The 111,845-nt window shown below is 56.5% G+C and overlaps 2 protein-coding genes across 7 annotated transcripts; both read right to left on the minus strand.

The window, feature by feature from the left end:
* Window positions 1-41,285: 41,285 nt before the first annotated feature.
* On the minus strand, window positions 41,286-44,058 carry ELFN2 (extracellular leucine rich repeat and fibronectin type III domain containing 2). Its single transcript, XM_064368331.1, has one exon. It carries the CDS (start codon window positions 44,056-44,058, stop codon window positions 41,596-41,598), a length of 2,463 nt encoding a protein of 820 aa, XP_064224401.1. The 3' UTR covers window positions 41,286-41,595.
* A 33-nt stretch (window positions 44,059-44,091) lies between these two features.
* LOC105711950 (uncharacterized) lies at window positions 44,092-97,185 on the minus strand. 6 transcript variants are annotated; one of them, XR_010339354.1, is made up of 5 exons: window positions 97,040-97,185; window positions 88,058-88,207; window positions 79,965-80,011; window positions 52,674-57,642; window positions 44,092-44,503 (listed from the first exon to the last, which is right to left on the minus strand). XR_010339354.1 is itself a non-coding variant. In XM_064368013.1 (4 exons), exons 1-4 carry the CDS (start codon window positions 90,169-90,171, stop codon window positions 44,361-44,363), a joined length of 645 nt encoding a protein of 214 aa, XP_064224083.1. In that variant the 5' UTR covers window positions 90,172-90,194; the 3' UTR covers window positions 44,092-44,360. The 6 variants fall into 6 exon arrangements, 3 of the variants coding, with proteins under 3 accessions (XP_064224083.1, XP_064224085.1, XP_064224084.1); XR_010339353.1 differs by lacking the exon at window positions 97,040-97,185 and adding an exon at window positions 89,867-90,194; XM_064368013.1 differs by lacking the exons at window positions 52,674-57,642; window positions 97,040-97,185 and adding an exon at window positions 89,867-90,194.
* Between the last annotated feature and the right edge of the window lie 14,660 nt (window positions 97,186-111,845).

The following is a 111,845-nucleotide window of genomic DNA, read 5'->3' on the forward strand; positions in this document are numbered from 1 at the left end:
CCCATGTCCTGCCCAGAACTGGCCCCCCACCTACCCCTAAGTGTCCCCCATTAGTTGGCAAATGCGTCAAGAGTCTCCTTCCTTCCCTTCTCTGCTGCAGCCACTCTGAGAATATCTTCACAGAGAAGAAAGAGGCAAGGAGATTCCTAAAAAAGCCAAATATCCTGGTGAGAAGCTGCTATTAACCTCCTGGGAAGCTCCAGAGAAGAAATAGCAGGGAGCGGGGAGGCTGCCTGGCTCCTGGGCAGTGATGGAGAGCCGGGAGGCAGACTCAGGAGGGGCGTCAGGTGGTGGGTGGGTGGAGAGGCGGCGGCCAATGATTCCCATCACACATTCAACGTCTGGCGGCTCCCGCTGAATGAGCACCTGCTGAAAGCTCAGAGGCCTCTGCAGGCACCACAAACCTGAAGGCCAGAGCCGCACGTGCCAACCCCATGGCATAGATGAGACAAGCGAGGCCCAGGCGAGGCAATGGGCACATGGAGGTAGCCAGGGTCACGCAGCAGAGGAAGGCCGAGGCTGCAGCTCTGAAACCACATCTGTCTGAAGCTGAAGTCTAGGAGAGAAATAGACGGAGGGAGGGAGAAGGGGAGGGATAAAGAGAATGGCGAGAAAGAGAGAGAGAGAGTTAAGTGAGCAGGCCCCTGAGAGGCGCCCACCGACCTCACCAGCAGCCAGGGGGCAGCGGTCACCATGGAAATTGGGTGCTTAGTGGAGACATGGCAGCCAGGGAGGGGAGGTGCAGCCTTGAGTGTGCCCAGCGGGCTCTCACGGCAGGGGTGTAGGGCAGGAGCTGGAGGAGTTCAGTCCCTCCCTAATCCTGCTGCCCCACCGCTGTGGCTAGCTGTCCCCTCCCCTTGCCCATCTCAGGACCTCCCGTGCAGCTGTGGAGGACGGAGCCAGGTAGGCAGTGCCCGCCTTTCCTCCCCAGCTCTGGGCCAAGCCCAGTGTGCCCACCAGCCTGGGTAGGAGGGAAGGTCTAAAGCCCTGGGTCTTGGTCCCTGCTCTGCCACTGCTGTGCTGTGTGGCCCTGGGCAAACCACTTTCCCCCACTGGGCCATATTTCCAAGGTGGTTGGAGGTTTCCCGGATGGTTCTATTTCTGGGGTTTTCACACTGTCTGAGAACAGCCCAGCACAGAGAAATCTCTTGGGTGCTATTTGGAGAGAGCTGATTCTGGAGTCCAAAGCCTCACAGCCTGACTCGCGTCCCTTCGTTAAGCACCTGCCATGTGCCAATCACGGGTTCACAAGCCAGAAATACTGGTGTCGTTGGTAAACGCCAACCCTTGACGATTCTAAAGCTTGGTTTCTGTAAGGTCTGACCGCACCTCAGACGGCATGGCGACCCCGTAACCTGCACGTACACCTCTGGAGGGCCTTCCGGAATTGGAAAACCTGAAGTAGCTGGAAGGAAGGACGATCATCCTTCCTGCGGCGCCTAACTAACCTGAGACCCTCTTCCATTGTTTCGTATTCTGGCCTCAATTGACAAGGCCTCTGGACTTTGTAAATGACTTTGGCCAAACTCGTGACTCCACCCCCCATGACCCCCTCCCAGCTTGCAAAACATCTCCCTAAACCATAACTTTTGTAACTTTCCACTGCCTTCCCCACAACCTGTAAAACCAAGTCCTGTCCCACCGCCCTTTGCTGACTCCATTTTCGGCCTCAGCCCGCCAGCACCGGGATGAATAAACAGCCACGAAGCTCACACAAAGCCTGTTTGAGGGTCTCTTCACTCACCGTGCGCATTTTAACAGTTTCCTCATCTGCAAAATGGGTCAATGAGGACAGAGCCCCTCCTTAGAATGAGGAAAAGGCACAGATGAGACCATTTAAGGGAATTCTCCCCACAGGCAGGTGGCTACCAGGACCCTCCTCCTGCTGGGACCCTGGGGTCAGACAGACCTGTGCACCAAGCCCAGCTTACCCACTCTCCACTTGCACTGCCCTGAAGGAGCCCTGACCCTGACATTAGACAGGCACAGGAGTGGCCAGCCATCTGCATTAGTCACCCCAACCTGTCCCCTCGACCCCCCTCCACTGCATTCTTTACACCCCTTCCCCAAGACAGGATGAGGCTTGGGTCCCTGGAGACCCAGCAAGTCTTCCCCTGAAAGCCCCCATCCAGAAGAGGCACGGAGAAGAGGAGTGAATCGGAGCTTTCTAGGTACCCATCCCCTGCTCAAAAACCTTCCCTGGCTCCCTATTGTCCTGCAAATAATCCAGCTCCTCCCCAGCATTTCAGCCCTTCAGAACGGGCCCATCTGCCCCTTTCTCCCATTACTGCCCTTTCTCCAGTCTCCCTCTAGCAGCGCCTGTTCCCCAGCATCTCCCTGTCCTCCTGCGGAGGAGAGGGAGAGAAGGGCCCTTCCGGGCAGAGGGAGCATCCTGTGCAAAGGCTCTGGGATACAACGGGAGGAGTGCAGCGCAGTGGGCCCCTCCCCGAGGTGCAGCCAGGTCTTCCTCCCATCAGTCCCCTACCCACTCCCGGGTCCTACTGCTGCCCTGGGTTTTTTCCACTCTGCTCTTCCGGAAATCCACTCAAATTTCTCCGGGGGTCTGGGAGCCGCTGGGCTTCACTGTTGATTTTTCACAAGTGATTACTGGCGGCAGAATTTGTCACCTGCACAAAGAAGGGAAAATGAATCTTTCATCAGAACCAGTCTGTGGGCCCCTGAGGAGGCTCAGCTTCTAAAGCTGAGGAGCAAGGTGTATGTGTGTGGGTAGGGGGCACAGGAAAGGGGGGAGGGGGAGGGGGAGGGGGAGGGGGAGGGGGAGGGGGAGGGGGGGTGCAAGGTTACCCAGGGCCAACCCCAGACAGGCAGGTCTGTTTCAAGCCCCTATTCACTTGGGGAAACTGAAGCCCAGAGAGCCTGAGAGCATTGCCTGAGGTCACACAGCAGCTAAGGGACAGCTTAGCTGGGCCCACTCGGCACCCCATTAATGCTGGCAGGGTGGGTCCCCTTGGGCTCAAGTCACAAAAGCAGAAAGGAATATGGCAGATGGTCTGGTCCCAGGCCTCTTCAATTTCATAGAGAGACTGAGGCCCCCAGAGGGACCGGAACTTGCCAAGGACACATAGTGAGGCCACAGCAGAGCGGAGACTGGAAGGCAGAGACTCCTGAACCTCAGCCCAGCTCCTTCCTCTGTCCAAGGAATCCCATGATGAGGGGGGTCCCCTGCTGCAAAGGTCTGCATCCCAGGTCCCCTCCTCCCCACTCCCCAGTCCCTACACCCCTGGGCTCTGAATGAGTGGCTTTGGGACAACCTGCCCTCCCTGAGCCTCAGTTTCCCCACTTGGAGATGGGCACCTCACCCACCTATTTCATGGTCTGCTGTGAGGGTTCCCATCTGCTGGCCGATGCCCACCTCTCCCGCTCCAGGCCGCCCCCAGTCTGAGGTTTCTGTCTCTCTCAGCCCCTGCCCTGGGCTCCACTATCTGTTTCACGCCTCCTCCGCCTCCGCCTTGGCCAGCTTCCCTCATTGCTGCGAGCCCAGCCGTCTTGCTCCCTCCCTAGTGCTCCCGCTGCTCCTGCTCAGTGGTGAGGATGATCAACACCCACCAGGCTGCCAGCCACCAGCAGGAGCGCAGAGAGTGGGCCTGGCTGGCACCCGCCCCTCGACTCCCAGACCCACCCCATACCTCAGCCTCCCCACTCACCTCCAGTTTGCACCCCCCTCCATCCCCCCAGACCTTTCCAGCCCCTCCAGCTCCCAAGCCCTTTCTAACCCTCCCCTGACCCCCTCCAGCTCTCCGCAACCCTCCTGGTCCTCATCTTCCCCAGCTTCCTCCAGGGCTTTTCTTCCTCACGTCCCTCACACCCACCGGGATCCCTCAGGCCAGGCTGCTGTCAAAGAGGGAGTGGGACAGGGCAGTGAGTGGAGGGGCCCGAGGGCTTAGAGCACTGCTCACCCACCAGCCCACGCCCCCCTGCCCACACCCACCTGCCCACACCCACCCCCTGCCCATACCCCTTCACATGCCCACCTGCCCACACCCCCCTGCCCATACCCATCTTCCCACACCCCATTGCTGATGCCCCCACCCATGCCCATCTGCTCACACCCCCTGCCCATGCCCATCTGCCCATGACCCCTGCCCACACCTGCCCACACCTGCCCATGCCCGCCTGCCCACACCCCCTGCCCACACCTGTCTGCCCACACCCACCTGCCCATACCCCCTCTGCTCATGCCCGCCTGCCCACACCCACCTGGCCAGAAGGACCAGGGACTCTGAGAGTCATACTTAGCACCTACCACACAGTGGTGGCAGCCACCACCCCTCCTCCAGCCAGTCACCACACTCACTCACAAATCACACACGCACACACGCACACACACACACCCCTTACCCAGGAGCCCTGACCCCATCCCAAACCCCGACCATTGTCGTCTCTCAGCGCCAGGTGGACAGGGCAGTGGGAGTGGACAGGAGGAGCAGTGAGACCTGTGCTCACGGTGCCCAGAGCACCTCCTGCTGCCCCCACGCAGGTGTCCTTCCTGGTCCTGGCCCCCACCCTCATCCTGGTGCCTCTGATGTGGCAGGAGGAGGGGGACGCTGTGACCCACGGTGGCCACACTGTCACTACCCCCCTTCCACAGGACGCTCCAAGCACGTGGCCCTCAGGGGAAGCCCGAACCCCAGCATGGCTGCAAGCGTCCTTGAAGGCTGACCTCTGCAGACCCCTTCTCCCATCCTGGCACCACCACGCACGTCCCCTCTGCCACAGGTGCCCATCCCTGTCCACGCCTGCCCTCACCCTGCTCCTCAGATGCAAACGAGGCACTGAGGGGCAACTTCCCTTAATGAGCATCGCCATCCCGTGCCACCTCCATGCCCAGAGCACCCATCCCCTCCGCTCTGCCAGGGGGCCCTCCCTGTTCCCTTCCCTGCCGTCAGCATTGCTCTCCCGCCAGGAGCCAGCCCAGGCACCTGTCCCTGTGGGGCCATGCTCCTGACAGTCCCTGCAGAGCAGGCCTCTCTGCTATGGGCCCCCTCCACCTGGCGCTGGCCCCATCACAGAGGCCCACTTGGCCCACGACCTATCAATGCCCCTTCCGGCCCCACTCACCTGTGAGCATTTTGGGTCCTGCCACACTGGCCTCCTCCTTGACATCCCGTCTTTTCTCCTCTTCCTCTGTCATTGTGTCACTTCCTCCCTGCCTCTCCCTCCTCATGATCTTCAGAAGCCACCTCCTCCAAGAAGCCTTCCCAGATGCTCTGCGGGGTGATGCTGGGAAGTGGTGTACAGGCTTTGGATCCAGGATGCCCTGGGTTCTCTCCCTGTCTGTGTGACCTCAGCAAGTTGCTCCACTTCTCTGAGCCTTAGTTCCTTACACATAACATGCATGAGTGACATCCCCTGCCAGGGAGTCAAACACTCTGGCACACAGTAGGTGCTCCACAGCCCTGAGGTTTACCGCCTCCCCGATCTCGGCTCACCGCAACCTCCACCTCCTGGGTTCAAGCAATTCTTCTGCCTCAGCCTTCTGAGTAGCTGGGACTACTGGCACGCACCACCACGCCCGGCTAATTTTCTTATTTTTAATAGAGACGGGGTTTCACCATATTGGCCAGGCTGGTCTCGAACTCCTGACCTTGTGATCCGCCTACCTCCGCCTCCCAAAGTGCTGGGATTACAGGCAAGAGCCACCACGCCTGGCCTGGCAGGGGGCATTTTTTGTGCCATTGTTTATGTCTGCTGTCACCCTCTTTTTCCCATTGGCCCTGACATCTGCTGACCCCAAATCGCCCCCAGACGCGGTGCTGAGCACTTCCCATCCATCCTCGCCTGGAAGCCTCTCCACCATCCTCTCAAAAACACTCACTCACCTCTCTGGGCCACAGACTCTTGGTTTCTTTGTCATTAGGACAGAGATGATGACACCAGCCTGGGGTTGATGTGAGAATTAAGCAAGGTAATTCGGGAAAAGCACTTGGCCCCGTGCCTGGCTCACAACTTGGCGGCCACATCACTCCTGGGCTTATAGTTGAGACTTATTATTCTGCCATGGAGGAGATCTGGCCTGTGCCCAAGCTGGGCACTTCCCCAAGCCTCCCAGACCAGACCCCAGGGAGGGCTGGCATCGGGGGCCCTGGAGGAGGAGGGGGATGGGTGAGGCTGAAGCAGGCGCCCCCAGCTGAGGCTGGAGATGGGCACGCAGACCAGCAGCTGTCCAGAGTGCCCACCTGCCTCCAGCACCCCCTGCCCCGCCCCTCCTTCCCGCCCAACCGAGACCCCGGTGACCCTGGCAGCTCTCTGTCCCCTAGCCACAGACCCCTCCACACACTCCTCCCTCCTTCCTCTTCTTATTTTTCTCTAAAACTGCTTCTCCGAAAGTTCATTTTGAAAGAAATCGATTTCCAAGCTGTTTGGAGATACAATTTGGTTTTTCATTTTGAAGAAATGTTGGTGAAGGAAAAGTTTGGAGACAATCACCATGGAAGGCCATGGAAATAAAGAATTCCTCTGCCCTTGGCTGGAAGCGAGGGGCCCATGTTCATTCTCTTGCTGTGACAGCAGGAAACAGGTGCACATGGGGAGGCACAGCCCCTGTATGACACACGCGTACACAGCACATGCAACACACAACCGCGCACACACACATTGTGAAACACACGCACGCACAGGGACTACACACACCAAGGCATGCACACACACGGTCTTCAGTGCCATGCCTCCGACCCACGCCTCCAGCCTCCAGCCCCCTCAGTGGCACAGGGACAGGGCGTGGCTGGACTCCCTCCCTCCCTCCACCCCAGCTCTCTGTCTCTGCCTCACACTCTAATGCATCTTGCTCTTGGAACAATCCCATCTTCATTTTTATTTTATATAGATATTTTTTGAGACGGAGTCTCGCTCTGTCACCCAGGCTGGAGTGCCGTGGCACAATCTTGGCTCACTACAACCTCCGCCTCCCGGGTTCAAGCGACTCTCCTGCCTCAGCCTCCCGAGTAACTGGGATTAGAGGCACGTGCCACCATGCCTGGCTAATTTTTGTATTTTTAGTCGAGAGGGGTTTCACTGTGTTGGCCAGGTTGGTCTTGAATTCCTGACCTCAGGTGATCCGCCCACCCAGGCCTCTCAAACTGCTGGAATAACAGATGTGAGCCTCTATTTTTTTTTTTTTTAAGATCGAGTTTCACTCTTGTTGCCCAGGCTGGAGTGCAATGGCACCGTCTCAGCTCACTGCAACCTCTGCCTCCTGGGTTCAAGTGATTCTCCTGCCTCAGCCTCCCAAGTAGCTGGAATTACAGATGTGCTCCACTACACCCAGAGAATTTTGTATTTTTAGTAGAGGTGGGGTTTCACCATGTTGGCCAGGCTGGTCTTGAACTCCTAACCTAGGTGATCTGCCCACCCAGGCCTCTCAAAGTGCTGGGATTACAGGCGTGAGCCACCACACCCAGCCTCCCATCTTCATTATTTCCTGGAGGGCTTGACTTCTGACGCTATTCCAAAGGTCCTTTCCAAATCTGAAGCTGTGGATATTCATAATCAGACATCACTGCCTCACTCAAGAAGCTTCATGAGCTCCCGATTACCTGGCTGGACAATGATCACATCCAAAACCATGGGCAGAGCCGCCCGCACCTCTGGCCGTGGAAACGCCTCTGCATTCCATGTCATTTCTGCTCCAGCAGCCCCTGGCAGGATGGGCAGCTGCTGGGACAGTGCCTAGGGCTTGCAAGGGTGGCCTCCAGGTCCTAGATAAACACACTGAGCCAAGGGGTTGAGGGACTCACACAAGATTGTACAGGGGGTGGGCAGCAGAGCACACACATGCACACATACACAGACACACACACATACACACACACACACACACACACACACACACGTCACTGGCTGCAATCTCTCGTTATTAGACCATTCATTTATCTGGAAGATTCTCAAGAGTCCACTGTGAAGATGGGCCATCTGGGAAAGTCATCATAATGTGTGACACACTAAGGCAGGGAACCCCCCAATTCCTTGGATTGGGGGCAGAAGAGGCCCTCAATTCCATCTAGTTCAGCCCCTCTGATATTTGAACCCCTTTACAGTATCCTTGCCTACAGCTACTCAGCCTGCACTTGCACACCTCCAGGGCTAAGGAGCTCACTCCCACCTGCCCATCTCTGATCGCTTGTGAAGGCTGGAGTTCCTCGTTACGCTGAGCTGAACTCTAGCCCTGGGGATTCTCACCTCTTAGATCTTGAGTCTCTACCTTGGGGCTCCAAGCCTCCTCCTCTTCCGTCTGTCCTCAGCCTCAGAGGCCCGGCCGGGATGCCCTCCTCACTCCAAGTCTATTGGCAGAGGACGGTGTGGGCCATATTGAGACTGGAAGTTCACAGATGGGTGTGTACACATATGAGGCATCTGGCCTTCATGCTGGGGAAGTAGGGGAGCACAGGCATCTTCCTGGGGGAGGACCACTCTCTGGGGCTGGGAGTGCCAGGTGAGGGGCACTGTGCAGAGAACAAGAACAGGGCCTCCTTCTCACAGACGTCCTAGCAAGGGGGTTCCAGGCTCAGCGGAGACAGTACAGGCCCATGTGGCTGTGGGTTGAAGAACAAGGAGCCCTGTGTTGGGGGCAGGGAAGGGATAAGGGTTTCCTGAGACGTGAAAGGAAAAACAAGGCTGAGGTGGGCACAGGGCCCCAGATCAGGGAGGGGCAGGCTTCCTGAGTGTCTCTGAGCTGGTCACAGAAATCTACACACACACACACACACACCTCACCCCAGAGCCCTGACCCCATCCCAAACCCCCAGCATGGCCAGCTCTTAGCACCAGGTAGACAGGGCAGTGGGAGTGGACAGGAGGGGCAGCAAGGCCTAGCTCACAGTGCCCAGAATCCCCCCTGCTGCCCATACACAGGCAACCTTCCTGGTCTTGGCCCCGTGCCAGCCTCAGTCTTGGGAGCACATTCCTCCCGGCCCTCATCTTGGTGCCTCTGATGTGGCAGGAGGGGGACGCTGTGACCCACGGTGGCCACACTGTCACTACCCCCCTTCCACAGGAGACTCCATGCACATGGCCCTCAGGGGAAGCCCGATCCCCAGTGTGGCTACAAGTGTCCTCGAAGGCTGACCTCTGCAGACCCCTTCTCCTGCCCTGGCACCACCACGAGCATCCCCTCTGCCACAGGCGCCTGTCCCCGTCCACACCTGCCCTCACCCTGCTCCTCAGGTGCACAGGGGGCAGTGAGGGGCAAGTTACCCCAATGGACATCGCCATCCCGTGCCACCACACCAGGGAGAACACAGCCCCTCCGCTCTGCCAGGGGGCCCTCCGTGTTCCCTTCCCCACCGTCAGCACCACTCTCCCACCAGGGCCCAGGCCAGGCACCTGTCCCTGTGGGCCCACACTCCCAACAGTCCCTGCAGAGCAGGCCTCTCTCCTCTGGCCTCCCTCCACCTGGCACTGCTCCCATCACAGAGGTCCAGGGGAAAGCAAGGTCTGGAAGGTGAGGCCCAGCCCCGGGCCAGACCTGACTTCTGGGCAGGGCTCCCATTCCCACACCCTTCCCTGTGGTCTGGCTCTCTCTCTCCTCAAGGCTGGGCTGTCCCAGGGAGGATACTCAGGGGCTTCCCTTCCCTTCCCTCTGTCCTCAGCTCCCAGAACCCACCAATCTGTGTCCTATCTGAGGAATGTGCCACCCAAGGGGCACCTGGGGAGGGCGAGAGTCGGGGAGGATGTGAAGGTCCATCAGACCCTGCCGGGAGGGCAGCAGAGCATGAGGGGTCAGGAGATCATAGTTGCTTGGTGGAGGTGGTATCATGGAAGGCTTCCTGGAGGAGATGAGGTAAGGAGTGAGCCCTGGGGGCTGGGGAGGTCTGTGTCTACCCATCTTGCACACTTACCCACCGGCTGGTTTCCCATCTGCGGAGTGTTTACTGCATGCTGGGTACTTTATAAGTCAGCAGCGTGGTCCACAGATGTCCACAGGGCATCTCTCCTGCATTCCAGGCACTAGCCTGGGCTGGGCTGGTGACTCTGATGGGCAGCTCCCCATCAGAGAAGGGTCCCTGCTCCCCACAGCAATGAGATATACCCAGAAACAGGCCAAGGAGGCCTGGGTGCAGATCCCAGCCCCGTCACTTAGCTGTCGTGCAGTCCGAGACGGAGCCAGGAGGTGGCACAGGGCTGTGAACTTGGGAGAGCCAGAGGCTGATGGGATGGGGTGGCCCCGTGGCTCTGCCCTGGCCTCCTCCCGCAGGGACAAGTGGCAGAGAGGCACCGGTGCACAAGGCACAGCCCTAGGGACCCACGGTGCCCCCGGCCCAGATTCCCTGCACCTGCCCCAGTTTGGGGCAGCCCGGCCTACTTCTCAAGGATGTTTGGAGGTTCCTGAGAGGCCCCCCGGAGGCCCTGCCCACACCCACCGCCAGTGACTGCTCCCTCCCACAGTCACACACTCTGACCCCCAGCCTGGCACAGGGTAAGCCCCATCACGGGGACCCCCTCTCCCAGGGACATCAGATCTGCCAGCCCCTTCCTCCTTCTTGCCCTGTCCTCCAGAAAAGGCACTGGTGGGGGGCAGGTGGGGCCTGCAGGACACATCTGTTAGCCCGAGCTGTGGTTTACACCCCCAGCCCAGGACATTACAGCGTCTGCTTTCTTTTATTTTTTATTTTTCTTTCTTTCTTTCTGCTTTTCTTTTCTTTTTTTTTGAAATGGAGTCTCCCTCTGTCACCAGGCTGGAGTGCCGTGGCACGATCTCAGCTCACCACAATCTCTGCCTCCAGGTTCAAGCGATTCTCCTGCCTCAGCCTCCCAAGTAGCTGGGACTACAGGTGCATGCCACCATGCCTGGCTGATTTTTGTATTTTTAGTAGAATTGAAGTTTCACTATGTTGACCAGGCTGGTCTCGAACTCCTGACCTCGTGATCTGCCCGCCTAAGTCTCCCAAAGTGCTGGGATTACAGGTGTGAGGCACCTCGCCTAGCCCCAGCTTCTGCTTTCAAGGTAGGATTGTGCCCATGGAAATTAGGGCTCAGCTTTTACATTTTAAAATAACAATTTGAAACTTGGTCAGAGAGAGCAACACAGAGATTCCAGCCAACCCCTGGGCACAGAAGACCCAAAAGCCAGCGTTCCCTGTGTGCTGTGTGCTTTATGTGTTGAGAGAAGTGGGTGTGAGGCTCCCATTCCTGAGAGATGACTCCCATGTCCCGAGATCGGAAAGCAGAGGCAGTGAGGAGCACTGAGTGCCCGCAGCAGCACCTGGTCCCAGCGGGCAGTGGGGACAGGGTGTGAGGCTGCCTGGGCCATGGGACGGAGAGGGCTGCTGGCTGTAAGCACACAGCACCCAGAGGTGCCCTTGTCGGAGAAGGGAGCCCCACAGCTGGCCCACCAGACACCCAGGAGACAGCGGGTCCAAGGAGAACCCGATGCGACCGCGAAACCCCCATGTGGGCCAAATTTGTCTAGAAGGGGCATAAAAGGCAGGAACAGGGTGGGAGCCAAAAAAAGGATTCAGGTTTCCTCCTGGAGGCAAAATAAGTTCCATTTCTGCTATTTCAGTTTGCAGCCTAAGAAGGTCCCTCTGGCACAAAGTGTGTAGCTGAGTGAGGGGACACTGCTGGGGACTCGGTGGCCTCAGTGAGCACCGGCCACCCAGGGGGTGTAGGGAGGGACCCACTCACTCAGGCCCACTACTGACCACGTGTTGCTGAGGAGGCTTTAGAGACAGCCTTAGGCCCTGTCCCCTCTTCCTCCCTACCCCTGCCCCCGACAGGCCCCTAGGCCCACCTGCCAGCCCCTTCCTCCTCCCAGGGCTCTCTCCCGCCCTGGGGGCTGAGAGTGAGTGTGTGACCTCAGAGCCCCCAGTCCTGTCATTAGCGCTGATTACTCCCATCGGCACCCCTGAGCAGGGACAGCAGCTCTGGCAGAACTGTGTCGGGAGTGCCAGGCATCCCTGCTCCACGCTGGCTGTGGGTAGCCCCGAGTGGGGGCCCGGGGAGGTGGGACAGGCAGGGTGGTGCTTCCCCACAACCGAGGCCTCCAGTCAGTCTCCTTTCACCCTGCCTCGAGCAGCCTCAGAGGTGCCCTCCCCTCTCAGGACTCCCCCACCCCTACTCACAGCCCATTCCATCTCCCTCCCCTGCCTGTAAGTCAGGAAACCAGGCTCTGCCCTCTAATTCTGCCCCTGCCTCAGTGGGCCATGGGACCCCGGGCACATGGCTGCTCCTCTACAGGCCTGGTTCCTCCTCTTTTAAATGAGGGGTGCCATTTCTTGATTCCCTTCCAGCTGCATCAGCCAGCCAGCCCTCTTCCTTTGCAGTCCTGTGCCGAGTGCCCACCTGCCTGCCTCCTCCCCTCCCTCCTCCTTCCTCTCCTCCTTCTCCCCTCCCTCCTCCTTCCTCTTTTCCTCCTCCTCCCCTCCTCCTCCTCCTCCTCTCCCTCCTCCTTCATCTCCTCCTCCTCCTCTCCCTCCTCCTTCCTCTCCTCCTCCTCCTCCCCCCCTCCCTCCTCCTGGTCCTTCTCCCCTCTCTTCCTCTCCCCCTGCTCTCTTCTCTCCCTCCTCCTGTCTTCTTCCCGTTCTCTAGTCCCCTGCTCCTCTCCTTTCCTGCCCCCACCCCCAGCAGCCTCCTTTCTCCCCGTCAATTAGACTGGCTCTGGCAGGAGGCTCAGAGAGCAGGCTGGGGCACCCAGCTGGAAAATTGGGTGTCGAGAGCTGCCTGGAATCCTAATGACGCCCTGGCCCTGCCCTCCTCCCGCTCCCTCACCTCGCCTCAAGTGGCAGGTGCCGCGTGCTGGCATTGACTCTGACAGTGGGGGCACCCTCCCGCTGCTGCTCTGGTCCTGCCGGGCCTGCAGGCTCCTCTCTGCCTCTTCCCCATGCTCCAGCATCCCCCCACCCCCTCGACCTCTGACTATCCCCAAGTTCAAGGCTTGGAGGAAAGAGTACCGGGCTGGGACTCGAGACCTGCGTGCTAGCCAGGCCCCCTCTCAAGGCCTCAGTTTACCTACCAGTGAAGTGAGGCTCCACCTCGGAGCCCTCCCTGCTCAGGCTGGGTGGCCCCCAGGCCTTTCAGCTTTCCAAGCCACATGTCGGGCTGCTGCAGGGTCCCTCTGGACCTGCTCTGGTGGCTGCCCCATTTCAAATCTTACTTGTTTTTATTTTCACTGGGAATGGCTCTGGGCCAGGGCACTAGGATTTCAGTTTCTTGTAGATTCTCTCCTTCCTGTTCTTTTGCGGGAGTTGCCTCATTCATCTTTGCACCCACCTGGCCCCTGAGTAGACTGGGTTGCCCCACCCGGGGCTGGCAGCCACCCAGGGCCAGTGGGCACCCAGGTAACCTATGTCCTGGCCGCCAGCGCCACCTGGCCTCATCCCAGGCAGCCCAAGAGGGTGCCCCCCCAGAAGTGAAATGTACACGCTCTTCACTCCTGAACCCCATGCCCTATCTGCTCCTTTCTAAATCCAAGCCCCAGGGCCTGGCCATTCCAGCTACACCAACCCTGTGGGTGCCGTAAGTCCGCAAGGGTCAAGGATGCCAATGGTTCATTCAACTCAATCATTTTCTTTGGAAATCATTATTACTTTTTACTGTTCACCCTGGTACTAAGGTGACCCCAGCAAGCAGCCTTCGTGTCCTCTACCAAGCAAGCACGCCGCCCTAGCCGGTGGGGCCTGCGCAGGATCTGAGAGGTAACTCCGGCAGCCTTTGGGGAACCGTCACTATCAATCAGGCACCTGCTGTGTGTCAGGCACATGCTGGGACTCTGGGGACACAGCAGGGGACTCCATCAGCAAGTCTTCTTGTCTCACATTCTGCAAACAAAATAGAAAAATAGCTCATTTCAGAGTGACCTGTGTTAGGAAAGAACACAGAATGAGGGGATGGAGACTCAGGGTAGGGTTGGCTAGGAGGGCTCAGGGAAGACGCCATGGGGGAGGTGACCCTGAGATGGGCTCGAAATGGTAAGAAGCCAGCGTGGAAAAGTTGGGGTATATATACCATTCTAGATGGAGGTGGCGGTGAGTGCAAAGGCCCTGAGGCCAGAACACATGTGGCTGTTTGAGTGACAGGTGGCCAGGCTGGGGCAGGGAAGCGGTAGGGGATGCGGTTTCACCCAGATCACATCCTGCCTGGATGGGCACTCCTGGAAGGAGTTTGTGATGCATTCTGAGTGCAAGAAGTAGCTACTGGAGGGGAGGAATGCACTCTACTGTTCTTTTTTTTTTTTCTTTAAAGATGGAGTCTTGCCCTGTAGCCCAGGCTGGAGTGCAGTGGTGCAATCTCGGCTCACTGCAACCTCTGCCTCCTCGGTTCAAGCAATTCTCCTGCTTCAGCCTCCTGAGTAGCTGGAACTACATGCGCACGCCACCACACCCGGCTAATTTTTGTATTTTTAGTAGAGACGGGGTTTCACCGTGTTAACCAGGATGGTCTCTATCTCCTGACCTCGTGATCTACCCGCCTTGGCCTCCCAAAGTGCTGGGACTACAGGTGTGAGCCACCGCGCCTGGCTCCAATGTTTATTTTTAATGATCTTGCTACTTCTGGCTGCTGGGCACAGATGGGGGTGGAGGATGGCAAGGGCTGAAGCGGGGAGGCCAGTTAAGAGGATATGGCAGATTCAGGCAAGAGGCAAAGTGGCTGCATAGAAAGGCAGAGAAGTGGCTCTGGCTACACAGAGACCACAAGGTGGGGTCTCTTCAATGTGTTCTGCCCATGAGAGCGGGAAGCCCCTTCCCAGGACCCCCTCCCATGTTTCACCCCCTCCACCCCCCACCCCACCGCTCCATACCTTGGTTCCCATTGATTCCTTCTCTCCACCAAAGTCCTTCCTCTTCTTGCATTCAGCATGGGTCATCAGTCCCCGGCTCCATCTGGTTCTGCCGCTGACCCAGTGGGGGCTTAGGTCCTCAAGGAACGGGAGGGAGGAGCAGAAGCCCTGGTGGGGTCTAGTCCAATCGAGTTACTTTTATAAAAGGCAGCCAGACCATTCACGCTGCAAAGATTCACCTCCGGCTGTTTTTCAGCCTGTAGCTTATTATGCTAAGAGTGCCTGCTCCCTCCTCAGCCTTGAGTCCCTTTACAAAAGCCACCCTTCTATCACCTAAGCCTGGGTGGTGCTAGGGTCCAGGACAGCCTGGAGCCTTGGAAGCTAAGGAAAAGGCAAGAAGTCTCACAGTGGGAAAATATATTTGCAGTAGGACCCTTAATTGCGAATCAATGAGAGAAACAGAGATAACCCAGTAGAAAAATGGACCAAGGGCCCAAATAAGCATTTCGCAAAAGAGGATGATCAAATGGCCCATAAAGATGTGAAAAAGTGCTCAGCTTCGTCATCACAGTGATTAGCAATTCACACATCCACCAAAGGGACTAAAACACAAAAGCTACGATGTAGCGAGACTCGGCCAGGAGTCAGCAACCCAAGGGGAGCTTTCGTCTCCGGTGGACGGATGGGAGCAGACTTTGGAAACTCGGATGGCATCTAGGAAAGTGGAACACACATCTGCCCTGTGACTGAACGATTCCTTCCTGGGTTTACACTCAGCAGGAGCGAGTACATATGCCCAACAAAAGACGTGTGAAAGAATGCTCATACTAGCTTTCTTCATCGTCTTGCCAAATGGGAAACAACCCAAATGTCCATCAACGGTTGAATGCACGAATCCATTGTGGTGTATTTCACAGCAATGAAAGTGATCCAACCACTGCTCCGCGCAGCATGAATGAATCATGACACATCGCTGAGGGAAAGATGCCAGTCTCAAACGGGCACATCCGGCAGGATTCGGTAGGTGTGGAGCTCCAAGTGGCTGGGAAGTCAGGACGGCGGTGCGCCTCGCAGCCCTCAAGGGAGGGGCTGGCCAGGCTGCGAGCCGCCCGATGGAGCGCTGGCCATGGTCTTCATCTTCATCAGGGGGCCATGCGGTGGGTGCGTTCGCTTTGTGAGACATCTGTTGTTTTGATCGGCCTGCTTTCTGTGTGTGTGCATACACGTACATATTCACTTCAATTGCGATTAACTTCAAAACCCTGCAGAAGTATTTCAAGTGAAAGGAATGACCACTCCCTACCCCACACGACTTAGGTATGTGACTTTCCATACCTTCTTCTCTGCAGTTATATGGCTTAGTTGGATTTGTAAAAAGAGAAAAGAAACACACACACACGTTAGACTTCTCGTCGAGTTCAAGGAGGAAACAGAGACCAGAGTGAGGAAATTAAAAGCCAATTTATTCAGCTCCCGGGCGAGGTTCTATGGTCCTGGAAAGGGGCCAAAGAAGTCGCGCTTCTCTTCTTGGGGCACGGGGTTTTATAGGGAATAGAGGTAGCTGATTGATTACGGGGGAAACAAAGACAAGGTAGTTCTATTGGGTATTAAAAGACTGGGGACGGGCGAGGTGAACAAAGTGGGGGCATTTCCATTGGGTATGAAGGGAGTGAGCACGGACGAGGGGCTGGTCGAGGACGTACGGGGGAGCTACTATAGGGCAGGTTCTTGGCGGGCCTTATCAAAATTTCTGGCGGGTGCAGGGCTGAGATTGGAATGCGGAAATGGGCAAGGGGGAGCCTGCGTGGAGAGGGCAAATGCTGAGCAATGCGCTCAGAATGATGACGTGGTTTTTAGGCGCGGAGAGAGAAGGGCGTGTCCATTCGGCTCCCAAGGAGGCACCGGCCTTACAACACACATCTCCATCCCCAGTGACGACCCCAGACATGGCCAAAGTGCCCTGGGGGTAGGGCTGCCAGAGTAAATACAGGACGTACAGATGGGCTCCTACCATGTCTTGCGGGGTTGTTCCTATCTTTCATTTAATACAGGGATCCTTGCCCTTGGCACTACTTCCATTTTAGGCTGGGTAATTCTGTTTTGGGTGAGCTGTCCTGTGCAATGCACATTGTTTAGCAGCATCCCTGGTCTCTTCTCGCCAGATGCTCTTCCCACCTGAGGTTGTCCTAGGCCCTCAGGGAAAGGGAGGCAGGAGCAGAGAGGCCCTCATAGAGTCTAGACTGTCTGGTGGAGGACCCTTGGGCCCCATTTCCTCTCCCTCCTACTCGGGCCCCGGCCACATGGAGGGCCCTGATATGGAGGCCCCTCCTCCCTCGCAGGGAAGGTCCCTTATCTCACTCTGCTTACTGTCCTGGCTCGGCCCACATAACTTCGGACTGACGCAATTCCAGCAACCTTCCCGCCCGGCAACCAACCGAACCAATCACCATCCACCTCATCAGCTCTCCAGTAACTTCCCACCCAACAAGCTCCCCGCCCGGCGGACTTCCCGCCTGACGACCGACCTGACCAATCGCCACCCGCCAGTTTAGCTCTCCCACTCCCCCAGTCCCTCTACCCCTATAAAAACCACAGAACAAAGAAAGCCAGAGGGGCTTCTTTGGAAGGGCTAAGGGCAGAGAGGAGGTTTCTTTGGCTAGAAGCACCTTGGTGGTGGTGCAAGAGGAACAGAGGGTGGGTTGGGAACGAAGATACCAGAAAGCCTGCACGTTTATAATAATCATAATTAGGCAAAAACCAAGAAAAGACATGGCCAGGGCTATGTGCCACATGGCTACAATAAACACAGTACTACGTGCAAGACTGACAAACAAAGGGTGGGTGCCCCGCAGATGGGAGGCCAGGCTGATGCTTTCCTGGTCACGTCCCTGTGGAACCGCGGGTTGAGGCCCACACAAACCCCACAGCTGTTACGCTGCGGGACTACACATAAACTCACTCACTCACTTGCATTGGAATTAGGCAGAAAGAGAGAAGGATAGGAATAAAAGCGTAAAGCAGCCACCATCTTAAGGATGAGGCACAGGATAGGACTAAAACTGTAAGGCGGCCATCATCTTAAGGGCGAGGCACAGGATAGGATTAAAAGTGTAAAGCGGCCACCATCTTAAGGGCGTGGCACAGGATAGGTTTAAAAGTGTAAAGCAGCCACCATCTTAAGGGCGTGGCACAGGATAGGATTAAAAGTGTGAAGCGGCTGCCATCTTAAGGGCGTAGTACAGCCACCATTTTGAAAGGGAGAGAGAGAGAAAGCTAAGAGAGAGACAGAAAAAGAAAAAAGCCGAAAATACAGTTTTTTTTTTTAGAAAACGGGAGCCTTTTATGCCAAATGGGCTAATTTGCAACAACAAATTTGGTATGAGCCGGGGGTAATGGGGCTTCTGAATACCCACACCTTAATCGCTGCTGCGGGGGTGGTCGGAAGAGCGGCTAAGCGTCCCAGGCCATGCTTACCGAGCACCGACAGCGAGAGGGTTCAGGAAAGTGGGGATGTCTCCCTCCAAATCCTGACCCTGACCTTGTGCTCCCCGGTCCGGCGTTGAGTGGAGGAATCAGTTTCCCCCAGGAGGGGTCTTACAACTCCTCCCGGGTATCGGCACCACTTGTAAGCTTTGTTCTTGGGTTCTTGCCACGTTTGAAATGAAGAAACTGAGGCCAGCACGAAGATAATCCAATGCGAAGGAATTTATTCAGGCTCCCGGGTGAGGTTCTGTGGTCCAGACAGGAGGGGCCGGAGAAGTCACGCAGACTCCTCTCAGGCACGGGGTTTTATAGGGAGTGGAGGTGTTTGATTGGCTGTGCCCAAGGTGAGTGGGACAAAATGGAGGGGAGTGGGACCCGGATGGAACAAAATGGAGGGGAGTGGGGCCCAGATAGGACAAAATAGTAGGCAGGGAGAGGGGCCCAGATAGGACAAAGTAGTAGGCAGGAAGACAAAATGGCAGGCACAGGGTGGGGCCTGCAGAAGACAAAATGACAGGCACAGAGTGGGGCCTGCAGAAGACAAAATGGTAGGTAGGGAGTGGGGCCTGGATGGGACAAAATGGTATCAGGTAGGTTCTGATGGGGCTTTTTTCCCAGACTCCCGGAGAGGGAAGAGGGTGTGTCCAAGCTCCCGGAGAGGGGAAGGGGGCATGTCCGAGTCCCCGGAGAGGGGGAGGGGGTGTATCCGAGCTCCCGGAGAGGGGAAGGGGTGTGTCTGAGCCCCCGGAGAGGCAACTGGCCCTGCTCTGTCACCAGCCCCATTGAGATGTCATAAGAGCCCAGCTGCCCAGTGCCCCACCCGGACATAGACTAGTGGGTGACTCAGGACTACCCTCTCCATTTCTGACCATTGTGTTGGTCTGTGCACAACTTTTCTAACATGGGAAATTTACTAAGTGTATTTCGTTCCTGGGTACACCGCAGGCTCCAGCAGCAGTGGCAACTGCAAGGGTCACCTACCGTCCACGCAAACTCTTCAACTCACCAGGTTCACCCCGCAGTTCCTGCGCGTCTGCCTGCCCCACCATGGTCACCTAATGTCCATGAAGACCCTTCAACTTGCCAGGTTCACCCCTCAGTTCCTGCGCATCTGCCTGCCCCACCATGGTCACCTAATGTCCATGAAGACTCTTCAACTCGCCAGGTTCACCCCGCAGTTCCTGCACGTGCGCCTGCCCCGGGAGCGCTAATCTCTCATCGCTTCACCTTGACCCCTGAGCCGGGTCTTCGACTTTGCATAGTAGTCAGCTGCAAGATCCTGAGCACGAGCAACCAACAGTGGGAACCTCCTCCCCGAGTCTGGAGGCCCCCATCGAGCAAGAAACCTGTGCTGTCTCCACACAACTTTGCAGGCAGCAGAAGCACCGTGGGGAAAGTGCCGGACCAGACCCCAAAGGCGGAGGCGAGGGCGGGAGAAGAGCTGGAAGAAGCGATGGAAGTGGACAATCAGGTAGAGACCCAGGGGCAGGAGGAGGAGAAAGGGGGCCCCTGTAGCAGTGGGGGAGCAGCATCTATCTCGGGGCCCCTGGAGACTCAGGGAAACCTCGCTTCCGTCGACTGCAGTCCCAGGGCCTTAAAGGGAAATGTCCATAGCAGGAGCCTGACAGAAATGAACAGGGCTGACAAGGCCCAGGTGCCTGTGAGTTTCCACTCCAAGGGCCATGGAGTGCCCAGCGCACACAGCCCTGCAGGAGGCGTCCTTCCCTTTGGGAAGCCTGACCCAGTGTGGGGATCACTCCAGTGTAGAGACCCCTAAGTGTCTCTGCCATAATGGAGTTTGAGCCCAGACACGTTTTTTCCCCCCTGGAAGCAGTTGAGCTGAGGGAAAGAAGGAACTGAAAGGAGTTTGATATTGCAAAAGTCTATTTCTGGTTCACTGACCTAATATTATGGCTGGGTGAAGGCTGTGTGGTTTTATTAGACATTGTGTTTCTTGAAGTTTTTGTACTGGGCTAGTTTTATCACTTTGTTTACCAAGTATTCACTAAAGCTTGTGATTATTCTCATGCCATTTGAAATTGTTGTCCTCAAGATTTATGGCTTGCTTTGACAGTTGTAAAATGTTATCTTATTCCTGTAAGTAGAAAAGGTCATCTGTTTGTTTTATGATTTTTTGGATCAATCTTTATGTACTAGTTTTATCTTGATCCCCAGGCTTGCAATGTTCTGTTCCCCTTTGTTGTAATGATTTGATGTCAGCCATTGTGGGCTGAAAAGTATCTAATGAGACCCTGTGCACGAAATAAACTGCTGACTGGGGCATTGCCTCATCAGCCCTCCAGACCCCATCTTTCTGACATTCTTTTCTTCCGCACACTCTCTCTTCCAGGTATTGGGGCCCTGTTCCAACGCGAGAGACCCCAACAACCCAGCTCCAGCAGTGCTCCCTGGCCCAGTTCCCGGCTGCTCCCACTGGCCAGACCAGGCGCTGGGGAAAGACCACCTCCGCAGCTCCTCAGATTCATCCATGGAATGGGAGGACACCCAGCCCAAGGATGCTGCAGCTCCTGCAGTAAGCCGCTGTTCTCTACCCACAGCTGGCAGCCAAAGTCTCCGACTGGTCCCTCCCCAGGAATGGAGGTGGGGGAGAGCTGAGGGGCCCCTACCCACTAAACGTCCCCGCCGATCCCCGGAAGGATGCAGAGACACCACAGGCAGATGTACAAGACCAACATCCAAGAGACTGAAAAAGCGACATGGGAGAATAAAGATGTGATAAACTGCAGTGCCAGCCAGCCTGCCGCGATCTCTCCCCACCCTGCCCCAGTGACTCCCCACCCTGCCCCAATGTCTCCCCACCCTGCCCCAGGCCACCTAAATGTCACCTTGACCTCAAAAAGTGGTGGGATTCCAGGCATGAGTCAGCATGCCAGGCTAATTCATGTGTAATCTCACATGCATTCAACACAAGCACTGTAATTTGAGGTGCCAATCACCAGAGAAATTTGATTGGAAATGTGTATGGCTACAACTTTGATTTGGACATTTCTCTCCAACTAGTGTGAATAAAAATGTGCTTTTGATTGCATTGATTCCTCTGATTAGAGTACTACAAAGTATGCCAAACTCATCCTAAATTTCTTGTTCAGTTTCCTTTACACGGTGAGGTCTGGATTACCCTGACTTTCCTTAATTTACAAATTCAACTTGTATTTCAACTAGCTAGCATGGATGCCTTGCCCTCCTCCTATGCAACGGATATATTCTGGAATCAACATTAAACTGCATAGCAAGTTCGCATTCTCTGAGTTTTCTTTCTTTCACGGAGTGTGCAAAGGAGGGAGGCTTCGTCGCTAGGAGCACTGCGTGAGTGGATGTGTGCACTAACGGGAGAGGCTAGGTTGGAATTAGGAGATGGAGGACGGGGGGGATTGTTGCACCTTCATTATCACCCTTATCATTACTACTGTCATTACTGCAACCTTTATCATCACTACCTTCAGCATTATCACCATTACCATAACCTTCATTATGATCACTACTACTTTCACCATCATCACTATCGCCTCCATCATCACCTACGACATACTACCGCTACCTTCATCAGCATTACTACTTTCATTACTACCACCATTATTAACAGTCATCTTTATCTCGAGGGCCTGAGTCGGTTAGTTAAGGTGGCCTTATTCGGTAGGTCCATTGGGGAGGCGACGTGCCTCGAGGGTGGCTGAATCTCTAACTACTGCATAGGCCGCTTTTTGTCGTCCCTCAGCTGTCACTATTGAACTCCCATTTACAAAAAGGCAAGGTCTGGGCTAGAGAGAGAAAGGTTAGAGGCCCTCCCGAGGTGTAACAAATGCATCCATTAGCTTAGGACAGGAATGGGCGGGGGAGGGGGAATGGGATGGAAGAGGAAACAAAGTAGCCAAGTTGAGTAGAGAAGTGAGAGGAAAGCTGACTGAAGGATTTTTAAAGAGAAAGTAAGACTCAGGAATGGTAAAGAAGGCATTTTTTTCTTTTCTTTATGGAAAGCCCTAGTTTGGGTAGGTTTTGGGCTAGGCATCTTAATGATGACTTGGGGTCTAAGCGGGACTTCTGGTTCCCCATAGTTGGCTTTTGTGGGGCAGTCGAAGGTGAGGAAGGGATAGGAACAGTACTACACCCAACACGGGCAGAAGAGTTCCTTTCCCGGAGGAGGTGGCTGAGAAAACCTACAGGCTATAATGATTATAACAAGGAAGAAAATAAAAAGAGACAGGGCTAGGGCTATCTGCCACATGGCAAAATTAGAGGTTACAATAAAGACAGTACCACATACAAGACTGACAGACAAAGAGTGGGTGCCCCCCAAATGGGAGACCAGTCTGATGCCTTCCCGGCCACGTTCCCGTGGAACGGCGGGTTGAGGCCCACACAAGCCCCGTAGCTGTCAGGCCATGGGACTACACATAAACTCACTCACTCACTCACTCGCACCGGAATTAGGAAGAAAGGGAGAAAAATAGAGTTAAAGTAGAAAGCGGGAGAAAGTAGTTAAAAGTAGAAAGCTGCCGCCATCTTAAGGGTGCGGTCCAGCCGCCATCTTAGGTGGAAGAGAAAGCTAAGAGTGTGAAGCGGCCGCCATCTTAAGGGCGTGGTACGGCCACCATTTTGAGAGGGAGAAAGAGAGAAAGCTAAGAGAGAGACAGAAAAAGAAAGAAGCCGAAAATACAGGTTTTTTTTTTTTTTTTTTTTTTTTAATAAATGGGAGCCTTTTATGCCAAATGGGCTAATTTAAAACAACAAATTTGGTATGAGCCGGGGGTAATGGGGCTTCTGAATACCCACACCTTAATCGCTGCTGCGGGGGTGGTCGGAAGAGCGGCTAAGCGTCCCAGGCCATGCTTACCGAGCACCGACAGCGAGAGGGTTCAGGAAAGTGGGGATGTCTCCCTCCAAATCCTGACCCTGACCTTGTGCTCCCCGGTCCGGCGTTGAGTGGAGGAATCAATTTCCCCCAGGAGGGGTCTTACAACTCCTCCCGGGTATCGGCACCACTTGTAAGCTTTGTTCTTGGGTTCTTGCCACGTTTGAAATGAAGAAACTGAGACCAGCACGAAGATAATCCAATGCGAAGGAATTTATTCAGGCTCCCGGGTGAGGTTCTGTGGTCCAGACAGGAGGGGCCGGAGAAGTCACGCGGACTCCTCTCAGGCACGGGGTTTTATAGGGAGTGGAGGTGTTTGATTGGCTGTGCCCAAGGTGAGTGGGACAAAATGGAGGGGAGTGGGACCTGGATGGAACAAAATGGAGGGGAGTGGGGCCCAGATAGGACAAAATAGTAGGCAGGGAGAGGGGCCCAGATAGGACAAAGTAGTAGGCAGGAAGACAAAATGGCAGGCACAGGGTGGGGCCTGAGAAGACAAAATGACAGGCACAGAGTGGGGCCTGCAGAAGACAAAATGGTAGGTAGGGAGTGGGGCCTGGATGGGACAAAATGGTATCAGGTAGGTTCTGATGGGGCTTTTTTCCCAGACTCCCGGAGAGGGAAGAGGGTGTGTCCAAGCTCCCGGAGAGGGGAAGGGGGCATGTCCGAGTCCCCGGAGAGGGGGAGGGGGTGTGTCCGAGCTCCCGGAGAGGGGAAGGGGTGTGTCTGAGCCCCCGGAGAGGCAACCGGCCCTGCTCTGTCACCAGCCCCATTGAGATGTCATAAGAGCCCAGCTGCCCAGTGCCCCACCCGGACATAGACTAGTGGGTGACTCAGGACTACCCTCTCCATTTCTGACCATTGTGTTGGTCTGTGCACAACTTTTCTAACATGGGAAATTTACTAAGTGTATTTCGTTCCTGGGTACACCGCAGGCTCCAGCAGCAGTGGCAACTGCAAGGGTCACCTACCGTCCACGCAAACTCTTCAACTCACCAGGTTCACCCCGCAGTTCCTGCGCGTCTGCCTGCCCCACCATGGTCACCTAATGTCCATGAAGACCCTTCAACTTGCCAGGTTCACCCCTCAGTTCCTGCGCATCTGCCTGCCCCACCATGGTCACCTAATGTCCATGAAGACTCTTCAACTCGCCAGGTTCACCCCGCAGTTCCTGCGCGTGCGCCTGCCCCGGGAGCGCTAAACTCTCATCGCTTCACCTTGACCCCTGAGCCGGGTCTTCGACTTTGCATAGTAGTCAGCTGCAAGATCCTGAGCACGAGCAACCAACAGTGGGAACCTCCTCCCCGAGTCTGGAGGCCCCCATCGAGCAAGAAACCTGTGCTGTCTCCACACAACTTTGCAGGCAGCAGAAGCACCGTGGGGAAAGTGCCGGACCAGACCCCAAAGGCGGAGGCGAGGGCGGGAGAAGAGCTGGAAGAAGCGATGGAAGTGGACAATCAGGTAGAGACCCAGGGGCAGGAGGAGGAGAAAGGGGGCCCCTGTAGCAGTGGGGGAGCAGCATCTATCTCGAGGCCCCTGGAGACTCAGGGAAACCTCGCTTCCGTCGACTGCAGTCCCAGGGCCTTAAAGGGAAATGTCCATAGCAGGAGCCTGACAGAAATGAACAGGGCTGACAAGGCCCAGGTGCCTGTGAGTTTCCACTCCAAGGGCCATGGAGTGCCCAGCGCACACAGCCCTGCAGGAGGCGTCCTTCCCTTTGGGAAGCCTGACCCAGTGTGGGGATCACTCCAGTGTAGAGACCCCTAAGTGTCTCCGCCATAATGGAGTTTGAGCCCAGACACGTTTTTTCCCCCCTGGAAGCAGTTGAGCTGAGGGAAAGAAGGAACTGAAAGGAGTTTGATATTGCAAAAGTCTATTTCTGGTTCACTGACCTAATATTATGGCTGGGTGAAGGCTGTGTGGTTTTATTAGACATTGTGTTTCTTGAAGTTTTTGTACTGGGCTAGTTTTATCACTTTGTTTACCAAGTATTCACTAAAGCTTGTGATTATTCTCATGCCATTTGAAATTGTTGTCCTCAAGATTTATGGCTTGCTTTGACAGTTGTAAAATGTTATCTTATTCCTGTAAGTAGAAAAGGTCATCTGTTTGTTTTATGATTTTTTGGATCAATCTTTATGTACTAGTTTTATCTTGATCCCCAGGCTTGCAATGTTCTGTTCCCCTTTGTTGTAATGATTTGATGTCAGCCATTGTGGGCTGAAAAGTATCTAATGAGACCCTGTGCACGAAATAAACTGCTGACTGGGGCATTGCCTCATCAGCCCTCCAGACCCCATCTTTCTGACATTCTTTTCTTCCGCACACTCTCTCTTCCAGGTATTGGGGCCCTGTTCCAACGCGAGAGACCCCAACAACCCAGCTCCAGCAGTGCTCCCTGGCCCAGTTCCCGGCTGCTCCCACTGGCCAGACCAGGCGCTGGGGAAAGACCACCTCCGCAGCTCCTCAGATTCATCCATGGAATGGGAGGACACCCAACCCAAGGATGCTGCAGCTCCTGCAGTAAGCCGCTGTTCTCTACCCACAGCTGGCAGCCAAAGTCTCCGACTGGTCCCTCCCCAGGAATGGAGGTGGGGGAGAGCTGAGGGGCCCCTACCCACTAAACGTCCCCGCCGATCCCCGGAAGGATGCAGAGACACCACAGGCAGATGTACAAGACCAACATCCAAGAGACTGAAAAAGCGACATGGGAGAATAAAGATGTGATAAACTGCAGTGCCAGCCAGCCTGCCGCGATCTCTCCCCACCCTGCCCCAGTGACTCCCCACCCTGCCCCAATGTCTCCCCACCCTGCCCCAGGCCACCTAAATGTCACCTTGACCTCAAAAAGTGGTGGGATTCCAGGCATGAGTCAGCATGCCAGGCTAATTCATGTGTAATCTCACATGCATTCAACACAAGCACTGTAATTTGAGGTGCCAATCACCAGAGAAATTTGATTGGAAATGTGTATGGCTACAACTTTGATTTGGACATTTCTCTCCAACTAGTGTGAATAAAAATGTGCTTTTGATTGCATTGATTCCTCTGATTAGAGTACTACAAAGTATGCCAAACTCATCCTAAATTTCTTGTTCAGTTTCCTTTACACGGTGAGGTCTGGATTACCCTGACTTTCCTTAATTTACAAATTCAACTTGTATTTCAACTAGCTAGCATGGATGCCTTGCCCTCCTCCTATGCAACGGATATATTCTGGAATCAACATTAAACTGCATAGCAAGTTCGCATTCTCTGAGTTTTCTTTCTTTCACGGAGTGTGCAAAGGAGGGAGGCTTCGTCGCTAGGAGCACTGCGTGAGTGGATGTGTGCACTAACGGGAGAGGCTAGGTTGGAATTAGGAGATGGAGGACGGGGGGGATTGTTGCACCTTCATTATCACCCTTATCATTACTACTGTCATTACTGCAACCTTTATCATCACTACCTTCAGCATTATCACCATTACCATAACCTTCATTATGATCACTACTACTTTCACCATCATCACTATCGCCTCCATCATCACCTACGACATACTACCGCTACCTTCATCAGCATTACTACTTTCATTACTACCACCATTATTAACAGTCATCTTTATCTCGAGGGCCTGAGTCGGTTAGTTAAGGTGGCCTTATTCGGTAGGTCCATTGGGGAGGCGACGTGCCTCGAGGGTGGCTGAATCTCTAACTACTGCATAGGCCGCTTTTTGTCGTCCCTCAGCTGTCACTATTGAACTCCCATTTACAAAAAGGCAAGGTCTGGGCTAGAGAGAGAAAGGTTAGAGGCCCTCCCGAGGTGTAACAAATGCATCCATTAGCTTAGGACAGGAATGGGCGGGGGAGGGGGAATGGGATGGAAGAGGAAACAAAGTAGCCAAGTTGAGTAGAGAAGTGAGAGGAAAGCTGACTGAAGGATTTTTAAAGAGAAAGTAAGACTCAGGAATGGTAAAGAAGGCATTTTTTTCTTTTCTTTATGGAAAGCCCTAGTTTGGGTAGGTTTTGGGCTAGGCATCTTAATGATGACTTGGGGTCTAAGCGGGACTTCTGGTTCCCCATAGTTGGCTTTTGTGGGGCAGTCGAAGGTGAGGAAGGGATAGGAACAGTACTACACCCAACACGGGCAGAAGAGTTCCTTTCCCGGAGGAGGTGGCTGAGAAAACCTACAGGCTATAATGATTATAACAAGGAAGAAAATAAAAAGAGACAGGGCTAGGGCTATCTGCCACATGGCAAAATTAGAGGTTACAATAAAGACAGTACCACATACAAGACTGACAGACAAAGAGTGGGTGCCCCCCAAATGGGAGACCAGTCTGATGCCTTCCCGGCCACGTTCCCGTGGAACGGCGGGTTGAGGCCCACACAAGCCCCGTAGCTGTCAGGCCATGGGACTACACATAAACTCACTCACTCACTCACTCGCACCGGAATTAGGAAGAAAGGGAGAAAAATAGAGTTAAAGTAGAAAGCGGGAGAAAGTAGTTAAAAGTAGAAAGCTGCCGCCATCTTAAGGGTGCGGTCCAGCCGCCATCTTAGGTGGAAGAGAAAGCTAAGAGTGTGAAGCGGCCGCCATCTTAAGGGCGTGGTACGGCCACCATTTTGAGAGGGAGAAAGAGAGAAAGCTAAGAGAGAGACAGAAAAAGAAAGAAGCCGAAAATACAGGTTTTTTTTTTTTTTTTTTTTTTTTTAATAAATGGGAGCCTTTTATGCCAAATGGGCTAATTTAAAACAACAAATTTGGTATGAGCCGGGGGTAATGGGGCTTCTGAATACCCACACCTTAATCGCTGCTGCGGGGGTGGTCGGAAGAGCGGCTAAGCGTCCCAGGCCATGCTTACCGAGCACCGACAGCGAGAGGGTTCAGGAAAGTGGGGATGTCTCCCTCCAAATCCTGACCCTGACCTTGTGCTCCCCGGTCCGGCGTTGAGTGGAGGAATCAATTTCCCCCAGGAGGGGTCTTACAACTCCTCCCGGGTATCGGCACCACTTGTAAGCTTTGTTCTTGGGTTCTTGCCACGTTTGAAATGAAGAAACTGAGACCAGCACGAAGATAATCCAATGCGAAGGAATTTATTCAGGCTCCCGGGTGAGGTTCTGTGGTCCAGACAGGAGGGGCCGGAGAAGTCACGCGGACTCCTCTCAGGCACGGGGTTTTATAGGGAGTGGAGGTGTTTGATTGGCTGTGCCCAAGGTGAGTGGGACAAAATGGAGGGGAGTGGGACCTGGATGGAACAAAATGGAGGGGAGTGGGGCCCAGATAGGACAAAATAGTAGGCAGGGAGAGGGGCCCAGATAGGACAAAGTAGTAGGCAGGAAGACAAAATGGCAGGCACAGGGTGGGGCCTGAGAAGACAAAATGACAGGCACAGAGTGGGGCCTGCAGAAGACAAAATGGTAGGTAGGGAGTGGGGCCTGGATGGGACAAAATGGTATCAGGTAGGTTCTGATGGGGCTTTTTTCCCAGACTCCCGGAGAGGGAAGAGGGTGTGTCCAAGCTCCCGGAGAGGGGAAGGGGGCATGTCCGAGTCCCCGGAGAGGGGGAGGGGGTGTGTCCGAGCTCCCGGAGAGGGGAAGGGGTGTGTCTGAGCCCCCGGAGAGGCAACCGGCCCTGCTCTGTCACCAGCCCCATTGAGATGTCATAAGAGCCCAGCTGCCCAGTGCCCCACCCGGACATAGACTAGTGGGTGACTCAGGACTACCCTCTCCATTTCTGACCATTGTGTTGGTCTGTGCACAACTTTTCTAACATGGGAAATTTACTAAGTGTATTTCGTTCCTGGGTACACCGCAGGCTCCAGCAGCAGTGGCAACTGCAAGGGTCACCTACCGTCCACGCAAACTCTTCAACTCACCAGGTTCACCCCGCAGTTCCTGCGCGTCTGCCTGCCCCACCATGGTCACCTAATGTCCATGAAGACCCTTCAACTTGCCAGGTTCACCCCTCAGTTCCTGCGCATCTGCCTGCCCCACCATGGTCACCTAATGTCCATGAAGACTCTTCAACTCGCCAGGTTCACCCCGCAGTTCCTGCGCGTGCGCCTGCCCCGGGAGCGCTAAACTCTCATCGCTTCACCTTGACCCCTGAGCCGGGTCTTCGACTTTGCATGGTAGTCAGCTGCAAGATCCTGAGCACGAGCAACCAACAGTGGGAACCTCCTCCCCGAGTCTGGAGGCCCCCATCGAGCAAGAAACCTGTGCTGTCTCCACACAACTTTGCAGGCAGCAGAAGCACCGTGGGGAAAGTGCCGGACCAGACCCCAAAGGCGGAGGCGAGGGCGGGAGAAGAGCTGGAAGAAGCGATGGAAGTGGACAATCAGGTAGAGACCCAGGGGCAGGAGGAGGAGAAAGGGGGCCCCTGTAGCAGTGGGGGAGCAGCATCTATCTCGAGGCCCCTGGAGACTCAGGGAAACCTCGCTTCCGTCGACTGCAGTCCCAGGGCCTTAAAGGGAAATGTCCATAGCAGGAGCCTGACAGAAATGAACAGGGCTGACAAGGCCCAGGTGCCTGTGAGTTTCCACTCCAAGGGCCATGGAGTGCCCAGCGCACACAGCCCTGCAGGAGGCGTCCTTCCCTTTGGGAAGCCTGACCCAGTGTGGGGATCGCTCCAGTGTAGAGACCCCTAAGTGTCTCCGCCATAATGGAGTTTGAGCCCAGACACGTTTTTTCCCCCCTGGAAGCAGTTGAGCTGAGGGAAAGAAGGAACTGAAAGGAGTTTGATATTGCAAAAGTCTATTTCTGGTTCACTGACCTAATATTATGGCTGGGTGAAGGCTGTGTGGTTTTATTAGACATTGTGTTTCTTGAAGTTTTTGTACTGGGCTAGTTTTATCACTTTGTTTACCAAGTATTCACTAAAGCTTGTGATTATTCTCATGCCATTTGAAATTGTTGTCCTCAAGATTTATGGCTTGCTTTGACAGTTGTAAAATGTTATCTTATTCCTGTAAGTAGAAAAGGTCATCTGTTTGTTTTATGATTTTTTGGATCAATCTTTATGTACTAGTTTTATCTTGATCCCCAGGCTTGCAATGTTCTGTTCCCCTTTGTTGTAATGATTTGATGTCAGCCATTGTGGGCTGAAAAGTATCTAATGAGACCCTGTGCACGAAATAAACTGCTGACTGGGGCATTGCCTCATCAGCCCTCCAGACCCCATCTTTCTGACATTCTTTTCTTCCGCACACTCTCTCTTCCAGGTATTGGGGCCCTGTTCCAACGCGAGAGACCCCAACAACCCAGCTCCAGCAGTGCTCCCTGGCCCAGTTCCCGGCTGCTCCCACTGGCCAGACCAGGCGCTGGGGAAAGACCACCTCCGCAGCTCCTCAGATTCATCCATGGAATGGGAGGACACCCAGCCCAAGGATGCTGCAGCTCCTGCAGTAAGCCGCTGTTCTCTACCCACAGCTGGCAGCCAAAGTCTCCGACTGGTCCCTCCCCAGGAATGGAGGTGGGGGAGAGCTGAGGGGCCCCTACCCACTAAACGTCCCCGCCGATCCCCGGAAGGATGCAGAGACACCACAGGCAGATGTACAAGACCAACATCCAAGAGACTGAAAAAGCGACATGGGAGAATAAAGATGTGATAAACTGCAGTGCCAGCCAGCCTGCCGCGATCTCTCCCCACCCTGCCCCAGTGACTCCCCACCCTGCCCCAATGTCTCCCCACCCTGCCCCAGGCCACCTAAATGTCACCTTGACCTCAAAAAGTGGTGGGATTCCAGGCATGAGTCAGCATGCCAGGCTAATTCATGTGTAATCTCACATGCATTCAACACAAGCACTGTAATTTGAGGTGCCAATCACCAGAGAAATTTGATTGGAAATGTGTATGGCTACAACTTTGATTTGGACATTTCTCTCCAACTAGTGTGAATAAAAATGTGCTTTTGATTGCATTGATTCCTCTGATTAGAGTACTACAAAGTATGCCAAACTCATCCTAAATTTCTTGTTCAGTTTCCTTTACACGGTGAGGTCTGGATTACCCTGACTTTCCTTAATTTACAAATTCAACTTGTATTTCAACTAGCTAGCATGGATGCCTTGCCCTCCTCCTATGCAACGGATATATTCTGGAATCAACATTAAACTGCATAGCAAGTTCGCATTCTCTGAGTTTTCTTTCTTTTTTTTTTTTTTGGTGTTTTGAGATGGAGTTTCACTCTGTCTAGAGTTTTCCTTTACGTAGTGTTTTTACTTGACTAAACACAAAAATAATATTTGTTTCCATAGTTCAAAATTCAGTGCATAAGATTAATTAATATGTAGAAATTGGAGAGAAAAATTTGAAAGATATGACCATTTTTTTCTGTTTTCAACTTGAGCAAGGTTTCTAAAGGATAGGGTCTAATTTATTAACAGTGTAAGTGAATAAAATTGGTTGAATAGTTTTATTGGAATTAAAAGGATAACAGGAGAGTCTTTCACCTTTAACTACTTGGCTGCTAGATCTCTTATTTACAGTGCAGATAGTTAATTCTCATTGACTATTCAAAGTCTAATTGTTAGAGGAGTTTGGATCAGTAAATTCTAGTGAGTCTGATAAACGTTTTTAATTCTCTGAATAATGAGGCAACACATATCTGTATTATGTCCCTTATCGTTTGTTGTAAATTACCTAGAATATGAACTACCATGAGGTCTTCTTTTTAATATATTTTGTTAAAATTATAGGCATAAATATAACAAATTAAGTCACTTCAAGAGATTGTAAGCCATTCTTAATTACTACATACAATAATACTACAAATCCTTAATGTATATTTTTTGGATAAGATATATCTCCACTATGAAAGTCTACTGAGCCTGTGGTAAGAAAAAGCTGATCGATAATTATATGTGTATAATCAGATCTTCGAAGCTTATACTTAAAACAACTTCTACCAAAATATAACTCATGTAAAACAGGATAGTGCCAGAATCGATTTTTTAAAATTATAAAATAAAAGCTTCCCACACATTGACATAATTATGGTTTCAGTTTAGTTTTTTCTTAAGTGTATATCATTGTGGTAAATTAAAAAGACAATGTCATTTACCATGTTATGAGAATGTTCTTATATGACTATGGTTGGATAAAATACAGTGGTGGTTTCAAAGCCCACTGACAGCAAAGTGATCTCTAGAGGGAAAAGATTTTTCGTTATTTCCTTGCTTAAGGAAGCATCTCAAAATTTAGTGGTTTCAAGATTAACAGTTTAGTCCTTGCACAGTTATATCAGTAAGTATCAGTTGTTCTTTGTCTCCTCTATTTCATGCATTTGAAAATAAATTAATAAAATTGATTAAGTTAAAACTTTTGGCCTCAAATGCACATGAACAAAAGATCACTTGATTCTTGGGTCTGGGACAGGTCAGCTGATAGCTGTGGGGTTTGTCCAGATGTATATATTTGCTATCAACCGATGGGTCATCTTGCATCCAGACAATCAAGTGTATCCTCATGCACATGTGTGGCTCTCACAGGCTATTTAGAGTGAAAGAGACACCTGGGTTTTGTTATTTCTTTTGTCATTCAGCAAACTACTCTGAATTTCTTCAAATACTGATTGCACGTTTACCACAGCTGCAAGAGAAGTCTATTCCAATATACAAGCACTTGCTTGACCAAGGAATAGACAGCAAAGGCCTTCTCGGAAAAAGGGGCTTGCAGACCCCAACTCACGACACCAGCAGAGGGGAAGCCTTGGGGAGGCTGGGGCGGTGGTGGCAGCAGGGGAGGATCACCTGGTATTCAGGACCAGGCTCAGGGCCACGGGCAGTCCCAGGGACGAAGGGCTCCAGAGGAAGCGCAGGGGCTGCCGGGAAAGAGCCTGGTGTGGGTGGGGGCAGAGCAGGAGAGAGACTGGCCCGGCCACGGCCCCACTGGGACAGCTGCACTGAGCCTGTGTGAGGGCACTCAGAGGGGACAGCTGGGGCCCAGGCAGGAAGACAGTGAGGGGACAAGCCTGGGCCATCCCAGAGGGTCCCCACAGTTCAACCAACACCCATGGAGGCAGGGAGGGAGCCAGAAGGCCCCATGGGCCACCCAAGCCAGCGGGACCCAGCTCCTGCAGACACAAGCAAGGGATGAGTGCCACTCTGTGAGTCACAGGGAATCACTCAGAACCAGGGACTGCATCTAAGCACACCAGAACAATCCAGGCTGAGTCCAGGGGCCTTCCTGGAAGAGAGGTTGGTAACAGTTGGAGAACAGGGATCTGAGAAAGGGCAGGCGGGCTCTGCTTCTGGGAAGCAAGGAGGCTGGGGGCTGGGCAGCGGGACCCCAAGCTCCCCCCAGCCCCCAGCAGGGCCTTGGGCGGTTCAGCCTGAGGCCACTGGATGTGAGACCCGGGTGCCTCGGCCTGACCAGACAGACCAGGCGCCTCCTAAATCTGAGACAGGGCAGGAGTCCTTCCTGGCTGTGGAGGAATGAACAGCAGATGGTGGAAAGGCACCAGAGGAGGGGGTGGGCCCGGGGTCCAGGACAGGCTGCCCAGGCTGGGCCCAGAGGAGGGCCAGCGGGTTCCACGGAGACCCTGGACCCATCAATGACAGGAGTAGGAGTGGGAGGAGGCCGGCCTCTGAGACACTGGGCCTGGGGTTGAGTGCCCGGAACGCTGCCTTCAGGGACTAAAGAAGACCCCGAGACCCAGGGAGACCCGGTGATCCCCTAAACCCTGCAGCCGCAAGGCTCTTGGTAGCATCTCTGCAAGGGGAACGTTTATGACTGCTGGGAGGGTGGAGCTTGAGGGAGTGGACTATTCAGCTAAGCAGCCAAACAGAAAAGGAAGTGCCTGGCCCAGAGGCTTCCAGGGTCACCAGAGTCACCTTGGAACTGTGAATTCCTTTGAACCAAGCCCCAGCAGAGCCCAGGGAGTGGTGCTAAGGACACTGGGCATCCGGGGACTCTGCTGCGAGGAAGAACATTCAAGACTCTGGAGAAGGAAGCCTGCCCGGGCTGGAGAGGGCCAGGTGGCCCGTGCGGCTTGGGTGACAGACATCCTAGGAAATGAGGCATTTACACACCAGCAACTTGGCCCTTGGGTAGGGCGGGCTTGGGAACAGCACCCTACTTAAGAGGGCATGACATAGAACGTGTCAAAGTGGGGTCCCCCGGCAACCTCCCTTCCCAAAATCCTAGACGCCCCTCTGTCGTGTGCCCTCACTCTATTTTCTGCTGTTCCGGCCTCCCACACCCGGGATACAGAGAGGCAGGGCTATGTGGGGCATTCCTGGACCTCACCCACAGGGTGCTGCCCCACTTACGGCACCCAGACCCCTGTCCCTCCTGAAATACCCAGTTCCTGGGGCCCGGCCAGCACAGGAGGCTTCATTCACCCAACACTGTCCACAAGGTCCAGCCACACTTAGAGCCATTTGTCCACAACGGAGAAACCATACCAAGTGAACACGATGACAGGCCACTTTGTGTCGCGGCTATTTTGTGTCACGTGGTGTGTTTCAGGTATTTGCCAGCGTCCTGGAGCACTTGCAAATCAATTGATTATATCTAAGGAAGACCTTCATTCAGAATTGGGGTCTTCTTTTCCATAACGGCTCGTACGTTAAGATGAAACGGTGTGGGCTCACAGCGCTTGCTGGCTCTTCAGATAATCGAGGCGTGCAGAAAGGGAAGCAGATATGCGACACTTACGGAGTGGGGGGTACTTAAGGACATGTCCCTGTTTGCATTTGTAAACAGGACCCAAACTAGTCCCAAGCCCCCCGGAACGTGAATGTTTAAACGTGCTCGATTTAGAAACACAACCACTTCTGAGTTAAAATGAAAAGGCCGGGGGGTTGCCTTTGTAACGTTAGAGAATAACAGTGACTTTCTAAGCCTGAGTAAGGATGCTGCCAGATTTCCACGCACGGGAGCGAAGCCATCCCGGAGGACACTTCCACACTCCCAGGAGCCACAGGGCTCCCCTCGCCCAAGGCCCAGGAAGGCAGCCGAGGGGAATGGCCTGAACTTGGACTAACCGGGTTCACTGACACCTTTAATCACCTCCTAGTGTCCTTAGGACCAAAACGAGTCCTTCAACAGAAATGGCCCCTGCTGGTGAAGAGAACATTGGTAGTGCGGCAGGCAGGGAGCTGAGCAGGGGCTCCCGGGGCCCAGGGTTGGGTCCAGTGAACATAGGACAGCCCTAGATGAGGGTCCTGAGGGGACAGAGCCTGTCGGGGCCCAGGGCCTAGCCCTCTGCGCCTCCCACAAACGCTTCCCACCCTCCTCCCCCTCTCTGCTTGGTGCAGGCTCACAGTGAAACTTCACTCACAGAGGAGGCCCTGCGCTGCCAGGAAGCAGAGCAACGGAGGGACCGTGGCTGGCTGTGGCCCCCTTGGGATGGCTGCACTGAGACTGTGTGAGGGCACTTGGAAGGGACAGGCGGCAGAAGGTGAGCGGCCCTAGGCCCTGGGCCATCCCAGAGGGTCCCCAAAGTACAACCAACCCCAATGGAAGCAGGCAGGGGGCAGACCAGCCCTGCGGGCCACCGCAGCCACCTGGACACAGCTCCCGTGGACCTAGGACTGGGCTGAAGGCCACAGTGTGACATCGGGGAGTAGCTCAGACCCACGGAGTCCAAAATACCCTGCAGCAATCCAGGCTGAATCTAGGCACTTTGCTGGAGGAGGGTTTTGTAGCAACTGGAGAACAAGATCTGAGAGAAGGACAGGCGGGCTCTGCCCCTGGGAAGCGAGGAGGCTGCGGCTGGCCGATGGGCTCCAGACTCCGCTGGAGCAGAGGCTTGGGTGGTTCAGCCTGAGATCACTGAACCCTGACCTGAGTGCCTCAGTCTGACCAGAGACACGAGGCATCTCCTAAATCTGAGAAGGACTAGAAGGCCAGAAGGGCCAGTGAGGAGCGCTTCCCAGCCGTGGAAAATGGCAGCAGTTGGGAAGGCACCAGAGGAGGTGTGGGCCAGGGACAGGACAGGCCTGTTAGGAGGCCCAGGGGGTCCCACGGAGACCCTGAACTCGCCCTAGACAGGGTGCAGAAAGAGGCTGACCTCAGAGACCCTGGGACCCAGGGTCACTGACGGGGGGCTGAGGTCCAGGGATGCCGCCACCGGGCCCTGCCTCTCTGTGTCCTGGGCGTGTGAGGCCACAGCAGCAGAAAATAGAGGGTGCACAACTGAAAGGTGTCTAGGATGTGGGGAAGGGAGGTCATCGGGCCCCCAACCCATCAGATGGGTGTGGTGTCCAGATGCACGGTGACCCTGGAATTGATTTCCCTGCTGGCCCCCTCTCTCTGCCGACCCCCTTCTTTTTTCCCTTGACCGCAGGCAGTGATCCCCCACCCACCCCTGTCCACTAAGCCTTGGCCCCATGAGGGGGGCTCCCAGTGGGAAGGGAAATGGTGAAACGGGCAGCAGGGGTCGTGGCAGCGCAACATGGGAGGACTACAACAGGACGTAGACCGTGGCCCCGTAGCTTTAAATAAGAAATTTATTGCAAATATAGAAATCGATTCTCTCCATACAGGAATCTCCGAGTTGAGGAAAACAATTTCGTGCCATTCAGTTTTAAAACAGGAAATTGAGAGGAGGGAGAGGCAGATATAGGGAAGAGAAAATAAAGTTAACCGCCCCCTGGAAAAAAAAGAGAAGAAAAGGAGAGGGTTCAAGGCCCTCAGAGGAAGGAAAGGTCCGTACACAGCAAGGGTTCACAGGTTCAGAGCCCAGGGCCGGAGCCCAGCTCTGCAAGACCCAAACCAGGTGCCCTATCACAGCCAACTTGGGGGCTGGCGGCTTGGGAGGGAGGGAGGGAGGGAGGGACGGCGGGAAGGCTGTGTGACTGACACTGCAGGAACTCCAATCCCCCGCCCAGCCCTGAGCTGGGTGGAGTGGCAGAGGGGCAGGAGGAAGGAGGCCCAAACCATCCTGCCCATCCTACTGGACCCCTTCCTCTCCCTCCTGCTCTGCAGGACTGCCTGACCTTGAGTGAGGGCTGAGGCTGCCTCCAGAGGCAAGCAGTGTGCACCCTGGTTCTGTCTTAGAGGTGGGAGGACCCAGGGTCAGGGAAGGAGTGTGTCAGGACGGGATCTGAGCCTGAGTAGGGGAGGGCCCCTCTCCTGCAGCTCAGCCACCTCCAGAGCAGCCACCTCATCAGAGAGGAGAGATGGCAGTAAGGTGGGGCAGCCTTGCCCCAACCTTCACACCGGCTTCCCCGGGCCAAGTAAGCCCCTCAGGGGCCATGCTCATGGAGACGGGACCCTGCTGGGCCTGGAATGGGCAGGGGCAGAGTGGTAGGGGATGGAGGTGGTGCTTGGGGGACAGGCACCCACTGCAACCCCATTCCCTCCAGGCTCGTCTTCACACCTGCCCACCCGTCCTTCTGGCTCCTCTGGTCATTCAGAGCTTGGCCCCCTGTCCCCCCCATCCCACAGAGGATGCTCCCTGACCACCCTTGGCCCTCCCCACCCCATCACCCTATTTTAACTCTCTGCAAGGAACCAGTCACCCGGGAGCTTTGTGTCTGTTCCTTCCCTGCACTTAGATGCCTCAGAAGCGGGGACCTGTCACTGCTGTCCCTAATTCCTGATGCCATCCTGGCCTTAGCACTGTCACTGCTGGGTTTCTTGACTCTAAGTTTCCTTCCCTCTACTTTTCTTCTCTGCACTTCTGTCTCCCACTCTGTTAAATTTCCAGAGGGTGGGTGGGGCAGGCAACCAACTTTCGGCCAGCCCAACACCATGCTGCTGCCGCCCCAGCGCTGCTGCCTCTCAGGGGCGAGCCAGGCCCTGCCTTCCCAAGTGAGTCTTTTTATTCCCACCCTCCTTCGCTGCCCTGACGGCCCTTTTCCCAGACCTACCCCCACGGGCCTCCCACACTGCCCAGGAGGGGAGCTCAAGGGAGGGATCGTTGGTAGGCAGAGAGAGACGACTCCTGCTGCGGGGAGAAGCGAGGCCGAAAGGCCGGGGCCCGTGAAGAGGTGTCCCCACCACCTAGGCTTTCTTGCCTTCCTGTCAGCCTCCATGTTTTGCTTCTAGAAGGCCATGAGCTCCAACAGAGGGCTAGCCGCACCAGCTGTGCCCTTCAGGAGGGAGCAGACTCATGCCTACTTCCCAGAAACAGCTCCAGAGGTAAGTCTCCAACAGGTACCAGGGACGGGCAAGCCCAGGTGTGACCTGGTTCGGGCCCAAGGCAGGAGACCTCCCCACAGAGGTCCAGGGCGCTGCACCCACATGTCCTCCAGCCAGCTCAGCTCGCCCCCTCACTCCACCAGGCCCCCATCTCCCTCCCTCCCTGGGGCCCCCCTGCCCTCCTCTCCTGGGTGTCTGCCCCCCGGCCTGCCCCAGCTCCACCGTGCTCATCACCATCACAAACCCAAATCTTGACCAGACTCCTAGATGGCAACGCTCAAGTGTGTTTTGTGAATCCTTCCCTCCCGCCTGGGAAAAACTCATCCTGAGCAGGAGGCAGGACACAGATGCAGACCAGCCTCCAGGTGGGAGGGCCCTCATCCAGCTGAAAAGTTGGGGTCTGGCCTGGCCGGGGAGGCCACAGACCTGACTCTTAGACTCTGCTCTGCCTCACAAAGAACCACATGAACCGTGTCTTCAAGGCCAGTCCCCTCCCGGAGTATCAGGGTCCTGCTCTCCAGACGGGGCCCTGTTCCCGCAGTCGGAGCGTCTGAGGTTTTGATAGGTATCTTCAGGCAGGAAGGATGGGGAAATGGCAAGGACGGGCGCCCACTCCTACTGCCGGGAACCCTCCCTGTGGCCCACTCAGGTGGGCTCCTTCTTCCCACGGTTCCTTTCTCAAAGCCCCCAGCCTCTCCATGAAGCCCCCCACAAAGCCCCAAGCTCCTGGCCTCCTATACTCAGCAGTGTAACCGACCCTGCACTGCCGCTGGCCGGCCAAGTCACCAGGCCCCTGTCTGAGAGCCCTGACTTCCTCATCTGCAAAATGGGAACAAGCAGGACGGACGGACAGTCCCTTCCACCCGAACATGGGCCGTCAAGGAGGCTTCCCTGGGGCTGCCCTCCCTGGCATGGAGGAGGGGAAGGAACTGGGGAAAAGGGAGGTGGCAGTGGGGAGATGGAGGGAGGAAGGGAGGTGGCACTTGCAGGCCCAATGCCCAGAGAGGCAGGAGGTGGTGTGGGGCGGGGCTGTGTCTCGGTGGCACCTGTTTTGGGTCTGTTTGCAGAGCTGACCCCTCCCTGGGTTTCAAGAGCTGCTCGTCAGATCACAACAGACGCAATGTGGGAAAGGAGGGCGTCAGGGAGGGGGCGGGGGAGTCTGGACAAACTGGCACATACACGACAGATGTTTGCTCAGAAAAATACAGTAAAATCGTCATGCAAATAGAACGGGGAGTCTGCTTGCTCACACCCCTGGCTTCTCTACCTGCTTGCTGTTGTCAGTTGTGCCGACTGGGTGTGAGGAGGGGTTGAGGCAGGTTTGGGGGGCCGGGGGAGGGAGGTCTGCTCCAAGTGTCCATGCCGCCCCCTCCCTTCCTCGCCCCGGGGAGAACAGTCTTTTCTTTGCAAATGTCACCCCCAAAGTGAGCCCTGGGCTTCGTTCACCCCACAGTTGGGATGAGAGAGGTGCTGAGCTGAGCCTGAGCCTCCCAGCCCTCCGCTGTCCCCCTGGACCCCTTGCCCCCAGCAGGAAGATGGTTGGGGCCACCCCAGGGATGGCACGCACTTTCCCAGTCAGTCCCTCCCCACCAACAGTGTCCGCCTTGTCCCACCCCAGCCCCTACCCTCACCCCTCAGTCATACTCTCCGAATCTCAGGAAACCCATGTGGGCCACAGCCCCAAGGTTAGGGGTCTCTGGCAGGGGCGTGGGGAGAGCCGAGGCCCCCCTCCCATGCTGAGGTGGGTGGGAGCCGAGGGGCACGTCGCCAGGCGGGCAAAGTTGCTAGTACAGGCTTCTCCACGCCCCACCGGCCCAGCTCCCACCCAGAGGTGAAGGATGATGGACTCCCGCCCCTAAGCATCCCGACTGGTTAAGACCCCAGTCTCAGGACCCTAGATTTGCCTCCCAAAAGAGCTGGCCCCAGGAGCTCCCACCAGGCTGGTCCTCCCACACCACCTTCACCACCAACTGCCACTGCGCACACGGACAGAGAACGGACTCAGAGCCCAACGGTCAGAGAACCCCAGAGCCCAACGGTCACTCAGCACCAACTGCCAGGCACAGGGTTACCATGGCGACAGAGGATGGCTGGGCGGGGGCGGGGCACCACAAACCCAGCCTGCTCCCCACCCCTCCCAGACCAGCAGGGTGCCTCACTGTTTGTGCTTTGTTTGATGTTGGGTGGGGGTCAGAAAGAGGGGAGTGGCCATTGCCATGAAAACATGGGAGCCCCTCCGGCCAGGGGGCCAGGCTGCGAAGAGCAGCCGAGAGGGGGTGGGCGAGAAAGCCCTCCTTCCCTGGCCGGCTGAGACAGGAGCCAAGATCCCATGATGGGGTCAGGCAGGTGGGGATCCAGGCCACAGGGACAGGCAGGATATCCCCATGACACCTCCTCCCTGCAGCCCCCCAGGCATCACAGTGCACCGCTGTACTTCTGCGGTGGGCGGGGGTCTGCTGGGTGGGGGCTGCACCTGAGATGTCCTGGGAGCCGGCCTGCCGCCACACACCCCACTCCTCCCGGGCCACAAGGAAGACACTTGAAGTGGGCTGGTGGAATGTCGCCCTGCCTCAGCTCCTTTCCCATCAACAGGACCCTCTCCCTTCTCCCGGGTGCTAGCGTAGGGGACAAGAGCCCCCCAGGATTCTGAATCACAGCTGCATGCTCTGGGGGCACTGCCATGTGGCTTTCTAGGAAGAAAAAGCACCTGCCTGACTCGCAAATCCCTCAGCCCCAAGGGACCACAGGTTGGAAGGGGGTGTCAGGGGTTGGGCATGGGGCAGGCGAGGTCCCACAAGGCAGCTGCGGGGTGGGGGGGTCGGGGACAGCACTGGGCTAGGAAGTTGAGGGACTTGAGGCTAAGCTGCTATGTGACCCTAGGGTTGTCAGCTCCCCTCTCCGGGCCTCAGTTTCCCCCTCCCTCTAAAGTGGAAGGAGACAATGCCCAATGCCTGTCTAATGCTAAATCTTCAAGAGACCTGACCCCCAGCTTGGGAGGAGAGCCTCCCTCTGTCCCAGAGGGGCTTCAGTCTCTCTCTACCCTGGGCTTCTTGGTCCACACACCTGTTTCTCGCCCCAGACCCCCAGACCCCACACCCTCTCTTGGCTGGCTTCCTTCCTCCCCCCGCCGGCCCCCGGCCCTGCACCCCCCAGCAGAGTCCCTGGGCAGCACAGTAAAGACGACTGGTTTCGGTATCAGTTTGTAAACTTTAAGGAAGATGTGTCTTTGTTTTCCTGTCCGTTATTGTCGGATGTTGTTTTGTTCACAGTCGGGTGGTGGTCAGGTGTGTGTGTGTGTGTGCGTGCGTGCGTGCGGGTCTGCGTGTGCGTCCTCTCCTGGGCCTCAGCCCCCGAGTCTGCTTCCCCGCCCTGGCCGCCCGGACCCTTCCCCCAGAGGGCCTCCAGCCCTCTGGCTCCGACCTCACCAGGGAGGAGGGGGTCACAGCTTCTGCTGGGCCGAGACCCCCTTCCAGTAATCGAGGATGTCGTGCAGATCCTCGTCCTTGGCGAACTGGACCTTCTTGCGCAGGGCGTGGCCAGCGGCCATGTACACCTCCTCCCGGTGGTGCTTCTTGTAGGGCCGGAAGCGCTCCCAGATCTTGTGCGTGCTCTCGGATGAGTACTCGGGGCTGGAGGAGTACCCTGAGTAGTAGTGTCTGGGGGAGAGCTGTGAGTAGGTGGAGTCACGCTTGGAGCGGGTCAGCGGCTTGAGGAAGGACACGCGCTGGCTCAGGCTGTCGGCGCCCTCCTCGTAGTAGAGGGCGGGGAAGCTGTGCCGGTGCTCGCTGCAGTGGTAGGCTGGCTTCACCTCCAGGTGGTGGATGCCCCCGCCCCCACCGCTGCCCCCGCCGCTGCCCGCCGGCACCAGTGGGAGCCGGTCCAGTGGGCTGTTGAGAGGGCTGCCCTTCTCTATATACTTGGAGTCGCCCTTGGCCAGCCCCGTGGCGGCCGGATGGTCAGGCACGTCCAGGCTAAAGACCTTGGCGCTCTTGATGGAACCGCTGGAAGACACGCTGCAGGTCTTGCGGGTCACGGCCGCGTCGGCGCTCAGCTGGCGCTGCAACGGGTGGTGGGAGCTCTCCTTGTAGGGAGGCGAAAGGAAGCTGGGCCGCTCCAGCGGCCCGGGGACAGCGGCCGAGGAGGCGGCAGCAGCTGCAGGGAGGGACTGGCACTCGAAGGCCAGCTCGGGATCCCCACTGCCGCTGCCGCCTCCCAGGAAAGAGGCCGAGTCCAGTTTGAGGGCGTCGATGCAGTTGTTGATGATCTGGTTGACCTTGTCCACCTCCTTGGCAATGGTGGAGATCTCCGCAGCCGAGCCCTGGCCGTTCTCGAGGTCCGGGAGGTCATCCTCGGGCCGAGCCAGGCCGTCCCCGCCGGCCCCTGTACGCACCTCGATATAGTTGCCCTTGGTGGCCACCTTGGGCGTGTCCAGCCCGGCCTCCAAGCCCTTGGCGGTGGGCAGCTTCTCCCCAATCATGGAGGGGATGGAGGCCATGCGAGACACAGGCAGCACGGGGGGCTCACCCAGCTTCTGGGCGGCGTGCACGATGGAGCCGGCGTCCACGTCGGCCCCGTACCGCATTTCCAGGATGGTTTTCTTGACGTTGACGGACTTCTGCTTCTCCTCCTGCATGCGACGCTTGCGCAGGCAGTAGTACACGGCCCCCAGCACGATGACCATGCCGAAGAGGCAGCCCAGGATGGTCATGATGTAGTGGGTGGTGGTGGAGGTTTTGGGCGCCAAGTCACCGGGGACGGGGTCCCGCGTGGTGAAGGTCAGGCAGGTGTGGTTGAAGCGGCGGCTGTTGCGCAGTGAGGTCACGCAGAAGGTGTACTCGGTGTGTGCCCGCAGCTTGTCCAGCGTCACGATCTCCTTCTTGTTCTTGAGGGTCATGACGTCAGAGAAGTAGCTGTTGTTGTACTGCACCAGGACGTACATCTTGCTGTAGGGGTGTGGGATGATGACCACCAGGGTGGCCGAGGTGAAGGTGACGTGGTGCAGCTTGATGGCGGGCCCCGCGGACGCATCCGTGGTGGACGAGGCCGGCGGCTCCACCGAGAGGATCTCATCGGGGTTGAAGCCCGAGTTCTCGTCCGGCTCTCTCTGGGCGTCGGTGGAGTAGGGCGTGGGGTGGCTCACGGGCCGGGCTGGCAGCGAGCCGTTCCGGCACTTGGCCTGGAGCACAGTGATGGCGTTGAGGCTGTGGTAGGGCCGGGGCACCAGCAGCGGGTAGCCGGCAAACTCCCGCGGCGACTCGCACTGCAGGCGGTCGTAGTTCTTGGTGACGTTGTTGAAGACCACCAGCCAGGCCAGGAAGCCGAAGAGGTCGCACTCACAGTTGAAGGGGTTGCCGGCCAGCTCACACACCATCAGGCTGGCGAGGCTGGCAAAGGTGGCGCCGTCCAGGCGGCTGAGGCGGTTGGAGGACAGGTCGATGCTGATGAGGCTGGGGCACTCGGAGAAGGCAGTGGGCGTCACCACCTCGATGAGGTTGTGCTGGACAAAGAGGAACTGCAGGCGGCTCATGCCCCGCAGCATGCCCTCCGTCAGGTTGCTGAGCTTGTTGTAGCCCAGCTGCAGGACCTGCAGGCTCGACTGGCCCAGGAAGGCGCCGTCCTCGATGTAGGAGATCTCGTTCTTGGTGAGGTTGAGGTCGGTGAGGTTCCCGAAGCGGTTGAGGGAGGAGTAGAGCACAGCTTTGAGCTTGTTCTCGTTGAGCCGCAGGTCATGCACGGTGCTGTTGATGTGCTGTGGGATGGTCTCGTAGGGCGGCTGGTTCTGGCTGCAGATGGCCAGCCACACGTAGCCCTTGTCGCCCTCGATGAGCCAGCAGTCGGCGCGCACGACGCCGGGCCGGCACACGCACAGCAGCGCCGCTGCGCACAGCCCCAGGCGCAGCATGGCGCGGGCCTGGAGTGAGGGGCAGGGCGAGGCTTGGGGGGTGGTGCCTAGCGGCCAGAGGCTGGGGCTGGCAGTACAGTCCTCCCCGGGGCTGCCACCATCTTGGGGGAGACCCCCAGCACGAGGGCCCCAGGCAAGGTGGGTACAGCTAGTGCCAACTGCTGGGGGCCTTCTGGGGTGCTACGGCAGGCACTAGGCCTGGCTGGGGCTGAGGGTGGGGGCCCCACAGCCTGCTCCCCCCACAGCGTGGCTGCTTGTCTCCTGCTGAGAAGGTGCACAGGTTCTCAGGGATTGACCTCCTCTCACTCCTCCTCCTCCTCTTCTTCCTCCTTGGCTTCCGGGCTCAGAACTTCACACGATTCCCATAGGTGGCTGGAGAGCGCGCACTGAGCAGGGCGTGAGAGAGACGGGGGCAGGAAGGAAGAGACCCATCTGCACCTGGTTCCTGAAAGGCAGCATGGAGAGCAGGTGACAGATCAGTGTGAGGGCTCGGAGCAGCTCTGTCAAGCTCCAGCACAGGCTCCCCCCACGCCCCCGTCCCTTCTCCACACCCCGTCCCAGGGCCTCTGTGCCAGCAAGCACTCTACGGTCCCTGTTACATCCAAGAAGCCAGGCTTGGTGGGTGGCAAGAGGCAGGAGGAGCCCCAGGGGCTGGGATGGAGGGAGACAGAAGAATAGGGGGAGTAGGGGCAGAGTCTGAGGACTGTGGGCACAGAAGGGACACTGGAGAGCAACAGGTGGGCATAGGTGTGGGCACACCCCCCCAGCACACTGGAGGCCACGCTCATCCCCCGACCTGCACAGAGTCCCACATGCCCCCACCTGAGCCAGACCTCCACACCATGCACACGTACACAGCTACACACACACACAAGCACACCTACAATCTGCACACAAGATGCAGGCCCCTACGCACGTGTCCACCAGCCCAAGCAGGCACCCCTGGACCCAGATAAAGAATTAAGAAGCTCAGCAACATGCCTTCTTTCCTCCATGCCCAAAAGATAAATAATTCATTTGTTGTGTAACTGCTCTTGTTCCAAAAATAATTCCCTTGTCTCAGCTTCCATGGGGGAGGGGGAGCAGAATGTCGCAGCTGTGAGGCCCCCCAAGCAGGGGATGCAGAAGCCGGGGTCTCCTGCTGTGGGAGGGTGTGGGGAGAGCTCATCCCACAGGCAGAGCAGCACCAAGGGAAAGAAAGGCAAGCCTCAGGGAGGCCAGAGATACCCCCATCATCTCCCCAGAGTGCCTCCCCTGGGGCACCTTGATCCTTGGGAGGGGGCCAGCCCTCTGGAACAGCATGACTGAGGCCCGGCTCCCCTTCCATGGCTGGAGAGTCAGAGGCCCAGAGAGGGACAGGGAGTTGCCCCAAGTAACACAGCACAGCCTGGACCAGGATCAAGGCTCCCGAGGCGCTGAGCCCAAGCCAGGAGTTAGGAGGCCTGGTGCCCCATCTGTCTACCCAGCCCAATTAGCTAGGCAAACCACAACATCTGAGTCTATTTCCACATCTAACAAAGCGGGTCCCTTTCCGGCCCATCTGATGGGAGAGAAGAAGCCGAGGACTCATGCTGCCCATTTCCAAGATGCAGAAGGGCAGGGAAGGCGGCCCAGGGGTCACAGCAGTAGGCCTTCAGGATCAACCCTCACTTTCCAAGTGGGGAAACTGAGTCCCAGACCCAGGAAAGACTTGGCCAGGTTGCCCACCACGCTGGACACAGCCCTTTAGACAGACCCCAGCACCGGCTCCTACCCTGTGCTCTCAACTATGGAAACAGCCCAGTTCTCCCTCCCTCTGCCCTGGGCAGGGGCCAGGGATGTGAAGATTAGGTCTCAGAAATCCAGAAATTTGGACACAAAAAGCCGGGGACAGTTCACAGGAGCCACCTCTGCCTCCCTCTCCTCCTCCTCCTCCTCCTGGGAAAGTCCAGGAAAGGGGCTTTAAAACAATGTCTAAGTCTTTGCCATTAAAGCAAAGCCAATTTACAGCACTGAGCCCCAGAGGGCAGGAACAGAGAAGGAAATGGGTGTGGGGTGGGGGTTAATCCCACAGGAAGTCCCAGGCAGGCCATTTTTGGTTGGGATGGTGAAAGGTGAACAGGGAGTCCACAGGGCCCGCTAGACTAAAGGCTGATGCTACGTCAGAGGCTGTGATGATCGGGACCCTTGAGGCAAGCCTCACACCTCCCCAGTCGCTGCAGGACCAGCCTGGGGGTGCCACAAGGCAGCCAGGCAGGAAGGGGTGCCCAGGCAGCAGACAGCAGCTCTGTCCTTGGCTGTGCTATGCAAAGGTCTCAGGGCTGGAGAGACCTTGGCCCCCAGCCAGCATGGCCACTGGCTCCTGGGGGACCCCAGGCCAGTTCTGCCCCTCTCTAAGCCTCAGTTTCCCCTCCCACAGGTAGCCAGGTTGTACTGGAAGAGGCTGAGTCTCCACGCTTCCCACTTCAGAGATCCTTGAGCCGGCCTGTCAGAGAACCCTCGTCTGCTCCAATGTAGTCCCTCCTCCTCATCGGGGAATGTCTGGGGACCGCATTTGTATGCAGGTGCACATGCAGGTGGCTCAGGGTGCCGACACAGGGGTGTGCTGACATGTACAAGCTGACGACGTGCAGGCAGCCGCGTGTGCACACATTTGTGCATGTGCATCAGCTTTGGGGCATGTGCCTGTGTGTGGAGGGTGGGAAGGCATGTGTGTCGGGCCGTCTCAGGGAAGGCAGGCACCCATCTGTGTTATAGTTGGCATGTTTAAGTACATGCATGTTCTGTGTGTTCTACCTGTGTGTGTGTGTGCATCTGTGCCACTCCGGCCCCTCTCCTCGCATCTGAGTTGCTCAAACCAGCATCCCCACAGCAGGCCCAGGGAACTGGGCGAAGGCAGGCTGGCTGGAGCCTTGGGAAAGGCAGACCCTGCCGAAGGATGTGAAGAGGCTGAGTGTGGAGGCGCATGGGAGAAGAGGCCCACGTGGGAGGGGAGCTAGTCCTGCCCTAGCTCTTCCCAAACAGTCCAGGATGGGCAGAGGCCCTCGGTGCCCCAACCCCAGGGCCTCCAAGCTCTGCCCACCTAAGCCTCAAGGTGACCCGCCCATGGTCTCTCCTCTTCCTCCTGGTCTCCAGGATGACTTGGGCTGGGCCCAGCTCCCACCTGCCCCTGTGACTCAGACGGAGCTGGAAGTAGGCTTCCATCTCCCTGTCTCAGGTGCGTCAGCCGCCCGGTCCCCATCCCGGGCTGCCTGCCTGCCACCCATGGAGACCTGACACAGCCAGAGAGGGAACAGAGAGGCTGAGGCCAAGAAGCCGCTGACAGCAGCACTTGGCCCCTAGCCCAGCTGCTTACAAACTCAAGGTGTGGGCGTCAGGGGCACTAGCCTGTCCTCTCAGGTCTGAGGCTGAGGGTCCAGTGGGCAGATGGGCAAGGTCGTGCCCTTCCCCTCCTCCCATGAGGGTGATCCTCTGACACATACTGCAGGGGGACAGTACAGCACCCCGCATACCCAGGTGGTGAGAGACGGGAAGAAGGGGGGCTGCAGGGAAGAGGCGAGGATGGACAATAGTGGCAAAGCAAAAATATCCAGGCCGCCAAGCAGAGACAGACAGAGGAAGAGAGAAAAGGAGGAAGCACGTCTGAGACAGAGGCACCGATGGCAGTGAGCTATCTAGATGATAGATGGAGGCAGCCCAGAGGCCAGGGAGACAGATGACACCTGGTCTGGCTGAACCACCAAAATGCATCCTGTGACCAGCCCGAGGGAGCAGGGAGCGGCAGGAGCAGCTGTGGGAAGCAGAGGCCTTTTCTGCCCAGGGCCTTGGTGGCATAGCCCAGGATGGGTACAGACATGCAAGCAAGCAGGCATGGGGGTGGCATGTTCTACAAAGAGCAGTGCTCCCGTGCCCTGACCTGACTGGACCCCTCCCCTAGAGCGTCTTCCCCTTCAGGCCCCAATTGCCCCAGTGGTGCAATCTCGGCTCACTGAAACCTCTACCTCCTGGGTTCAAGCGATTCTCCTGCCTCAGCCTCCGGAGTAGCTGGGATTATACGTGCCCGTCACCACGCCTGACTAATTTTTGTCTTTTTAGTAGAGACGGGGTTTCACCACGTTGGCCAGGCTGGTCTCGAACTCCTGACCTCGTGATCTGCCCACCTCGGCCTCCCAAAGTGTTGGGATTACAGGCGTGAGCCACTGTGCCCAGCCAAGCAGCTCTCTTTAAGGGGTGCTCTCTCCTTCCACCACAGAAGAAACGGCTGCACAGCCAGGGTGCATGAGGTTTCTGGGGGGCCCTGGGTCTGCAGGTGCATGCTGTATGATGACCGACCCCTCTCATGAGAATATTCGTGGGCAGAGATGAGAGTCAGTGAGACCCTGCAGCACTCGCTGCTCTTGGGGCAGAGCTGGTGGTGCGGGGGTCTCAGTTCAGAACTAGGCAGGACCGCAGACCCCAGAGTCACTCAAAGCAAATGCCTCCCCTCTCTGGGCCTCAGGCGTAATCAGCTACCCAGTGATCCCGCTGGTGTGTGCCCTTCCCGCCAGGGTACCCCAAGATCCTGGGCCCCTCTGGAAGACAAGTCAGAACTGGGAAGACAAGGAGTCCTGGCTCAGCCCCACCCCTGCCCCTCTTGGAGGGCAAGCCGGGCACAGTGCCTGACCTCTGTGAACAGCAGTTGCTGTTAATGTGGGTTCCCTCATCACCCAAGATCAGGGCTCCTCTGGACTCAGGCTCACTGAACCTCAGGGTCACATCCTCTCAGCCCCCCACTGCAGGCTGACTCCCAAGCCTCCCTGTCAGAGGACAGTCTGGACCCGCCCCCTTGGGGAGAGCCCCCCGAGGCACTGTGGCATGTGGGAGGGGCTGAGGGGGGGTCAGGCCAACTCCCCAGGGTGGGTGAGAGGGTGGACAGAGCGAGGCCAGCCAGGGATGCAGGCAGCGGAGGTCAGCAGGGAAGATGCAGACCCGACCGGCTCTGAGACCCTGGGTGAGTCGCAGGCCCTCTCCGAGCCTCACTTTGTCCCTGCGTGGCAAGGTGAGTACCACCCAGCTCCCAGGGCTCCTCAGAAACCCCAGGACATGACAGAGACACACACGCTCAGTCCAGGGGAGGAGGCCTCACAAACACACCATGCCGGGCTCCCACTCATGTGGCCACACTCTTCTTCCAGGGACACCCACCAGCTCCAGGAGCAGATAGGGGAAGCGCAGTCTGTGTCCTGGCCTCCCAGGAGAGGGACATGAGGCTCGGCCAGGGAAATCTCATTTGCAGCAGCTCATAAGCCCTGGCACAGGCTCTTCCCTGGGCCAGGCTGGCCAAGGCTCCCCGAGGTGTCATTGTCACCGTCCGTGTCAATGCCATTACCCAGGATTAGGAGGACCGAGGACTCCTGGCAGATCTCTCAGGCAGGCAGCCACCTCGCCCCTTGCTGCTGGAAGCCCAGCATCAGGCCGGGAACTCTGCCCTCGGGGACAAAGCCTGCCACCCCCTGGGGAAGAGACTCAAGCCGGGGGTCTGAACACTAGTGCTGTCACTGCCTCCACCTCATGGAGCTCCCTGGGCCTCAGTTCCTCTTCTGTAAAATGGGATGATTATACCCTCGCCGAGGAACACTCCTTGGTAAGTTAACTGCATTTCCAGTGCAATGAATGAATCCAGCTGCAGGCTGTGGACGGTGTGGGGAAGGGATCTGGGATTGAATGCTGAGCTGTGTGACATCAGGCACATTACCTAACTCCTCTGGGCTTCAGTCTCCTGGCCTCTAAGAGAGTCATATGCCCCTTATCCAATGGTTCCTTCGTGTCTGACATTTGATGTTCCTGGAATCTTACATCAACCCCACATGGCTGGCGCTGTTTGACCACACAGCCAAGAACCCAGGCCAGCCTGAGCTGGTGGAATGGGCAGGCTTTCCAAGATTCCTCCCTGGAAGACAATGTCTCATCACCTGCAGACCTCCAGTGACAGGGCTCTCAGCACCCACTTGAAGCTACTGATTCTCTTCTTTCTTTTTTTTTGAGACAGAGTCTAGATAGCTCTGTCACCCAGGCTGGAGTGCAGTGGTGCTCACCGCAACCCCTGCCTCCTAGCCGCAAGCAATTCTCATCGTGTCTCAGCCTCCCAAGTAGCTGGGACCACAGGCACCTGCCACCATGCCCAGCTAATTTTTTGCACTTTTGGCAGAGATGGGGTTTCACCACATTGCCCAGGCTGGTCTTGAACTCCTGAACTCAAGCGATCCACCCACCTACACCTACCAAAGTGCTGGGATCACAGGCACGAGCCACCGCACCCGGCCCAGATTCCCTTCCTGAACAGCTCTGATTGCTAGAAATTTCTTCTTCTAGTACAAAGCCAAGTCTGGCTCCTTGTACTTCTGTTCATGGGTGCCAGCTCGCTCTCTGGAGCCACTAGGGACGAGGCCAGTACCCCATAAAAGGCTCTTCCGACATCTACCGGTCTATCATCGCTCCATTTCTCCAGGCTGAACAGCACCGCGTCCTCTACCTGCTCTTCCTGTGCTGAGGTGTCAACTCCCTCCTGCCCTCGGGTCCAGCTGCCCGAGTCATGCTTGCTGTCAAGGTCCCTCTTACAACGCGTCACCTGGAGCCAAGTGCCAATGCATTCAGAGCAGGATCAGCTCCAGAGGCCCCCACCTCCCTCGGCTGGGCTCCCTGCTTCTGTTCATGCAGTGGAGGCAGGAGGCACCAGCACTGCGTCTTCACCGTGTCCTAGATGTCAACCAAACCCCCAGGCCCTTGGCACACACGGCCAGGCAGCCCTGGTGCCCTCACAAGGTCCTCGGGCAGCTCTGGGCAGTATCTGCTTAGGTCCTCCCGCCCAAGGTGCTGGGTGTTCGTCCACCCCCATTCAATCATGTCTTGTTAGTCTCAGTCCTGCACACCAGCTGCTCCGGGTCCCAGGGGAGCTGGCTCCTGACCCTCACTTCCTTGGCACCTACTCCAGGCTCTGTGTCATCCTGCACTGGGTGAGCAGGCCATGGCTGCATCTGTGTCACAGAGAAACAGGGACCAGGTCCGGGCTAGGGGCCCTGCCTGGGTGAGGCATGATGCCCAAGCAGCCGCACACCTGCCCACATTTCATTCTTTTTTTTTTTTTGGAGATGAGTTTTGCTCTTGTCACCCAAGCTAGAGTGCAATGGCCGTGACCTTGGCTCACCACAACCTCCCCCTCCCAGGTGCAAGCGATTCTCCTGCCTCAGCCTCCCTAGTAGCTGAGATTACAGGTGTGCGCCACTATGCCCAGCTGACTTTCTTTTTTTAATTTTTTTTTTGAGACAGAGTCTCACTCTTGTTGCCCAGGCTGGAGTGCAATGGCTGTGATCTCGGGTCACCACAACCTCCTCCTCCCAGGTTCAAGCAATGCAAGTGATTCTCCTGCCTCAGCCACCCGAGTAGCTGGGATTACAGGCATGCGCCACCACACCTGGCTAATTTTTTGTATTTTTAGTAGAGACAGGGTTTCACCATGTTGGTCAGGCTGGTCTCAAACTCCCAACCTCAGGTGATCCGCCTGAGGATCACTAATCCCAAAGTGCTGGGATTACAGGTGTGAGCCACGGCACCCGGCCCCGCCCACATTTCTTACATGTTCCACATGTATTCCCTGCTACGTGCCTGGCCCTGGAGCACACAGACTTGCCTCCCCTTCACTAAGTTGCCTTCTTACTCAAAAGAACTTAACAAGAACGACACAGCACCAACAGCTGACAGCCAAGGTGTCAGGGGCTCTGCAAGGCTGAGGTGCTTTGGACACGCCTCTCCAGGCGTAACCTCAGCCAAAGAAGAGGCTTGGGGCTGGGCAGCTGGGCTGCAGCGTGACCTGGGGCAAGTCGGCACCTCACCTCCCTGGGCCTCAGTTTCCTCATCTGTTTGGAGGAAAACCACAGTACACATGTGTCTCTGGTTTGCTGGGGCCCTCCCAAAGCCCTGTCACCTGTCCACCATGTCACCCCCCATGGCTCACCTGGTCCCCATGCCTCCCCTGCTCACAGGGTGCCACAGTCATCTTTAGTACCTACTCTGTGTCAAGGCCTTTGTGGAAGGAGGCAGGGGGTGGAGGGTTTTACCAAAGCTCTTGGCCTTGGCAAACCACCCCATGGCCTGACAGGAGAGGCTTGAGCCTCATGGCCTGTGAGCAGGGAGGGCCCACTCCCTGGCAACCCCCCAACCCCCACAGCCCACCCACCACCAGGCACCTGGGGACAGGATTGTCCCACAGTCAAGGATGACCTGTATTAAAAACCCACCTCCTGGCACCACCTCAGGGATCGTTTCCTGGCTTCCCCAGAATCCTCCAGGCTACTCAGGAGACTCCTCCCTCACCCCCCTCTCCCCAGCCTGGCCTTTACCTCTCCTCCCTTGGATCCCAGCTCCCCCATGGACTCTGCCTCCCACACCTGATCCCACCTCCCCAACTGACCCCTGGCCTCACCCCACTTATCCTTACCTCCCCCACCTGACCCTGCCTCCCACACCTGACCCCTATCCTCTCACCACCTGACCCCTGGCCTCTCCCCATCTGACCCCTGCCCTGTCCCAACCTGACCTTCACCTCCCCCACCCCGGGCCCCTCCTGGCCCCCTCAGCTGCAGCCCCTGGGCACTACTCACCAGTCTCCACTGGACCCGCTCTTTCACCAGTGCCTGCGCAGCACGGCTGCCTCTGCCTGCACGGCCTCCATTCATTCATTCAATAAACATTTATGGAGCACCTACTATGTACCAGGCACCGGCTAGGCCCACCCTCCCAGCTCTGCCTCCTCCACCTGCTCCTCCTCCAGGGTCCCAAGGGGCAAACGCTTCCCTGCCCTCCAGCATCCTCAGGGCTGTCCCAAGACAGGGGCAGGGCATGTGGGGGTCCCCAGGGGGAAGTGGAGGTTCCAGCGGCGGAGAGCGAAGCCCCCTGAGAGCCGGCCCGGGGAGGGATGGGCAGCCTCCGACAAAGTGAAGAGTCTTCAGTACTTGCACCGGCTGGGCCTCCGCACTTCCCACGTTAACTCATTTAATCCCGAGCCAATTTTAAAAGCCTTAAAAGCGCTATCACTATTCCCACTTTGCAGATGAGGAAACTGAGGTCTCACAACTGCTACGCAGTGGATTCCACCCTCCACGCCCCCAGGCTCTGTTCGAGAGACGCAGTGGGATCCTGTCTCAGCTGGATGGTGGTTTTCACATTTTTTAAATCAGTTGCCAATATTGAAAACTTGGCAGATTTTGTTTCAAAAATCCCTGTTTCTGGAATCCACTGAGAAACAGGGAAGATCTGGCTTCCCTAGGTCTGCATCCCTGGAGGGACGACAGTGGCACAGCGGGGCGCTGTCCAACCTCCTCCCTGCCTGTCTGGCTTGGGTGGCCAGCTGACCCCTGAACACTGGAGTTTATGAGGCCAGCGACAAGGGGGAACCCCCGAGTGGGGACAAGCAGAACCCCAGCCTGTCAGGGGTAATCCTATGAGCCTCTCAGCCTGGGACCCAGGGGTGCCCCAGTCCCTGCCTCCTGCACTTGGCCCCTGCCTGACCTGGAGCCCCATCCCCTGTCCTCCTGACCCATGGCTCTTGAGTTTTAGCACCAGGACACCAACAGCGTGGATCTGTCATTCAGGGAGTCTGCGTTGAGGGTTCTAGGGTGTATCTGTCACTTGCTTGGTCCTAAAAGTCTCCTGTGTCTTGGCCTCCGTGGGTCACCAACTCTACAGGACTTTAAGCTGTCCTGACCCTCCGACAGCTTCCCCTTGGCTCCAAGCAGCTCCACTGGGGAGAGGTCCCCAAGCCAAGGGGGCCCCCACACGACCACCCTAGGCCCACCTGTCGCCCTGTGGGGCCCACTGCTCCCCTGCCAACAACGCTGCCTGGGCCAAGTTTGGGGGTCCTTCTGGGGTTTGAGGGGTACCCTCTCCCAGACACTATTCCCACCCCACAGAACGCTGCCAGCTGGCCTAGCCTAGGTGCTGTCTCTAGGTATGGCCACTGTGAACCCCAGGACCCCTGAGTTCCTGAAGCCACACTGCAGCTCAAGGGGACCTGGGGTTTCTGGAACGGCTCCTGGGTCCCACCCCTCTCCCCACGGACTTAGGGTCCCTCACTCTGCTCACCTGTGCCTGCCTCCCCCAGCCCCCTGTCTCTACCAGGCCTCAGCACCCAGGGTCCTGGATCCCTCCAGGCCCTCCAGCCCCAAGCTGAGAAACCCCATTCACCTTCTGTCACCTTCCAACCTCTAACCAGACGGTGGCAAGGGGTCAGCATAGATACCACCTGGGATGGTCCGAATTCCCTCCCCCTGCCCTGAGAGCCGCTTTCTCTGGAGCAGGTGGGAGAGCCCAGCCCAGACTGACAGCCGCCTCCAAGGCTGCAGGGGGCCTGCAGCTGCGGCATCAGAGAACAAGGAGGCTCTGTCCACAGAGGGGTCGCCACGGAGCCCCGGAAACTCCCGGGGGAGGGCCGCCCTAGGACTGCCGGCTGGGCAGAAACCACAGCCCGAACGTGAGGCTATCTTATGTGACAGCTCGTGTGTCTGCCAACTCCACGTGGCCAGTCCGCCAAGACCGGCCCTCCCTAGCGTGCTGCCAAAGTGCTGGGTCCACGTTCAGCTCGAATCAGGCTACGCCACCTCACTCCCTGGTCCTGGCAAGCTAATCCTCCCTGGGTCTCAGTTTCCTCTTCTGTAAAGTGCGACAAGAAGGGCACCAGCTCAGCGGGCTGCAGAGGGAACGGCCACAGGCCAGGGTCTGGGCAGTCACTACTCCAGGAAGCTGCCTCCTGCAGGTGTCGCTGTGGGGGGCTGGTGCATGGCACGTGGCACAGGCCTGCACCGCAACAATGACAGTGAGGAGGGACAGGGCTGACCTGGCAATGTCTTCCTTTCAGTCCTGAGGGTAATGCACCTCTCTTTGCCTCTGTCCCTGTCCCCTCTCTGAAGTCCAGGCCTCCCAGCGGCCTGCTCCCACCCCCACCTTCAGCCTGTTCTCCGGCCTTGGTTTCCTCTCCCACTGCCAAAGCACAATGGCTGTTATAATTAACGAATTATCTCAGTGTGACAGCTGTGGTCCTTTGAAAATTAGCTTGAATAACAAGATCCTGGTGTATGGTAATTTATTTTCCTCTCTTTCTCCCCCTTTCTCTCTCTCTCACTTCAGCCTTGTCATGCATGCAAATGTTTTTCCCCTTGTCCTCCTTCCCCGAAACCTTCCCCCTCTGCAGCCTCCTCCTCCCCAGGAGGGCAAGGGACAGAAACTCAGCTTCTGCCTTCGGGTGAAAAGATTCGGGAGCTGACCCTCCCGGGCACCTCCTCTGCGACGGTGCAGGGCACAGTGCCCGACACGCCGCCTTCTGAAATCTCTCCGCAGACCTAAGCCCCGCCACCTCCTTCCCGGGCTGGGGACCTGCCCGAGACCTCCCAGGCTGCGTCCCCTCAGGCTCCTCTGCTTGTACCCAAGCAGTGGCTTCCCCTGATGTCCTGGTCTCTGCTCACTGCCCTTCTCAAACCTGCTTCCCCCTCCCCCACCCCAAGAGCCCATCAGCGCCCCCCTCCCACCAAGGCTTCTAATGTCGGCTCCAGGCTGACCACACCCAAACCACCATACCCAGCAGCCTCGGGGCGGGGGGGCCCTTTCCTGGCACCTGAAATTCACTTATCCACGTCCACCTCCACGACTGGCCTAATCTCCCACGGCCCCTTCCCCCTCCTCCCCCACTTCTCTTGCAGCTCCCAGACCCGGTGAGAGGCAGCCACACCTGCCCGGCTGCCCTCACTGCCACCTTGGTGCTGCCCCTCTGCCCTACTGCTCCTGCTGCCTCTCTACCTCGAACCCTACCTCCCCACTCCGAGCCCAGCAGAGGATGAGCTTTTTAGAACGTCAACCTGAGCATAGCACTCCCCTGCCAGAAAGCCTTCGTTGGCTGCGGCTGATCTGGGAAAATTCCAACAGCATCCAGAGCGCAGCCCACGTGGTCCTGCGGGAGCCACTGCCCGTTCTGCTCTCCTACCCACCTGCCTTCTCCCCACCTGGCTGGGGTCTCTCCTATGGGTCCCCACAGCTCCCTGCACTTCCTCCATCACAACCGGAATCATAACTGCTGCTGCTACCTCTGGACTGAGTTCCTGAGGAAGGGCCCTGCTTCTCCCAGTAGGTGTTCAATAAATAATTGCTCATAGCTGAGTGAAGGAGGCCAGCTCGCTGCCCTCTTGTAGATAAGGAAATCGAGGCCCCGAGTAATTCATGACTTGCTCAGATCACACAGTTCATGCAAAGACAAAACCGGGATTTGAACCAGGTCTGCGACTCCAGGGCCGGGCTTCTCTGCTACCTGGGGAGGTCGGGGGTCGGTGGGGGGGCGCTCAGCTTTTGCACAGATCTCAAAGGACTTGAGCCTCCCTCCAGCCTCAGTTGGGCAATGAAGAGACCAGCTTCTAGCCGAGGCTGTCACTCCCTTGAGTTTGACCTTGGACTAGCCACATGACTCTCAGGGCCTCAGTCTACTCATCTGTAAAGTGGGAAGGAGTCCCGCCTCACTCTATCCCAGAGGGTGGATGCTGGGGCAGAAACTCAGGTCTTGGAGAAAGCCAGTCCTTCCAACATCTGGGATTTTCCTACCTTCGCCCTCCAAACTCAACTGCATTGCCCTTGGTGGGCACTCCCCAGGGCTTTGTTGGGGGGGATCCCCAGGATGGGAGAGGTCGCAGAGAACAGGAACCCTCTCAGCGGGAGGTAATGGGAAAAGCATGGGGGGCTTGGGAGTCAGATCATGACCGTGGGCAAGAAGCTTCCTCTCAGAGCTCGGTGTCCTCCTCTGTGAATTGGGGCCCAGTGAGGACTAATGTACACAGTGCCTAGCACAGTGCAGGTGCTGCCGAGGCCACACAGCTGCCAGGTTCTACAGGAAGTGATCCTGAAGTGTGCCCCAGAGAGGGAGGGAGAAGGAGGTGGGACACAGCAGGACCAGCTGTTCCTGGCTATCCCTCAACAGCCCGCAATGGCTCCCACCCCGACCTGTGGCCCTAGAACCCCTCTGTCCCTCTCTAAGCTCACTCCCACCCCGATGTGTCCCCTCACAACCCTATGGAACTGGGAGCATGCCTACAGCCACGTGCACCAGGCCTTCACTCACGCCGGTCCTAACCCTGGGAGCCATGCCCACCTGTCCCCAACCCCTGGGTCCAGACCTTATGCCACCTCTTCTGAGAAGCCTTTGGAGATCTCCCTTCTGCAGGGTGACCCCTCTGCTCTGCCCCCACAACCCCGAGGTATTGCTCTTGGAATCCTGCATGGCTCCTAGAGATCGTCTCCCCCATTTTGCACATGGGGAGACTGAGGTGCAGACGAGGAATGGCAGGTCTCCGTGATGCACTCGAACCCAGGGCTCTGCTGCATCCAGCCCACCAAGCGGCTTCTCTCCTGGTGCTGAGCTGTTCAGCCTTTGCCTGTCCCCTCCATGCCCCCCAGCCTGGAGCTATCTGAGGACAGGACCCCATCTTCCTCTCTGCACCCCTCCCCCAGTGCCCAGCCTAAGGCCTGGCGCATAGTAGGCACTCAGTAAATGTCTGTTGAATTGAATTGCGCTCAGGGCAGCCAGTCGTCTCTGCTCTGTAAGAAAAGCATAGAGTTAGTGGAGCTTTCCCCATGGTGACCAGGGGGCGGGAACCAAGCTGGCGGGGTGAGGAGTCTGCCCTGCCCCAAGGAGCCCACGGGCCCTGGGGAGGGGCCTGGGAAGCTGGACCATTCAGACTTAGATGAGTCCGAATTCTGCCCCAACAGGCAGCATGGCTCTGGTACGTCACGCTGTGGCAGGGCCTCACTGGCCTCATCTGTCAAATGGAGATGACACTCCGGTCCCTCCAGGCTCTGAGGACTGCTTGTGATGAGGACCAGAGAGACATGAGGAGTGTACACAGTGACCCCTAGCTCACAAGCATGGAGTGCCCAGTGCCTGGCACAGGAGAGTCACGTGGGAATGATGCCCATTCTGCAGATGAGGAGACTGAGGCTTGGAGCGGGGCCTGGCTTGCCCAAGGCCACGCAGCCCATGCATTCATCTCATGCTGTACACACGGCCTCCCTGCCAAGCCACAGGGAATCAAGGTGTGATAATGAACCCCAGACGAAGAAGCTAAACCCCACAAAGGGTGGCCCCAGGCTCGCCCAGGCTGGCAAAGATCCTGCAGGCAAAGGGCCCAGGGCTGTGAAGGGAAGGGTGAGAAGCTGCATTTGCCCCTCCCCATGGGGGTGAGCTCTGATTCTATAGCCCCCCAGAGGGTTCAAAGTCATCCTCAGATCCGGAGGCTGCAAAGGGCTGGGCAGGCCTGGGTGTTAATATAGATCAGTAGGGACTATAAATACACAACCAGGCTAGACACTGTGGGGCCGCCCACCTGGCACAGCCAAGACAGAAGCTCTAACCCCGGCCCTGCCCCTCCCGCCACCCCTCTCCCTTCTGGGCCTCGGTTTCCTTGCTTGTCAACAGCAGGCTGCACCATGACCGTGACTCCTAAGGCTCTTCACCCAGCAACACACAGTTCTCTGACTCCAGCCAGGCTGGCCCAGGGTGCTGAGGAGGAGAGAAGGTTGTTCAGCAGGATCACCCCGGATCCCGGAGACAGTCGAGTGAGGGGCCTGCCTATGCCCCTGTGCACTGGCCTGGAACTGAGAAGAGGCAGAGAAAGGGGCCTAGAAACCAGCCATTCGTTCATTCACTCCCTCTGCATTCAAACAGCCATTCTGTGAGCATCGCCTCCTGCGAGCGGAGGACTCACAGCCAAAGCCTGGGCTTCCCGTTGGGGCTCTGGTGGGGAAGACGGGGAGATGAATGGGCATCTCTTTCCCTCTCTACCCAAGGCTGGGAAGGGGCTGCCCTCTGGCTCCCCACCCCCATCTCAGCTCGCATGACAGGGACACTGGTTTTACATCCACCTTCTGCCTGGACCACGGCCTCATAGAGGGCAGGGTGGTGGACAGTCTCACTCACCCTGTGAGCCCAGGCCCAGCACCATGCGAGGCAGGCTCTCTGTATATGCCCACAGCTGAAAACCATCACCCTGGGAACATAAGAGAGCCACCTTGCACAGGGTCATCACACGGGTCTGAGGACAGGAGCACACCCATCCAGTACCCACTGTGTGCCAGGCCCTGCACACTTCACACATGGAAGCCACACTGTCGTGCCTATGTGAAGGATGAGGAAACTGAGGCTGAGAAACAGCAAGAGACGTGCCGAGAGCCCACAGCTAAAGTGGCCCGGCACCCACGATTCCCCAGATGTAAGTCCAGCTGATGCAGCAGGCTGACCATCAAAGAGACGGTGTCTGGGACTCCCCGAAGGCCAAGCATAGGTGAGGGGACAGTATCCCACTTCCTCCTCAGAGCCTCAAAACAACCCTGAGCGGCAGACACACCCTCACATGACAGGGAGAGAAACTGAGGCTCTGAGTGATGACCCTGTCCCCTAGCCCCAGGCCTGGCAAATATTGGAAAGGCCCTTCTCAGGCAGTGTGGGCAGACCAGGGCCCAGGACCAACTCTGGCCCTCACTTGGCTCAGTGACATGGACAGGGACTGGCTCTCTCAGAGCCTCAGTTTCCCCAAGACCCATCTCCTCTGCCCCACGCAGCTGCTGCAAGAAGGAGAAAAAGGATACCCGCTAAGCAACTCCCCTTTATAAACTGTAAAGTGCCGTTTATCTTTGTTCTTCCTTCTTACTGTCAGTGCAACAGAAGCACCGCCCATCTTCAGGGAATTTAACTGCTCTGTGGCCAGGCTGGAGTGCAATGGCGCGATCTCAGCTCACTGCAACCTTCACCTCCCGGGTTCAAGCGATTCTCCTGCCTCAGCCTCCCGAGTAGCTGGGATTACAGGCGTGTGCCACCACGCCCAGCTAAGTTTTGTATTTTTAGTAGAGACGGGGTTTCACCATGTTGGCCAGGATGGTCTGGAACTCCTGACCTCGTGAGCCACCCGCCCCAGCCTCCCAAAGTGCTGGGATTACAGGCGTGAGCCACCGCGCCCGGCCGTTAACTGCTAGTTACACTTTCTTTGGCCCTCCTCAACCACTTCTCTGCCCTATTCTCTAAAGAGGCTGTACCTGTGTCCATCAGGGGCTCCCAACGAGCCTGCCCTTATTAAGAGATTCATCCTCGGGATGCTAGGAACCAGGTATTATTTTCACACCCGTTCCGCGGGTGAGGGAAGTAAGGCTCACAGAGGTTAAGTGATGTCCCCGCGATCACATTACAAGAAGTGAACGTGCTCCCCACGCCCGTATACGTTTGTCCCCACACATATGTACATTCCAGTCTCGGCTGCTGGAGCCCTCCGGTTGGTTGATGCCCATCTGGCTCCCCGGTTTATCCAACTTCCCAGATGTATGTAATATTCATATTTCCATCAGCAGCAGCTCACGTACCCCTTTCCAAGGCCTTCAGGAGCCCCATTAATCATTCAGACACACCTGCATATTCATTAACTTCCGAATTAATACAGGATCCCTTATTACTTCAGGCCTGCTGCCTGCATTAAAGACGCTTCAACTTCATTCATTATTAAACTCCCCTGATAAACGATCACCTCCCTCTTTCACAGAGGGGGACAGCACCCAGGCCCCGGAGCTGGCAGGCCTGCTCCCAGCGACAGCTGCTGTGTGACCCTGAGCCAGGCCCTCACCCTCTCTGAGCCTCCTGCATGTTTACCTGCTAAAATCAGGCAAACGATGGTCTCCGACCACCACTCAGCCTCATCAAGGTGGCCTGTCTCATCCTTTGTCCTTTCTCTGCATGTCCTTCTTGGACTCACATAATCCGCCCCCCAAGAACGGAAGCTGATCCTCTCTGGAGTTGTCCTTACGCTTCCCCATCAGTAGCTTCCACCCACACCTGGGCCTGGGCCTGGACTTTGCAGCCAGCGGACCTCAGGTCCCGGCACTGACTCATCATCTTGAGGGCAGCATCTCTGGGCTAACTGGGCTCTGGCTTGGCAGACCGTGACACGTCCCAAATCAGAGAGGCCAACTGACACCCCCCACCAGTTACTGGATTCCAGTTGCCACACAGCAATATCAATGATGACAACAGTAATAATAATAGCACCCAGGCCGGGCGCGGTGGCTCACACCTGTAATCCCAGCACTTTGGGAGGCCAAAGCACGTAGTCACAAGGTCAGGAGATTGAGACCATCCTGGTCAACATGGTGAAACCTCATCTCTACTAAAGCTGGGTGTGGTGGCATGTGCCTGTAGTCCCAGCTACTAGGGAGGCTGAGGCAGGAGAATCACTTGAACCCAGGAAGCGGAGGTTGCAGTGAGCCGAGACCACGCCATTGTACTCCAGCCTGGCGACAGAGCAAGATTCTGTCTCAAAAAATAAAATAAAATAATTAAAAATAAAAATACTCACGCCTGTAATCCCAGCACTTTGAGAGGCCGAGGCGGGTGGATCACGAGGTCAAGAGATCGAGGCCATCCTGGTCAACATGGTGAAACCCCGTCTCTACTAAAAATACAAAAATTAGCTGGGCATGGTGGCGCGTGTCTGTAATCCCAGCTACTCGGGAGGCTGAGGCAGGAGAATTGCCTGAACCCAGGAGGCGGAGGTTGCGGTGAGCCGAGATCGCGCATTGCACTCCAGCCTGGGAAACAAGAGCGAAATTCCGTCTCAAAAAAATAAAAAATAAAAATAATAATAAAAAATAAAAATAATAGCACCCAGCACTTCCTGAGCCCAGACCATGCCCCAGGCCTTTGCTAAGTTCTGTATTGTCCCATCCCTAGCTCAACCTCCATTTCACAGACAGAAAGCTGAGGCCGGTGAGGTCAAGTCATCTCCCTAGGGAAGGCTGGCTGGCTCTGCACTCAGGCCTCTCTCACTCAGGGTCCCCAGGGCCTCCCATCACATGTGCCACCAGGAGGCCCCGGCACTTGGCCACCCTCTGGCCCTATCTCCTTCCAGCACCTTCTTCCCAAGCTCTTCCGTTATAGGCCTGATCTCTGCCTAATGGAGCTTCAGGCAACACAGAATGGGTCCCCCATTCGCCGGCAGACGCCCCAATCAATCTCCATTATGCCTGGCGCTAAGGAGCACCGCAAATGAAGTGTGATGATGCCACCGCCAGCATCACTCCTGCTGGCTCTGAACTGCCTGCCACCTCCACACAATGTGCACGCCAGGCCGCAGGGCCACGACTGATGTCCACAGGCCCAGCTGCCACCTCCTACAGATGCTGGGATGGAAGCTTTGCTCCTGACCCCACTGGCTGTGTGACTGTGGGCCCCTCACTGAACCTCTCTGTGCCTCGGTCTCGTCATCTGAATTACGCCTGACTCCACGATCTCCCTCGTCTCTCATTTCCAGCCCATCCCGACACCTCTCCAGGCCACACACTTGTGTGTCCACTGCCGCCCCTCCGTCCAAGCTTGTCTGGATGGCAGCACCCGCCTCCCAGGTTCTCCAGGTGCTCGGTTCGGGTGCTTTTGTGGACCCACCGAGGCCCCTTTCTTAATGCTCTTTCAGCAGCTCCCACGGTTCCCAGGCTAAAGCCAGACGTTCTCCTGAAGGTCGAGGCCACTCAAGGACCTGGCTGGGCCACCTGTTCCAGGCTCCCTCCTGCCCTCCTCCTGGGCAGCTTATCTCTCCCAGGGTGACTCCTTGGTGACTGTCCGACCCCCCTGGACTGTCGGGGGCTGCAGTGGCCAGCACAGCGCGTCCTCCCGTGCGGCTCCCTCCCCTGGCACACGGTAGGCAGAGCAATACCGCAGCCTAAAGGAATCTCTCCGTCAAGTGCAGACAGCAACTGCATCCCACAGGCCGTGGTGACTGTCAACAGTGCCTCATACTCTGTAAATGAAGAACTCTTCACTCCTCGCCTGGGACTGAGCACTGGGTTGGCTGCCGAAAACACAACACCCACCCCCAACCTCACAGGACATCAAGATAAAGATCATCAAGCTAGGCACAGTGGCTCAAGCTAGGCACAGTGGATCAAGCTAGGCACGGTGGCTCAAGCTAGGCACGGTGGCTCAAGCTAGGCACGGTGGCTCACGCCTGTAATCCCAGCACTTTGGGAGGCTGAGGTGCAAGGATCACGAGGTCAGGAGTTCGAGAGCAGCCTGGCCAACATAGTGAAGTCCTGTCTCTACTAAAAACACAAAAAATAGCCAGGCATGGAGGCGCATGCCTGTAATCCCAGCTACTTGGGAGGCTGAGGCAGGAGAATTGCTTGAACCCAGGAAGGAGGTGGAGGTTGCAGTGAGCAGATTGCACCACTGCACTCCAGCCTGGGTGACAGAGCAAGACTCCGTCTCAAAAAAATTAAAATATTAAAATATTTTTAAAAACATTGTTGGATTCATTTCTCAGATGAGAAAATTGAGGCTCAGAAAGACAAAGTGGCCTCAGCATGTCACAGTTGGTACGTGGTGAGGCTGGGATTCAGACCCGGCTCTGCCTGTGCCTCAGTCCGGCAACCAGAAGAAACATCCTAGAAGTAGTCGAGGAGTATGAATCGAGTGCCAACCACACGCCAGACCCAAGCAGGCATCTCCATCAGTTACTTCACGAACCCCCTCCGCGGCCCTCTGAGACGGGCGCCGTTATTCCACCCATCTGAGACACGAGGGGCCAGGCCCGGCGCAGTGAGGCCACTTCACAAAGGCACACAGCTAAGAAGCTGCAGAGCCTGAGACACCCCAGAGAGCCGCCCCTTGGCGGGCTCTGTGGCAGCTGGGGCTTGAGCAAAGCCCTTCTCTAGCTGGGCCTTAGCTTCCTCACCCACTGGTGGGTGGGGGGTGGACAACCCGGGGGTCCTGTCATCACTCCCACACTATCCGCCACACATCAGGCCCTGGGCTTGGCACCTCGGGCTGCAAAGACCTGCCAAACTTGTCTCTGTCTTGCAGGATATTGCCAACGGAGGCCCAGGGTGGGAGGGGCAGGGAGCCACCTGTTCAGGGCTCAGGGGACAAGCAGGGTGCAGGTTCCCTGCCTGCTGTCAGCACAAGCACTAAGAGCCAACATGAAGCCAGAAGAAGGACCATGGACATGGCTGACCCCCCAGACACCCGAAGCTGGTGATGAAGTGGGAGACTCGGCACCTCCAAGGACCCGCTGCCACCCGAGAGGGCTGGAGACCCCCAGAAGGGGCTGCAACCAGCTAACCAGACATTCCACATCTGACCAGCACCTGGCCAAGGATTTCAGGCACACCATGGGAAAGACAAGGACAAGCCAGGAACTCACAGACGGGCAAATAGGAACCCACCGCAAACACGCCAGGGACGTCGCTATTTCAGGAAAGCTTCCTGTGAAGTATTTTATAAAATAAATATCAGCCTCCAATTCCTCATCAAAAGCCTGAATTTTCAGATTGGGTCTGCCTAAAGTGAGCCAACGCTCCAGGCTTTCTAGGTGTTTCCATATTGCACAACCCAAGGCGGGGACCCGGGCTGTGTCCCCACCACGTCCCCAGTCCCCAACATGAGGCCAGTGTGCAGAGGATGCTCAGCAAATGCTACAGAAGCCAACCCTGTTAGCACACACATTTCCACGCCCCAGGAGCAGAGCTGCTTCGGTGCCAGAACCCCCTGGCTGGCACACCTTGTGCCATCCACTTTCAGACCCTCTGGGGCGCCCTGAAGGAGGTCAGAGCTGGTAGATCCCTCAGCAGCACCCAGGGCCCTTGTCCTGCAGCAGGTGAGGAAACTGAAGCCAAAGAAGACAAGAATCGGCCCCCACGGACTCCCAGCCTTGCCCCCGCCCCTCCTGCCCTGACCCTCTAATCGCCGCCACTCCTCTAGGCTCTGGCCTTGGCCTGTGGCACCCTCATCTGCCCTCTCCTCCAGGGTGGCTTCACACATGCCCCTGGCTGCTCAGACCACACTCGGTCATGGTCACCACTGCCTGCCCGGTTGCTCAGGCCACAGATCCCAGCTTTCCCATCAACTCCTGCCTCTCCCACTAGAAGATGAAGATCAGACCAGCCTCCAAGTCCACGCCAGGACGGGCTCCCATCATCACTTGCCTGTCATTCACAGGGATCTGCTTTTCTCCCAGCCGGAAGGACCTTACCAGAGGGCAGCTCTGATGCCCTCTCCTGCTCAAAATCTTTCTGGGGCTCCCTGCAGCCCCAGGGACAGAGGCTAAGCTCCTTCTTGGTAGGTGACCACCAACACCATGAGCTTCTACCAGCTTCAGCTCAGGCATCACCTCCTCCAGGAAGCCTTCTTTGAATCCCTGGTCTGGCTTCACCACTCCACTCCACAGCACCTCCATGCTCACCAGCTCCAAGTGGCATCCCACTGAAGGGTCACTGTGTCCCCTCCAGAGGGCCAGGACAGCATGGTGTGCCCCTCTGTGCCCCCAGTGCCAGTGAGAAGCCTGGCACACAGAAGGCACCCAGGGAGTGGAAACTGAAAGAGCAAAAGAACCACACAGGGCCCCAGGCATGTAATTCACAGCTGGCCTCCGTCTCCACTGGCTCACCCCCGCCCATGCTGAGTGTGCCCGTTAGTATGACGGATGACAGCCAGGCCTCCCAGCTCCTTCTGGCTGCTGTGACCATCAGGGAGCCATCCAGCACTGAGGCTCCCACACTGGCCCTGCCCTCAGGACAGTCTGGTCAGGCGGGTGCAGAGCGACAGGGAAAGAGACGGAACGTGGACAGAGCCCCTGCCAGGAGCCTCGTCTAAACCAGGAGCTGACACCGCTGACTTTGTGGGAGCCCCGTGCAGCCTTCTTACCTGGGCCCATGGGGCTCTCACTTCCAGATGAGGAAACTGAGGCTCCACGAGCAAGCAGTTGACCTGAAGCCAGAGATCGGCATTGGTGTCCCGCCCACTTCTTCTTACGCTGGGTCCAGGAGCTTCCTAAGCGCAAGGAGGGGAACAAGCTTGCCGGGCTGGGCATTTTATAGGCATTCTGAGAGGCTGCGGGTACCCGAGAAAGAACACCAAGTCTGGGGTCCTCATAACCCGGACTCAGACCCTTGCTCAGCTCCCCTCCCAGCTGTGTGGCCTCTCTGAGCTGATGTCTTCATTGGTCCCTGGGGACACAAGGCTGCCCTGCAGGGTTGCTGTGTTAAATGAGATGGTAAGGACACAGCCAAAAACTCTTCCAGGCCACCCTGTGCGTGGATTATTTCACCGAATCCTCACAGCCACTCTGTCAGGCACGGTCTAACAGGGGGTCCCCATTTGACAGACAACAAAATGAAGGTGCTACGGTCAAATGCCTTACCCGAGGCCATGCAGCTGTGGGTGGCAGAGCTAGCACACAGTCCTGGGGGGACCGTGCCCCGCACTTGGAAAGAGAGCCTCTCTGTATCACATTCTGTATGGACTCTGACCTGCCCTTCATCCCTCCAAGGCCCCTGAATATGCTGGCCTCCAACCCAGCCTCTCCCTCCTGCGAGCCTTTGTAGAGACCATTCCAGCCACCTGCTGTGCCTCTCCTTCCACTTCTAGAAAGCAAACCTCCCAGCCTTTACATTCTGATCCAATGCCGCCTCTTCCACTGAGCCAGCCTGGGCTCCACCACCCCGCTGCTCTCGGGTCCCTTTCCCCTACTCCAGTGAAGCTCCCCAGCGCGGCACAGCAGCCTCCTGACCGACTGTCGCCTCCCGACTGTCGCCTCCCGCCTGCCGGGCCTCAGCCCAGGGAAGCTTCCTGCACACAGTCACATCGCCACCCTGCTCTGAAGCCTCCGGTGCCTCCCCAGCTCCTTTGCTCCACAGTCTGAGACCCTCATGATCTGGCTTGGCCCTGTCCCGGCAATCTGCCCCCGAACAGCATCAGGACAAACTGCTCCCCGCTTCACACACGCAGACATGCACACACATATATCTACGTGTGCCACACAGCCAACACATGTGCACACAGGTACACCTCCTCAGCTGGTGCCCAGCCTCCCAGGCTCCTCCCATGCTCGGGCCCTACCTCCACTCCGGCCCTCCCCACCTCCCCACCTCCAGCCTCACCCAGAACAGCACCTCTAAGAAACCCCACCCCCAATTCCTCAGCTCCCCCTACCAGCTCCCTCCTGGAACACAGCATTCACAGGGCCCATTCCCAAACACACATATGCTCCCTACTGCTGGAAGACACACTGTCCAGCCTTCTCCTGGCCTAGAGAGTGCTCAGGGGCCTCTGGCCTCCTCCCCAGACTCCTGGATCCTCCCTTCCCACTCCCAGGCATCAGCACGTGACCCCTCTCTAAACTTGGAAAGGCTTTTCCCACCTCTTGGCCTTTCCCCTTGAGATTCCCAGGCCTGGGGTACCCTCCTGTCCCATCTCCACCAAGTGAGTGCTGCTTCTCAGGCCAGGACTCAAAGCTGCCTCCTACAGGAAGCCCTCCAGGCTTCAGTCACCCTGTAAGGACTGGCTTGCAAGTCTGCCTTTGTGGTGGGCTTCCTGAGGGCAGGGACTCTTTTCATGCTCAGCCCAGACTGGCCCCGTAAGAACTGTCTGCTGAGGAAACACACTCCCTCCTGTGCCGCCCATGAGTGCCTGGAGTCAGAGCAAGCAAGTTCATCAGCCCACGGGGACCAACGGTCCACCTCTCCCACCTCCACCGAGCCCCCAGTGTCGCACAACTGGACCACTGGCCTCTGCCCTTGCCAGCTGCTGATGCCCATGGGATTGGAATAGTATTCAAAACCCTCCCAGACTTCACTTCCCCTCCCACCTCACTCACTTGCTCCAGCCACCACCTGCCCCTCATGGCCACTTTGCTCCTCCTGGTGAACGAAAGAAGGAAGGGCTTGCAGAGCTTGACCAAATGCTTCCTCAGCACTCACCAAACCCTCAAACCAGCATCATCCCCAAGGCACAGAGGAGGAAACTGAGGCACAGAGAGGGGAAACAATGGCCCAAAGCCAGGCTGCTGCAGGGTGAGGCCTGTAACTACCCCCTCCCTGCCTCGGCCAAGCCCTCCATGTCCCAGGCCACGCAGCTGGTCCCTGGGAAAAGTGCGGGGTGGTAAGGGGGTGCAAGGGAGAAGAATGTAGCGAAGGTGGGATCATTATCCTCCCAGGCCAGGGGCCTCAACCACCCTCCACTCCACTCAGAGATGCTGACCCACCCCCTCGTGTTGACCCCTACCCCACCCCACCCAGGTCCAGTTGGATGGCCCCTTCAGTCCACAGGCAGACTCCCACTGTGGATGGAGAGCCGCCCCCACTGACACGGGCCTGAAGGTAACAGCAGGGGCAGCTGCCTCCCTCCCCCAGGCCCTGGAGGCACACACACCTGTGCCTGAGGGGCGCCTCAGCCACCTGGAGAGCCAGGGCTACTTGGCAGGGCTGGGGCAAAGGCATCCTGGCATCTTGGGGCCTCCTAGCAGATGCCTGGTGACAAACCCTGACTCCCAAGAATCACAGCCTGTCAGAATTGGAAGAGGCTTAAACCTCTTCGCCGTCACCCATTAGACAGATGGAAGCCTGAGGCCCACAGGGATGCCAGGACTCCCCAGGCCCCCGGCCTCCCCACCCACCCTGGGTGCACACACCTGTTGAGAGCAGCCTCTGAGCCCCTGGAGGGAAGGACACGGCCTCACTCCTCCCCAGGGTCCCAGCACCTGACCCAGACCCGGAGTTGAAGAGTTTCCTTGAACAAACAAAAGCATGAAAGAGTCCATGCTGAACATGGGCCCTGCCTTGCCTTCTTGTTGGGGGATCTAAAGGTGGAGCTCAAATGAGGGCATTAGCCTGAAAGTGCTTCCCCCGCCCCCTCACTCTATCAACCAGGCTAGAGTACAATGTTGCAATCTGCACTCACTGCAACCTCCACCTCCCGGGTTTAAGTGATTCTCCTGCCTCAGCCTCCCAAGTAGCTGGGATTACAGGCAGGCACCACCACGCCCGGCTAATTTTTCGTATTTTTAGTAGACACAGGGCTTCACCATGTTGGCCAGGCTGGTCTCGAACTCCTAACCTCGTGATCTGCCCTCCTCGTCCTCCCAAAGTGCTAGGATTACAGGCGTCTGCCATTGCACCCAGCAAAAGTGCTTTTAAGCCCATAAATCACCACACCTGGAAGGGACTCATAATTCCTAAGTAGCAAAAACAAACAGAGGTTAAGTATTTCATTCACTCATTCATTTCATATCTGCTTCTCAAGTACTGACTCTGTGCCAAGTCCTGGGGCAGGTGTGGGGCACTTGCAATGACCTCAACAGATGTGGCACTGCCCAGAGGAAGCTCGCAGCTCCAAGGGAGATAGTCGTGCAGGAGACCAGGAATTGCAAGCAGAACGTGCAGGGGGCCATGAAGGCCTAGGCTGGGGGGCGCTGTCTGGCCTTCCAGAGGATGGGTCACCTGGCGCTCAGGCCTATCAGAGAAAAAAGGTGTCCAAAAAGTCGAGTCAACTAGCAAAGGGAGCACGGCTTCCCCACGAGCCAGTGTCATCTCAGGTGGGCGGTGTCTAAGAGGGGGACACAAAGTGAGACAATATACATAATACTATCATTATCCCCATTTTAAAGATGAGGAAACTGAGGCCCAGAGAGCCAAAGCAACATGCCTCGGGTCTCCCAGCTCTTGGGCAGCAAAGCTGGTGGTCATGGGGCCTCCCGCACATTCTCAGGTCCCAGGGGAGGCTTGGAGCAGTTTCTAGAACATTCAGCCGGTGAACTAAAGGCTAAGCCACTGTGATGGGATTCGGGCCAGCTGCTCCACTCCCAGCAGCGAGAGAGGAGGCCGCAGCCAGGGAAGGTCAGTGCCAAGCACGCAGTGGGCCCTCAGGAAACATGGCCCCAGCTGGACCTGCAGAAGTCACTAGGAACAGCCCAAACAAACCCTCCCTGCACAGGAACTGCCTAATGCCAGCCAGGGGACCACCGCCCGAGAGGAGAGGCACGTGAGGTTTCCCAGTAACCAGGCTGGCCCTGGCAGTCCTCCCTTTAATGCATGCAAACGAGGGGTATAAATTCCTGCTTACTTAACTTCACAAATGTTAACAAGCGCATTAAAAAATAAGCTATTTGTCCTCAGCTCCACAACACCCCTCGTTTGTCATTTCTCTTCTCCCCGCCCCCAGACTCCTTGGCAACGAGGGAAAAGCTGCTGTCTACGGGGTCTGCCCTTGCCTCAACCTGCCCCTGGGAGGCTGAAGGAAGAAGCCCCAGATAAGGGATCAGAAGGCCCAGGAGTGAGTGCTGCTCCCTCTTCTGCAGCTGTGTGACCTTGGGCTCCTGACTTAACCTCTCTGTGGTTTAATTGCCTCACCTACAAAGTAGGAGGAGTAATTGCACCCTGCCTGCTTTGGGGTTCCTGGGAGGATCAGAGGAGATAATCCGAGTAAAGTGCTTAGTTGTCTCTGGCGCAGAGCAAACCCTCAATAAATGTTAGCCCTTGTTATTATGTAAAGAAGAGTTAAATACCCCCCGGTTAATCCATTTGTAGAGTCTGCTTTCCAGGGCAAGCTGGCAGCTCCAAAGGCAGCCTGTGGTTTGGTTTTGCTGGCAGGCTTGGTGCTGCCATCAAAACATTTGAGTTTTGATGCCATCCAAACTGACCGCTGGAGTTTGCCACAGACCCCACCACACCCTGTTGCCCTACAAAGACCAGATGTGCACCTTGCAGTGATCTGGCCCCAGCTGAGTTTGCCACCCCTAGTTTTTGCCTCTCAAAAGCCTTTCCAACTAGTGATCTCATTAGAGGCATCACGAAGCCCAGGTGACAGATGAAACTGAGGCTCACGAGGGGGCAGCAACTTGCCCACAGTTCCCAAGGAAGGGGCTGTGGAGCCGAGGCGAGAGTGCAGCCACCAGTCCCAGCCCATCTTCTCTCCTGAGCCCCTGTGCCACCACGACAGTATGAGGGAAGCCTCCCTGGCAGCTGGAGGAGCAAATAAAAGGCAATTATGCAGGTGGCAGGAGAGATGGTGTTCAGCCTCCAGGGCCTTGGTGGGTCCCAGGACCAGGCGGGAGGCTGAGCAGAAGCCAGAGTGTGCCCTGGGCCTCGTCCTAGCCAACCCAGGGCATGCCAAGCCAGGGTGGCACTGCCGTGTGCCAAGCCCAGCATTTGGGACTCTGAAAGATAGGAGATGGGGGTTAGACGTGTCCTGTCCCCTTCAGGTCCACTCCGTGTCCTCTACTTGAGTCCACCTCCAAGAATGGCCCGGGCCAGAGACCATGCCTCATTTGCCCACAACTGCCCCCTTGTGCTGGCACCACGCAGAAAAAGGCATAGCCCCAGCCTATCCCAGTCTGTACCAGCTACGTCCTCCCCAGAGTCTCCAGCTCACAGAATAGGAAGCTGAGGGTGGGACAGGAGTCAGTTCCCTGAGGTCACACAGAGGGAGACTCGAGCCCTGGCCTTTGAAGACCTAGCTTGTACAGCCCTGCGCCATCCATCAGAATCAACAAAACAGCCTCCAAATCCACATTAGGGAGCTCAGCCCTGCCTCATCAGCTTCCCCCTCCCTGCCTTGATTTCCCCATCTCAATAGGCTGAGCTCTGACACAGTGAGCTCTCTTCTTTTTTTTTTTTTTTTTTAGAGGGAATCTCGCTCTGTTGCCAGACTGGAGTGCAGTGGCAGGATCCCAGCTTACTGCAACCTCTGCCTCCCAAGTTCAAGCGATTCCCCTGCCTCAGCTTCCCAAGTGGCTGGGACTACAGGCGTGCACCACCACACCCAGCTAATTTTTTGTATTTTTAGTAGAGACGGGGTTTCACCATGTTGGCCAAGATGGTCTTGATCTCTTGACCTCGTGATCCACCCGCCTTGGCCTCCCAAAGTGCTGCGATTACAGGCGTGAGCCACCACGCCCGGCCCAGTGAGCTCTTCTTAAAGTGGACATAATGGGCGTGTCTGGTGATGTGGCCATCGGTGCACGTGCTTCAAATTCCCCAAAAAGAGGGTAGGACTTCTGTCCCCTCTGTCTTCCCGAAAGCCCCTCTCACAGGGATTTCTGGCCTGCATCCAGCACTGGCTCAAACATGAAGCGACTCAGCAGTCATCATTGACCAACACTGGGGGCTTCACACAGCCCGAGAAGACGCTGCAGAGGGGTGCAGACATGCCCACTGTTCAGACGAAGCCAAAGAAGCAGAGAGAAGCGAAGCATTTGCCTGGGGCCACAGAGGAAGAAACAGAGCTACGTGGAGCCCTGCACAGGGCCATGAATGCGGATGCAGAACACAGCCCTGGGTACTGGGTTCCAGGGTCTGGGGGTCTTGGGAGGCAGCCCCATCACTGCTGCCACCTAGGGAGGCCGCACAGCCTCTAGCAGGCACACCACTGCACACCTGTCTTGGGGCGGCCGCGCATCCCTAGCGTAGTCTCCACAATATCCCATGCTGAAGCCACTTTCATTCTTCCCTCTCTCACCAGTCTCAAGTGCCCCATGACGAGTCACTCCACGACGCTCCACCCCCACCCCCTGGCAGGTCCACCTGTCCATCCATTCATTCTGCTAAACAAGACTGGGCTCCCAGCACTGAAGGGACTTGCCCAAGATCCCACCAAGCCCAGAGTGAAACCCAGCTCCTAGACATCCCTACCACCCACTTCCGGATTTAGGAAGAGTCCCCAAGGCTGTCCCCTGTGGCGGCGCCTGGAGGGCAGAGGGCGGGTCCGGGCTGCTAAGGGGCGGGGCCATGAGACTGGAGGGTGGGGGTGGGCCGAGAGAAGACTGGATCCTGGTCTGGGTCCCAGTTGCCTCGGCAACAGGACTAATTAATTCCGACTCCATCTGTGCCTTGGCTGGATGGGTGGTTTGGGCTCACAGGTGTTTGTTTTGAAGCAAAGGGAGAGAAGTGAGAAGGCCTCGGAGGCTGCGGCCCCAGGGTCTAGTGAGGGGCTGACACTCGTCCCCAAATTCACGAAGCATACCTGCACCCCCACCAAGGGAAAAGGCAGAAAAGGCAGGTCAGACACCCAGAGACCATCCAGGACCTCCTCTCCCCAACAAGGGTCATCATCCCAGCCCTAACGAGGCCAGCCGTCTGTGGTGCCCGCCGTGTGTGCACACATGTACACACACCTGCACATGCCAAGGAGACCACACACCCCAGAATGAGAGAGCCTTGGGTTTGGCTGCCAGCTTTAGCCTTCTGAGTCTCAACTTCCCCGTCTGCAAAATGGGCAACACAACTCCCCTCAAAGGGCTCTTGGGGGAAGAGAGGAACGTCCCCAGTGCAGGGACACCTGAGGGACCTCGTCTGTCCTGGGGTCCAGGAGGCTTTGCTGAGGTTGATCCTGGCAAGGGAATCATGTATGCAGTACCCAGAAGGTGGCACTTTCGGGGAACTGGAACAAGGTCAGGAGAATTGGCTCATGGAACGGGAGGAGAGGGAGCCCCGAGGCTGGGCCAACTCCTTACAGGTCCCAAGGTCCTGGATCTCGGCCCAAGGGCAATGGGGACCCAGTGACACGCTGGGGAGATGACAGCAATGGAAAGGTTCGGAATGCATCGGAGGGGCTGGAATGGCGGCAGCAGCCTCTGGGGATGCTGCAATGATACAGGCCTGGAGGGTGACTTGATGCAAGCAAGGACAGCAGGGTGGGCACATGAGAGCAGATTTGAGTCAGACTTGGTGAAGAGAGTCGGGCAGGTGAAGAGAGAGACCAAGGCGGGAGTTGACGGGTGCCACCCAGGGTCTGGGTGGGGGCTGAGTGAGGGCAGTGCCCATCCTGGAACAGGAAGCCTCAGAGAACGGGTGGATGGGCAGTTCAGGATGATAGAGATAGAGCCCGGATGGGACCAGTTGAGTTTTAGGGATCAGAGGAATACCCCAAAGGAGGGTGCAGTCAGCAGGTGGCCACATGCCATGTCCTACAGCCAGGGGCAGGTGGCAGTGGAGGATGGAGACTCAGGCATCCCCTGCATGCAGCTGTTAAGATGCTGGCCTGAGGACCAGGCACGGTGGTTCACGCCTGTAATCCCAGCACTTTGGGAGGCCAAGGCGGGCAGATCATGAGGTCAGAAGTTCAAGACCAGCCTGGCCAACATGATGAAACTCTGTCTCTATTAAAGAATCAAAAAATTAGCAGGCCATGGTGGCAGATGCCTGTAATCTCAGCTACTCTCGAGGCTGAGGCAAGAGAATCGTTTGAACGCAGGAGGTGGAGGTTGCACTGAGCTGAGATCGCACCATTGCTCTCCAGCTTGAGCAACAGGGTAAGACTTCGTCTTAAAAAAAAAAAAAAAAAAAAAAAAAAGATGCTGGTCTGAGAGAGTACAGCAGCCGATGCTGGGGCTGGGAGGGTCAGCACTCGGGGACAGGTGGAGTGGGAGTGGATGCCGGTGCTCAGGAGCCTGCCACACCCACCTGCGTTCAAAGTCCAAACCCAACACTTCACCAGCTATGGGATCCTTAGCAAGTCACTTCACCTCTCTAAGCCTCAACTTCCCCATCTGTAAAATGAAAATAAAAGCAATACCTACCACGTAGGTTTTGTTGTGCGGAGGGCCATCCCCCACAGATCCTTAGCCGAGCCCCAGAGACACAGGAGTTCCAGCTACCTGCTTTTTCAGGGAGGGAGTCAGGACACTAACCTGTGTTGAGAACCTACTGTGTGCCAGGCACCTCGCATGTGTAATAGACCACACGGAGTGGTGATCAAGAAGGAAGGGCTGGGTGTCAGGCCCTGGGCTGAATCCTGGGTCCCCTACTTACCAACTGTGGAACCAGGGCAACGTCTCTCACCTCCCTGAACCTCAGTTTCTTTTTTCTTGTGATAGAGTCTCCCTCTTGACCAGGCTGGAGTGCAACTGTGCGATCTCGGCTCCCTGCAACCTCCACCTCCCAGGTTCAAGCAATTCTTATGCCTCAGCCTCCTGAGTAGCTGGGATTATAAGTGCATGCCACCACGCCCAGCTGATTTTTGTATTTTTAGTAAAGAAGGGGTTTCGCCATGTTGGCCAGGCTGGTTTTGAACTCCTGACCTCGGGTGATCCACCCGCCTCCCAAAGTGCTGGGATTACAGGCATGAGCCACCTCGGCTTCTTAAAATATAAAATGGGGATAGTGAAGGTATCCACCCCATGGCTCATGGGGTCATTGTAAGCGTGAAATAAGAAAACATCAGACATGGGTCCCCTGCCTGGGACATAGCAAGCACTAAATAATCCATCACTGCTGTCATTATTATCGTTATTGTCACTGCTCCTCCCAGTGACCCAGAAGGAGGATGTGCTGATGCCCGACTAACAAACGAGAAAGACAAAGGCCTCAACATGGAGTCCAGGACCTGAACCGACCACCATGTGATCACAGGATACCCTTTCCTGGCCCAAATAGCCCTGATTAGCCCAAGACAGGGCTACATAAGACCACTTGGATCTGAGCCCGTTCCTGGCCTCTCCGAACTGTGTGACCTTGAACAAATCATCTCATCTCTCTGAGCCCCAGGTTCCTCCCTTTAGGAAAAAAAAGGGGGGTCCTGAGCAGGTGCAATAGCTCATGCCTGTCATCTGAGCACCTTGGGAGGCCAAGGCAGGAGGATCACTTGAGCCCAGGAGTTTGAGACTGGCCTGGGCAACACAGCAACACCCTGTCTCCACAAAAAAAAATTTTGTGTCTCCACAAAAAAAATTTTTTTAACTTAGGCTGGGCGCAGTGGCTCACACCTGTAATCCCAGCACTTTGGGAGGCCGAGGCAGGTGGATCACGAGGCCAGGAGCTCAAGACCAACCTGGCCAAGATGGTGAAACCCCGTCTCTACTAAAAATACAAAAATTAGCTGGGCATGGTGGTGGGTGCCTGTAATCCCAGCTACTCAGGAAGCTGAGGCAGGAGAATTGCTTGAACCAGGAGGTGGAGGTTGCAGAGCCGAGATCACGCCACTGCACTCCAGCCTGGGCAACAGAGTGAGACTCTGTCTCAAAAAAAAAAAAAACTTAGCTGGGCATACTGAGGCACACCTGTAGTCCCAGCTACTCAGGAGGCTGAGGTGAGAGGATCACTTGAGCCCAGGAGGTTGAGGCTGCAGCGAGCCACAATTGCACCACTGCACTGCAGTCTGGGCGACAGACTGAGACCCTGTCTCAAAGAATAAAATAATGAAACAAATGAAAAATAAAAAAAAAGGGTCCCCTATTTGCAGCATCGTCCCAAGGACTGAACGAGGTGATACCTGAAAGGTGTCCAGTCCAGTGACAGCACACAGCAGCTGCTCAGTAAGTGACAGCAGTTATGATCGGTGATTGGATATGAAGACCTGGACGTGGGAACGAATGACTGCATACAAGCACTCATGACAGACTGCCAAGGCATGATACCTGTCAGCTCAGTCACGCCAGAGGGCTGTGCATCTCGGGACTCACCCCCAGGGGGTCCTCCCTGGCGCTCCACCATCAGGGAAAAAGCAGAGAGCAAAGGGACCCCCAGACAGAGCCTCCCATCCATGCCGCCCCCGCTCCCACCACCCCTACAGCAAGCACACAGCCACGCATGTGCCCCTCTAGCCCCGTGACCAACTGGCAGCCCCTCCCCTCCCTCCACTTTGCATCTGCTCAATTAGGGAAACTGGGGAGCGAGGGAAACAAAGACTTAATTTCTGAGCTAATCAGCCTGACTCATACTAATTACCATCCTCCCGGGCATTAGGGCAGACTTCCTAGGGGAGGCTGAGGGGAAAGCTGGTTCCCAGGAATGATACCCGCTTCCCCTAAAGCCTGAGAGCCCAGCAATGGTAGGGGGTACGGGGTGACCGGGAGGCTTGAGCAGGTGAGATTTCAGGGTGGGATGGAAGTGACATGGTCAGAAGCAGGAGACAGAGTCCACTGGGCAAAGCAGGGAGGTGCCCGTGGTCACACAGACCGCCCCACCTTCCCAGGGTTCCCACCCCATCCTCCGGGCAGCCACGGGCTGGGGGGAGGCCCAGAACAGGTGCCCCAGTGGGCATGCAGCCCATGGCCGTGGCCAAGAGGACAGATGGACAATTTGAGGCTGGATAATTGAGCAATGATCAGGGGGAAGCTTCTGGATCATGGCCTACTGTGTGTGCATTTGTGTGTGCTCGTGTGTGTGTGTGTGTGTGTGTCCTATGTGTACATTAGCGCACAGAACAAGAGGGCTTGGGACTGGGAACCAGGAAGCCTAGGTTCAATTCCCTGCTCAGGCTCTAGGAAAGTCCTTGCCCCTCTGAAATTCAGCCTTTACCATAAGCGAGCTGGAAGGCACGATTTTTAGAAATCATTTTAGACGTGACCACGGGGCCACCTATTCTTCAACAAATGCTTATGGAGCTCCTACCATCACGCAGCCGGCTCTGTGCTGGCACCACAGCCATGTTCCAGAACAAGACAGACCGGGTCCCCATCCTCACGGCGCTTTCTCTGTGGTGGGGGAGCCCTGGAGTAAACGCTGAAATCAGGAAACAAGAGCCTTGGCGTTGGCAGATGGAGGAAACTGCTCTGTAGAGACTCGGCCCATAGGATATGGGCAAGCGAAGGGGCCACCGCAGGTAGCGTTTTCATGAAAAGTCATAAAAATGCTACCTGCAGCGCTCTTGGCAGCATTTTTCAGAAAAGGCCTGGTCCAGAGCGGCGGCTCACGCCTGTAATCCCAGCACTTTGGGAGCCCGAGGCGGGCAGATCACAAGGTCAAGAGATAGAGACCATCCTGGCCAACAGGGTGAAACCCCATCTCCACTAAAAATACAAAAATTAGCTGGGCATGGTGGTGCATGCCTGTAGTCCCAGCTACTCAGGAGGTTGAGGCAGGGGAATTGCTTGAACCCAAGAGGCAGAGGTTGTAGTGAGCCGAGATCGCGCCACTGCACTCCAGCCTGGGTAACAAGAGCGAGACTCTGTCTGAAAAAAAAAAAAAAAAAAAAAGAGAGAAAAGGCCCTACCCAGCAATTAAACTGCAGATCATTCAAACTCACGGAGGGACTCAGAGCAACTCCCCTCCCTTCTCTGGACCTCTGTTTCACGCACACAACGAACAGAGCTGGATGAGACGCTGTCCAAGGCTGATTCTCATGAGTTTCTGCATGACAGTGTGTGAATGAGTATGTACGCGTGATCCCCAGGGGCTGCAGTATGGCCCGCACATTTATGCATACACACACAGAGGACCACCTCGGCCCCAGTCCTGGGCCCGGCTGTGCGATGTATATAGCAGGTAGACAGGTGTGTGCCTGATGATGAGAGGGGCGGAGCAGCACCTGCCCCGGGGCCCATCAGCTCCCAATCACAGGCTCTGCGGTCCGCACTCCAGGGGACACACTCGGCTCCGCTGGCACAGGTGTCCCTTGAACTGCCACCCTTGCACCTGGTCATGGGGCCTTCACAGCTGCCCACCACATATTGAGCACCTGAGCCTCACTGCACGGAATTCTCACAACAGCCCGGCCAAGGAAGGGCTGTTACCCTGTTTAACAGATGGGGAAACTGAGGCTCAGCTAGGTCAAGTCACTTGCTCAGTAAATGATCAGCCAGGAACTCAAATCAGGCCTGATCCCAAACTGCCACCCCTACCATGTGCCAGGACCTTCTTCCGGGACCACTCTCAAGGCTCAAATCAGGGAACCAGGCTGGCCCAGCCCTGCCCAATAACTGCCTTCCAGGGATTGCCAAGGGCACCCAACACAGCAAGGTGGTCAGGTTCAGATGGCCAGGTTCAAATCCCGATTTCATCACCAAGTCACTGTGTGACCGTGGGTAGGATCCTTAACTTCTCTGTTCCTCAGTTTCCCCATCTGTCAAGTAGGGATGGTGACAGTATCTATTTTGTTGGGTAGTTGTAAGAATTTTGCTAAGTTCTCTAAAGTTCTTAGAACAGTGCCTGGAACATGGTGTGATTTAGCGTTGTTGATAAAAGGAAGATATGATTCCCTTTGATTCTGTGAATGGCCTGACAATTGGGTCCCACAGAAGGTAAGAAGCAGAGCTGCGATTCAAAGGCTGAACTCAGGACTCCCTGTCCAGTGCTCTCTCCCTACAGCATCAAGGTACCTTCAGCTTGTCCAAGGACTGGCCCAGGCTTAGGCTCAAGGAGGAAAGACAGTCTGTGAGGAACTCTAAAGGGAGACAGGGATGGGAGCCACAGGCCAGGGCTAGATACTCATCTCCCCACTCTGTGCCTGGCACTCGCCTACTGGCCCCACCCTGAGCTCCAGAAGGCCCCTCACTCCTGTGGGCGCTCAAGGACCCTGTGAAGCTCCTGGGCCCTGAAGCAGCTCCCCGTAGCCCCGAGGAGCCCAAGCCCAGTGATCCTGGGACGCAGCAGGTGGACAACAGCAGGGAACAGTGTGGCCTCCCAGCACCTGCTACCACCTTCCAAGTCCCAGAGTGCTCTGTCCCCAGAGACAGCCGGGTTCCTGGCCCTAGACTCTCACACCTACCTTTCCCCAGGTCCCAGGGAGCCCACAGGCGGCAATCCCAGACAGAATGGGCTCCTACCTAAAGTACTCAGCCAACTTCAGGAGAAGCCCAGACATCCACCCTTAGCCTTGGAAGCAAATTCCCAAAAAACAGCCCACCCATGCCCCAGGGCAGCCTGCTGGGTCAGAGCGAGGGGCGCGATTCTGAAGTCAGGCACTTCAGATCTGAAGTTGGTGAAAGTGGAAAAAGTGCAAACAGCCCAGGCACCCACCACAGGGAAATGTCCTTTCAAGGAAAGCCCATTCCAAGGCGGATTCAGACCCAGGTCCCGCTGCACCCCTGAGGAGGGTGCTCAGGGTGCAGTCAGGGGCCGCAGGAGGGTGCAGGGCCAGCTGTGAGGAGAATCCCTCCTGGGTAAGAACAGATGGCATACATGTGTTTGTAGGTGCCAGGAAACACGGGCCAGTGACAGCCTCTGGGGAAGAGGCTTTGGGAACAGGCAGTGGCCCGTTCCTTTCTGCCGTGCATGCTGAGAGCATGTGTCAGTTCCCCAGGTAGAAGGGGGTTTGTCTATTTGCACATCGTTTTACATATACATGCTCCAAAAGCCAGCAAATGCACAAAGATCACCAGGGCGCACACGCACACACGCACCTGTCCATGTGTGCCCAGCTTCGGTCCAGCCAGCTCCCTCCTGCGGCCTGAGAGAGAGAGAGAGAGAGACGGGTGGCTGCAGCAAACAGATGGGGCAGGGCCAGAGAGACGGGTCAGCAGACAGAGACAAAGAGACAGGTAGAGAGACAGAAAGAGAATGCAGGAGCTCATCCCCAGGGTGATCCTGCTCAGAACAGCCTCTTCAGGCTGGTCCAGGGGCTGCAGGAAGTGAAAGCGCCCAAGAGGAAAGCCAGGAACCCCGGGTCCGCCCTCAGCCTGGTCACTCGCTGTGGTGTAGCTCCGAGCCAGCGCCTCACCTCTCTGGGCTGCAGCCTGCCCACAAGTGCAGGCAGTGGCAGGGAGACCTGCTGGCTCCGACCCTCCAGCACTCCAGGGTCCCGGTTCCCCGTCAAGCCCCCGCTTCCCCTCTCCCCAAATGGTCCTAAGGACAGAGTCCAGGTTGGCGGCCATCTCAGCCCATCCAGGCACCCACTCTCAAAGCCCCTCCCGCTCCTGCCATCAGCCGCAGCACCAAATCGGAGAGGGGCAAGCCGGGCACTGACCGGAAGCCGCGGGCGTAGATACCGCTGTCTTCCTGCCTCATCTCACCTAATCCCCATCACAGCGCGCATCCCATTCTACCACATGAAGGAACCAAGGCTCGGAGGATGATCAGGCCAGAGCCCTGAGGCCAGCAGGGGATTAATATGAATGAGCTGGGATGGAACCTATGCGTCTACTCCAAAGCCCATCGGCTCCTTCCTCGACATCCTGTTCAGCAGGCAGCAGGAGGGGCCACAGAGGCAGACACCTCACATTTCCTGACCCAGCACCCAGACCCGGGACTCCACAGGCCCCAGCCTGTCTCCAGCAGCCTCAAAGGTGATGCTAGAATGGCCCCTGAAGCCCTGCCTCCCTGCTCCGACCACCAGGAAAGCCGGCAGCAAGCCCAGGGCTGGCATTCCTGAACACTCCCTGCACGCCAGGAGTGGCACCAAGCGCCTCATAACGTCACCCTTGGGGGGTGGGTACTACTTTTATTTCTGTTTGACAGGTGGGGACACAGAGGCACATATAGGTGGGGCAACTCGTCATAGGTAGAATCGGGAACCTACAGCTGGGCCCGAGGGCTTGATCACTGCGTTACCCTGTCCTGCAGCCCGGGAGCTTTCCCACTCTGACCTGCCACCCCCAAGCCAAGGAGTGTCTCACAGGACAGCAAAGGCCTCACCCTAGAAGCTCTGCTTAGGTCAAGGGCCCTTGACCCACCACCACTGGGGCACGCCAGTGCCCACCCCTCTCTGCAGCCCATCTCCTCTCAGGATGAGGCTTGGGATCCTGGAAGGCCCCCACCTCCATCCTTGAGTCCCAGCCCAGAGTGAGGAGGGGAAGGGAAGAAGGTCTGTGTCTCCCCACAAACCTCAGACAGTGTCCTCCGGGGCAGGGGCTGTCCTCTGCCTGAGCTCCAGAGAGAGTGGGGCAGGCAAGGCTCACACAGCAAGCGGGAGGCAGGAAGGGGCCCACAACCCCTCATCTCTGCCGCCCAGCTCGGTCCAGAGGGCACCCTACCTCCTATGCTGGGTGGGTTGGGCTGTGACCCAGTGTGGAGACAAGGGTGGGGCTATGGGTTCTCAGTAGCTTCTAGAACTCCTCAGGCCCTACAATGCAGCCCCTGGCAACCCTGTGGGCCTACTATGTACAGATAGTCCTATCTCCAACCCTATTTCACTCCATCCCCTCCAGGAGCCTGGCAATATCCCCATTTCACAGATAAGCAAAGTGAGACCAGGGCATGTGACCACTCAGGCATGAGATCTAACTCACGATGCCTGCTTCCCACCACCAAACAGGGCTTCCTGCAGCCCCTGCCCCAATCCAACCACTCCCAGTCCTCAGGGATTGCCTCTTCCAAAAAGAGTCTTCCCTGAGCTCCAGGAACCTCCACTCAGTGGACCACCTCTCCTCCGACATTTGGAAAGCAGACTGAGGCCAGGTACAGTGGTTCATGACTGTAATCCCAGCACTTTGGGAGGCCGAGGTGGGTGGATCACCTAAGGTCAGGAGTTCGAGACCAGCCTGGCCAACATGGTGAAACCCTGTCTCTACTAAAAATACAAAAAAGTTAGCTGTGCATGGTAACGCTCATCTGTGATCCCAGCTACTTAGGAGGCTGAGGCAGGAGAATCACTTGAACCCAGGAGGTGGAGGTTACAGTGAGCCAAAATCGTGCCACTACACTCCAGCCCGGGCAAGAGAGCAAAATTCCATCTCAAAAAGAAAAAAAAAAAAAAAAAAAAACAAGCAGACTGAGCCCAGCACACCCACAGTGCCTCCACCCTCCGACTGGGGCTCCTGGGAGTTGAGGCTCTATCTCCCTCAGACAGGTAACTCACCTTCCCAAAGACTAGGAGGTCAGGAGGGTATGACCCCTCCTCCAGCACCCCCATCCATACAGCCCCCCACCGGATGGCAGGACTCTGACCCAAAGGGCCAAGCAGGACCCCAGGCCACACCTCAGCCCCTGCTCTCCCTTCTTCCTGGTGAGCTTCCAGGCCTGGCCAGTGCCAGGCAGGCTACCCCCCCACCACCAGGCCCTGTCCATGAATCCCACCTCTGTTGGGCACCACAGACCCCCCTTTCTCCTCCCCAAACAAATGGGGTGTTGAGCAAGGCATCAGGATAGCCTCACACAAGGCCAGATCTATTCTCTGGACTGGCGCGGCTGCCAGCGGGGTGGGCAGCCAGGCTGGGGGAGCGGCCTGTCCCTTCCACAGCCCCTCCAGGTCCAGCTTCTGCCACTGGGGGCCCAGCACTCTAAGCTCATCCTGGCAGGGCTGGGAGCAGCAGCTCCCTCCCCAGGTGACCCAGGAGTGGGTCTGGGCCAGGAGTCCCTAACCATGCTCCCCACTTCCTCCTCTCTCCCTTCCCCTGACACAGCATGGGCAGGGACCTCCTGGTGCAGGTCCAAATCCCTGCTCTGCACCCGGGAAGAAAATCTCCCCAGGCCTCCGTCTGGTCATTTGTAACCGGCTGTGACAAATGTGCAGGGGCTGCTGCGGCCACAGAAGGGGTGGGGTCCAGTCAGAAAAGCCGAGCACAGAAGAGGTGCTCAATCCCAACCTGGTTTTCTCTCACCTTTATTCCCTCTTCTGGCCTAGAGGGATAAGAGGCGGGGCTGGCAGAAGTGGGGGTGAGAGGGCACAGGCTGGCAGGGCAGAAAACCACCTGTCCCAGGCACGTAAAATGTTGCCTATTCAGAAGCCAAAGTCTCAAACCCCTCTACAGCCGGCAGTGAGGCCTCCTAAGACTAGGCTGGTGAAGGCTCCCAAGACCCCACAGCCAGCCTGGGCAACACAGTGAGACCTCATTTCTACAAAAAAAAAAAAAAAAAAAAACAATTAGCTGGGCGTGGTGGCATGCGCCCATAGTCCCAGCTACTCAGGAAGCCAAGATGAGTGGATCACTTGAGCCCAGGAGGTCAAGGCGGCAGTGAGCCATGACTGCACCACTGCATTCCAGTCCAAGTGACCGAGCAAGAGCCTGTCTCAAAAAAAAAAAAAAAAACATCCCACAGCCCATTAATGGTGACACTGGGGAGAAGGCATCAGAGCCAAGCCATAAATCAAAGCTCAAAGCCCACTGCCTCCTAGAAGCCAGCCTAGATAGTATCCCGATTTTACAGACAAGTAAACTGAGGTACACAGCACTTAAGTAATTTGCCTGAGGACACACAGCTAGTGAGCGTCTCGATTGATTTCTTCTGACGATTCAGGCTGCTACCAAAAGCTGTTCATTACGGCACAAGCATTCCCTGTCTAAGAACCTTCTGTGATTTTGACTCTGCATCCAGAGTCAGGTCCCAGTTCTTTAGCCAGAAATGCAAGACCTCCCAACAAGTTGGTATAGAGCAGCAGAAGACAGGACTGGACCTCAGGTCAAATGCCAAGCCTGCCACCCACATCCTGCTGTGTACCCATGGCAACTTACCAGGCCCCTCTGGCCTCACCGTCCTCTTGTATAAAATGGGAATAACAAGACTGACCTCCCAGAGTGGCTGGTGGGGTTACCTATCCCACCAGCCATATGTGTGTGAGCATTCACACATATTTACTGAACATCTACTATGTGCCAGGGCCCATTCAAGGCACTTGGGATAGAGCAGAGAACAAGACCAAAAAAGCTGCCTTCAGGGAGCTGACACCCTACAGGGGTGGGAGGGCAGAGAGCAAGCAAGCAAATAAAACAGCATTAAATTTTGTTCAGAGCTCTAAGAAAACAGAGGCAGGAGGCCAAGAGCAAAGGACAGGGTGGTCAGGGAGGACTTCCCTGAGGAGGTGACAATTAACCAGAACAGGAGACAGCCATGCACTGAGCCAGGGCACCAGCAGTGAGCACAGAAGGAAGAGCAAGGTCAAAGGCCAGTGAATCCAGTGAGATTGGAACCCATGCGAAAACGCCTGGCACATAGCAGATGCTCAATAAACTGCAGCTGTCAGCATTATGGCTGTACACCTCTCAAACCCCTTGCTCCTTGCATTCCTCCCCTGGAAACCAGGTTGCTATACAGCTTGTGGTTCATCCTAGTTCTCTTCCATATCCCTTCATTCACTTAAAGTAACCCCGCTTCTACTGGTAGTCCTCCCATTTTGCAGGTGAGAAAACTGAGGTTCCCAAGATCCCATAGCGCATAAATGACAGCATCGGGACATGAACCTAAGTCTAGTGCTCTCAAACCCCATGTTCCTGGCAGCCTTGGGCAGTCTCACTTACAAAGTGCACTCACTACATTCCCCCTTCCCATCCCAAGACAGCTCAGGCTGTCAGAAAGTCTCCAGCATGAGCCGAGCTCTCAGCCTGCCCTTTGAGGCCACCCAGGACAGCCCTCTCTCCTCCTTCCCAGGCCACCTGACATGTTAGCAGTTGCCACCTGGAGCACCTCCCAGTGCCAAGCCCTGTGCCTTACTTTGTCCCCTGGCCTTGCACTAGCAAGGTGAAGTGGGGATTCTTATCACCCCCATTGTACAGGTAAAGAAACTGAGGCCCGGAAAGGTGGAGAAACATGCCCAGGGACACCAGCCAGGAAAGCGGCAGTGTTGGGATTTGAACTCAGGCCCTCATCACTTAAAAGACAGTCATCCATCACTTCCCAGGCCTCTCAAATGGCCCTCTTTGGGCATCTCCCTCAGTCCCCTGCCTGGCCTGTCCCCCTGGTGATGCCAAAATGGTAGACAGGGCAGGCTTCCTTCCCCTGACTCCATTATTCTCAGGGTACCACCAGCCACGTGCCTGGAACACCACACCCTAGGCCAGGGCTGGCTGAGCAGCTCAGGGCACCCGAGTCCCACAAAAGAGACCAGTGGGCAGGGACTCAGGCAACAGCTGTGGGGACAGGGTTCGCCTGATTAAAGTGCACACACAGGCCCTGGGGCAGGCGGGGCAAGAGCACCAGAGAGGGAGCCTCCCACACCTGGCTCCATCCTGGCTCAGCCTCCGGGGCACTATGTGCCTATCAGGCCACACCTGGCTCCATCCTGGCTCAGCCTCTGCGGCACTATGTGCCTATCAGGCCACACCTGGCTCCATCCTGGCTCAGCCTCCAGGCACTATGTGCCTATCAGGCCACACCTGGCTCCATCCTGGCTCAGCCTCCAGGCACTATGTGCCTATCAGGCCACACCTGGCTCCATCCTGGCTCAGCCTCTGGGGCACTATGTGCCTATCAGGCCACACCTGGCTCCATCCTGGCTCAGCCTCCAGGCACTATGTGCCTATCAGGCCACACCTGGCTCCATCCTGGCTCAGCCTCCGGGGCACTATGTGCCTGTCAGGAGGTTTTCTGCCTTTCTGGCCCCATTCCTGTTACCATGAACTCAGGACCATACTCCCACCGCTAAGGGTCATGGGGAAGAGTACGATGCCACAGAACTCTAGTGAGATCTGGCTGCCCCAAGCGAGTCAGAAAATCATTTTGAAACGATTTTTTTTTGAGACGAAGTCTCAGTCTGTCACCAGGCTGGAGTGTAGTGGTACAATCTTGGCTCACTGCAACCTCCACCTCCTGGGTTCAAGTGATTATTCTACCTCGACCTCCCAAGTAGCTGGAACTACAGGTGCGCACCACCATGCCTGGCTAATTTTTGTATTTTTAGTAGAGACGGGGTTTCACCACGTTGGCCAGGATGGTCTCAATCTCCTGACTTTGTGATCCACCTGCCTTGGACTCCTAAAGTGCTGAGATTACAGGCGTGAGCCACCACGCCCAGCCTTTAAAATGATTTTTAAAGGTAATGATGATGGTGGTCATGGTGGTTCCCAGTTACTGAGAGTCTATTACCTACCAGCAGCCACACGAGGGACATCACATCCATGAGCCCAAATAACAGCCACCCTGTTATTTTACAGAGGGGGAAACTGAGGCAAGAGGTTCTCCACCGTAAAACCCAGAGCCAGATTGCAAACCAAGAACTTGGTGCTCACCTATGTGGCTTCCTGTTGTTAAAATTTGAATGAAATGCTACTTCAGGAAAACCCCTGGGGACTAGGGGGAGAGAAGGGACTCAACAGTGTCAGAGAGACAGGCTCCCCAGGGAAGGAGTTAGGCCTGCTGAGTCGGGCACTCATGGAGGGAGATGCCCCCAGAGCATGCCTGCTGTGTGACCTTGGGCAAGTCACTTCCCCTGTCTGATACTTCAAAGGCAGGTACCAATGCTGGGCTCCCCAGAGAACGGCACTGGGTCAACAGGTCCTCAGCAAACATGAAGGATGGGGACAGAGTCACTATGGGGACAGTCACTTGGGGGCAAGAAAGGAGCATGTGCCCAGATGAGAGACTCGTGTGATCACAAGGCCCTGGGGAGTGGGAGGGCTCAAGGAGGCAGAAGTGGGAAGATCATGGCCATAGAAGTGGGAAGGAGGACTGGGTGGAGGTGCTGGGAGGATGCATGCGCTGGTGCAGCAGGGTCTCCAGTCTGTCCGCAGGGACAGGCAGGATAAGCACAGACCCGCCCGCTGTGCCTCACTGCCCACCCCTCAGCCACCAAGAAGTCCCACTTCAGCCTGTGACAGCAACACCAAGTCCCTACAGCAGCCCTTCCCCCACCACACCTCCTCGTCCTCCAGGGAGCGCCCACCACCCTGCACAAGCCCCTCCAGGGCGCCAATCACTATCCCTTTCCTGGGGACCTCCAACACCTCGACAGCCACAGCCCTTCCACGTGGGGACCACCACATCTTGGAGACAGCATCTCCCTATCCTTAGCAACCACCAACACTGTGCGCAGCCAGCCAGCCTCCTTCCTGTGTCTCCTCCTCTCTCCACGGAGACCACAATGCCACAGAGGCGGCTCCCTCTCCACAGCAACCACCGTCACTCAGCGCCGCCTGGACAACAGTTCCCTCCACGTGGCCACCACCAACAGAGCCTCGGTGACAGCCCCAGCCTCTCCTTTCCTCTCCAGAGCAGCCACCGGCCCAGCCAGGATGGAGCAGCTCCTTCTGCCTGCGTGTCTGCCTGCTTGCGGCCTCCTAGTGCCAGACGGCTCTCCCTGCGCCTCCAAAATTCAATGACACAGGATCAGGCCCCACTTCAATTCCACTGGTGTTTTCCCCTCCTCCCGGCTCACTCCCAGCCCCTGTCTCTGCAATGGGAAGACCCCCACCTGAGACCCCCACCATGCTCTCCCAGGCCTTCCCCTGGAAGCTGGCTCTCCACCCCCAGCAGGTGCACAGATGCCCCCTGCCCTGTTGGGGTGCAGACTAGGCCTGGCTCAGCCTCTCCACCAGGTGATGGGCAGGAGCTGGGGTCCCTGAGCCAGCAGGGGCTTCCAGCCCACCCTCCTCAGTGAACCTGACTTAGCCCCCAGCAGGCCTGCCACTCTGCAGGCTGCCTCACAGGCCCTGTGGAAGGACAGCTAGGTGGGAGGGGTGCCCACGGCTGGGGGCAGGGGCTGGGCCCGCAGGAAGGAAAACACAGGAGCCTGAGGCTGGGACACATTACAGGTTTGCAAGGCCAGGTCATGTGAGTTGTGCCCACAGACACACACACACACACACACACACACACACACACACAGGCAAAAGGACCCTGTCCTTACCAGATATCTGCAGCAGAGGAGGCCCCTCCGGCACTGTCCCCAACCTGGGTCTCAGAAAGGTCTCCCAGACAGCAGCAGCAGCAGTAGCAATGAGATCTCAGGTCCTGGCCCAGCTCGGGTGGCAGCAGCTCCTCACCAAGTCCTCTCCTTCTGCAAGGAGGCGAGGGGGAGAGAGGGGCGGGAGGGAGAGAAGGGGAGGAGAGGGAGGGGGGACAGCAGGAGGGAGGGAGGAGGGAAAATGCTGAAGTCTTGAAGGGTACACTCACTTCTTTCTTGGGTTTCCCATGGCAACCGAATATACCACAAATGAATATCAGGGTGAGACAGAGGGAGGAGGCAAAGGGAGAGCAGGGATGGAGGGAGATGGAGGGAGATGGAGGAGAGATGGAAAGAGAAAGAGATAGAGAGATGGGGGAGATGGATCGGGGAGAGATGGGGAGATGGGGAGATGCAGAGAGAGATGGAGGCAGAGACGTGAAAGCACAGAGATGAAGAGATAGGGGAGACGGATCGGGGAGAGATGGGGAGATGGGGGAGACAGATCAGGAGAGATGGGGAGATGGGGGAGACGGATCGGGAACAGATGGAGAGATGCAGAGAGAGATGGAGGCAGAGACGTGAGGGCACAGAGATGGAGAGACGGGGCAGGGAGAGAAGAGATGGAGGTAGAGGCAGAGGGACGATGAGGCAGGAGAAAGGGAGGGCTGTGGCTTCCCATCGTAACCCATGGGCTCAGGGGCCAGGGGAGAGGCCAGAGGTCACAGGGCTTCTTTCAGGCCCTTGGCAGGAGGAGCAGGCACAGATGGGTAAGTTTTCTGGGAACGAAGGGGCCCCCACTCCCACCCCTCCACCTTGTCCCACACTCCCTACTGGGCTCCACAGCCTGGAGGTGCCTCCCGAGTCACATCCCAGCCTCACACCCCACTCACAGCCACGGTCACACATGTCACACCCACATGTGTGTGCACACACACCCCACACTCCCGTGACATGCAGTCCCCACACAGCCCTCGCCCCCTCCATGCCCAACCACCCCCTCTCCTGTCGGTCACTCGGATCACCAATGCCGCCCACTGCCCTCACCAGCCAGGCCCAGGGAATAAAGACACCCTCGCCCTCGGCACATCCTCTCCTCTTCAGAACTCTGCCAGGACTGGCACATGCCTTCCCCTATGTGCCTAGCCTGTGCCCCACCAGGTGTGATGCCTCTCCCTCACCTTCCCGCCATATGGGCTCACACACAGCCTGAGAGCACAGTACCTGGCTGACCTCCACCTGCACAGACCGGCGCTCCCAGACAGACGGGCCTCGGCGGAACCTCGCCTCCATCTGCGCGCACACATGCACACACACACTCAGCTCTTCCCGAAGAGGCCCCTCTCGCTGTCCGGCCCGGCACTCCACCAGCCCAGATGGTACTCTTGGCCCTCCTCCGCAGGCAGGGGTTCACACCCCCTCGGCATTGCCATTCACAAACATATGTAGACCCACCAAGCGCTGGCAGCCAGCAGCGCCCTACGGAAAATAAACACACACTTGGGCCTCCCCTCCCCCACCTCCCTCGCTGCCTCAACTCCCTCGCCCCCACCCAAAGGCAGAGAACTAGAAGGGCCGACTGCCTCCAGGAAAGGCTCCCAGGCCTAGCTGGGGGCACACAATTGACCCTGCACCCCTCAGCCAGCAGGGATGGGAAAGCACCCCAGAGGCACACACTATACCCAAACACACACACCCCAGTCGTCCCAGAGCACACCCAGACAGAAGCCACACAGGACATCCCACCGCTGCAGAGAAACGCGCATCACAGACCCGAAGACCCCATGGGCCCAGAGACCAAGGTGCACGGCACACAGCTGAACCAGCACACAGGGACGCCCCACGCAGACACACTCCTCAACACGCAGGCCCACGCTGGTGCCAAAATGCATGGCGCCACTGCACAGACGCACGAACCAGGGGCACCCTGGACTGCCCCTCCCCAGGCTCCCCAAACACACCCAGAAAAACGTGCCCAGGGGCACGGGGCCCCCAACATAGACACACGCCGAAACATACATGCTCCAAGCATGCCCACACGCAGGGAACCACTCCCGGACACACGTGCCAATGCACATGTCCCCACACACCCCCAGCACAGCCACACCTGCACGCCACAGCGCTCCCGGGAAGTTCACGCGGCGCGTCCCCATGCCGTCCACACCCACCTGGCACACACGCCCCCCTCGCCAGCAACTCGCCAGGTCCCGGCTCGGGCCGCCCCCTTTGCCCCTGCCGGCAGCTTTCGGATCCCTCGCACCGCGCAGAGCCCAGAGGCTGCGAAATTGGCTGCGAGCGTCAGCGGCTGCGGCTGCGGCTGCAAATTCTAAACACAGGCAAGGAAGGCGGAGAGCGGGGCCAGCCGGGAGCAAGTTCTGGAGGCTGGCGGGGCGGGCTGCGGCCGGCGGGGGACCACCGTGCAAGGGTGGAGAGCGCAGCGGGGTCGGCGCGGGGGGCGGTGCGGCCCCGGCGGAGCTCCGAGCACGCGCTCTTGCCCCCACTGCTCCGGTTCCGCGGAAGTCCCCGCCCGCCCCCTCCTAGGGCCCCGCCGCCACCGCGCACCCACCCCGTGCGCCCCCGGGACGGACACGCCCGCCGCCCGCCAGACCCAGGTCTGCCTCCACCAAGTGGATGCACTGCATCGAGCCACCGCTACGCGGCTCTGCGTCGCCTCCTCCAGGATGCCTCCTCTGCTCTTCGCCCTCCTCGCCGCTTCTCTGCCCTCACCTTCACCTTGGCCTCTGGCCTCTGTTCACAGGCACAGCCGCAAGCTCAGCTCCACCGGCGCCCTCGCTCCACAGGAAGGGAGAAGGAGGTCATTTCGCCCTCTGCGAAGTGCTAGAGCAGGCCCCCTCCAGCCCCACTTCATCCCGATCACACTTTAGGCTGCTAACGTGCCTAGCGCTGGCAGCTGTGCAGCCTCGAACCCGTGACCGCACACTCTGCCTCTGATTCCTCCTCTGTGCAACAGGAATGATGTAGAGGGGCGTTATGAGGATTTAATGAGGGGCTCTTTACACAGGCTTAGAGCAGCAGGCAATGAACACGGAAGATGATTAGTCAGTATTATTAGTATAGGCCCGTCTTGCTGCTGTGGCACCGAAGCTTAGGCACTTCTCTGAGCTCAAACTCCTCCTCTGGAAAATGAGGATGGCTTTGCTGGCTCGGGAGGATTCTGGGAGGAGTCTCAGAGACCCCGGGGAACATGCAGCTGCCATCCAACCAGCAAATGTGGGTGAATTAATCTTCGGGAAAGCATTAAAATTGCAAGTTCCTGGGCCCCTCATCGACTCTCCCAATCAAAATCTGAGTGGATCGGGCCCAAGCATCTGCATTTTAACCAATGCCCAGAGATTCTAATGCCCACTGACAAAAAAGATATTGCTCAATTTCTTGGCACAGCATGGATAGTCTGGTGTGGTTGATCCTCAAACTACATGTCCAGACTCCTCTTCTCAAAATCCACTCTGGGCTTCCCCACCTCTGGGCCCCTGCTCACACCATCACCCCATCTGGCACGCCCCCACCCAGGGGCAGCCAGGACCTCTTTCACAATCCTCCGGCCAAAATCAAACAACATAAGAGAGAGTGCCTTGCCCAATATCTGGCAGGTAGCAGGTGCACAATCAAGGGAGTTCTGCAGAGCCCAGAGCAGAAGTCGGCGCAACCTCTCCAGCCCTTCCCGGGAGGCTCGCTCCACACCTGGCTTCCAGCCTGCAGCAGCAACCCACTCTCAGTCAGGTCACAGAGGAACAAGAATCACCTGTCAAGCAAGCCCCACTGTGTGCAGACCCCATGCTGGCCACCTGCCAGAGGTGCCTGTGCCCCACCTCTCCTTCAGGGCCCTGAGCTCCGCCAGGCAGGAGCTCCTCTCTGGGGGTTCCTGCCTGAGCTCCAGGACACAGCATTTCTCCCTGGGTGAAACATGCTAATAAGAGTGTGTGTGCCCCTGCTGTCTGAATGCAAAATGCAGCGATCTGTCCTCGGTAGCACGTAGATGAAAGGAATTTGTTTAATAAGTATTTTTTGAGGGCCTACCAGTCTCTGCCTGCACAGAGCTGACACGCAGTGGGATAAATAGACGGGAAATAGGCAGATGCAGGAAATCCCCTGGGGAATGAGAAGGGCCAAGAAGGGAGGGAGGCAGGTAGGTTGACCCCACAGCCTCTGTCTCTCCAAGATTCAGGAATAATTGGAGGGGGAGAGGGATGACAGACAGGTCAAGGGAGGAAACTGAGTCAGGCCTGGGTCTTGGGACTAGACCCACAGCAGGCTGGTCAGGCAGGCCTTGGGATTCATTCCCTACTTCCTCCTGAGAGAGGTGGTGACCCGTATATACACACAGTCACACACACACAGACAAGCAAAGACACAGCCTACCCCCTCCTGGCCCCACTGCATGTTACAGCAGCCGGCAGAGGGTGCAGGCTGGCAGCTCCCAGGCCCTTCTCAGGCTTCCTTAGACCCCAGCAGTTCCCATGCACTTCAGGGGGTGAAAAGGGTAGGAAGAAAACAGACACATGCACAGTGCAGACCCCCTCCAGGAGGCCGGGAATGAATGGAGGGGGCAGATGGGAAGGGGCAGGAAAAGAGTGGCATCCTGTGTGTCACACAGGTGGCCTTCTCTTACCTAACCTTTAGTGTGACCTTTAGGACAACCCGGAAGGGTTAGGAGTTCATTTTTTGTTTTGTGTTTTGTTTAGGTTTGGTTTTTTGGCCAGGCTTGGTGGCTCACACCTGTAATCCCAGGACTTTGGGAGGCAGGTAGATCACAAGGTCAGGAGTTCAAGACCAGCCTGGCCAATATGGTGAAACCCCGTCTCTACTGAAAATACAAAAATTAGCTGGGCATGGTGGTGCCCGCCTGTAATCCCAGCTACTGGGGAGGATTTTTTTTTTTTTTTTTGAGACGGAGTCTTGCTCTGTCACCCAGTGGCACAATCTTGGCTCACTGCAACCTTGGCCTCCTGGGTTCATGTGAGTCTCCTGCCTTAACCTCCCAAGCTCTCCTGACCTCAGGCGATCCACCCACCTCGGCCTCCCAAAGTGCTGGCATTACAGGCGCGAGCCACCGCGCCCAGCCAAGAATTCGGTACTTTTGTCTCCACTTCGAATTGAGGAAACAGGGCCTCGGGGAGGGGAAGCAACTTGCCCAGGACACATACCCAGGAGGAAAAGAGGCAGGATTTGGAGCCCTGGAGAGAACCTGGGCCCCTGCCCTTTCCACAAGCAAGACGGCTAGGAAGGGGGGAGTCCAGGGGACCACAGCTGAGGCCATGACAGACTCGGGACCTGAGGAAAATACTGATCCTGGAGCAGCCTCCCCACTGTCACGAGGTGGGGGTTGGGGGTCTCCAAGCACTGCTGTGTGAGGCACTGTGGAGGGCCAGGGAGCAAGGGGCTGCCTTTGGGGACATCCCATCCCTGTGGGGAAGAGGCGCAGGAGGAATGGGATGGGGGGATTGGGACGCAGCACCGCCTTGAGGCCCCTCCTTTCCTGTCTGTCCTTGCAGCCACAGCAAAGGGCTTCCCCGGTCCCCAGCTTCCCTAGGGCAGGGTCACTGCACCCATTTACACATGAGCAAAGCAAGGCCCAGAGCGGTCCTTCAGTGAGAGGAGTATGCCAAGAGGTAGAGGCCTCCAGGCCCACCTAGCAGTGCAGTTTAACAGCCAGTGGTGCTGATGCGAGAGTCTCCCTTGGGGGTTCCAGTCCTGGTTCCATCGCTGTGTGGCTCTGGACTGGTCTGTAACCTCTCTGTTTGTCTTCAAAATGAGAAATAATTATAGCTCCTACTGCAGCTGGCTTTTATAAACGAACGCCGCTTATAAAGAGCTTCAAACTGGGCCTGGCTCTCAGTAGGGGCTCAATAATATTAGCTGATATCATTATTATCACTATAATTATTACTTTTTCAATCCTCAGCATCGTGCAGCCAGCACCCGTCCTCTGGCACTGCAGGCATAAGCATGCCCGTCCCGGTGACTCTTCAGTCCTCAGGGCTTCTCTGGGGCTTTTCTGGGGACTGTCTGCAGAGCTAGGGGGAAGGAGAGAGGGCTCAATTATTCTAGCCCCCAGACACCATGTCCAGTAATCATGTCAATGCCTCTGCCCCAGGTGGTAATTGAGCAAGGAGAAGGTTAATTTAATTGGGGATTGGGCTGGGATGCCAGGAGGCAGAGGCTTGGGTTAACATTAACGCGGCTCCTGAAGAGGTCTGATCGTTAAGAAGGTCAGGCTTTGAAGCAATCCTGCTTCTCGGCCATCCACTCCGTGCAGCACACATGTCACAGTACGGGGCGGGCAGGGGCACTGAGAGAGAGGAGCTGGGCCCCCAGGCACTATGGCCGGAGCAGATGAGGGTAGCAGAGATGCGTGCCTCCCAGCCCTGCACACGCAGCTGTCACACTTTCACACCACAAAGCAACGTGCCACTGTCCTCTTACAGAAACGGGAGAGCTGACCCCTGTCACACACAGCCAGGATGCAGATGCGGCAGGGGTGTCACTGGAACCCGGTTCTGCTGCCCAAAACAGGCATCCTACAAGACCTCAGGGGCCATTGAGGAACTGGCATGGAGCCCCCAGCGACCGCCCCGGAAGTACCCCACTGGGGAAGGCTTGCAGCTGGTGTGCCCGTTTCTGTCACCCTGACTCTCTGTGGAGCTTGTGGGTAGAGGAGCAAGAGAGCACTGACCTGGGAGTCCAGAGCAGCCTCTCCTGGAGCCAGAGACCCCTTGGCCTTGGGCTCATCACCTGGCACCCGGCCCCCAATTCCTCATGGCGCCACATATATTCCTGAAATGACAGTGCCCTCCAGAAGGGACTGGGTCGTCAAATGTGTCTCCCTGCAGCCTCCAAGGGCAGGCGGGGAAGTCACATTAAATCAACAGACAGCTTATTCCACACCTCAGTGTCAAACCTCCACATAACAGCAGCCAGCCCACCCACCTCCAAAGACTGCCATGGAAATCCAAGGAAAGAAAAGAAAGTTCCTTACAAAGTTAGACTTAAACCAAAACAGGAAAGCAGCTACTCTGGGCTGGGGGGACAGGAAGTGAGGGGACAGAGCTCACATGGCCTGAGCCCCCATCATGTGCCAGGCACCAGCACCCGCACAACTGACAAGGCCCACGGTCTCCTCAACCCCCTTCACCTCTCTAACCCCCAGCCCGTGTTACAGAGGAGAGACTGAGGCTCAGAGAGGCTAAGGGAATGCTTAAATCACGAAACACAGAAAGTAGCAAAATGGGATTCGAACCAATGGTCTCAGGCTCCCTGCCTGTGGCCATTTTCTATTGTCACATGCACTGACACACTCACATACACACTCATGAAAGCACACACACCAGGGGTGGTGGACCTGGCTGGGCTGCGGAGGAAAACAGGGACTGGGGAGGTCAGATGGGGGGCTGCAGCATGTCGGGGCAGGGGAGGTGCACTATTCGGGGGCAGGCCTTAAGGAAAGGGGTCCCACGCCCACTCAGGACGCTGGGAAATGGGGCCTCTTGGGAGGGACCATCCACCCTAAGGCTTCATCCCTCTCCCCTTCCCACCCCTCATCCACAGGGGACATAACCACACCTGGCCACACACACACCCCTGACATCACACTCACAAACTCCAGCAGGGGGAAGCGACTCCCCGCAATACTGTCCCACTGACGTCACCTGCAGCCTGGAGCTTATGTCACACCTGAGGTTATCACTGACGTCACATACATACTTTTTCCTGATGTCCCCACAATTACTCCTTTCTTTCTGCCTAGGGGTTGATGGCCCAGAGGTGCCCACCTCCCCACACACAGCTGCAGGGCCCCCGGCTCACCAGGACAGCACCGGGGTCTGCGCACCTCTCATGGGACACACATTTGCACACATGAACAACCACATGCTTTGCTGGGGGCCCAGACGTGACACGTCCCACAGGTGGCCACGGGCCACGGGAACAGGGGTGTCAGCCAGGCATATACACACCCACACACGCACACACTCCAGTCCCGTCTCATGATGCAGCTCGCATATTAAAACGCCCCTCAGTAACGCCGGCCGGCAGTCTGCGCCCCACAGCTTCCACCACATTCCTCCAGGTGCTGCCAGAACCCTCCTCCCCGCAGCTTCTCGCCTCCGACAGCCTGGCCTGCTGACAGCGACAGCCGCAGCCCAGACACACACACACACTCTCTAGCCCAACACCTGTGTCTCAGCAAGGGACCAAGGCAGTGCCCTCCAGCCAGCCGACGAAGCTGCTGGGTAGGAGGAGTCCATGGGGAAGGGGCAAGCACAGAGCCCTGAGCTGCAGAAAGTGCCGAGTACCACGTTCCTCCCCAGCCGAGTGCATGGTCAGCACCACTGTCCCCTTCTCATCTCCCTCCTTGGGCATGCCTGACACATCACGGCTTGGCTTGGTGGCCTCTGTCTTGGACACAAGCTGCCCGAGTGTGTGGGTGTGTGAACACACACACACACACACACACACCAGCTCTCTTCCCTCCAAACATTCGGAGAAAACCCTGCCGGGTCACTGACAGTGTGTGTGTGTGCGCACTTGTACAGAGAGCAGGGTCCACACACACACACACGCACACACACACAGTGTGCACAATCCTCCCCACATGCACACAGCATCCCACTGGCCAACACACCCACCCCTCCCCCCTCCCCTAACAGCTGCTGGAGCCCACACAGGCACACACACACACACTGGCACGCACGTACATGCACGAGCGCGTACACACACACACACACACACCCCAACAGTGGCCCTGGCCCTGCCAGCTGCAGTCTCTGAGATATATGCTGCCTCCCCGGGCTGCCTCCCTCCCTGTCCCTGCCAGCGCCTCTACAAGGTCCCCACCCCCCAATTCTGGTCCTACCAACCCCACTGCCGACAAGCCCCACCCTGGTCCCCCTCCCCCGAGCAGACATCCACCCCGTCAACCCCTCTTACCAGCTAGAGGATGAATGCCTTGACCCGGCAGCACCCCGTGAAAGAGGGGGGTCAGGGACCCCGATTCGAAAAGATGGGGCAGAGAGGTGCAGTGTGGCACTGGCTGGCACAGCGTCCACCATCGAGCCTCTGCACCACCCCCAGAAATGCTCACCTCACCGACCGTCCTCCGTGTCCTCCCACCGCCTCCGCCCACCGCCGCCACCGCCACCACCGCTCGAGCAGGGTGGTCCCCTGGGGGTCTCACGGGGATCCCCCGACCCAGGAGACACTGGGGGTGGCTCTCCCCGTCTCATGCCCCCCTTCCGTGTCCCCCTCCAAGCCCCACCCCCACTGGCGGAGGGGGTGCCCTCCGGCTCCAGCCCCGACTCCCACCGTCTCGCCGGCCGCGGCGCCCGGATCCGGAGGAATTCACTTACCCCAACCCCAGCCCCAGCCGGGATCCGGGCCAAGCGCCGCCTCCGGGCAGCGGCGGCCGCGGGGCCTGCGCGTGAGTGTGAGTGTGTGTGAGCGCGGGTGTGGGTGCAGGGTGCGTGGCGCGTGGCCGTGGGGTGGCCCGCGTGTGTCTGTGTGTGTCTGGGAGCGCGCGTGTGCGCGCAGACGCCGCCGCCCCCTCCTCCCCGCCGCCGCGCCTCTGCCTCGGCTGGGAGGGCGCCCGGGAGGGGCCGAGCGGCGCGCGTCCGGGGCCGCGGCGGGCCGTGTCCGTCTGTCCGTCTGTCCGTCTGTCCGTCTGTCCGTCTGTCCGTCCGCCCGCCCGCGCCCGGCGCCCTCCGCAGGCCTTTCCGCAGCGAGCCCGCTCCCGCCCCCGAGCCGGCCGCACGCTCCACGGACACACGCGCGCTCGCAGACACACGCCCGCAGGGCGGGGGCCGCGCCTGGCGCCGCCGCTGCAGCTGCAGCGCCCGGGGAGGCAGCGGCGGCCCCGCGGAGCCCCGAACCCCGGCCGGGGGCGCCCCCGTCTCCCACACCCGGCCCCCTGCGCGGCTCACCCTGCGGGATCCGGTCCGGGTCCAGCCCCCGGCAGCGCATTCAACAGCTGGGGACAAACTTGCGGCGGGGCCGCCCGAGGTGCGCCTGGACTCGCCCTCCCCATGGACTCCGCCTCCGCGGATGGGCCCCCTCTCCACCTGGTACCTCCGTGCCCCGCCGCCTGCACCCTGCTGGTTGGTACCGCGCTCAACTGCTGGCGGCTGGGGAAGTGCGGCTGCTGCGTTCCCATTTTACAGGCCAGACAACTGAGGCTCGGAAGGAGGAGTGACTCCCCCAAGGTTACAAAGCGAGCCTGCAGACAGGATTAGACTTTACGTTCCCCTAGCTTGTGCCAGGGCGCTCACTGCCTTTCCCCACCCCTCCAGGAGTAGGTCCAGGGGATACTGGGCTCATCTGCAGCCTAGAGAAGCTTCATTAGGCTTTCCAAAGGCCCAGTTCCCTGCCCCTTACACCAAAGCCCCCTGGCCACCTGCTGTCACCTGCAAAGGGGTAGATTCTGGGAGGAAGAGGAGGAGGAGGAGGAGGTGGGAAATGCAAGAAGCAATAGGCATCCGGGGCCTATACCTTGGTTCTTGGGCACGCAAGTACCTCCTTCCGGGGCCCTGTGAGCTGCATGTCCGAAGCCTGCCACCAGCAGGCCCTGTACTTCTCCATCACGTTTATAGGACCGCATGCACTAGCGCCTGTTCTCAGGTGTTGCACCGCAGAAGTGAAGTCCAGGCTGCAGGAATGCCTTGTAGGAGCACATGCCTGTCTGGGATGAGGAGACTCCCCAGAAGAAGCCGCTGCCTGAGCTGAATCTTGATGGATGAGTAGGAGTTGGCCAGCTAAAGAAGGAGGAGTTGTCCCAGACTGTGGGAATAGCATGTGCAAAGGCACAGAGGCATGAAACAGCTTTGTATGTGTGCACAGGGAACTCCATGGAGTTGGGTATTACTGGAGCAGAAAGCCCTTCTGTCCAGAAATTCCTCCCTCCTGTCAACTGAGAACAGGGGAACGGCCCAAGATGGGGCTGGGAGGGCAGACAAGCACTGGGACACAGGCCACTGGTTGTCCCAGGGTATGGAGAAGGACTATTGGGCGTTCCCCACCTCTGCTCTCCACACTTGCACCCCCCAGGCTGCCTGGCACACTCCTACCCATCCTTCAAGGTCCCTCGCTGCAAACCCAAACAAGCCATATGGTGTCTCTGCCCTTTAAACTGAGCCCTCCTAAAGGGCAGGGGTGGTATCCAACACATGGTGTGTGCCCCCTACAAGGCTGGGCAAGAAGCAAGGTCCCAGCCCCAAGACCCTGAGGGAAGAGCCCCTCAGGCGGAACATAACGGCTTGTGCGCCCTCTGGCGGATCCCTTGAGAAACTATAGCGTGCTCCCCAATCCCAGCTCCGGCTCTCAGGCCCAGACACTTTCTGAGACGGGCACTGGCAGATGCCCTCTGATCCGCTCCTGCCCAAGGAACTGAGCAGTGATGACCCCAAGGAATACCAGGCAGCGAGTGGCAAAACAGCCTCTTGCGGCTCCGTTTGCAAGACGTTCCCAGTCATCTACCAGAGTGCAAGTCACAACCCTTTCTGAGCCTGTTAGCAAAAGCAGCCCCTCAGCACAATGCCGGACACTCCCTTCTCCCTGGGGACCCCCAAGTCTGACTGGATTGGCTGAAGGTGGTTTGAAGCTCTAAAACGTTCTAAGAGTCTCCCTTTGGAGACTTTCCCCTTACTGGACAGATGTAAAATGACAAGAGTTTCAGCTCTTAGCTCACTTTCTGCACCAAAGATGGAGTTGACCTGGCCTGAGGGTCATAGTGGACCACACCATCTAGACACTCGATTGGACTTTCTCTAGACCATAGTGGAATGATCCACATCTGCACTGTGGAAGGCAGTAGCCGCTAACTGCACGTGGCTATTGAATGATTGGAATTGTGGCTAGTGTGACTGAGGAACTAAATTTCTAATTTTTATTTGTACTACTTTAAATTTAAATAGCCATAATGTGGCTTGTGGCTGCCATGTGAGATAGTGCAGCTCCAGATATATAGCAAGCTCCTTGTTAAAATCAATCCCAGACAGACCTAATGCACACACACACACACACACACAGGGAACGCTGAGGACCTGGGGATGCGGGGAGCAGGGAGCTCAGGGGACTGCCTGGAGTCTCTAGCTGGATAGGTACAACTGAGACAAACATGAGGCAGTAATGTGTCCATTCCCACCGTCACTGTCCCAGGCCAGCCTTGCTGTCACCTGGATACCTGCAACAAACTCCCTCATCGCCCATCTGTTTAAACCCTCCAGTAGCTCCCCAGAGCCCATGCAGGGAGGCAAATAGGTTCTCTTTCTCGTGACAAATGATTGGCAGCAGCTGCCTAGAGGTTTTCACCCTTTGCGGAAAATGGCATGATCGATTGGTGATGTCTGCCTCAGGTATAAATACAGTGATGAAGGGAAGCCCTCTCTGCTACAGGATAAAATCCTAAGTCATTTATTTATTTACTTGTTTTTGAGATGGTGCCTCTCTCTGTCACCCAGGCTGGAGTGCAGTGGCACAATCTCCACTCACTGCAACCTCCACCTCCTGGGTTCAAGCGATTCCCCTGCCTCAGCCTCCCAAGTAGCTGGGATTACAGGTGCACCACCAAGCCTGGCTAATTTTTGCATTTTTCGTAGAGATGGGGTTTCATCATGTTGGCCAGGATGACCTCAAACTCCTGACCTCAGGTGATCCTCCCGCCTCGGCCTCCTAAAGTGCTGGGATTACAGGCACGAGCCACTGCGCCCAGCCAAAAATCCAAACTCTTTTAATGAGCCCAAATAAGGCCCTTTGCAGTTGGTCCTTATTTACTCCTCCAGCGTCTTCAATATCACCCCACGTATGCTCTGGGTCCTAGCAACACCAGTGTCTGCCCTTTCCAGACTGTGCCCCGAATCTCACACACATCGTCTTCACACCTTTGTGCTTTTGATCCTGTCTGTTGACCTGGGAAGCCTTTCCTCCTCTCAGATCCCTTCCCTACCTGTCCACTTTCTACCTATCCTCAGGTACTGCTTACAGGCCACCTCCTCAGTGAAGCCTCCCCTGACCACTCCTAAGCCAGGCTGGCTGAGCTACTTCTTCCTCCACTGGCTCCCAGAACACTCTGCGGAGGCCTCAGTGACAGCATACATCGCATCATGTCATTATTCATTCTCTGTGTGTCCACCTCCCCCGGCTTATTCTTTGCTTGGTCACCCCTATCAAGTAGCTACCAGGTGTCAGGGGCTCACTCAGGAACAGGCACTGTGCAGGGCCATTTACACACACTATTCTTATTAATAAGCCACAGATGTGTATATTAGGAGGTTCTCTTCTGGGCACACAGCATCCACCCCCTCTTCCCGCCAGCACCCCAATTTCTCCTCTCCTACAGTCTGGGAGGCATGTGAATCCAGGTACCTCTTCCTGCCCTCAGCTGGGCTAACTGCACTGTGGGCAGAGTGATCGTGGGCAGGAAGAATAGCCGGAGCACAGCCATCCCAGAAATGTCAGTGGCAGATGACACGGGTGGGCTGGGCCCCTGCCCTGCATACCAGAACCACGTCTGCTCAGGCATCCCTCAGTGGTACACCAGGAGCTGCCATGACTGACAGCTCACCAGAAACTGATCTTTATTTTAAAGGTGAACAAGCATGGCCCATATCCAAAGGACCCCCCGGTCCTGGCCACATCACCAGGAGGACATTTTTTCCAGAAAGTCTTTCTTTCTTTCAGGGCTTAGAGAACAGAGAAGCAAGAGTGAGAGGAACACAGAAATACTAAAAGCCTCATGCATTGTTTAAGATGATTAACAAGATTTACCCTTTGTACTTAGGTGAAATCTTTTTCACTTGGTCTCCGTGGCATTTTGAGTTGATGCTAAGAAAATTAGGTTAAGTGATTCTTTCAGAGACACACACACACACCAGAGCTTGTTCAGGGTGTCACATTCCTGCTTTGGATCCAGACCTAAAATCTCATTTCTGCTGTGCCTCCAGTGCTGGAACTGAGGACACCAGCTCGCTGAGGACAGGAGCCAGTGGTGAGACAGAGCCCGGAAGGAAGAGATGAGCCTGGAAGGAAAAGCGTGCTCCTGGAACCATCCCAAGTGGACTAGGCAGGGACTGGGGCTGAGATACCTTCTCCGGAAGGTGGGCCCTCTTATCTAGGGGTGTTTTGTTTTTTTGGTCACTGTGACAGGTCAGGACATGCAAGGATGAAGGTAGTTGTCAGATGCTGGGGCGTGGGGGAGAATGAGTAGGAGAGAGAAGAGACTCACAGTTCAGGAAGAAAGTGAGGGGAGGGAAGCTCCCCCCCGACCCCGACCCCAGGAGGCCTGATTGCAAAGGGATTGTGAAGAACACATTCATTTCTTTTTTCTTTTATTTATTTATTTATTTATTTATTTGAAACGGAGTCTCTCTCTGTCGTCCAGGCTGGAGTGCAGCGGCACAATCTCAACTCACTGCAACCTCTTCCTCCCGGGTTCAAGTGATTCCTCTGCCGAGTAGCTGGGATTACAGGTGCCCACCACCACACCTGGCTAATTTTTTGCATTTAGTAGAGACAGGGTTTCACCACGTTGGCCAGGATGCTCTCCATCTCCTGACCTCGTGATCTACCCACCTCGGCCTCCCAAAGTACTGGGATTACAGGTGTGAGCCACCGCCACCCGCATTTCTAGAAAGGATTTTGACATTCTTTTGCTGTGGTGTGTACAGGACAAGCCCCCTCCCACACTTCAGTCCCTCTACTACCTCCCTTCTCCCACCCTCTTCGGACAAATCTGTGTGTTTCTCATATGAGTCATTTATTGCTTTGTAATGAATTACCTCAAAACTCAGTGGCTTAAATCTACAAAAAAGCCATGCTTCTTATTTCACAGTTTCTGTAGTCAGGCATTTGGGAGAGGCTGATTCAGCCTTGGAATGTCTCATAAGCTTGCAGTCAAGATATTTGGCTGGGGCTCCACCCATCTGAAGTCTGGACCGGGGCTGGCGGATCTGCTTCTGAAATGCTTTGCTCACGTGGCTGGCAGGTTGGTGCTGGCTGTTGGTGGGATGCCTCTGTTTCTTGTCACATGGACCTCTCCAGAGGACTGGTTGAGCATCCTCACAACATGGCAGCTGCTTTCTCCAGAGTGAGAACAAGTAGGAAGGCTGTGTCTCTTATGACCTGTCCTCAGAAGTTACACACTCATTTTTGCTTTCTTGTTTGTTCCACGGATCTGGCCTGTTATTGTAGTGAGGGGACCACACAGCGGGTGGAGCCCAGGAGGGAGGGGCCATCAGGAGCCCTCTTGGGGGCCAGTGGGTTTCAGATCAATCAATTAGATTTGGGGAAGTTGAGGAAGTTCTGTGTTCTGCAACCAGAGTAGCAAAGACGAAAACAGAACTAGAGGCGTGGCTGCCAACACAGGACGGCCTGATCCCTTAGGAGACTCTGAGAGCCTGTGGTCTTCATTGTTTATGGGCCAAGGGCAGTTCAAGGCTGTGGTGCATAAAGAATGTGCATAAAGACCCTAACGCTGGACAAGAATCAAGGGTAGCTGAGGATGTGGCCCCAATGAGGGGGTACCTATGAGGGCCAGAGGACAGGGCCACACTCTGGGGGATATTTTGAAGTATCCAGGTAGATGCCCATTGGTCCAGAGGCCCAGTTATGGGAGGAACCCCAGATAACCCCATTAGAGGTCTGATGGTACCCTGCTTGCCTGGCTTAGGCTGAGATGACTGGATGGGAGGGTTTGTATGGCTGTGACCAAGTTACTCAGGCCCAAATCCCAGATGCTACCTGGATGCCACCTGGAGTCCTGTCCACTCTGCCTGCTAAACCAAGCCCCTCCTCTCTCCCTCGCTGCCACCAAGGCAAGGGCAGATGGGTCCCGTTCGCCTCTGTGTGCTCAGGGTCTGCCACGCGGTCGGCACTCCAAAAATATTTGCTAAAGGAAATGATCAAGTCTATGCCTGAGTCTTGGTAGAGCAGCCCAGGAGTGTGTGTCAGACAGGGAGGGGACGGGGGGACACGGGGACACCTCTTTTGACACACCTGCTGGCTGAGCCATTCTCAGCCAGTTCACCCATCTGATCCAGCCCCTCACCAGTCACAAGCAGGTGCTCGGGGAGGGTCCTGGTGAGCTGCCCCACCCAATGGTGCAAAGGCCAGACTGAGAGTGTCCATCCCCCACCTCCAAGGCCTGCTCCGACAGAAGTGGTGTGTGGGGTGTCTACCGCCCCATGGCAGAGCACCTCACCCCAGCTCTCTGAACCAGGGGACTCCTCTGAGACACCCCCAGAAAGAGCTGGAGGGGGAGGGAGGAAGGCTCAAGTCTCCGCATCTTCATTACTTATACAGCCCCCTAGCCAGAGGCCACTGCACCCTGCACTGTTGAGCAGCTGCCATTGGATCTGAGCACCCTTGCATGGAACTCTGGAATTCTGCCATGGTAGGATTCTGCAGGAGCCACAGCAGGGGCGGGGCGGAGTAAGACTCAGCTGGCTCAGCTGCCAGGAGGTCAACCCGGGGCCTGCATTATTAAACCATCTATCTGGCTCCACCCAGGGAGATGCTGGGGGTGGGAGCAGGCTGCTGCCTGGGTCCGGAACTGGGGCAGCCGGCAGCTCCTGGGAGCTGGAGGTCACCGGCTTCATGGCTGGGCTTGTCACCGCTGACCTGCTGCTGGCTCTGAGGTTCCAGATGCTGCAGGGGCTAGAAAGGCGCTGACTGGCTGGTTTCTTCATGTTCTTTTCTCTGCTCAAAAAATTCTAGGCTCTGACTCCACAGGGTACAGCGCCAGCTCCTTACACCGGCATCTGGAGGTTTCTGCAACCTGGCCGCGCTCTACCTAAAATCGTAATAATAGCTCAAAAAGGAGGTGTTTCCTCTCCTTCAGGCTCAGTGCCTCATGCGCTACATGAATTAAAGTCTCTGTGAATAATGACAACAATCCACGAGGCACTTCTGTTACTTTCATTTAACCGCGGAGGCTCAGAGATGGTAAGCCATTTGACCAGGATCACACAGGGAAGAAGAGGCAATGATCCCCCCAGGCTTTCCTGCAGACGCAGCCAGCCTGTGGCCATGAGACGCTGGGGATATTTTAGGCTCAAAGCCCCATTCTTAGCCCCAAGATTGCTTGTCACTTCCTAGCGTCATGCCTTTCCTGAGGTTCTCTCAGTGTACAATCTAGGGGACTGACGGTCCCGGGCAGGGGTGGAGGGTGCGTAGTATGTATTTCCAAGACTCCTTGGGGAAGGGAGGGTTTGTGTGGCTGTGACCAAGTTACTCAGGCCCAAATCCCAGATGTTACCTGGATGCCACCCGGGGTCCTGTCCGCTCTGCCTGCTAAACCTAGCCCCTCCTCTCTCCCTCGCTGCCACCAACGCAAGGGCAGGTGGGTCCCGTTCACCTCTGTGTGCCCAGGGTCTGCCATGCAGTCAGCACTCCAAAAACACTTGCTAAGGAAAATGATCAAGTGTATGCCTGAGTGAACAAATGAAGGAGAAAGGAAGAGGGAGTGGCCAGCATGAGGAGAGGAAATGGATGGGTGGGCAGGAAGGCAGGTGAATTCGGCTCTGCCCTAGGGGCCGGGGGAGGGCACTGGGCAAAGGAAATCGTCACATAAGAAGAGATGTTCCAGCTGCCTGCCTGACAGGTGGGAGGGGCACGCAGGCAGGACGCCTGGAAGGGGCAAGGCGTGGGGGCAGCATCAGGAGGGGCAGTGAGAGCCGTCCAGAGAAGAGCCCTTGGTCTCACTAAGACGCTCCTGGGAATGCTGACTGGTTTCTCTGAATCTCCGCATTTTCCCTCATCTCCTGCTTTCTGCCCTCCCTCATGCTTGGAGGCCATGGAACTCCAGCTCACAGGGCCCATCACAACCCATTCTCAGAACAAGCCCTGGCACAGCCTTGGCATCTGACACCCAGCTGTGCCTTGGTTCTGCCGGGTCTGGCCGGGGCAGTCATAGAGACTTCCCCTCTCTTCTGCCATAGACTCAGCTCCAGTCACAGCCAACACCCCAGCTCCCCACACTCAGAGGAGGAGGCTGGAGCAGGGCCTGGAGATGGGAAGGGATTTGTGGGCCAGGTGGGCTCCTCAGAAGCAGAACCTCTGCTTCCTACCAGGGTCTGAGTGGGGCCAGGAGGGGAGCCCGTGTCAGGGCCACGGCCATGCGGGCTGGAGTTTGGGGCTGTCCCCAGACTCCTTGGAGAGAATAGCAAGACCCCTCACCACATAGGGGTGGCTCCCCTGTGCCAGGTTGTAGATATGCCACGTGTCCTCATGACAACCGGAGGGGACGTCATCAGTTCCCAGGACTCATTGGTTGTAAGTGACAGAAATCCAACTTAAACCAGTTTGAACTGGATGACACCCAAGTTGATATATTGACTCCCGTAACAGGGCAGGGTGCCTTGAGGAATACTGGGAAGGATGAGGAGGCCATCTTGAATGCCATCAGCCTCCTCTCTTTGTGCTTTAGTTCTCTCGGGCTCACTGTCCCTGCTGCAGGGGAACCAGGAGCCTCCACAGACAGGGCCAGGCTTACAGCCTGACAGATTCATGGCCAGAGTGGGAAGAGCTTTTCTTACCATTCCAAGCTGAACAATTCTAGAGAAGGACTCTGATTGGCCCCAGCATGGATCACATGCTTACCCCTTGGACCAATCGCTGTGGCCGGGGTGACCCAGCCCGGGTCAGGTACGCCCACCCTTGTAACCAGGGAGAGGACCTGTCAGCTGAGGAGCTGGGAGGGACCCTGGCAACAGCAACGGCAGCAGTGCAGGGGCTTTTTAAAAATCCATGTTTTATTTTGGAATAATTCTGGATCTATAGAAACAACGCAAAGATAGCACAGAGAGTTCCCAGATAGATACCCTTCACCCAGCTTCCCCTGGTGCCAGCACCTTATATAACCACTGTACATTTGTCAAAATTAAGAAATTAGCATAGGTGCATTACCGTTAACTAAATGCCAGCCTTCATCCAGATTTACCTGTTTTTCCACGGATGTCCTTTTTCTGTTCCAAGATCCCGTCTGGGACACGACATTGTCTGTAGCCATCCTGTCTCCTCAGTCCCCTAGCCTGGGACAGTTTACTGTGCTATCCTTGCTTTGCTTGACCTTGACAGTTTTGAAGAGTACCAGGCAGAGATGTCGTAGACTTCTCTCGATTTGGGTTTGTCTGATGCTTGCTTGCTTTCTTTTTCTTGAGATGGAGTTTTGCTCTTGTCGCCCAGGCTGGAGTGCAATGGCGAGATCTCGGCTCACTACGACCTCCGCCTCCTAGGTTCAAACGATTCTCCTGCCTCAGCCTCCCGAGTAGCTGGGATTACAAGCACCCACCACCATGCCAGCTAATTTTCATATTTTTAATAGAGACAGGGTTTCACTATGTTGGCCAGGCTGGTCTTGACCTCCTGATCTCAGATGATCCACCTGCCTCGATCTCCCAAAGTGCTGTGATTACAGGCGTAAGCCACCATGCCTGGCCTGTCTGATGCTTTCTTGTCATTCACCTGGGTCACAGGTAGGGGAGAATAGCCCAGAGGTAGAGTACATTGTCATCGCTGCATGTCAGGGGGTACAGGACACATCACTGGCGATACTAACCCTAGTCACTTGGTTAGGGTGGGACCTTCACTTAACAGATAGGAAAACTGAGGCCCGGAGAGGTGAAGCTGCTTGCGCTGGAGTGATGGTAGGGCAGGAGGTGAACCAGGCCCATCTGACTCCCATTATCCCACAATTCATTGCAGTTTTAGGCAGGGAAACTGAGGCAGAAGCCCAGCTCTAAGAGTGGGAAGGTGAGAAGGCTGTACCGCGGAGTCTGTATTCGGTATGCAGCAAGAAAGGTGAGCCAAAGACTTCTTTTTTCGGGGGTGAGGCCCCATCAGAATGGGCTTGGGGGCCTGGAAGCCATGGTAGATGCCAGCCAAGAGGTGTGGGGAAGGGAAACAGGGGTGGGCATCAGGACCGTGGGAAGGAAGAATGAAGGAAGGAGGGAGTGGTGAGCACGACTGAGCTGGAGCAATCCAGGAAGGCTCCTTGGAAGAGAAAGTCACAATTTTAAGAATAATCAGGAGAACAGCTCCAATGTGAGGTCTGTCCCAGGAGACAGGAGAGTCAGGTGTTTAAGATCACGGGCCAGGCCGGGCACGCTGGCTCACACCTGTAATCCCAGCACTTTGGGAGGCTGAGGCAGGTGGATCACTTGAGGTCAGGAGTTCAAGACCAGCCTGGCCAACATGGTGAAACCCCATCTCTACTAAAGATACAAAAAATTAGCCTGGTGTGGTGCTAGGAGCCTCCCAGCTACTTGGGAGGCTGAGGCTGGAAAATCGTTTGAACCCAAGAGGCAGAGGTTGCGGTGAGCAGAGATTGCACCACTACACTCCAGCCTGGGTGACAAGAGCAAAACTTCGTCTCAAAAATCAAGACCACGGGTCCTGGAGTCCGAGAGGCCTGTGTTTAAATCCTTGCACTACCATTTCCTGATTGGTGATCTTGGCCAAGTCACTGCTTCCCAAACTGATGGGGTTTTCTAGCCCCCAGGTCTTGCCTGTCCTGCTCACCTGCCTGAAATGCTTATTCCTGAACCAACCCTCGACCGCCCTAGCCTGAACCAGCTTTTTGTGAAGCTCAGGGAAAAATGAAAATGCTGGACTCTGGACTCCTTGTTCAAAAATTATTATGAATTTCAAGACAGCAATAGCAGAGCATTCAACCAAGCATGGGATCCTTCCAGGTGGGGAGCCCTGAGCGACTGCGCAGGTTACATATTCTTGAGGCTGGCCCCGTCCCCGGCCACAGTGACCACCTGAGCCCTGTGATCTGATGTACACATTTTCTCTGCAGTTCCTTGACTGTTAATCACAAGCTGTCTGCCGCAGCTGCTCAGGACATCCTATCGAACAGCCGCTTCACTCACACATGTTTTTCTCTTGTCTTACCCTGGGTGGAAGGTTAGATGTGATGGACTCCGAGATGCATCCAACAGTTAAATTTGATGGCCTTTAATTTTATGGCTTTAATATTTTTCACCAGGAAGCTTCTGAGCTTCCATGATCTGAAATGCTAAGAGTCAAGGGGTCAGAGCGTTCCCAGTGCGATCTCAAAACCTTGATGATCCCCAAGCAGTTTGGAGGTTTCAGATGAAAGAAGAAAGGTTGTTAGAAGTTCATTTACTGACACTTTGCAAATTTGAAATGTCAAATTAATTGTGATTTTTGCAGGAATTGCTCAGCTCTTAAAGGTGCTGTGTGTACTGTACAGTCCATCCATCCAAAATGGATCCAGAGGAAACTGGAGGCCATACCTCATGCTTGTAATCCCAGCACTTTGGGAGGCCAAGATGGGAGGATCATCCAGCTCAGGAATTGAGACCAGCCTGGGCAACACAGTAAAAGCCCATCTCTACCAAAAAAATAAAATTAGTCAGGCACACGGCACTATGCATCTGTAGTACCAGCTACTCGGGAGGCTGAGGTGGGTAGATCACTCTGGCCCAGGAGGTCGAGGCTACAGTGAGCTGTGATTGCACCATTGCACTCCAGCCTGGGTAGCACAGCAAGAACCTGCCTCCAGAAACAGCCCTGAGCCTGGCTGGCACATTTTCACGTGTTGTGCATAACTGCTTGTTAACTTTGCATTTTCCCCCTTATTATTGTCAAGAGACAGAATATTAGAATCAACCGTACTGATCTCTTCTTTCTGCAAGAGAACATGTACGACTTGCTTAATCTCTCTGGGTCTCAATCTCGTTATCTGAGAAATGGAGATTAAATGAGTTCTATGTCTTCTGGTGATCATCGCTAATTAGAAATTCTAGTGGTGCAAAAAAAAAAAAAACCCACAGCTGTTTTATTTTGCTCCAAATTTGGGGGCTCAAGAACTCTGAAAGGGCTTAGCTGGGTTGTTTTTGCTTGGGGTTTTCATGCGGTTGCCCTCAGATGTCTGCTGGAGCTGCCATCATCTGATGGCTCAGCTGGGCTGGGCGTAATCAAGACAACTCACCCGAGCAGCTGGCACCTGATGCCAGCCAGCGGTTGGCAGTGCTGCTGGAGCTGCGGGCTGGAGTGGCTATCTGCAGCCTAGCAGAACCAGAGAAGCTGGGCTTTTTACATGGCAGCCAGCTTCCCCCAGAACAAGCATCGCAGGAGAGCCGAGAGGAAACCACTCCACCTTGGAAATCACAAAACGTCACTTCCGCTGTTTTCTGTTGATTATAATCGAGTCACTAAGTCCAGCCCAGATTTAAGAGGAAGGGACATAGGCCCCACCCCTCAACAGGAAGACTGCCCAAAATTGGGGGCGTGTTTTCAAACCACTACAGTATTTATCAAAAACACTTACAGCCGGGTGCGGCGGCTCACGCCTATAATTCCAGCACTTTGGGGGGCTGAAGTGGGCAGATCACCTGAGGTCAGGAGTTCAAGACCAGCCTGACCAACATGGTGAAACCCTATCTCTACTAAAACTACGAAAAAATTAGCTGCACCTGTAATCTTAGCTACTTGGGAGGCTGAGGCAGGAGAATTGCTTGAACCTGGGAGGCGGAGGTTGCAGTGAGCTGAGATCTCACCACTGCACTGCAGCCTGGGCAGCAAGAGCAAAACTTCATCTCAAAAAAATAAAAATAAAAAGCATTTAGAATGGTGCCCAGCACATAGTTGGCCCTATGTATTTCTTGTCGTGTTAAGCCCCAAATGACAACAATGAATGGATGATACAAAATAGTTGTTGAAACATCAAAGTGCAGATGAAAATATTAACAAAAAGTATATAGTTCAGAATACAACACAATCATAAGTGGAAGTAGGATTTTTATACGCCTGTGGAATGTGCTGGTTCGGAAATGTATGATTTTGCACAAAAAAAGAAGAAAAGTAAAAATAGAAGGTGCAACCCTAAATGCCTGAAAGAGGAGATGCATTATACCTCTGAGCAGTGTGGGCTCTCTTAGCTCAGGTGGCTGGTGGTGGCTGGAAGCCTTTGAAATGTTTTCATCTTTCCCCTACAAAACAAGGTATCACTCCAGGGAACCGTTGGAATTTTTTTAGAACAAGCACAAAATAAAACTTTCCAGTACAAAATAGATGACTTCCATCGCCAAAGGCAGAGGAGCGGCCAAAAGCACAGAGGTATTATTCAAAGTGGCGTGCCACGTAGAAAAGCCAGGTACAAGCCATTCTATTGCCAAGACACTTAGCGAGCTAGTCACACAGTGAGTGACAAGTCAGAGAGAACAGGTTAGGCTATTGGCAAGTAACACTGCCAGTGGAGAGGGGCTTGAAATTCCTGGCAAACAATATGGAAGGTCTGTCATTGTCACATGTGCATTCCGGTAGATATTTCACTTACAGATGAACAAAGCCACTGGTGAGCAGGATGTATCAGACTTGGGTGGCAGACACGTCCCCCATCTTTCTCCTAACAGAGCCCTCGAGGAGGCAGTGCACCCTGTTCTAAGCCAGTCTTGAGATCCTGGTTCCTGAATTCCCAGCTTCCCTTGCAGCTATGGGTACCCATGTGACCCAGTCTGACCAATGAGATCTAAGCAGAAAGCAGCTGGTGTGTTTCTAAAGACATTTTCTCCTTTCCTTTGAAAAGACATGAGACACAACCAGTGGGGCCCCACCTTTCTTCCACCTTCCTGCTTGGAATGCTGGTGGTGAGGCCGGAGACCACTGTGGAAGCCATCTTGTCCCACCTTGAGGCTTCTTGTCGTGTGAGGAAGCCCCAACCCCTGCAGCAGACACACGCCTCCTTCACCCCCACATTTCCTACCACTCTTCCCCATCG

Source organism: Aotus nancymaae, unplaced genomic scaffold, assembly GCF_030222135.1.
Source record: "Aotus nancymaae isolate 86718 unplaced genomic scaffold, 86718_ANA_hifiasm-v0.15.2.pri h1tg000076l, whole genome shotgun sequence".
Classification (NCBI taxonomy): Eukaryota; Metazoa; Chordata; class Mammalia; order Primates; family Aotidae; genus Aotus; species Aotus nancymaae.

Excerpts from the sequence above, each read along its gene's own strand:
- ELFN2 (XM_064368331.1), bottom strand. The coding sequence starts at position 44,058 with ATGCTGCGCCTGGGGCTGTGCGCAGCGGCGCTGCTGTGCGTGTGCCGG.
- LOC105711950 (XM_064368013.1), bottom strand. The coding sequence starts at position 90,171 with ATGTGCATTGGCACGTGTGTCCGGGAGTGGTTCCCTGCGTGTGGGCAT. Across the intron at positions 80,012-88,057 it reads TCCTCTGCTGCAGATATCTG|GCCGCAGGAGGGAGCTGGCT; the intron begins GTAAGGACAGGG and ends TCTCTCTCTCAG. Across the intron at positions 44,504-79,964 it reads AGCTGGGCACACATGGACAG|GAACCAGGTGCAGATGGGTC; the intron begins GTGCGTGTGTGC and ends GCTGCCTTTCAG.